Here is a 144,179-nt window from a genome sequence, read left to right as displayed (position 1 = left end):
CTAAGGAGCTTCTCCTGACTGTCACGGAGATACAAGGGAAGGCACTTTAATGCTGCAATTTGTAGATGTGCAGTGATGTCAGATGTCTGAAACAAAGAGTTGCATGAAACATTACAAGATGTAATTGACATAAGAAGTAGAGTAAACATACAGGTAGCTGTCCTCTTCCATATCCAGAACATTTTCTGTTGATTGCACATCAAAGGTTTACTCTTTTTTAAAGGGTAATTTGGCATTTTTCAACTTGGGCCCACTGTCAAGGTATGTCCACTGAAAGTGCTTTTTGTGTCACTGACAGGCTAATATCATTATTAGTGTCTGACAACATTATGAAAAGGATCCCTACAGAGCAAAATCTTTTTTAAAGATTAAGATACCCTTTGTTTAATACGGAGCCCCATAAGGGACATGGGGGGATAAAAAATTGATGGGTGAAAAAAAAAAAAAAAAGATGTACTTTTGGCGAGATCTCGCAAAACTTTTGCGAGAGCTCGCAAAAATGTTTTAATTTAGGTCAATGTATTTCCGGGTCAGGGAAACCAAAAACAAAAACAAACAAATACAAAAATGGAGCACACACACCCGTGGGAGAGGTTTATAGAGTTTTATTTTGAGATTGGCCTCAAATATAAAGACATTAAATCAGTGCTTGGCAGTAGACACGGTTTTCTCATAAGTAAGAGACATCTGAAGAGACTACTTAACGCAAGGGGACTCTTTCGTCACAAAGCATACTCTGACCTTGCGGTCCTGGTTGGATGAACGCCAAATGCAGAGAGTATGGACTACGAGTGAGGAAAGAGGATGTGCGCTTGGCGTTGAAGGAGCTGGATCCAAGAGGAGGTATGATAAACTGAAGCCATAGGGCATTTGTGTCAATGGAAGTATTGATGGGTTTTCAAGAAAAATAATCTGGCTTAATGCATACACAACAAGTAGTGACCCAAAGTTGATCGTTGGTTATTACCTAGAGGCAGTGCAGTGTTTAGGGGGCTGCCCTAGAATTGTGAGAGGCGATCTTGGAACTGAAAATGGCTATGTTAGAGGCTTTCAGCGTTTCCTCGTCCCCGTTCACTCAGACAGCACCCTTGATAGTTACTTGGAGGGAGTCAGCACCGCCAATCAAAGAATTGAATATTGATGGGGTTTTCTTCGCAGCCAGTGTGTGGAGTTCTGGTTATCCTTGTTTGCAGACCTCAGACGACGGGTTCTTTGATGGTGGGTTTCTGGACAAAGGCCTCCTTCAGTTTTGTTGCATGGGACTCATTCAGGTGAGTTAATGCATTATAGTGTTTTCAAATGTGTGTGTGTGTGTGTGTGTGTGTATGTGTGTGTAAGAGAGGAGGGGAAGAAACAGAAGGAACGGAGGAAGAGATACAGAGAGGGAGGGAGGGGAGAGAAAGAGGCAGAGAGGAAAGGGGAGAGAGGAGGGTGAATGCTGCAATTTAGTGCCCTATTTAAGTTGATATGTATGTACAGTTCCTAAAAGTATTTATATATCCTTTTTAACAGGATGAGTTGGATGACACTGCACATGTTTGGAACGCACACACCATCAGGCCATCGAAAAACATAAACGTCCCCAGCGGTCGGCCCAATGTGATGTGTGCATTGCCTGAACTCTATGGAACAAGAGACTTCCTGTCCCCAGTTGATGATGAACATATCCAACTGTGCAAAGATGAATGTGTCTTTCGCCGGATGATTCCGTGTGATTAAGATGTATATGAACTATGCAATATATTTATGGCCGTCGGCCGAGTCCCATCTGACTGTACCAACAGATCCGTATCAGGCTGTGAACTTTTATATGCACCTAAGAGAAGCCATCAGTGCATCTCTGTAAGTCAGAAGTATTTAGTGGTGTCCTGTAGGGGCCAGTGAGTTGGCCTGTGAAGTGGAAGGAGCTGTTGGTTCCACAAGTATTTTTCCTTGCTGTCATTTCCCTTTTTAAAGTTTGCTTTTAATGATATTCTCAGTGTTGCTCAACACAGAAACACTGGGTCTCCTGTAAAATGTAACCATGCCATCCCATGCTATATGTTTATGTTCCATTAGTTTAAATTATTGGATTGAAGTATGGATCAAAGTACAACACCAATGAGCTGGTGTTGCTTTAGAGATAAAGCTATCAAAAGTGGAATCAAACCTGTGTAAAATTCAGAACTAATACTAAAACATACTGTCCACTTATAACTCTATCAATTGATGGAAAATTAATGATAAAATTCTGATAACTATTATATTGTAACTGCTTAAGCAAAAGGGCAATAAAGTTAGTGCTGAATGTGAACAATTTTGTAGTCTTTTATGATGATTTATGAATATCTTTGGGCTCCGGGAACTTCTGATGTGCCTTTTTATTAGCAGCCCTATTCAAAGCAGTATTGGTGTTCGGAACAAACATGCTCCTGTGTCGACATCACTCCTCACTTTTGTCAGTGACAGCATGTGTTTTAGAACTTGGACACAAAAATTGCCTCTGTGAAAATTAATAGGACTTTTATTACTTCTAGAATCAAGTAGTACAGACATCAAGTGACAGAAAAGCACGGTGAAAATATTGTGCATGAACAATCTGTGTAGCCACTAGCCAAAGCACTGTAATGTAACTTCTCTAACACCTTAACATCAACAATTCATTAACAGTTCTACCAGTGATGGACAACTCTATAATCTTTCTTTTTAGCAACAATTTAGCCTTCAGTTAGGCTCAAATTGATGGAAATGAAAGCTGCAGTCATTTTCAAAGCATAATTTAAAAAATTAAACCAATGTAAAAAAACTATGGTGGTGTACTATTGCACCAACAGAAAATAGAATTGAGGACTGCTCACCACATGGTTCAGTGCATCAATGACAAAACAAACAACAAAAACAGACAAACAAAAAATAAAATATAAATAAAATATAATCAGCCGTGCCACAATGAGGCCTGTTACTATTAGATCTGATCAGGACTGCTCTCAAGTTCAAAGGATGTCCATTTCAAAGTAGTTGCTGGACAGGATGTTGTCAAACTCAGGGTAAGAACTGTACGTACACGGCACTTCAAGTGTAGCTCCACAGGTATGAACAACAGGCCTTCTGTTGAGCCCAGTTTCAGCATTAAAGCATATCATAATTTTGTCAACACATATGAGAGAGGAACCAGTGCAGAAGCACAGGATTTTTTCAGCTTTGGTTTGGTCAGCATTTTTCACATAACATTGGAGATGGTTAAAGGTTGCCTGTTCTCTCTGAGACAGCACCACCTTTGTTGTTTCAAACAGTTGCAACACTCTTTTGCCTGTGGCCTTCTTTGACTCATACAGAGACAACACACTTACCTTGTTTGACAGTTTCAGCTGTACAAGTGACATGGGTGTGGAGAAGCAAGCGACTATATATTTTGGCTCTTGGAGAATGGCTTTATGAGCCATTGTTTCTATGGCAGGCTTCATGCTGTTCTTTGGCGGTAGGAAATGGGAACCCATACTTGTAAAAAGGTCGAGCAAGTCCTCTTCATTACTTTCCTCCATTGTGCCTTGGAGAGACTCCTTAACAGCAGATCTCTCAACTGGAGGAAGGTAGTTGAGAAACGATGTCATCAGGATGTCTGCATCAACTGAGTCAATTCCATGAACGCAGGCTAAGATGAAAGCCTTTGATAGCCTCACTGGCATGTAGGCCTGTCACGATAACAAATTTTGCTGGACGATAAATTGTCCTAGAAATTATTGCGATAAACGATAATATTGTCGCTTTGAGACCATTTTTCAACTAATATAATGATAATGGCATAATAATGCAAGTACACCCTTTCAAAGATCAATAAACCTTTATTTCTAAAGAATATTTAACATTGGAATGTGAAGAAGACATTTTAAATATCCAAAATAAATAAAGATGGAGGCAGTGGCCAAAGCAATTGAGCCATGGCCAGCCACGGTTCCTTACTGCAGCAACAATGTTAGCACCATTGTCTGTAGTGATGCGGAGGCGTGACGGTACACGTGATGATGATGACGTATGTGTTTTTTTTCAAGGTGTTTCCCGGTGTCCTCCTGTTAATCTAAACATGTACCAGCTGTCTGTTTATTATCATATGGATGCTGTTATAATGTGTTGTAATTGAGATCCTGACCCACCAAACATCCTGGAAAGTGACAAAGTTACGTTTTTCTATAATTTACATAATTACATAATCGCCATCAGTAAACTGGACGCTGTCTGACTATTTCACTCTCGGGGTTCACTAAGTTCACTGAGTCTTGTCGGGAGGGCTGACCGTCACCATGACAACAGTAACTGACCGTCGCGCGACAAACACTTGGTGAGTTAAAGTTTTTTGCCGGGGACAGACGCTGTTTTTCGGGCAGAAATGTGACGAAGAGTCGGTCAGACCGACAGGCTGACAGACACTTCTCCACGAATAACTGCGGTATTTTTTTCCTCACATAAGTTGCCAAAGACACGACCAGTTACTACGTTACTGTTGTTTGGTCCTGTATCGTTGCTTTGTGGGACATTTATTTTTATTTTATTGAGTGAAGGATCTGTAGAGTTATCAGACACCAACACCATCAGATCAACACGCCCTCGCTCCGTGCCGCCGGCTCGGTTCGCCTCTGATACTACCTCCGGAGGCGCAGCGAAATTTCACCCCTCACCGCATCTGAAACTTTCACACAAAGGCGGATGCGGAGAATTGGCGCAGTATCCCCACATGCAAACGGCTGCGTGAATGGGGCTAGTGACTGACAAGAGGGTTCTAGTGAGAGACACGAGGAAAACAAACAAGCATGCAAATGGAAATTATCGAGGCCGGCAAAATTATCGAGCTCATTTTAATTTATCGTATGATTAATTGATTTATTGATTATCGTGACAGGCCTACTGGCATGACACCATGGTCTAGTAATCCTTTCACCCAGATCCGTCCAACTGCTTGCCATTCAGCCTCACAGAAATCTGGTCTCAGCCTTGGAACTCACTCTGTTTCCTCTTCACACTGTTCAAAAAATTGCTCCCAGAATGCAGTGTAAACCTCCCTTGACACTCCAGCATCATCGATAGCTTTTTCATTTACAAAGTCCATCTTTAGAGTCGAATTCATTATGCTGCTGTCCATAAATACAGCCAGAAGATCTTCAACAACCTTTATCCTGCAAATTGATGCACGTCGTGGGCTCTGTGGATTTCCTGGGTTGCTGGCTGAGGCTGATGGGGAAAGCTGGCTGCTTGAGTTTAAAGGCAAATCTTGTGGTAAGAAATTCAGGCCACTGTCCTGCTAGAAGAACAAAACATACACATAACAAAAACAGAGTGGTCAATGATTGAAGCAGAGGCAAAAGTATCCTAACTTTTAGTATGTTTGTGTCATGGTCGAAATAATACTGGATCCTATGTTTTCCATAATGCAACTCAAAAGCATCTCTTACAAACTGCACACCAGTACACCAGTTTATAACAGGCTTTCTATTCAAAATGTGTTATCTCCTATCCCAAGACAAGTTAACCCTGACAACATCAGTATGACATCATCACAGTTACTTTTTCAGACCTGACAGAGCTCCTCCAGAGCCTCGCAGGACATGATATAAACGATATAAAAAGCTCCATTGCATCACATCTTTACAGTTATGTAAAATCATACAGCAATTTAAAAGATGTGTTCAGTTTTGCTTACCTGTGCAGTTTGCACTGCCTCCTCATGTATGGACTGCACATCTAGTGTAGGCAGCCCATTAGCTGAAGGCAATGGGAGTTGTAAATCCTGCATAGGTACTCCAATCACCTCAGCACTCTGAAGGATAAAATAAGTATAAACATATTAGTTGTCAGCAGACACTTTGACCAAGTCTACAAGTCTATGATGTGATTGCAGACTGTAATTTATAAGTCTTTCTAAATGAGTCTTCTACATCAGACTAACTTCTAGTTAAAGCCAGGAACACTCAAGACATAGTCTGTAAAAATTCCACTTAGATTTTGAGAAATGGAAAGAAGTTAAACCTCTTAAATTTCAGAGACAGAGAATTATAATAAAGTCATAAATCAGTGTTGCTGCACAATCTGGGTTGTGTTGGTGTCCTGCCCATGGCCAATGAGAGTTTTTTTAATGTCTGCTGGGGTTGAATGAGAGGGATATGATTTTCCTGGACCTTGTGCTGTCACAGTCTCAGATATTGCTCTTTGTTTTTTGGATCTTGGTTGCATCTGGAAATGTAGATTCTGCAACAAATAAGACACATGTTTTCAATGTTATTGTCAGCAGTAATTTAAAATGATGGCAAGGAGAAACACATGTTCCACATTTAATATTAAATGGTGTGCAAAAAATACATATGGCTGAGAGAAGCTCCACTAAAGTCTATTAAGAAGAAAGGACAACTTGAGCGATTTTTTTTTAGATTTTCTTCCATCTTCCCTCAGTCTGTATAATACATTGGCTTCAAACATATACATACAGTATATATAGGTGATATTTTGTCATTGTAGGAACACATGTCCATCGCCTCTGCATTACATTGAGGCCCTGTTTATTCTCATTAACTCTTTTCATCTGGATGAAGACTATTCACAGGAAGAAGGCGCCTTCCAGGCTGCCACCTTATCTCCTGGCAGAGAGGACAGTGTTTTCCTTGACCATAAAGTCTTCAGATGAGGACACTTTTAATTAATTTACAACCTAAACTCCCATTTTGAACTTTCTTTCCCCTCCAAACAGATAAATTCTTCCCTCACAGGTCAGTCTGAGTGAGCATGGAGTCACCTACTCTCTCCACATCAGGAGTGACAGGAACTATCTGGTCATCAGAAAGTGTTAATACCAATGTCTTTACATTTGCAAATTAAGTAACATGGCTGATGTCTCTCTCTCTCTCACCCTCTCTGTCTCTCTGACTTCTGATTTACAAACACACTCTCCAGAGTGGACACCAGACACCTTCTGACTTGTTGTTCTATGCTCTTACTCTGTCTTTTGTTATTTACGACACATCTGGTCTCACTATCTGTGGGACATTCCATTCAAATGGCCTCTGTATTCTTCCAGATTTCAGACCATTTCTAATTAACCATTAAGTCAGGATCTCACCCTCTTAATTCTAACAAATTAAGAGTCAGTAAAAGAAGTTCATAAAACTGATCTTTTTCCTATTTCTCTGTGATGAAATTTGACTGAAATCAGGTTCAATGTTTAAATGTGTCTTGTGTTTGGTGGAACTACAGTACCCTCTAGCGGTGAGTCCTGGTACGATTGGATTAGACTGTCGGGAGATCTTTTGTCTAATACGTTTTCGTGATTACCAGTAAAAAGTCCCTAATATGTTTTTGTTTACAAGTATTAAGCTAGAACTAGAAGAAATGTGTATAAGTGATCAGTTCTAGTGTGTTTTTATGTTTTGATCCAGTGTTAATTTCTTTTAAATGTTAAGTGATTTTAATCAGGTCATATTATTTCATTGTTAGACAAAGTCCATTTATTTAGCCATGGTAAAGTTCTGAGAAAGGCGAAGCATGATCTCGAAACATTAAATCAATAGTTTAAATTTAATTAAGTTTCGTGAGTGTAGGGCTCATGATATGGTCTACAGTGTGAACATCGTCAGCCCGCCCCTCGAGTCCCGCCTGCCACTCAGGACTACAAAACCGAGAGACAGCTCTCTCTCGCGCTCTCGACTTTACCATCCGCTCATGTTCATATAATCCCATTACCTTGATAATATAGTCTCCACATTTTCTGTTATCATTGTTGTTTGCTTAAATCACCCTTTCATTTATTCACCCTGATTTATTTAGTAAATAAACATATTTAACCGTATGTCGTTGTCTGTGCAGGTTTGTTTTAATATGGAGAACCGATGGAAACTGTGTAGAAATCACTGCTTCATTTGTGAGATTGAATAAATTGATTAGAATTGATACAAGTTAACCTTGTTTAGTCGAATTTGATTAATTACCCCCGGATTATTCAAATAGATAAAACATCGTAGTTGGTGCCCCATTAACGAGTGTTTTATTAATCGCCAATAATTAATGAATTACATTTATTAGTAGTGTATCTCCTACATCATTAAGAAAATGTTTCTTACTTTTGCGAAAAAAGGTGTGTACCACACTCAGCCAATGCATTAATTTATACAACCAAGTAAGCTTTGTACTAATATAGTAATCCAAAAATTAAAGAACATTAAAAATACATGTATTAAGTTACAACAAAAAATGTATCTGACCACATGTAAACAATAAAGTCCTAGTAAAAGTGTATCCTACAGAGGTGCAAGTATATGTAGATAAAAGTTTCTGACACACACTGGGTGACTGTTGGCACACAAAGGAACCTCTCTCTCTCTCTTATGGAATACATGTGCATTATCTTCTAATGAAGTTATTACCTGAAGTGCTATCTTTGAGCAAATTCTCTTTCCATCGGTCCCTGTCATTATCATTATTTATTACAAATATATTTCCTACTGCCACAAACCTGTTCACTTTTGTCACTGTCAGATGAATGCGTATGATCCAGCAGGTCTGTAATCGAATCATCTGCATCGATGCGAGATCTATCTTCAGTCAACTGTGAATCTGCTCCCTCAGTGATGCTGCCAGATAAATCCTCAGATAAGGAATCTTCAATACATTCATCCACTTCAGATGAGGATCGATCTGTTGAAGGTTCTTCTTCTTTCGTGCAAATGTAAAATCTAAGCAGCTTCAGTTTGCTTTGTTCATAGTCTGCCAACAGTGTCATCGAAGGGAATCTTGTTTCTTTTAAAATCACAGACATCATAGGTAAACTCATCAGCTCGCCCTTTTGTTGAGTGTCCATCTGGGAAAAATAGGTCCTTTCCTATTTTCAAAATCTGAGCAACTGTTGTCATTTTTTCCACAGTTGCATGTCTTGTTCCTCCGCCATTGCTGGTCCTCACTTGATGGTATTCATCACTGCCAAAATGAAGCCATCCAATTTCAATCTTCCTGGAGGTCTTTTCTCCTGCAGAATTTTTTTGTCTTGCCATCCCTTCACCTCTCTTTTGGAACACACCTGATGTACCACACAGCGCTCCTTTTGTCTTTGATTTCATTTTTCGCATTCTTAGTTTATCTCTTTATCTCTGTAGAAGAGTATCTTTATCGGTGCTGCACTTTGTTTGTTGACAGAAAGGGAGGACAGCTACTCGGTCACCAAATGAAGTGATATATCTTGCCATTTGCTCATCAGTCATGATGGATAGCACTGCCTTGTCAACCTGCAAACATAAAGTAGAAGAAATACTTGTAATGCTTACTTTGAACATGAATGATAAATACACACACACACACACACACACACACACACGCACACAGATCCAAAGCCAGGACCCTCCTCATTCAAAATATTGTACGTGTTTCAGTGGTAGCCAGCCCCTGGACATAGCTGGTCTTACAGTAATAGAGATTGTACATAGAGATAGAAAGCTGGCTTACTTCACATGAAGTCCATTATATCCATTTCTATTTAGCAGAAATCTAGTTTTGTTTTCTTTTTAATTTATTGGGTGCAGTTTCCAGTTTAGTAGTAAATGAACAGCCCTGCAAGTGGCAGCACATTTATTTATTCTGCTGCAGAAAGGTGTTCATGCTAATACGTCAGCAAAAGACAGTGCTCTGTCAGTGATCATTTGGTTTATCCAATTGCCTGCAGTTATTTTGATGCAGTTTTGGTCTTGTTAAAGCCTGGCCAACGTTAGGTCATTAATAAAATAATCTGCAAATGGAGATCGAATTGTGTTATTAAGGTTTCTGCTAACTGCTCCCATTTAAGTATGATCACTGACAAGAGTTGCTTCACTAAATTCTATTTTGTGCAAAGCTTGTTCATCACTAGGACGAGCAAGATCAAAGCTCTTTAAGCCACCTGTACCACAAAACGTGTCACACTATGTATATTATTTTCTCTTTAGTATTTGTAGTCACGATAAATAACTGGCAGGGAATATTTGTAAACCTGGTCACAAAAGAACAGTTTCGTGATAGAAGTAACGATATTTAATTAAACTAGCCTCCACAGTAGTTTCTTGACATGGCGTCCAAAGTTACCATGGTAACCACTTTTGATGGAGATTAAAGACACATAGCTTGACATAAAGCAAAGTACAATTCATCACCTATAACCCTAACAACGTAACATTATGATTGTTGGACTGGCATAACTTAACGTTAGAGCAGGGAAGCGCTGACATTAGTTTCAGCTAGCATAACATTAACGCTAACTCCATTTCCCCCTATATTAGTCACTATCCCAGGCTCTGTGTTGTTACGTCAATTTATTGAATGAATTTTATGCCCACCTTGTCTCTTTGCATACGCATAATGTCCTCTTTTGGGACCTCTCTTGACCGCAGGAAATGCTCCAAATCCTCCTCCATGACTCATACTTTTTGCTGATTCCCAAATGGCCAAGCGACAGCAAGCGACCAGCAAAGTGTTACAGCTTTTGCAGGATCTCGCAAAGGTTTGCGAGATCCCGCAAAAATCTTTGTGAGATCTCGCAAAAGGACATCTTTTCTTTTTTTCACCCATCAATTCCGCCCCATGTCCCTTACGGGCTCCGTAGTTTAACAAGAAAAAGCCACTATATCTCAGTAATTTTATGTCTTTGATCAACCACTACCTGAATTGGTTCGCTTGTTTGTGCTATTGTGTCAGTCCCTTAGATACCCATGCATTTATTCTGAGGGTTTGTCACTACACGGCAAAATTCCTTTTTATATGAATAATGTTCAGAGTTATTAAATTACTACATCTAGAATTCACCTCCTGATCCAGGCTGTTAAGGAGCTGATCCATCTCAGATGAAAAAGCTGTCCTCCTCGACCGATACAGTCTCAGGAGCCTCCAGGTGTGCTGATGAAGGGCTACTCTGAAGTTGTCCATTAGGTTCTTTTTTGTGATGTGATAAAACTCTTCCCTAATCTGTTGAAAAATGTGAACAGGAAATTTAAATCCTCAATACAAAGTCAAAACAATTTCAACAGCATCTTCATGTTAAAATAGGCATTGTAATCAACACACATAACTCTTCTACTCTTTAAAAAAAGACTAAATCATGAACACAACATACCGTAATTTCAGGACTATTGAGCGCACCTGAATATAAGCCGCACCAACTAAATTTAAAAAGAAATTTTTTTTTTACATATATAGGCCGCACTTGTCTATAAGCCGCAGGTGTCCACATTGTAACATGAGATATTTACACAGAAAGATTTTTGAAATTTTTAATTAAATAAATGCTTTTTTCTGAACAGTGCCTGTAACACGGCAGTAACACAGCAGTAACACGGCAGTAAAACGGCAGTAACACGGCTGGTTAAAAAAATAACCAGCCTACCAGAAAAGTCATTGATCGCTATCTTCATCTTCCTCCTGTGCACCAAAACCACTGAAGTCGTCTTCTTCAGTGTCGGAGTTGAACAGCCTCAGAATGACTTCGTCACACACTTTCTCAGTCTCTCTTTCGTTGTCGGTAGCGTCTAACTAGCGTCTAGCATCTTCCTCTGTGCATTATCTCTTCCACCTGTCTGTCTCGCTCTTGCACTTCCTGCTAGAGCGCCCCCTGGAGGCCGTTAGCCCGTAAAAATCTATAGATTAGCCGCATCATTGTTTAGGCCGCAGGGTTCAAAGCGTGTGAAAAAAGTAGCGGCTTATACTCCGGAAATTACGGTAATATATTCTTGGTTCACCTGCTTACCTCTGCATCGCAAAACAGAGCAGGCCACCGTTCAAGAACCTCTGACACCATAGGCTGCAGCTCCACGATCTCCTTGCGCCTCAAAGAGAAAGTCAGCTCCATTTTTTGTCTGATGAGTGCAACATTCTTGTTCTTCTTCTTAAACTCCTCAACCAGAGCCAGTCTTTCAACCTCCAGTGAGTCAGCATTATGGTTTTCTGGATGGTCAGGGACATGGTTAATCTCACCTCGCTTTGCTCTCTTCAGAGAAGGACCCAGCGCCGCCCCTCCCTACACGCAGAACACGCGCTGTGCATAGGGCCCCACAATCTGTGGGGGGCCCCATTTTGCGCAAGGGGACACGTTCTCTGCAAATGCGCAAAGGATGCACATCGCTACCCTGAGGCGCGCGTAGAGCACCAAGTCAGCCCGAGACAGTAGAGAAAAAAAAAAGAGATGAGTAATCTGACACCGCACGCGTTGCCGCAATGATTGACAGCACGCAGCATCTGACCAATCAGTGGTCAGATGCGCCAACAGGCAGTTGGATGCAGGTGGAGAGATGGCCTCCAAACGGCAATATGAATTGGGAGCAAGCAAAAGAAAGACAAAGTCAAAACGAGGAGGCTCGTGCTTCACTTGAAGGTGGGTATGTTGTTGAAATAAAAAAGAAAAACTTTGTGGCATAAACACCCCAGCTGCTGGCCTGCTAATCATGAGACAGAAGAGAGGATAATTCTGTCTACATGTGGACTGGAGATTAAATTTTCCAGCGGTCCTGATATCATTTATTGAATGTCTTGTTAACTGCATATACATTCACCTCTGTTGAAAAAGGAGTGGTTAATTGACCAGTTGGTGGTCGTATGTTGGCTCAGGTTTATAGCCTATCAATCTATGCTATCAATAGAAGTTTTGGGCTATTTTTATGGAGGTAAAATGTCCCCATCTCTTGGTGAATTTAATTCGCAACAGTCATATAAGAGGCTTGTTCCATTGTTGAGAGTGTCATTTTGTAAGGGGGGGGGGGGGAGGGGGGGGGGAGGTCAAAAGACCTAAAATTTTCAAGTGTTACGACCGGCTCGTAGGCCGCAGCAAAAGAGGAGATGTACAAACTCAGTTGCAAACAAACCACAATTTATTAAAGTAAATTACTCAACCATATGGGTGTGGAAGTCAGTATCAGGGGTGTAGGTGAGTGTGTGGTCTATACGTCTATACTTATCAATAACTGCATTCATTCTAACATGATGATGATGATAATAATAATAATAATAATGATAATAATAATAATAACAACAACAAGATAGAGACAAACCCCTCACCGCTTATGTCCCTCACAAACTTCAGTTCTCCCACTACCTCAGCAACTGGATCCCTGAAGCAACTTTAAGAGGAGAGCGAGACCAAGAAAGATGGGATCAAAAGTGGAAAGCAAAATGTAGTGATATGAGGCATCACTGCCATATCAAATTTAGTTTTGCTGCACCACCGCCCCTCTGGCTTATTAGCCAATCGTTACTCAGACAGAGGGGATAAAAGTAGGCCGTGTACCTCCTCCTGACCTCTCGCTTCCTGCCTCTTCGGCCCGTTCACTTCCGGGTCGGGGTACTCGCCGCTAGCATCTGAGCACAGGTAGGCGCACGTTGCCATGCTGTTTGTGTACATTAGTCCGTGTTTCATGTAAATCAAACTGTGATTCTTTAATAGATCCGGCGTTTCCACTGCGGTTGAGGCAATCATTTGGCGTGTTTGCCGCTGCCGACCGGAGCATTGGTGAGTTATGACGTACTTCTGTTTATTGCTGTAGCTAGGTGCTAAGCTCCCCTTCTGCTCCTCTCCCTCTAATAGTCTGCTGGTCGTGTGCTGCATGCATGGTGGCTGTCTTCCCCCGCTGTGTGATTCTCTTCACCCCTCTCCCTCTTTGGATGGGACGCCAATACACCCGGACTGATACCGGAGTTATGGATGCTAAAGCTAACTAAGCTAAGTAAGCGCTGCTGCTCAATCACGGCTACTTGGCCACTGCTACGTCATTACCGCTGCTTCGCCGCCGTTCTGCTACTATGCTGTTGCTGCTGCTGTTTGCTGCTGCTGCTCCTACGGCTTGGTTTGGCTCGCTGTTCGGCCACTGTACTGTGCTGCTGCTTTGCTGCCGCTGCGCCGACGGCTTGGTTTGGGTCCGGTCGGCCGCCTTTGGTCAGCCTGCTTCCTGCTACTGACTCTGCGTGCTGCTGCTGTGTGCGTGTGTGTGTTTTTAAAGGCAATCCGCCGAGGTTTGGTGTTACTTGTTTATCTTCTGTTTAATGGTTGAATTTCTTTTGATAATCTTTTAGTAGTTTGGGTGTTTATTGTTTTTGTCGGGGTAATTTGTTTATTTTGGGGAGTTTATTGTAATTAGTTTTCTTGTTTATTATTTGTGTTAAATTAGTTAGGGTTAATCCTTGAGTTGATCTCTGGCCAGAGACTCTTGATTTCTTGTCTTGGTTGGTTGATTTATGATTAATTCAATATTTTTTCAGTTTCTTAATTATCTATAGTTTGTTGGCACAAACTATAAAATATTGTTTGTTTTTCTTTAGCTGTGGGCCCTCCTAATTGTGTTTTTCCTCTTCCCCTAGTGCTGAAGGCCGACGGTGTTGGTGGTGGTGGCTCCCCTGGGTGGTGGTGATCCCTTGTGTGTTGTGTGATCCCCGTTCAAGATTTTCTTTGTTGCACGTCACCTTTTTGCTGTGAGTGGGGTGTTCTCCTTTTTCTTTTGGATGTCATCTCCCCTGTCACAACCCCTCCTCCAGCCGGTAAGCCTCAGCCTCAGCCTGAATCCCCCCCTTTTTCTCCAGTTGGGCTCCTTTCTCCTTTTTAGTGCCAAACCTTGTGAAATTTTAAACAATAAAAGTTTGTGTATGTGATCATTGAACTCCGTCTCCTGCCCTCCCTGAGTGAACGAACCTGAGTGTCCTTTTGTTGTAGGTAATAATTGACCTGTAGTACGGGTCCTTGGGCCCTAACCCAAGGTGGCGTTGTTGATATTTGGTATATAACCTAGTAATCACCCTCGTGTTGCCACAAAAAGAACCAAAAAAGAATACATATTACACAATCATTAACAAGGGACCAGAGACAACGCATCCGCCACTACATTGTCCCATCCCTTGATATGGCAAATATCGAGGCTGTAGGACTGGAGGAAGAGAGCCCAACGAATCAACCTCTGATTGGGAGACTGCAAAGAGCTCAAGAAAGTTAGAGGATTATGATCTGTGAAGACCACCACAGGTGAAGAGCTGACATACACATTAAAATGCTGCAAAGCTAGAATCAACGCCAAAGTTTCTTTCTCAATTACAGAGTAGTTCAGTTGGTGTCTGTTGAACTTCCTAGAAAAAAAACACAATGGTTTATCCACCCCAAGGTCATCAGCCTGCAATAGCACTGCGCCTGCGCCCACAGCACTAGCATCCACCTCCAACTTGAAAGCTCTATCCCAATGTGGAGCAGCCAAAACAGGAGCATTACAGATCAAGGCCTTAACGTTCTGAAAAGCTGACTGACACTCTGGAGACCAAACATACTTTACTTTGGATTTCAACAGATTTGTAAGGGGCGCAACAACTGTAGAAAAATTCCTGCAGAAACACCGGTAATATCCCACTAGCCCCAGAAAACGCATCAGCGCCTTCTTAGTTGGAGGCAGGGCATAGTCGTCAATAGCCTGCACCTTTGCACGCACCAGAGACACTGTGCCCTGCCCTACTACACGCCCCAAGTAAGTCACAGTGGCCTTGGCAAACTCACACTTTGCCAGGTTTATCGTTAACTGTGCGCGAGCCAAGCGGTCGAACAGTTGTTCAACACGGTCAAGATGGTCATTCCAACTATCCGAATAGATGACAACGTCATCCAAATACACCGAGCAACCTTCCAGATCTCCAACTACCATATTCATGAGGCGTTGAAAGGGTGCTGGTGCATTCCGCAAACCAAAGGGCATTACAGTATATGCATACAAACCAGTGGGCGTAATAAACGCAGCAATCTCCCTCGCTCTCTCTGACAACGGGACCTGCCAGTACCCTTTTAGTAGGTCAAACTTGCTAACATATTTAGCGGACCCCACCTGATCAATACAGTCCTCCATCCTAGGGAGCGGGAAAGAATCTGGCTTTGTCACATTGTTAACCCTACGGAAGTCGGAGCAAAACCGCGGCGTGTTATCGGACTTAGGCACCAAAAGACAAGGAGACGCCCAGCTAGAGGAAGACGGCTATGAAATGCCATTATGAAGCATATACTTCACTTCAGTGTCAAGGTACTTGCGCTTCTCCGGATGGACACGATAAAACCTCTGCTTTATGGGTTTACAATCCCCAACATCTATATCATGCTCCACCAAATGTGTACGAGTAGGTGTGTCACCAAAAAGACCTGGATACCGCCTTATCAAGTCAGCTAATTGACCACGCTTCGACACATCCACATGACACAGCAAACCATCCAGATTCTGCAAAGACTCGGAGTTCTTCAGACGACCACACAGTACAGCTTCATCAGGACCCGGTAAGTCATCTTCCTCTTGCCCTGCCACAGCCTGAGGAGACACCGACACTGACATACAAACAGGGTGGGCACCAGACACCTGCGCTTTCTGCTCCATTAACTGCGATGCACGAGTGTAGTACGATTTTAACAAGTTAACATGACAGAGCTGAGTAGGTGACCTGCGATCGGGAGTAGCTATCACATAGTTCTGATCTGAGACCTTCTTCACCACTGAATATGGGCCAGAAAACTTAGCCTGAAATGGAGAGGTAACAATAGGCAAAAGAGCAAGCACCTGATCCCCAGGGAGGAAAACACGATTCTCTACCTGGCGATCATAAAGTTTTTTCATCTTGCCCTGCGCAGACGTCAACTTACTCTTGGCCACCTCCTGGGCCTTATACAGCCTGTATCTAAATCCATTTATGTAGTCAATAAGGTTTTGGGGTGGTTGTACTTCCTTCCAGCTATCCTGCAAAAGCGCTAAAGGACCCCTGACAGTATGGCCAAACACAAGGTCGTTAGGGCTGAATCCGGTACTCTCCTGGACCAACTCTCTAGCAGACAACAACAACCATGGCAAACCGGCTTCCCAATCTCCGTCCATTTGAAGGCAATATGCGCGCAACATGGATTTGAGCGTTTGGTGGAACCGCTCTAAAGCCCCTTGGCCCCATGGTAAGCAGATGCCTGATTGTGACTAATACGCAGCTGTTTTAAGATCTGTGCAAATAAATGGGATGAAAAATTTGACCCCTGATCAGACTGAATGATTCTGGGAACTCCGAAGATGGCACCACAGACCTGGCCGTTATTGTGCTTAACAGGTACGCTGCTGGGTACCGTGTGCTCTGACACATCACTGTTAACAGGTAAATTGCACCCGACCTAGACTGAGGCAACGGGCCTACACAGTCAATAATAAGATGTTCAAAAGGCTGACTTATGGCTGGTATCGGACACAGTGGAACGGGCTTTAGGCTCTGATTAGGCTTGCTGGTTAGCTGACATGTATGACATGATTTTATGTACCCAGCAACGTCTCTCTTCATTCGCTGCCAAAAGAAATACCTTAGGATGCGGTCGTACGTCTTCCTGACACCCAGGTGACCAGACTCATCGTGGGAAATCTGCAACACCACACTACAAAACCTAGATGGCACCACGACTTGATAAATAGGTTCACCCACAAAATGTTCGCTCTGGGGCACCCACTTTCTCATCAAGATCTCATTCTGGATGAAATAACATTGAGAGTTATTTTTTACCTCACCAGAAGGCCGCACCATGTCCAGCAAACTCTTGAGAGAACTGTCAGCACGCTGCTCCGACACCAACTCACTGTGAGAAACAGACCAAGGAACATTAGAACATGTGACATCATGCTGTTGTGAAGTGTCATCCTTTTCAGATAAATCTGTCTCAACCAACTGCGCACGTTTCATCGCGCGCGTGACAGCACATGCCCTGAACACCTCAGGAAAATCCATTACATTTTTATCAGGCTCACTGGTGACCAGAGGCGCTGCAACAATGATAGCAGGAGGAGGAACATCGGCCCACACCCGACTTCCCGCTACATCATTACCCAAAATCATCGTCACGCCATCCACGGGCAATAGCTTGGGCGCACAGCGACCGCCACCTCACCCTGAAACAACCCACAGGACAACATAATTTTATGCTGAGGCACCTGCAGAACCTGCAGCCCAATCCCGAGCATCGGTATAAAAGCACCTGTGTAGGACTCCTGTGAAAAAGGTAGAGCTGATTCTACAATGAATGAATCAAAAGCCGCTGTGTCACGCAATATCTTAATCTTCACTATTTCATCACTTCCTACCAAAGAAACACACCCATCACTGATGAAAGGCAAATAAGATTGCAGATCTGGACTAACCACCTGCAGTTTTAACTCACTTAGAGGCTCCAACGCCCGGTCAGGAACAGGCCCAACACACATTGCCGGCTTGGGATAACTCACTCCCATTGTACTCTTGGTTTTAAAAGCGTAACAGTCTCTTTTCCAGTGTCCTCGCTTGTGACAATAATTACAAAGTGTGTCAGCCTCCTGAGAACCACGCTCATTTCTCTGATCCATCCCAACATTTCTCACTGGGCGACTAGACCATGCACCTACAGTTGAGTGATTCTCCCTATGTGCACCACCACCGCGCGCCCCCGGATACCAAGTATCCCCACCATGAGTCAACAGATAGTCATCGGCCAGTGCAGCGGCTTCAGCTGCCGTCTTAACCTTACGCTCACTGATGTACGTTGCAATGCGCCCCGGCACAGAATTTTTGAACTGCTCCAAAATCATGAGATCCCGCAGACCATCAAACGACTCAGCCTCAGCTGCAGTACACCAACGATCAAACTGAGTGGACAACTCACGAGCAAACTCCAAATGAGACTTATCGCCTCTTCTCCCACCCCGAAACCATTGGCGATAAGCTTCAGGAACCCGCTCATACACTTTGAGAACAGCCGATTTCACTACATCATATTTGACACTGTCCCTGCTACTGAGACAAGAATACGCCTCCTGCGCTTTGCCGGTTAACACACACTGCAACATCAGCGTATAAGTGGACTCAGACCATCCACGAGCCTCAGCGAGACGCTCAAACAGTGAGAAAAAAGTTTCCGGGTCTCTTTCATTGAATTTAGGAACCAGCTTCAAATCACACAAATGAGACCTTACCGGGGTGCCACCTGGACCGGAAGGACCGTGAGCAAGCACATCATCCACTGCAACTTTCCCTTCTCTAACTAAGACCATTTTCTGCCTTTCCAGATCAATCTTCGCCTGCTCTGTTTCCTGCCTCACCTTTTCAACTAACAGCACTTTCTCCAGTTCAACACTCTGTTGCACTCTTTCTACTTCTTTCTCAGTCTCTAGCTTCATCCGCAACAATAGCAACTGCTCAAAAGACAGCCCGTCACCAGGACCCGCTACTAACGGCAGAGGCGCGCCCTCAGTGCCTGCGGAGATGGACACAGCCTCTCCCGCACCCAACACGTTCATTTTCAATAACTTGAACTTCAAATTTGCCTTCACTGTCTCTTTCACCCGTTTATCACCAACATCAACATTGTAATGGCCAGCTATTTTAACCAAGTGATCCTTCGTGTACTCATCCAACAACGCTTCAGCTGGCGCCTGCACGAATGATTCAACAACTTCATCCATTTTAACGAACACAAGAGAATGTAACGTGACGGGACTCACCCAGTGTGTTCCCCGCTATCTAACTACCTAGCCAGAAGCTATCTACATAACTCCTCCCTAGTCTTCATGAGGCGTAGCGGTGGGTATTTGTGCACTATTAGCCCGCTGGTTCGGAGAGGCGACCAGAAACTGGCAACCCCACCAAAACCACGGATGTGCTCCCGAGCAGTTTTAGGGAAAAGGGAACAGGAAGCTCTAACCACCGTACCCCAACACTACCAGTCCCCCACGACGACACCCAAAGGGGAGACGCCGCTAAAACCTACAAGGGGAAACACTCCTTCAACTAACACACATACAGATGGACCGACACTTACCTTCTCATGCCTCCGTCAACGTTCACAACCCGAGACAGCAAACAACAACAAAACCCTGTCTCTTCAACACCAAGGACACGAGTTGCACAGGTGCACCAACTTAACTACAAAAGCACATCTCCAAGAGCGCAATCAAACTCACCATATAAGGGCGAACTACGTTTACCGGTGACCAGGGAATCCTCACCATGACGTCACCTTCGCACGAAAGCCCAACCTCCCGATTAAGGGCTTTCCTCACGCACAGCCACTTAACCCGGGCTAACGTGTGCTCTCGCACAAACAAAGCGCTCAAACCAAAATTTACTCAAAAAAAAGAGGAACAAGCACTAAATCACACCTCAGTATCAGGGGTGTAGGTGAGTGTGTGGGTGTTATGGTCGATGTGTGGTGCATGTTGTTAGTGCAAAATAAGGCAACGCAAAGAAGACAAGACCAGCACGCTGGTCTGGTGCTAAGTGGAGAGAGCAGAGCAGAGAGTTCTGGCGTCTGGGAAGGCGGGGTTAAATAGGCCTAACTGGGAACGCTGGCCAGGTGCTCCCTGTCAACCTAATGACACGACTGCTTCGGACCTGCAAACAAACAAACAAACAAACCAACAGTGCACTGTACACAGAACCCAGGCTTGGGGCCGTCACACAAGGTACCAAGATGTGAGCTTTTTGCCAACAAAGGCTATTTTTTCAGGGTTAACTACTATGGTCATGATTTTATAGAATTCTGGCAGTCCACTGCAGTGTCCAGATGACAGAATCATACCCTTCACATATCGGGTCCCATGAAAATAAATGTCTTTAGAAAGGGACACAGTTTCAAGATGTGGATACTTTCTCTTAATCACTGTGCACAGGTCAGCATCCAAAGAAGATGTTTTGATGTCAGTTACTTTCTCCATGTGTAACATTGGCTTGAAAAGACTCTGGCTATCAAACTGGCACGCCATCATCTGCTGGTGTTTTAAGGACAGCGCGAAGTTTTGAACATCATGCATAGTCTTCTTGAAAAAGCTATGTTTTGACTCAAACCTCATTGTCTACAATTCCACCAATGGACCAAAGCAGCGTAGGAGGTAAGGATAATGTTCAGCAAAGTGGTGCTTTGGGCGCAAGCTAAAATCAGGAAAAGTGTCTGTGAGCAGCCTTCTGTGATCAGACAACTTGATCTCCAAGCAGTGCAATATTTCCTCTGAAAAAACAGGTGAGACAACAATTTCAACAATTTCTTTGAGGTCCATCAGTATTTCCCATGCAGGTTCTTGTTCTGGTATGCTCTTTCCAATGAGAAGAGGGAGAAATCGTAACAGAGTCCAATTTTAATGGCCCTTGCCACCTATGCTGCGCTTTTCAACATTTGCTTCAGAAATTGCCTTTGGTAATATAGCCTTTTGAAATAAACTTCTTCAGACACAAAGACAGTTCAACAGGAATAACACCTTCAAAAAAGTCATGCAATATGTCTGGATGAAAACCAGCGACAGGGTGAAAATATGACAGATGCTTACTTAGAACACATTCAATTTTAACACCATTTACATGTGGAACATTTTCATGACGAAGTTGTAGCAGAAATGTATGGTGCTGTTCTCTGAAGCGTAGCTGAAAATCAGAAATTGCAGTAGTTGCTATTTCACCTCTAGTCTAGGCAGAATTTCTGAAAATGTGCTTATTTAAAGTGGTGGAGGCATTTTGTGAAGATTTATAATATACAACATTTCTAGGGGTATTAAGGGGAGCTGAATCCAAATCTGCTGTATATGAAGCTCAAAAATGCCCCAAAATGCCTCAAAATTTGAGAAATCCAACATGGCCGCCACCGCCAGGCTGAAATCTATTTTTCAGTGTATCTTTTTGACTAGACAAGGTAAAAACATGAATTAAATGTGCTTTTGTAGGTTTTCCTACATGAGCAATCCGATGGCGTATTCAGATTTGAGATGTAATGTGAAGAAACCGCTTAGATATTGCAAAAATAGTTGTTTAGTGAATAACTGCTCAGCTATTATTTTTATTATTATTAATTTTTTTTTTTATCAGGCTTATTTTACTTTGTATTTTGTTTTGAGGTCAAATGTGCTGTAATGGAACCTTGGTCATCCCCAATATCACCCCACCACATCACCTGCATCCAAGCTGTTCTTAATAGCTTTTTTTTATTTTGTTGAAACAAAGTAAATACTTTCATATGGCTCTATCTTATTCTGCATATCCTATTGCAACATTGGTTTTCATTAGTGTTTTTGTTTATTTTTTAAACAAAAACAACCAAGTAAAAAAGGCAGTAACTAAACCCTGATCCTCTACCACAGAGGTGGGCTGGTTATCCAGAGCGATGAATTCAATGACCTTCTCTGTAATATTTGTGGCCATGTCGCTGACTCGAGGATATTTCTCTTTCCTTTTGAAAGTATCCACGAGTGTTTGTTGCTTCGGTGCCTTTGCCTGTATTGCTTGAGTGAACTCATGTTTTTGTTTATGTGCCGTATCAAACTTGTAGTATTAAATGCAGCTCCTTTGTTACCAGCTCGCAAAACGGTTGTATTGCAGATGTTACGTGTTACCATTGGACTGCTTTCGCTTTCGCTTTCTAATTTGAAATATTTCCACACTGCAGACATTTTATCCACAGGTTCTCCAGACTAACGTTATGAGCACGACTGCATTCTGCCACAAATTGTGCTCCGTTGACGACAGCTGATGTAAAAATAATCAGGCTTGGGTCCACGTTCAAAATTCCCGCAATCGGGATCGGGACATCCCTACTATAAACTAAGGTAAACTTAATGGAACATCACTTTCAAGAACTGGTATGTGAGGAAAAGGACAATATAAGAACTAAAGTCTAACTTGATATCGATTTTGGGAAGATACACGGACTTTCTTTTCTCCCTCTTCTTTGAGCTAACGCAAACGGGCTAACTAGCCAAACGCTAAGACAACAACATGACAAAACGAGTGAAAGAAAAAAAGGGGAACATTTTGATGGACTTGAATGATGATTCTCCGTTCAGCTTATGCTCTCCTTTACCTGATACTCCTCTCTCAAGCCCTAACTCCAAGAAAACATGCTCAAGAGATAACGATGAGGTATCCAATGCAAACATACTAAAAGCTGGCCAACACTTAACGAGCAGGTTCATATCTCTTGAACAAAAGATAAGCCAAAACACTGAAGAGATTGTGGCTATCAAAGAAAACATTGAAGGTATTGAACACATGGTGAAGACAAACAATGACAAGATGCAAGTGATGAGTCGCCGGCTCAGTGAACAGGATGGAAAAATTGAAGAAGCAGAGCGTTACAGCCGACACTGGAATCTGAAACTTTTCAACCTACCGGAATCCACCAATGAGTCCACGGAAGATCTAAGAAAACAGATCTTTGAGATTTTTGGACAAATGGCTCCAGATGAAAAAAACAAGCTTGGCTTTCTTGTCGACATGATTCACCGAGTTGGATGCCCCAGAGATGACAGGAGCCCTCGTCCTGTGATAATCCAATTCACCATGCGCACCTTCAGGCAGAAAATATGGAAAACTTCGATGACCGCCGCCGTGATGAGGGAGAAAAAGCTTCGACTTGCGGAGGATCTGACATATGGGGAAAGACAATGCCGAAAGAAACTTTGGCCACTGGTTGAAAAAGCCTGCAAAGATGGAAGAAAGACTGCATGGCGTGGTCCAGATGTGATCATCGAAGGAAAGAGAATCACCGCTGACTCAGTGAAAGATGTCTTTTGAGACACCCATAGGTTTGTCCCTATCTCTCCAGCTTAAGAGCTGAATGTTCTCTTTTTTCCATTAAGGAAAAAAAAAAAAAAAAAAATAGAAAAGATCGTTTATAAACCACTTGTTAGACTGTTAGACAAATGTGTTTCTCAATGCATTCCAGTTATAGTTACTTAAATTGATTACTGGTGCCTAAACTTTAAAAAACTCGTTCACACTTTCAAGGCATTTGCACAAGCAAGCCTATTTTTTAAGGCTTACATTATCTTATTTCTTTCTGTTCTCCAGACATTGTGCTCTTATATTTTTATTTTTTTCATTGAAAATGAATGATTTTAAGTTTAACTCATTGAAAATGGTCTCACTTAATGTTAGGGGATTAAGAAACAATATAAAAAGAAAAGCAACGTTCCTCTTTCTTCGAAAAACAAATGCCAATATTATCCTCTTACAAGAAACACACTCTTGCGACTCAGACAATGAGTTTTGGAAAAGTCAATGGGGAGATCAAGCTTACTTTTGTCATGCTACACATAATTCTGCAGGTGTTGCACTACTATTTAATAAATTTACAGGTGATATCTTAGAAACCTACAACTCTGATAGTGGTAGATGGTGTATTGTGTTATGCAAACTGGATAATGTTTTTTTCATAATATGTAATGTATATGGCCACAATGGAACCACACAAGCCCGAACTATGTTTACAGAAATCTTGTCCAAAATAAGGGAATTACAAAGTAAAAATAAAGAGGCATTCCTGATTATAGGAGGAGACTTTAATGATGCTCCAAATGATATGATAGAGAGAATTCCAGGGAGAGTTTCTCAAAATTCACTTTTCAAAGCCACACAATTTATGAGCCAAGAATTATCAGTAATAGATGCATGGCGTTTTTTTTAGTCCAGATTGTAAAGAGTTGACCTGGTCTAATACAAGAGGAACATTACAATCCAGAATTGATTTATGGTTAACCTCCTCTTCATGTTTACAATATATTTCAGAAATGAATCACTCATACGCTCCTTTATCTGACCATAATCTTATCTCAATTCATGTAACTGGTTCTAAAGAAAGTAACAAGAAATTAAGGGGATATTGGAAGCTAAATAATAACCTACTTAAAAATACAACTTTTCAAGACTCAGTTAAATTAATAGCTTTAGATATCTTTCCTAAAAATGATATGAACCATATCCAGAAATGGGAATACTTTAAATTTATAGTTAGAGAAATGGCCATCCTCTGCAGTAAAAATATCAAAAAAGCTAAAGACAAAAAAGAAAAGGAAATTATGGATGAATTAAAAACTGCATTTGTCTATTCCAGACGATTAAAATCTAATCTTGGAGATATAATAAATGAATGCCAAACAGGTTTTATGTCCAAGCGACACATTAGTAATAACATTAGATTAATCTTAGATTTACTTGACTACTCAGAACATGTGGAGTCACAAGCAGATATTGTATTTCTTGATTCAACAGTAATTTAATGATCTATCCTAACACCTCCAAAAGATTTCCGATCAATCGTTCTGTCCGTCAAGGATGCCCAATTTCTCCATTTTTATTTTTAATTGCAGTAGAGCTCCTCTCCCTAAAAATCTTGAATAATTACAGTATAAAAGGCTTAACCATATTTCAAAGGAACTTAAAATTACGCAACTAGCTGATGATGCAGCTCTACTTTTAAAGGACAAACATCAAGTTGAGCCGGCTTTACAATTAATTAATGATTTCTCTAAAGCTTCAGGTTTACATCTCAATATTAACAAATGTGAAATCTTGTGTATTTATGATACAGATTGTGCAAACATATGTAACATCCAAGTTTTAAAAAACAGTGAAATACTTAGGCATAGATATCACTAAAGATATGTCCTCTAGACAACAACTTAATTTCCTCCCCGGACTTAAAAAAACACAAAATATCATGAATATGTGGCTTCAACGTGACCTATCTATTTTTGGCAGAATTCTCTTATCTAAAGTGGAAGGTATCTCAAAACTGGTATATCCTGCTCTATCATTATTTGTCGAGGATTCATCATCCAAAGAAATTAATAAAATACTTAGCAATTTTACCTGGAAAAATAAGAAACACCATCTGAAGAATTAAATTCTCTCGGCATCCAGGAAACAAGGAGGCTTTGAATTATTAAATTTCAATGATTTAACTAACACTTTCAAAATAAAATGGATTAAGGAATGTCTCAAAACCCCAAACTCAATTTGGTTTTTTATTCCAAATCATATTTTTAAGAAATTAGGTGGTCTACATTTTTTACTCACCTGTAACTTCAATGTTACCAAATTACCTTTAAAATTATCAAAATTTTACCAACAGGCACTCTTAGCATGGAAATTGTGCTATTCCCACAACTTTTCCCCTCACAAAGCCATAATATGGAATAATGAAGATATTACTGTCAGGAAAAAATCCATATTTAAACAGAAGTGGATTGATGAGAACATTATTTCGTATGTGACCTTTTTGATTGTCATGGTATAATGCTTAGTTATGAACGTTTTCTTCGTCTTAAATCCTTCCCCATTACTAGTAAAGAATTTAATTACGTAACTAAAGCAATCCCTAATGGCCTTTCTCTCCTGATGAGAAGCCATTATCAGTATCAACAAAACAGTAAGAATAAAACCCCTTCTAATGATAAATGGACTTGATGTAATGGATTCAAAGTGCAACAACAAACATATACGTAATACTTTTTATGAAAAGAGGAAAATAACTCCACGAGGGAAAGCATTTTGGGATAACATCTTTATGGACACTGACTGGAAGAAGGCCTGGACATTGCCTTATAAGTATTGTATTTCCAATAAAATAAAAGAGGTTCACATCAAAATTTTACACACTATATATCCAACAAATTTATATTTCTCTAAATTTTTAAATATTGAAAACAAATGCAGTTTTTGCAATATGGAACCAGAAACCTTAACTCATTTATTCTACCCTGTGCCTGATCTATAAATTTCTGGACTCAACTTGAACAATATATAGTGTGTAAAATCAAGATAAACATCTTAATTGACTGTAGACGTGTGATAATGTATTTTGTCCATGGAGAAAATGACATCACCTTTATTACAAACCTATTCATTTTGTATGGCAAATTTACATACACAAATGCAAATACTCCAAAACTCCACCCAACTTTAGAAGTTTCTTGCATGAGTTTAAAGACTACATGAAATCCCTTACACTAATTGACACTAAACAAAGCACCACATCCACAGATATATACGAGAGGTTTTTCAAAGAAGAATAATGTATTTACATTCTGCTTCCTTGTTTTTGTTTGTTTGTGGGTTTTTTTTGTTGTTTTTCTTTTTTCCCCTTTTCCTGTCATTTTATTCATTCATTTTTTTATTTATTATCCTCCCTACTTTTTAAATTTACTGGCATTACTAATAATAACCTTAATTTATTGTGATTTATTTATTATTTATTTATTTTTGATGTTACACATATATTGGAGCACCTGTCTGCTGTTCTATGCACATTTGTTTGTATGTACAACCTTTTTCAATAAAGTTCACTGGAAAAAAACAAACAAAAAAAACAAAAACAATAGCTTTCAGCCATGTAGATGGACCTTTTTTCCTTTTCCTGTTAAGAGTTTATGCACCTGAGAGACCTACCTGTGTTTTTGACGTGTGTTTTTGGAGGTGTGCTTTGTGTTGACACTCCGGGTATAAGTGAATGAAGAAACGTGAGGATCGTTCATATCATAGTATTTTATTGCCTCGTTAATCTGTTAAAACGTGTCGGCAGTAATGTGTGTATTTTTCACTGCCGTGTCTGTTATCCTCACCTTGTTTAAAGATCACAGTGTGATTCTCTGCAGCCTTAAAGTTGTTTATGCGTAGCAGTTACGTGTTTATGAATGTTGTTGTTATTCTGGTCCTTAATTGCTCGTTAAGAGCCGACACGTGCGCCGTCTGTGAGCGCTTGTGTTTTTTCCCCTCTCTTAGCCAGCAGAGGGCAGTGTGCTTATGTACCTCATGTTTATCTTAATATGTATGCATTCTGGGCATTTCTTGGATAAATCTAGATGAATACACAGGAGATAATTGTGTGTAAATTTATGTTTACGGTTGATGTGAATACATGTAAGAAGTTATCAAGACAGAAATAATATCGTTTATTATTTTTTTATTATTATTTCAGAACTGTGTGTGTGTACACGTGAGTGTCGGAATAAAGCACCACTGCATTGGAGAGACGCCGGCCTCCCCTCCTTCTTGTGTCCTGACCGACACACCATCTTGGATGCTGTAGTTAACCTAAACGAATCAGCTGTATTTCCCTTACCTCTCTTACATAGTCAGTTGTGAGACTAACTTAACTGAAGAGACACAGCAACAGCCCTTGTATGCTGTCCTTCAAATGACAACAACACATGCACATAACTTTAGGACAAACACACACATTTACTCTCATTTCTGTTTCAGAGATTCAAGTAAATTAACACACACACACTTCACACAGATAGTTACACTCTTGTCCACCATCAAGGAGGGCCAAGAATGCGCCGCTGTAAGACGCTTCTTCTATGCACTGCCGAAGCTTTTTTCGTTCAAAGCTTGAATTTGCTTGCCCAAGGCCAAGAAACATGTAAATAGTTTTTCTAACGTTATAAACATTCATTTTGAGGTCTGTTGGTGAAACTTTGACCCATTTTTGTTTTCTTTTTTTGTGGACTTTTTCTGTTGGGCTCTGTCTACAACAAGCTAACACAGTTGTTAAGCGTTGATGTTGTCTGCTTGCTAGCTCAGTGTCCCAACCATTGTCTGTTTAAAAGGCTCCAACTGCTAAATAACTGGCTCTGCTGATATGTCGTCTACTCTGGAGGATGCGGAAACGGCAACGGAAGCATCAGCGGAGAATCTTAAACGGTGCTGTTACGGACCCTCTAACAGAAAAGCTTGTACAGAGGATGTAACATATTCAAAAAGGAAAAGGTTGGAGAACCAGACCGAAATAAATAAAAGAGGGGGAATCGCTGGGCCAGCCACGCAGTGGGCCGTCGCACCCAGCTATCCCCTCTAACCTAAACAAAAAAAACAAATTAACCTAATCCTAGATTAAGTAAAGAAACACCGAAAAATTAGACTGCTGGTGATCTCCAAAACTACAAACAAATTAAAAAAACAGAAACCCCAACACTGAAAACATGTGGGGGGGAAAGGTGACAAAGGAGACTAGGTGGAAAGAATCTCCTCCCTCGGGTGTCAGCTGGGCAGTGGCTTCAGAGAGCATGTGGCTTCCACTCAATCCTCCTTAAATGCTCTCAGGTAATTGTGACATCCCTGGACAGGTGTGTCTTGCTGAAAGAAAACAGACACAAAAGGAAGATAGGGCGCCAGAGCACAACAGAGAGAGAGACAGAGAGAGAACACAACCAGTCGGGCACAACAACTATCCCTATAGGCCCGCACATAACAGGTGCCATACCTACGCCAAACAACCTGTGGATATTGAAGATTCTCCGAGCACTGGCCCACAGAAAAAAAACGACCAATGCTGTCCTGCTGGCAGCAATTAACAAGCTCACTGAGTTGCAGCACGGTTTCAGGGAGAAGCTGGAATTCATAACTTTAAGAGAATAACTTTAAGAGTATTCAAACTCTCTGTACTTCAGTGCAAGCTGTGGAGAAGAAGGTAGGGGAGCTGGCATCCAGAGTGGATCCCCTGGAGCTCCAGATTAAATCTTTGTCTGCTGGAAATAAGAAGTTGGTGGAAAAAATGAACGACATGGATGCGTACTCCAGGCGCTGGAACTTGAAGGTATCCGGGATTCCTGAGTCTGAGGGCGAAATTGTGAAAATGATGATGATTGACTCTCTTCAAAAGACAGTGGGTATTGCCCACAGACTGGGACCACGGATGAGGAAGGAAGGACAGCATCCACCACGTTGCATCATAGTTCGCTTTTCGTACTGTGCACACTGAGATTAAGTTTGGGCGGGCGCAAAAAATTCTGAGATCCTTAAGCAGAAGAACGTGAAGATATCAGAGGACTTAACTCAGCAAGTAAAGGATGCGAGAGTGGAGGAGGCGAGGAAGCAAAACAACAGAGCAGGCTTCAGCGGCCCTTTTGCTATTATTGGTGGTAAAAAGATCTCTGTCGAGGACTTGACATGAGGTATTTGCATGAGTAGGTAGAATCAACTATCTTAGAAAAAATAATAATATGTATGTGTATGTATGTATATATGTATGTGTATATACATATATATATATATATATATATATATATATATATATATATATATATATATACATATATACATATATATATAATATATATATATATATATATACAGTCATGGAAAAAATTATTAGACCACCCTTGTTTTCTTCAATTTCTTGTTCATTTTAATGCCTGGTTCAACTAAAGGTACATTTGTTTGGACAAATATAATGATAACAACAAAAATAGCTCGTAAGAGTTTAATTTAAGAGCTGATATCTAGCCATTTTCCATGGTTTTCTTGATAGTAACCAAAATCACTTAAGTTCTTACATCAATAGCTATGGCACTGTACTGCCAAAAACACTGCTTTTAAGCATTCCATGTTTTCTTTTCTGTTTGCTTTAAACACATGATACACACAGGAGTTAGTACTTGATTGCGTAACCATTGTTTTTGATGACTGAAGCCATGCGTCTTGGCATGCTCTCCACCAGCTTCTGACATTGTTCTGCTGTCACAGCAGCCCATTCCTGTTGCACAAATTCAAACAAATTTGCTTTGTTTTTGGGCTTGTGGTTCTCCATTTTGAGTTTGATGATTTTCCATAGGTTTTCAACTGGATTCAGATCTGGTGATTGAGCAGGCCAAGGCATGGTGCGAATGTTGTGGTTCTCCATCCAGGCTTTAACTGACCTTGCTGTGTGGCAAGGGGCATTGTCTTGTTGGAAAATCCAGTCATTCGAGGCAGGAAAGAGTTTTCCAGCTGATGGAAGAAGACTGTTTTCAAGAGTAGCCCTGTACATGACCTGGTTCATTCGCCCTTCACACAATTGCATTTGCCCTGTTCCACTCATACTGAAACAACCCCAGATCATCACTGATCCACCCCCATGTTTTACTGTAGGGGCAAGACAGTCTGGTTTGTAGGCTTCTCCAGGCCTCCTCCTAACCAGTAAGTTAGCTGGAGTGGGCATCAACTCAAAATTGGATTCATCACTGAAGAGAACCTTAGTCCAATCATCAACAGTCCAATCCTTGTGATCCCTAGCAAAGAGTAACCGGGCCTTCCTGTGCCTTTCGTTGATGAAGGGCTTCTTCCGTGCTCTGTGTGACTTCAGACCAGCTTCAACAAGTCGGTTTCGAACTGTCCTTGCCGAACAAGTCACATTTCTCGACAGTGCCCACTCATTTTTAAGGTCCCTGGAGGTCTGACGACGATTCCTGACACAGGAACGGACGAGTGCACGGTCATCTCGTGGGGTAGAGAGACGTTTCCTGCCGCGGCCAGGTAGCAATTTGGTAGTGCCGTGTTCGGCTTGTTTTTTCTTGTTGTAATGAACAGCTGTCTTGGAGATCTTTAGTTTTTTTGCTACCTGTCTCTCACTCATGCCAATTTCCAGCAGTGCCAAGATGGCTGCCTTTGTGGCTTCACATAATTCTTTTGTTTTAGGCATTATGTGAGAGCTGACAACTTCTGAGTTGTGCTATGGCTTGAATGTAAGCAGGAAACCACTCTAAGCCTTTGCATGTGCAGTGCTGCTTATGACATGAAATGGCCTCTTATATACCCTGGGAATACAATTAAGCTTAAGAATGTCAAATAGGACATAAAGTATTATGTGATCAGCTGCATTTTTTGTCGTGTTCATTGTATTATACCTTTAGTGGTACCAGGTATTAAAATGAACAAGAAATTGAAGAAAACAAGGGTGGTCTAATAATTTTTTCCATGACTGTATATATATATATATATATATATATAGAGAGAGAGAGAGAGAGAGAGAGAGAGAGAGAGATGTAGGACAGTGGTCTGGAAAGTTCACAAGAGGCCACTATTGCGCCGTATGTGTCCTATTAAAAGTAGTAGTAGTTGTTGTTGTTTGTGCCTTGCAGGACACCGTAGTTGAAGTTGCACTGCCGGTTGCCGTGTTTTCTTTAGTACACTTTCCATGTCCTGTAAGGTAAGCATGGTTATTGGCAGCCTAAATAATTATGTATCATTAGCACGAAAACCACCCATCCACTTGACTGGTATATTGATACTGTTCAGTTAATTCCTGAACCATGTTTTTTTACCATGACTTCTAATGTTTAGTGTGTGTGTTTTCTACTGTTCGTGAGACTTTGTGGATGGCTGCTAGCATGCGATTTAGCTCTTTTTGTTAACTTCTCGTCTGATATTTTGTATTTTACGTTTTGTAATTGATTCAATTCCACAGTGTATTTAATTTGATTTGACAGTAGAACTTATTTAAACGTTATTTGTTTTTTTTATACTAGATTATTATTTGATTACTTATTTATTTATTTTTTCTAAGTGAAGTAGTTTATTTTCCCATGCCCTGTGATAAGCAGAATAACATGAGTTCACTTTCCATGTCCTGTAAGGGTTGTTGCTGTGGAGTATTAAAGTGCAGGCCCAAGTCTCAACCACAATCGCAAACCAAGTGTCTGGTACCATTCCTTCTCTCTGCACGACACCCAGTGACACAAACAAACAACAAAAACACAACCCAGAGTCCAGGGGAGGTGTAGAGGGATTCCGGCAGCTAATAAACACACAGATGCTGTGGGTTCACACACACACACACACACACGTATATATATATATATATATATATATAGTTTGATTGTGAAATATGTATAGGCTATATAATAAGATGCATATTTTCTTAATATTATGTTCCCTTGATATTTTTGCCCCCTTTTCTGAATATACAAGATGGGGTTTTTGACTTGTTAAAAAAGGATAGTGTTAGCTCCTTAACTTGTTCATATGCTTTTGATAACACTTGCACTTATATTTATCGGACCAAAAATGGAACTAGAGTTCTATACTTTTCTATTTGTCCATAACACGTAAGTAATATGGTTTACATGGGTCAGTTTCTAAAATTGCTCACTTAACGTAAGATTTTGGCTTGTGAATTCAAGTTTTACATATTTCTCAACCTTTTGCAGAAACTACTACTACTGTTTAAGTAACATTGTTCATCTGTGTATTGTGTAGTGTTTATACATATGTTCGATATTCATTTTTCATGTTTTTCTCTTAATGTACGGGGAGAACGAGATCTAACTAAAAGAAAAGCTTTATTTTATTTTGTAATTATCAAAATAACGATGTCTATTTTTTACAGGAGACTCATTCTTCTTCAAAAGATGAAGCATTCTGGCGTAATCAGTGGGGAGGGAAAGCTATATTTTCTCACAGTACTAATTTCTCAGGAGGTGTTTTAATTTTATTCAATCCTAAATTTAATGGCAAGATTCTGTATACGGGGGCTTCTGATGTTGGTAGATGGGTTTTGGTAGTAATTAAATCTGGGGATAATGTATTTATTTTGGTAAATATTTATGGATTTAATGCAAGGGACTCTAACATCGCAATCCTTAATTTTTTGTCTGACAAAATTCTGCAAGAAAGAAACAAATTTCCTTTCACAAGATCATTTTAATTGTGTTATATATGATTTCTGTGGTAAACTTTCATTATTAGACACTCTGTGAATTTTACACCCGCATGAAACAAACCTCTTTACCAGGTTTAAAGCAGATATAACACAAAAATCTTGTTTAGGCTTATTTCTGACAATTTGGCCTCTTTGGTCCAGACATGTAATATCACTGCTGCTCCCTTAACTGACCATGCTGGAATATATATCTCTATCTCAAATTAAAATTCTCCTTGTCGCAGCAAACCTGGATACTGGAAATTAAATTCTTTCTTTCTACAACAATCAGATTATCGGTTGGATATTAAGCAAATTATTACCAAATTCCAATCAATGTCTGAATTTACTCCTATGTTAAAGTGGGAGTTACTCAAATTTGAATGTCAAAATTTTTCAGTACGATTTAGAAAGCAACAATCAAAAGATCAAAACAAGGCTTTGCTGATAATGTAAAAGAGTTGAATGACATATTAAATATTTCTGGTCCAAGTAATGAAGATAAAATGAGATTACACTCATTAAGGGAAAAAATAGATCTCTTTTTCCAAACAAAAGCAAAGGGAGCATTTATAAGATCTCGAGCCAGATGGTCGCAACAAATTGTCTTTCTTTTTTAATTTGGAGAAAAAACGCGGTGAGGCAAAAAAAAATCTTTGCTTTATATATTGAAAGTAATCTCACTAAAAACAAAAAAGAAATATCTTCTTTTATTTCTAACTTCTATCAGAAGTTATACACTTCCTCGTTTGACCCTCAAACTTGTTGTATCTTTTTTGACAAAGTATCCCCATATATTCCTAAAATCTCCAGAGAAAACTGTGAGCTTTGTGAAAGTCCAATTACAACAGAAGAATTACAGTCTATTATTACAAAAATGCCATCAAACAAAAGTCCCGGTCCACACTCTAAGAAATGATTCATGGGGTTAGTAAGTATAGCTCAAAATCAAGAGCTTGTCCTGCATAAAAAAATAGGTTTGTTATGTGTATACATTATAATGAGTTTATAACTTAATTTAATAGGTTGGTCTAAATGAAAATAAATAAAATAGTCTTAACTCAATAATACATGCATTTTCAACAGTTATTTCCGCCTTAACTTAACATAGAGGTGTATTCAGTTAGCACAACTTAAAAATCCTTGTCCCTGTTTGTTAAAAGCTGAGTACAAGGCTGACCTGCTCAGACATGTTTAGCGTGAACAGACCATGCGTCATGCCTGTTGAAAGCATAAGGTTGGAAGACACAACTGAGCAGAGCACAGAGTTGGAGAAACGCGGTTTGCAAACTTTACGGCTTGGTGAGTACAGTTTTGACTTGTTTTATTCACAACAGCTAATAACTGCATCAGCAGACAGTACAAGAAATCATTTTACACAACACTAGATGCTTTTTCTCGGTCAGCAGTGGTAATGTGTAAGCTAGCAGTAATGGTAGTAATTTGGTCTAACATTAGTGTTTGTTAAGTTTTGTTTTACAGTGGCAGGTGTTAATTGGCACTGGTTTAGTAGTTTTAACTTTGTTTCTTTCAAATTTATTTAAAATTTGTAGTAGTGTTGAAGGTTTGAGCAGCAATAGCTTCATGGCTAGGCCGTTGTAGGTGACTGAGCACACATTTGGTTTGTTAGTCAGCCATTGCAGCAGCAAGTGCAGTCTAAAAACCGCGTTGACAAAGCGAATATTGTTGAGGTGCCACAGGAGTGGTCATACCATTATTAAGCTAGTTGTTATAACAGCACGAGTGTGCAATTGCCCACTGCCCATTTCTTTGCAGTAGTTTGCGTGCATTTTCTCTTGTTTTTCATCTTGAATAGTCAAAAACAGTTAAATTTACTGTACTTAAGTTGAACAAGTTGTAGGCACCACAGCCTTCTGAATGACCTAAATTCAAGTAATTTAAGTAGTAATTCAAGTAGTTTTTAAAATTAAATGGGCCTGTAAAATTTGCAAATTTGAAACACCAAGAAAGACAGATCTTTTAAAGCATTATAGACTTAGACATGGTCATGGTGGAGAATCTCTCCGTTGTCTTTATTGGGAGTGCTATTGCTCATTTAAAACATGGGGCAGCCTGCGAACCCACCTGTCAAGAAGTCACTTCACCCGTGAGACAGTGACATTGTCCACTGTACTGTCATTTAAATGTCCATGTTGCCCCTTAAACACTTTCTCCACAGAAAGAGAATACTTTGAGCATATTGGCCATCATTTAAAGAAACAGGAAACTGTGTGTTGTGTTTTTGAAAATTGTCCTTTCAAAACAAACATTTATGGAAAATTTGCTTCTCATAGGAGCTGGAAACACACTCCTTACGCTATTGATGACTTCAAGAGGTATGTCAATCCCCTAAATGCAGGGGACGATCCTGTGGATGAGGGTGATACTGAGGGTGCAGTAAGTGAAGATGCTGAAGATAATGAAATGAGAGAATTGCCTAATTTAATAGAAAAACATGTAGCCCACCTGCTGCTTAAATTGGGCTATTTTATGTTGTAATTTTCCTGATTTATTTTATGAAGGCTACATTTTTGTGTACTATTAAAATGTCAATATACTGTACTGTTACTGTATGTGAGATGCTGACTGGTGTTTGAATAAACAGTTAGATCATAAAACTGGAATTTCAATGTGTGATTTATTCTGACTTAGATAAATAAGTTCTTCAAAAAAAAATTAAGGTAACAATTTGCATGGACATTTCTGAGTAGAATGAAAGGAAAAGAAATAAGTTAGAATAACTAAAAGGAGTCATTTTAGCACAATTAAAATTAAGTTGGTTCAACTTAAATGAGCTTGTAGAGGACAAGGCAAATCATGTTGCTTGTACTGGGCAGCAGAAATCGTGACGTAAGGGTAAGGGGCGGGAACATCTGGTCACGCAACCAGGAAATGCTCCGAAGGCTAGACCGTCCCATTTAACAATGGTTGACGCGGCCTTCGAAGTTCTCTCTGAAGGACTTGTCTTCGAAGGCCGCAAAGGCCGAGTCCTTCGAAGGATGCAGCCCCTGAATTGGGACACAGCCACTGGCCCAGGTAGGACGACACCTTAGGACTAACGTGTGAAATCAGTATCAGCTGTGGTCCATCTCGTAAAAACTTACTTCCTCCCATGACAGGAAGTCCATTGGGTCATGTCATGGGGACTGCAGCGGTCTTCTACACCGTGATGTCATCACTCCTTGCCATAGTGCTAAAAAAAGATCATCAAATCCGGAAATGGTAAGATCAACCTCACCTTTATTCACTGTACAACACCACTGTGTAACACAATCAGTTAGAGCAATGACACCTGTCTTGTCACAGTCAGTCATTTTCTGTGGTGCATTTGCGCTGTGGTGTTTTTTGTTTCTGTGCTTGTTGTGCTTTCAGAGGTGCACTGAGAGGCTGGGCGGGGTTTCCCCTCACCAGAGCCGCTGACTCACACACCTGCAGCAGATTGGCAGTCAGCGCCTGCTGATAAGCTCGGGTCTCCACTCTCCCTGCTGCCAGATGATTTGGTCAGTACTGTGTGGTACATGGCGCCTGCTAGTGCTAAATCACTATAGAGTTTTCTCCTGTTTTTCCCTGTTGTTTTTTACCAAGAGATCTAACTTTGTTTGCTCTTTTGCCTTCAGTGTTCCACCTTGTTTCATCTACCAGCAGCTCTGCTTCCAGTTACCCAGCCTTCAGCACCTCTGCAGCCAACAGCCTTGCCCTGATCCCCTGAGCGCCACTCTCCACGCTAACCACGTGTGTGTGTGTGTGTGTGTGTGTGTGTGTGTGTGTGTGTGTGTGTGTGTGTGTGTGTGTGTGTGTGTGTGTGTGTGTGTGTGTGTGTGTGTGTGTGTGTGTGTGTGTGTGTGTGTGTGTGAGAGTGAGTGAGTGAGTGAGTGAGTGAGTGAGTGAGTGAGTGAGTGAGTGAGTGAGTGAGTGAGTGAGTGAGTGAGTGAGTGAGTGAGTGAGTGAGTGAGTGAGTGAGTGAGTGAGTGAGTGAGTGAGTGAGTGAGTGAGTGAGTGAGTGTGACCATTTCTGTTGGTAAAAGAAGCACGATTAAATGTCTGACTTTTATCCAGTGCATCTAAAAGTTTTCAGAGGTAGAGAGTCGTGTTGGACGACCCTGATTTGCATATCCCTGACCTCAACTTTATGCAACTGAGGAGCAAAAACATGATGCTCTGTTTCTCCAAATGCATTGCAGCGCTACCAGAATGCATCAAACTGTTGCTTAAATGACAATGAAAGCATGCTTCCAATATCTCTAAATTCTCTCATGAAGCAGTGCATTTATCCAGACTGAAAAGTCATCCGTACAACATTTTCAAAAGGTGGATTCCTCACTTTTGAACTGAATGTTTTGGAACTTGGGTGTCATTTGTTCCTTGCTTGGATGTCAACCTCACAAAGTGTCCATTTTGATAAAAATGCAGATGCCTTCAGTTTACATTCTGATAGGAAAAGAAATGTAAAACAGGCCCTGCTGTCCTCATAACAAAATGGAGATATAATAAGAAAATGCACTGGTTGTCAAAGTTCATCTCTGCCTCACCACTCTGCACCTGCCTGCTTCAATCTGCCAATCAGACACACCCCTCTCATCAAGTCAACTCCACTCACCTGTGCTCTCTGCTCTGGCTGCATTTAAGCCCCAGCTCCACTCTCACTCATTGCCAGATTGTTCTCGATGCTTGCACCAGACTCTCCAGCGTTTCTCTGCCTGATCTCCCAGTTTCGACCCTGCTTGCCTCCGACCATCCTGCCTGACCGATCTCCTGGTAATTACCTCAGCCTTCCGTCCCCGACCATGATCCTCGCCTGTCCCTTTCTGGATTCTGCCTGTCTGCTCCCTTGGCTATCTGGTGATTACCTGATTCAGCTCTGCATAGTGAGTGTCACTCTCGTCTCCTCTGTGGCATCCTGCAGTTCTGTGACTCTGATTATTCCTTCACTGAGTGAGTACAAGACTGAGATTCACGGACGTTACTCACCAGTATCCTGGTTTGGTTCGGCTGAACCTAATCTACAATCCCCACCAGAGACTGTTAAAGGCCAGCGGCCAGAAGACAGACTGTTTTGCCTACTGCCATTGATTCCTGCACTTGTGCAAATAAAGTTTGTTACCAACGATGCCTGTCTTTGTGCTGCTATTGGGTCCAAACCAAACCCTTTACACTGGTACCTGCAGTTTTCCTTGTACCTACCTTCAAAAAAAATACTGTTTAAAGACATTGTGACATGTCACAGTAGGAAAAGCACACAATTCCACTTTCACTTTCCACTCTTGATAATGTGTATGTTGGCTCATTGTCACACTGATGGCTCACTGGGACACACAAATAAAACAGAGCCACCGTTAGTGTTATTAGTAACACCTGTTCTTTTCCCAATATGAAAAGTAGTCTGCTGTGTGCATATTTAAATGAAGTCCATTATGCATTTTTTTCCTCATTACACATAATATATTTTATTTTCTTCTTTTTTGTTCCATCAGTATTTTTGGCAGCGTGGCTAATGTCAAGGCAAGGAAGCCCAAAGAATAAGGTGGGGCTACGACATGAGGTTGAAGTAATCTTTAGATAGCCTTAGGTGTCCAACTTTATTAGTTAAAGGGTAACTCCGCCAATTTGACAAATTAAAGCATGTTTACAGGTCTACATATGTGAAAAGTAGCACAAAGCCTTTGGCTCCAGAGGAAGCTGCATGTAATCTGAAAAAATGCCTCCAGTGATGTCACTCAGTGGCTATGTTGCATTGTGGGTAATATGGATGCCAGGTTTTGAAAAGCAGTCAACTGGTCTCATTGCACTTCCATAAAACTGTTGGACTCAGTTTTAAAACAAATGATCAAAATCAATAGTATAGTGAAAATATCACCTTTTTTATTCCACACGTTCTTTTTCCTTTTCTAAACCTGGCGCCTGCATTACCCACAATGCAATTTAGCCATTGAGTGACATCATTGGAGGCATTTTTGGAAATTATAGGAAATAACTGATCCTGTGGGCACGTGACATGAGAGTCTACTGTATTTGGACAGAGCTAAATGCTAACATCAGCATGCAAATAAAAAAAACTAACTAAAATTGGCTCAAAAAATTAATTAATGTATTCATTGAAATAAAATTGGGTATGAATTAATTTATAAAATGTGACCTAAATAAATATTTCTACATCACTTAGCCTTTATTTATTTAGCTTTGTATTAACTCAACTTCTTTTTTACTTTCCGATTCAATTCCATTTTATATATTCATTCATTCATTTATTTATTTATTTTTTTTGTCTGTATTATTTCCACAAACTATTCCTAATGAATACGTTTTAAATGTTTTGTTTTTTGTTTTTTTTAAGACTTGATGGAGTAATAAATGAAATGGAATTTTTTATTGGAAAGTTGAATTAATAGAAAGTTAAATAAGTAGGCAAATTAAAGCAGGAATATCAATTCATGTCACATTTTACAAATAAATCAATGCCTATATTTTATTATTGGTGCATTTAATGGCATATTAATTTATCTATTGAGGCATTTAATTTTTATTTATTATTTTTTTCAGTGCCAGTCCTCCATGGCTAACATGCTCACAATCACAGTATCTATATATGTTTAGTTAAACATAAAGCTGAGTCTGACAGCATTGTCACAATTTTTAAGGTATATGTTCATAAACCAAAGTACTGCTAACTTCAAATTATGAGATATTAATCACAATTATGAGATAGCGATGCATATTTTTCACTTTTTAAGTGAAATTGTTATGTTAGTCTCTGTGGTCTAAAATGATTACATGCTAGGCCAAAATTCTGAGACCTTTAAGCAAACTAAAATCCAAATTAAACTATAAATCAAAATTGTTATTATGACACAGATAGAATCCAAAATACTGTAATAGGTAAAAACAATGTTATAGTAAATCAAAATCATACATATATTTCATATTACTACAAAGTTATTCTGTATTTTGGCACTCCTAACATTTTCGTATTTTTCTGGGTGGAGATGGGCTTCCATAATACATTCTGCCTCTCATCACACATAATTTAGTCCAGTATCATCAAATCAGGTTGTGCAAGGTTTACAGTCTAGGTGTAGAAAGGGGTGTGTATGTTATTGCATTGTAAACAGCCTATAACAGAAGAAATAACAACAGCTTTTTCCTCTCAGGGATCCTGGTGGCAGAATATTTGAGCCGAACTCAGCAGATCTACGATGCTGGCCTGTGTTTCTTACTTGCTCACCTCCCTGCTCCTCCTCTCCCTGGCTCTCTTCCTGTATCTGTGCCTCCAGCTGGTAGGCGTTGATCTCCTATGGAGTGTGGAGAAAGTGCGGTGCTGGTGCCAGAGAGCAGGGTGGGTCAAGGTGGACACCAGCCCCATAGTCAGCTTGTTCAGGAACACTGGGACTCTGTTGGGCCTGGGCCTGGTGCTCCACTATCCTCTACATGTACACATAAACATAGAAGTGTTTGCCTGGCATGCTGAGGGCGCCATCACAGGCTTATCTGTTTAAATGCAACGCTGGTGCTGCTGCAGTTATTTGACTCTGCTTTTAAGCCGCCTGTCCACAGCAGAGCTCTATTCTATCTGCTGGCGTTCTGTAAAAGTGACAGTGTTTTTCCCCACTGTGTCACTGCAGCACCGGGATACAAGGGGGAGAAGCTGCTGGGAAGCAGGAGTCTTTACTGTTGGATGTGTGAACAGCAGTGCATGTCATATTTTCCACTATTTTCCACTAAAGTTGGTTCAGTTCTGGTCATTAAACATGAGAGATTGTGTCTGTGCTTTTGCTTGGGCTCTTCTCACTGATTTGAAGTGGGCTGGATGCAGTTGGAAGAATTTAATAATATTCGTATTTATTTCTCCGGGTCCACTGTCAATCAAATCTATACAGACCACACCGACACAGTCCTGATCGAGCAGAGTTTTAAAGTGCGAAATGGAAAATTACATAACTGTAAATGTAACCAAACTTTCAATTTGATCGTTGTATATTTTGTAATGCATTTTTAATGATGTAGAAAAAACACTGAGGTTTGATATTGATTTGGAACTGACAATAAATGATCTGTGTATCTCAGCTGATATAATTTTGAAGATAGAAATGTATTTATTAACATACATACTTATGGAAATGAACCATCATAAGTCTTAATGTATTTAAATTGACTCGTGTTCATCAATTTAACATCCTTCTCAAATTTTAGAGTCTAATATAAGGCCCAGATATTTGACCTCGGAAATGTGTTCAACGTGTTGCCCATTAATCTTGTGATTTAAGTCACTGTTACATAATCTCCCTCTGCCACCTATTACTGAAACATGAATCGTGCTCTTTATCCTTTCTATCCAAACAATAAACAATGCATAGCCTTTAGGTAGCCTCTTGTGTATTAATTTTGAATTGGATTTAAATAAAAGCCCTTTTGTAAAACGCTTCTTTAAAAAAAAAAAGTTTTAACAGTGCTCTGAACTGTTTTGTAATTGTCACTTCAAATTAATTGAATTTACACAGTAGAAATCAATTCAGCAGACTTTGTCATAGCATATATTTTGAAATTGTTCGTGTAAAAATGAATTTTAAAACGTTTTTATTAAGGGGGCATTCTGTAGTTTTGGTGAAGAAATGTTAACGAGAAGAGAAAGATCTTCATTGGCTGTTTTTTTATTTATTTTTTCTGCCTAAACAAACTAAATAAACAAACTCTCTGTGTTTTCATGGCTGAATAAACTGAATAAACAAACTGACCTTAAAGGACAACACAATTTCATATTGTTTCACTTTGTTTATATATGGACCCTGCCACCTTTCTAGCTTCAAACAGTGTTCTGGGACCTTACTGTCCTCTGAGAGCAGCTTGTTCAGTCACTTTTGGAAAAAGTTTGTATTATTACCTCATTAATATTGTAAATATTAAATTATAAATATTTGAATTTTCTTCTTTCAAAACTACATAGTGCCTCTTTTAGTACAAATATGACATTGGAAGTAGCTGGTTGCATTGATATTAGCCTTTGCAACTATCTGTGCTAATTATATTAGTTAATTGTTCATTGGATTAGGTATCCATTGATGCTGAAGAGAGAGGATGGAGGCAAATTGAATCCAAAAGGTGTACACTTGATCACAGCCGACATTGTGTACGTGTGCACACACTGCTTTATGAACACTTTTTAGGACATTTTTTGGTACGTTTTAAATGAGATCTTTTTACTGACTCTGCCTCTCTAATGTACTGATTATGATGTTATTGATCAAAACAAATATTGTATTACTTGTGTTCCTGTGTTGGCAATGGCAGATGAAGGCCGTGCTGCAGCCCTGGTCAGTGGTGATGCTGTGTCGCCCTCCAGCGGCCCTCCCTTCCTCCCCTGCCCTCCTCTCCTCTCCTCTCCTCTCCTCCCACTCCCCCTCCTCTCCCTTCCTCCCCTCCTCTCCTCTCAACCCCCACTCCTCCCCCCAGCATTCAAAGTCTGACTTAGGGAAAAATACTGGATCAGGGACAGTGGTTATGTCTTTAACAGTTGTGATTATGAATGGATCACTGGTTGTGTGTGCACAATTAGCTAGTGACTGTTGTTTAAACTGTTGTGTGTTATGGAACAACAGTAAGATCAGACTACACAAGTTCATTCCTAGTTTAACAGCGCAGACTGCAGGGAAGACTGCAGCCTCATTCTGCATGATGGACATATTGTGCATCCCCAACTCCCGCTGATGGGTTCTGTACTGCAAGTTGGGCAGCACTTGGTTTTGGCTTGGAGTCTGTTTTCAAACAGGAAACAGTAAGGCACCCAGCTAGTAACAAACAATATGGTATTAGAGCTAAACAGTTCACTCAAATATGTTTAATATTAATATGTTTGTATAAATCTGGAGAAATAGACAGTGAACATGGTTGATATTTGATCAGCACTGCCTTGTTTTTCAGTTTGATCAGAGTTTGGAGATACGCCCCTCACCCGATCCAAGAGAGAGAAGGAGAGAAGGCGCCGCTCTCGCTCGATCCATCTAAACTCTTTGTGTCCGTGGACGCAGGCATACAAAAATGCACAACAACAATCTGTAGTTGATGCAACAATCCTAGAATCTGCCAGATGACGTGTTTTGGTCATTTTGCCAGTCAAAGAGTGGCGGGCTCTGGGTGCAGACAAAATGGAGAGAAGTTTACCATTCTTCATTTCCTAGCAACACTGTAGTGAAACACAGCTGTTGAAAATTGGCAAAGTTCCATTTAAAAAAAAAAAGCAACCTTTTTTGTAATCCAAATGAAGATGGCAGGTGAAAAATAACATTTGCACTTGTTCGATTTGTGAACCCAAATCAAACTGAAGTCATTTAAGTTTTATCAGTTAATTTATATATATTAATCTTATTTTCTGTTGTTTTTGTATTTTTACACTCATTAATGAAAGACACATGTCATTTCCAGCTGCCTGGATAAGAATGATATTTAAAAGGCTGAACTCATTTGGTAAAGCTCGGCTGCTTCATGTCTGCTGTGTATTAGTGCACTGCACTGTTTGTCTACAGACCACCTTCATAATACAGAGAAACCATCTAGTTTGTCATGAAGTGTTCACACAATGGACAACAAATACCTGAGGCATGTAGGTACATCCCTAGCCATGATCATGTTAGACGAGTGCTTGGTGTGGAAGGAGGAGGTCAGGCAGACTGTGTTTGTGGACTTGAGTCTGTACTCAATCTGCATCTGTGGCTGCAATTCCAAACCATGTGGCTCATGAGTCACCACGGATAACACATTTCAAGCAGCTGGACTGTTGTTGAGCTGTCACCCAACTGTTGTCTGGATCTCACTCAGTGCTGATTGGTACAGGGTAGGTTTTGACCTACAGGTTTTTTCAAGATTTCAGTTGTTCCGTCCAGGAGACTGATAACTGATATTTGGAACCAATATACATTTGCAGCAAAAATGAAAATCTTAGTGTCAAAATTTAGAATTAACCAGTGATGGAATGTAATTGACTACAAATTACTCAAGTAATTTAGTAGTTGAAGTGCAAATTTGAAGAAATGTACTTGAGTATTTCCATCTTCTGCTACTTTATAATTCCACTCCACTACATTTATTTGATAGTTACCAGCTACTTTGCAAATTCATATTGTTCACTGTTGATAGGCAATTATGTGTGATGTATAACCAATCAGATAGTGTTCTTGGCAGTGTTTGAGTGAGGCCACAGAGTCTACTACAGACAGAGAGGCTGCTACGTTAGAGCCAAAGTAGCACATTTTTAAATTACATTCTTAATAGTAATGTAATGTTGGTGATTTAACATTTAAATTAGCATTTAACCTTCAGCTATTGCTGTTGTAACAATGGCAGAAATTACAAAAAAAAAATCAATAACCTTAATCAGTAATGTTCCATATACAGCAAAGCTTACTTTCATGTAGCTAACAGCCACCACTAGCTGCTGGCCACACCAGTTCATGCTCATCTGTAGCAGAAGAGGTGTATTGAGCAACAGTGTGTTGATTGCTTATGAACTTTAGCTACTTTTCACCTGTAAGAAGAAGAATGTTTTATCTTCTCTTAAAACATGACACATTCTGTTGGACCGAGGCAAATATAGCAAGGCAGGGATTTGACCAACTTGACAGTGGACTTTGGAAATATTACATATTGAAAGTCACTGAGCTCTTCAGTGCAACAGTTTGACTCTAATATATTGTCAATGTAGATTCCATGTCTATATGCTTGGCTTTCAGCTCCTGTTAATGGACAGCAGAGTCCACTAATTATAAAGGATCCTTTTCCACTGCAGGGACTTCTGACCCCTGTATCGTGGGGCTTCACGATACAGGCTTCATTAGCTTTTATTCGGATGTAACTGGAATTTATGTCGGCTTTGCAGCCATCTTGTTTGTTAACACTCCTTTTGTTCATTCCACAGAGTGGGACGTATCATAGCTGTCAGAAATTCCAGACTGTTGCTTATTAGTATGGTCTGAATAATAAGTGAACATGGCATTGTGGGGCATTCACACTGGTATTTAATTTACAACCACAGTGTTTTGGATATACTTAATTAGTCCCACTGACACTTGATTTTTGAGGCTGATGCCGATATTAAGGAGTAATAAATTCCGCAATTTTGCAATGATCACTCAAACACTCGGGGCAAAGATATGTGACAGAGGCCAGATATTTTACTGTTTAACAGTAAAATAAGTTTAAAACTTTATTGTCTCAAAAAACAGCAGTACACTGAAACAGTAACATCATTATCATTATGAATTATCCCAAGCATCTTCTTCTGCTTTATATACTCTAAAAAATAAAAGTTTTCATATCCAAGTATATCAGACAACAACGGCAATATGATCTATCTATGATATGCCAATATTGGCAGATATTATCATACAACCAATATGATAAAACTCAGAGCTCACACGTGTCCTTAACAACTCTGTAAGGACACTCCCCTCCAGTTAGTTAGAACTGAAGAAGCCTCTGGGATGAGAGGTGAAACATCTTCAAGAAACTGAAACTAGTCCAGTTGCCTACGATACAGCACCTAGATTTACCATGACCTGGATGACTGAGAACCTTCATCTACAACCGATATAGTTTGGCTCCATTAATTAGTACTATTACTACTGCTACTAAGGGACTGACTTATGTCGGGCAGTACTGAGGCTGGAACAAGGCAGTGGGAGACCCATAATGGCGTTCAGTGTTGATCTACACCAATGAATGAATTGCAATTCTTTATATCTCCACCAAGGAGGAGTTATGTTTTCACCTGTGTCAGTATGATTGTTTGTTGGTTGGTTTGTCAGCAGGATTACACAATGATGGATGGAGGATGGGTCCTGTGACCAGAATAGACCCTATTAACGTTTGGTTTGGATCCAGATGAAGGGAAGGATCCAAGAACTTTTTCTCAGGTTCTTTAACACTGTTAGATAGGGCATCTTTCAACATTTCCATTCATTTCTCAGGGAAATGCCTTATTCCCTTGATGAAAAAAAATCTGGTGTACTTAGGTGGCTGGGATCTATGAGTGAGTACAATTTGATGCTGATCCTAGATCTGCTGAGTTTAAATTATGGTAAAGCTCTTATGGGTGGTTTAAGATTTAGAGTGATACAAGGCTATCGAGTCTAATATTGGGTTGACTTGATTGAAGTAAAGGAGACTGTTGGGACTTGGAGGAGGTATTCCCTCTACTGAGTGCCATTTTCGAGACTAGTTTCAATCTTATTTTGTGTTCTTTCATCTTCCTCCGTTTGGCTGTGTGTTGTATCCCCATATCAGATGGTAGAGATGTTTGTTGTAGTCATCCTTGTTGCACAATTTGCATTTGATGTCACCTCCTGAGCAGAGCTCAAATGTATTTCCCAGAACCTGTCCACAAAGCAGGCAGAGAGCCATGTCATTGACTGATTATGTTTTTTTGTTAATTTCCTGCATTGAAATGGTGCTAATAGTGTACCAATGAGCTAAAATGAACCTGGAGCCACTGAGAACTGTGAGGGCAAAAGACCAGAAGACCTGCTTTTCAATCCTTGGCATTGTAAACGGCCAGTACCCAGAAAAAAGGTGAAATAGGGTCTCTGAGCCCTCCACCTTTGGATTTATGGTCCATCTCTCTTGGTCACAGTGGCCTGGGGGAGTTTATTTCCTGAGTGCTGCTGAGTCACAGATGCCTGACTTCACTTTGAGTTGTTGTTCTACCAATGAGAGAAATGCAAGTGGGCTTGGTGTACAGGCTTAGCGTTATCGTTTTTTCATCTGACACACTTTGCTCAAAGCAACACTTACTGTTTCATCGTCGCAGCACAATGAAGAGAAACAGAGGGCCACAGAAGGAAGAATGTCATCTGGATAAAGCATCCAGCTCTCAGCCAGTAAGGAGCCAGCAGGAGTGTGAACAGAGCCCACTCCCTGAACACAGCTTCCTCTGGCCGAGCAGGGATCAACACGAGCCACTGAGTCCACTGAGTTCCTATATACACAGAGAAACAAACAGTGCTCACTACGTCCCTTGGCATCTGTCACTGAATCCCCCCTCAACACACACACATACACACACACCCACCCACACACACACACACACACACACATCTTAGTCACTGAGTTCATCCCAATCGAAATGACTGTAAGGTCTGACATTGTATGTCTTATGTCCATATAGGACAGCTGACCCGTCATCCCCTTTCCTCATCAGTCTGTCTGTGTGTTTGGTGTACAGGTGAAGCGATCATTTGGCCTTTGCAGTCTACAGCTGACATATTTTGATGAGGAGAATGAGGAGGTGAGACTCTTTCTATTGTCACTATCGCATTGGATGTTTTCATACTTGACAGACGGGCTGGGCAATATCAGCTAATAGAGCTGTACCAAATGCCTTTTTTTTTTTTTTTTTACATTTGACGCTTCTTTTGAGGTTTTTAAATGAGGCTTTGAATGTCTGCTGTTAACGTTTATGATGTCATCGTCCCCAAAAACAAACTCTTGAACTAAATTCACAATTTAAATAAAGTGATTCATCATCAAGAATCTTAAAACGCTTCCGAACTGTCGATTTGTTCAATGTTTTGATGGAGCCCCGAGCAAATGCAGATACATCTAATGACTTAAGTAATTTGCTACTATAGTGTTAGAGCTGAAATAGATGTTGTGGTATTGTGGTTATACAGTGTAAGTAAGGGGTAATGCCTAGTGAGAAACTACTTCCTGATTATGGACACCTCTGAGGATATTATCACTCTTATACCATGGTCACTTGTCAGAAAAACAAAAACTTTTGTTTTAAAAATTGTATGCATTTTGTGATAAAATCTTAAGTTTTCACAAGCCACAACTGTTTCCCTGGCAACACCTGTGGTGTTCATAGGATGATGCATTGAAGGACTACACTCTGTGTTGTAAATAAGATATTCAGATTAGATACAGGCTATATGCATTGAATTAGAATGGTGGACAGACAGTTTCACTGGAACCATTTAGTAGTTCTATAGGTGTCCATGAGTCAGGAGTTAATAGACACACTGCAGCCAATCAGAATTGAGTATTCACCCAGCCCATGGTTTAAATGTAATTCACGGTGTTGCAAGAGTGCTGCATGACTCCTCGCTTTGTGTGCGGGGAGCGGAAGAGCAAACAGTTTTTTGACCATTTTTTAAAAGGCTAGAAGCCAACAAATATGAATTGAAGCAGAATATTTCCATAGATAAGAAAATGGATCAGTTTTGGACATTATTACATCTATTTTCTTTCAATAAATTTTGACTCTCAGACTTTACAATGCTCTGGAGTTTTGGGAAATACTTGGATCCCACAAGTCTGAAACAATCATAAGCAGCCACCACTTGAATGTGGTTGTACAAATAAAACAAACAAACTGTGTAGCATTCAAATGTTGATTGTCAGCGTTATGCATAAAGCTTTTAAGCTTTGAACTATACAGTGCAGCCCTGTCACCTTAAATCAATCTGTGGAGTTCGATTATTTGTTGTACTTGGGTGGAAGGTGGCAGTCTGTTTGATGGAATGAATTTATCAAACACATCAGTATAGCTAAAATTAAGTTGGTTAGAGAATCGTAATGTCAGATTCAGTTACTGTTAATGCAGTTGCCCAGCGGATCCTGCATTTCCCCTAATGCAACTCAGAGGCATCTTTCTGTAAACCTGTTAAATTCCCACTTGTTCCAAGCTCTACACCCTCAGTTTACTGTCTGCTGAATATTATGTAGCCTACAAAACCAGGGGGTGTCACGATAGATAAATATGACTAAACATAAAAACATCTTCCCTTTTCTTCCTCCAGGTGTCCATTAACAGCCAAGGTAAGTAACCATAAACAGTCATAAGACATGGTATGTTGAACAAAACCAGAACAATCTATAAGATTTAGAGTGAGCTGTATATTAATGTTATGTTAATAATTAATGTTCCTGCTTATATTCCAGGGGAATATGAGGAGGCATTGAAGGTAAGCTGATTTGATGTTAAGCTACTATTCACTTTTCCTGTACTGTATATACTAATGGGGAAAAAAGGAGGACATTTAGCTCTGCTCACATTGAATGTTAAAAACATGACAATGTTAATATTGTAATGACTTTTGACCAATTTTCAGACTTACTCGTATACAAGACCCACATTTTTGAAGCTGTAAAATAATTCAGTCATTCACTTTCTGGTTAGAATCAGTGTAGAAGCAGGCATTTTGGAGTTCTGCTGACACAAACTTGATGGGACCCAAGAAAATATGGGCTACCAGGTTACGTTTAGGACTGCAGATACCGTTTATTTTCCAATGTCGATTGTAGATGTAGCACAAACTGGCCAAGCGATGTGGCAGAATCTGAAACAGAAGTACTCTCTTATTGTCAGAAGAGGTGATGTGATGCGCCTAATGGGAGAATTGGACTGGTCTGGAGTAGAAAATCGCTCTAGACGAAGACTTGTCTGAAGAGCATACCACTCAATGGGACCCAACGAAATCTGGCATGTTGATGGGTACGACAAATTAAAACCCTATGGAATTGCAATAAGTGGCTGTATCGATGGGTTCTCCAGAAAAATTATGTGGCTCAAATGGGGAAAGTCCAACAATGATCCTAGGATCATTGCTCAAAATTACATGCAATGTATAGCTGTGTTTGGAGTTTTTCCAATACGCCTCCGCACAGACTGTGGCACAGAAAATGGACTGATGGCAGCACTTCACTGTTCCTTGAGATCAGTGCATGCAGACGAATTTGCAGGAGCCAAAAGCCACATGTATGGCACTTCAACATCCAACCAACGCATTGAAAGCTGGTGGTCCTACTTTCGGAAACAAAGGTTTTTGTCACATATCGTTAATTCTTAATTGATTTATGCTCCATCTACTTGACATTTCTGTATTTACTGTATGTGATTATACTGATCTATACTCACTTTTACTTGGTGCTTTATCTGCTGTACATATTTAGTGTCAGCTTGAGACTACTTGTGCTCACTGTAAAATTGCTCACATATAACAAACACAGCTTCTTAAATCATTTAAAAATTGCAGTACACCTTTAAAGGCAACTTCAGCGATTGTTGAGTGTTTTCTCAGGGTCAAGGTACAACATTATAAAATGTGTGTACTTTAATTAGGAGTCAGTTTTGGATGGATCTGTTTAGTGACTTGAGGGAGAGGCACCTCTTCAATGGCAGCTATGGACACACAAGTTTGGTGCGTTACTGCTTCCTGGGTGTCCTGCAGAAACAACTGGACGAATACAAGCAACTGTGGAACACTCACACTATTCGTCCTGTTCGCCAATCCCAGCGCGCATCTGGTAAACCAGACGCTATGTACCACGTGCCTCACAGGTGAGTATTGCATTGTCATGTTAAAACAGAAAGATAATCGGGCGGCTGTGGCTCAGGAAGTAGAGCCCGTTAATCGAAGATCGGTGGTTCAATCCCCAGCTCCTCCAGGCAGCATGTTGAAGTGTCCTTGGGCAAGATACTGAACCCCAAATTGCCCGTGGTGGCTATTCCACCAGTGTATGAATGTGTGTGAATGCTAGTTTCTGTTTGTGCACTTAGGCTCAGTGTATGGATGTGTGTGAATGGTGAATGCGATGTAGTGTAAAAGTGCTTTGGGTGGTCGCAATGACTAGAAAGGCACTATACAAATACAGAGCATTTACATTTAATGCTTTCATTACAAAGCATACATACATAGTACAGTAACATCGCAGTACAATAACGTCATTATTCATTCAACTCTTCCCACCTCCTGCTAGTCTCTGCCTCCATGCCATTAGGCAAAGACTCCAAAATTAAGGTCAACACTACCAGAGTGCACATTAGCTTCTTTCTTTCTTTTGTCTCTTTGAAACATCTTGCTGCCAACGAAACTACATACATGCAAACTACAAATACAATTAGTAGCACTTTGCTCTATTTTATTTGTTACTTTAGATGCTGATGACTTTTAATATGAAGTCATCTTGTGTCTCTGCATCCTTGTCCTATGAGAAACAACGGAGATGGTTGGAAAGGCAATAAAACTAAAATATGCATGAAAGGAGTTTTTGTGATTGTCAGCGAATGTGGACTTTTTTTTGTACTTCCTCCTAGATTCAACGGAAGAAATTGTGGATTCCCTACATCTGCACAAGCCCTGAGCCAGTTTAATGCCCTCATGCCCCTGCCAGCAACTCCTGGTGGAGATGATGAACAGCAAACTTGCTTTGAAGAACTGCAGCGACAAAGTGGATTGTCGCCTCCTCTACAATGGGAATCTGCTGTAGCGAACTACATCACCCTGAAGAACATGGCTGATCTGTAAGATGGTAAGACTGTAAAATACACACAACAAAACCTTTTTCATTACTTTGAATACAATGTAAACAGAAAAGTCAATCTGGGAGTTTTATTTTATTATTTTATTTTCAATAGAAATGCAATGAGTGTGGCTTAAATCCTATAAAATGTATTAAGTATATAGCAGTTATTCAATAAATCTGACAAACTAAAGAATGTTATAGTCAGTGTTGCTTTCTACAAAATCATTAATGAGACTTCCACACTACTGTCCTGACATTTAATTGATGATGTGTTGTCATTCAGACAACAAAAATTGCTCCCAACGTGTGGACACTACTGCTAACGCTGTACAACTAAACACCAAAAGCATATTATTTTAATTATTATTTGATGAGCTCTTTGCACCTTCAACTTACTGCTTACAGCCAATTAAATCATGGTAGCACTGACAATACAGTGATTTTCACTTCAATCAAAACTAGTTTGATCTCTTAATATCTGTGTAATTACCGTCTCAACAAAACATGGATATTTGCAAAACTAGTCCCAACGTGTGGACACAGAAACGCAGTAGAACTACAAACCAAAAGCACATTATTTTAACAGTAGCCATTACCACATAGGTAATGCAATGACAATATAGTAATCTACTTATTGTCTACCTTTACAGGTTTGGCTCAAGATACCGACAGCTGCGGGCTGGCTAAATGCATCCAAAACCGGGGGAATTCCTAATCCCAAAGTTCATATTTGCCTTAAATGTGAGTAAGTGAAACGTTGTTCTCTAGCTAACTATGATGCAGGTGTACCGTTAGGCTATTCCAGAAAGCGGGTTTACTGACAAGAAAAGGGTAGTTGTCCAAAAGAGGCAGCTTTAAAGTATTGGCACATGTATTTGCCATAGGGAGTTTTGAACTGCTAAGAAATTGAAGGCATGGCTGAGGTTCCATACCAGCAGGAGGCATGCATGGCACACCCATGGCAAACATGAAGACATCCTCCAGGGTTACCGCGCTGTTATTTTCTGAAAATAGAAAGCATTGGAATCAATTTACTGTAAATAGTATGCACAACAACATTGAGACTTTCTAAGTCATTAATTCTCATTGTAATTTGTGTGGATATTATTGGACAATTTAGAAGAAATAAACCAACCTTCACAATCAAGAAGGTAGTCCGCCCAGAAACTTCTTGTTTTGTCCTCCTGGACCCTCTTGTTGCTTCCATCTGGACTAAGCTCTGGTTGGAACAGATTTTCCATGTCCGCAGCAGATAACTTTTTATCCGAATGGCAGAGGACAGGTGTCAGCACCGTTGGATGCTGCTGCAGCGCTGTTAAATACTGCATGCTGTTAAGTCCATCCTTGAATCTGAAATACAATAACAGGTTGCCTGAAAAGTTAAATGTACATTGTGTAGCAGCTACTAAGCCTTGGAATGAGACAGCAACTCTATGTTTTATCCTGAACAATTACTGTATTTACAGTAATAACAAAATAAAACTACCTTTCGATTACGCTGTGGTTCCTGACAATTATGTACCATCTGAGGAACTCCTTCACAATCGAGTGCTTTTCCTCCACCGACTTTACATGTTTGAAGCACCCTGCGGTCTGCAACATGGTGCTGTGCTGTACCATTAGGTCTTGTAGGGTCTCCAATGAGGATGCATTCTGGATCTAAAAAAATATGAGATGAACTTATAGATACTCATTTTAAATACAAAAAGTAATTATATATAATAGTAATATCAGAAAGATACTTTGAAAGAACATTTTAAGTGGACAAAACTGCTTACATTAATAACCAATTACTTATGATAGAATTTCACACCCTTACATCAAAGACCCTCATACCTCTTGTAACACTTTACCTATTTCTTCATCTGTAATGTCTCCTACAGATGAGTTGAAACTGGACTGCCCTGAAATGTGGCTGACCAGATCCTTTGAGGGGAAATTTGGGCCAGGTCCACCATGTACTATGGACACGGCAATCATCTTCACTGCCAAACTATATTCATCCTCTCTGATTGCTGCTCATGGAAATGCAGAGTAATAGAGTGGTCAATCAGTTTCCATATTAAACAAGCATGGCATGGTTTAATAATTTAGTTATTTTAAAACATTCCACACAAAATAGTACCAGTTGAATTGTAGACAAGGTAGCGACTCTCTGCAGGTCCATCAAATATGGATTGTTCGTTCAGGCTTTTCATCAGAAGTGAGAGGAATTCCCTTTTTGGTCCACCTGTGTCGATACCTTCCTCAAACCTGCCTACATCATCTGAAAACTTCACTAGGAGATCCTTCATTTCGGAGAATGTTCCCCTTTTGAATTCTCTGACGGCTCCATCCCAGATGTCAGAGCGGCAGATGTTAAATCTGCTGACGGTGTGGCGGTCAATCTGGAGTGCCAGGTTTGCAATTATTTCTGATGCAGATAGCTTTTCCACCCTACCAACAGATAAATGATGAACCATGCTACTTTATTAACTTAATGCATGACAGCAGATGCAATTAACCAGAAAAAACAACCGTTTTAAGAGTAACTATTCATTTCTTACTCTGCATCCTAATGAAAATCAAGACTGCCTGCATCACTCCTGAGTCCTCCTCATCCTCTACTATAATGGGTGCATACAGTTGTGTGTATCTGCTGAGAAATGAGCACGCACATTTACATTGTTGATGATCCCATAATCAATCATGACATTTCAAATTTGTAGAGAAAAGCATAATACCTATAGTATGTAGTTTCCTTTGCAACCATTGTAGTTCCTGGGCCCTCTTCTGCGTCAGAAAGTAAGATCTGTATAACAAACCATAAGAGGGATTAGACTGGTGAGTAAAAGTACTTAAGGATGTAAAGTTTTTGTTATCAGATGTCCTGTTCAGAAAGAAAGACACTGCTCTAATGTAAACAAATATCATGTGGGTGTCGAAGTCTGTGTTACCTGTTACTGTATGTACCGTAGGACAAATTAATTTTACAACAATATTTTAGGACAAGGCTACATATGAACAACACACATTACAGTTAAGGAGCCACATATTACCGGAGCTGCTGAATCAAAGTCTGAAGATTCTCCCACACTATCACTGGTGCTGTTCAAGATAGATTCAAATGGCTGGAAGTAGAAAATATAGATTTTTATCACAGTTGCACTTAAGATTTGATTAACAGAACAATATAAGCAATGTCGATATGCCTCATGTGATTAACATCCTGCCCCAAACTGGTAAAGGGAATACCATTTCTGACTTGCACTTAAGTCATGTAAGCAGATATAAAATGGCAAATATTACACTTACTACTGTATCAGCCAAATTGAATTCTGCAGCACTTCTGCTTGTAATAGTCACTTCAGAATCAGATGACTCTGAGTTGGATTCCTGAGCTGTGAAAAACAAGATCAGACATGAGAATGGAACAATGTACTTGAGATACATATCAGTTTAAGAGAGGTATTTTGTGTGGTTATTCATTTGAGAGTCACTTACAATCGATAAGGAAATCTTCAACCGTACAAATGTACACTGTGATGCGTTGGTAAGCCTTCCCCAGTGCCTCTTTGTAGAGTTTCAGAGAGAATGCTGTTTCTGTCCCTGGTATATTAGTAATCTCTGTACCATCAGGGTAAGCAGAATGTAAGGACCACTTTGTAAATTTTTGTTAAAGGCCATCAATTTTTGTTCTGCAGCTTTGCGCAATTGCTCTGCATCCAATCCTGGTGGCACAACAAGGGGTAGTACCATTCCTCTGACAGGTTTCAGCACTCCATCCTTCATCCACATAACGCCTACTGAAATCTACAGGGAAACATAGAAGTAGGCTACTGTAAACATGTTCATTGACACACTACACATACATGACATAATGCAAAGAGAAGTTACCTTCACTGTGTTTTCCTTCAGTGTTTCTTTTTTCTTTTTGAAACACGATTGTCTCTCCTTCTAAAACGGAAATTTTGGAATGAAGCCAATGCACTTATTCCTGTGGTTCCTGCTTCAAAGAGAGTCCAATGAAATATGATTAAGACAGTGCATGGATTACTTTAAACCCTTTTGTTCACTCATCCAGCATTCTGATCTATACTCATACAATACAGTACTGAATATGCACAGGGTAAGCCTAATTAAAAAATAATGAATCTTTGAAATGTTACCTTCACTTGTGCCAGGCTTATCGGCATCATACATGAATTTGATATTCATGCTACATGAACTGCAGAATGCTGTTTCAGAATGCAGGTAATATCCACAAAAAGGACAATACATTGTAATCTGTAATAAAAAAAACAGAACCATTAGGCTAGTGCCCAGAATATAAAAATGAATTCACTAAACATTAATGGTATGGCACATACAACACTAACTAGGCCTCTATTGACTGAAAAGGATGAAAGGAAACAATGATAAGATTAATGTTTTGTTTATCAATGTGCTCTGCATCCTGTACCACATCACCATAAGAATCATGATCAACGTTATCCTTTCTAGAGAAGTGGGGGAACATTTTTGCATTTCATAGAAATTTGTAGACAGCATTTTTGTGACTGTATAGGAAATCACAATAAAATCATGTAGCTGTGTGCTTGAAATGAAAAGTAGTGTTTCCTTCTTCTCTGGGTTAACAAACTCAGAGTTGTCAGTAAACTAGGGCCCTGTAAATCAGATTTGACGCTCAAGACATAACGTTACATTATAGGACCCGCTAGTCTTGATAGCAGTATCGATAAGCTCGGACCTTATTGATTTTCGGGTTTTGAGAAATTTTGGAACCGGGTCCTTTTAGAACCGGGTCTCGGTCCCCATCCCTAGTAACGAACAATATCTTACTGTGATTTCGATGTTTCTAAAGACATACACTTCTGCGAAGGAATGGACAGTATGAATGAGGAGATGAACCGGTGTGTCAAATAGCTTCTTCAGGGTCCGCAGGAGGTGAGGAATCACAGAGAAACTCATAGTTTGTTGCATAAATTAACTTACAGCAGTTACCGATCTAGGGTTTAACGTTATCTGCTCTCGGTTTGTGAAACAGAAAACCCAGAGTTTCCCTCATCTCATGCTTAACATAACGTTACTCAAAGTTTTTCCTCACCCCGCTTTCTGAAACCAGGCCCCGCTTAACGTTACTCATCGTAGGTTAGATGGCAGAGTATATAAATATAAAAATAAGGACATTGAACAACACTGCTCATTTCTGACAATCACATAGCGATAGTTATCATAGTTAGCTAGAGAACAACATTTCACTTACTTATCACAGGGGCAAGAGCTGTCTTCTTCTATGAAATAGTCCACCAGCAACAATCCGCCTCATTGTCAACATCCGTTACCGTTCACTTCCGTGTTTTAGGTAACTTCCGTTGTGGGTCACTTCCGTTGTAGTTCACTTCCGTTGTGGCTTTTGTATTTGTGTTGTGGCTTTTGTATTTGTGTTGTGGCTTTTGTATTTGTGTTGTGGCGACCTGACACCTCTGGGCCACCGTAGAACTGACTGCACATGAACGTGTACGAGACTCGGGGACAGCCTGCGAGGGTCCCCACCACTAAGGCCAGTGGAACAGAGCCCAAGAGGGGCTTCAGACCCCCACAGCACTGCCCCGCTTTGGCCCAGGTAGTCAGCCGCAAAGTCCAGGCTGCGGTGCCAGAACAGGGCATGGTAAGATCATAGCACACTGCAGTTCATATTCTAAACAGCAAAAATAACAAACTGTGCATTTGAATCCCAGATTCAGTAAGATAAAGGCATAATGATTCCTTGGAGAATGTTGTGAGTGCAAGAAAATTGGTGAATGCAACAGGAACTGTTAAATCACATGTACTGATATCTGTTCACTGAAGAACAGATCTGCTCGTACCGCGAGGCTCAATGCTCTGGTGTCATTGTTATCACTTCAGCTTATTTTATGGGATAACAGACAACAACAGTTTCTGTTTGGTTAATTTATATACACAAATTATCAATGTCAGCATACAATTGGCTGTTGTTTGTGGAGAAGTATTAATCCAACAAAATCAATTATTAACTTGTGAAGTCCAAACTACAAGCCCTGATTATCTCTCTGGCTCTGTAATCAAGTCATTTGATTTGTGATTAATTATCTTACACACAAAACAAGAGTCAGTAACATAGATACCATAAAAATGTTAATGTTTGGGCACATTGCAGTGTCCTAATATTCATGCTTATGTTGGCATTCTTACCACGTTTTGCCACGTATTAATTAGAATTAAGATGTCTAGTGTTTTCATTCAACCTGAAGACCTATTGATTGGCATTTTATGGCTCATCCCAGTTCAGTCCTTCAGGTTGAAGGTATTGATTTGCGCAGGTTGTGTCTAGAAAAGCAGAACTGACCAGAGCAAGTCATACTGACGTACGAAAACAGCTTATTTTAATTTTTTCATTTAGCCTTTATTTAACCAGGGTAGTCCCATTGAGATCACAGATCTCAGAAAACTTGCTAAGTCTGGCGCGGGGGGGGGGGGGGGGGTTTCGCGGCTCGCAGAAGGCTGCTCTGACAGATGCTAACATCTGCGCTAGCTCACGGCTCGGCTAACGTCGGTCAGTGGTCAGCGGGTGAGCGAGCGGGCTCATCTATCGCCAGATACGAGCGACGCTTAGCCTGGCGGGCGACCGGGGGGGGGGGGGGCTACAACTTGTTGGTAAACCATTCACCAAGCATGAGCTGCTTGTGGGAGAAGGGTCTGACTGCAGAGCGCAGAGCCAGACACACCGTACAGCACCAGCTTAGTTTCATGTAAGTGTAACCCCTCATATGTCTGCGTAGTGGTTTTCAATTAAATGACGAGGAGAGTAGGACCATGCAGCAGTTTTATTAACCTGGCACAAACAAGATAAAGTTGGGATTCGCAGCGCAGGTTCAAATATACAGGCAATGTTAGTATGGGGAGAGATGGGATATTAGCTATTCACACGTGTGATCTCTAAACCTCTCAAGGGAGCAGTGAAACCTAACTTGTAGTCTTACCTTCATCCATAAATCTCAAGCATGACATTTAACACAGCAGTCCTAGGTAGTCTGAGCTTGTGGTTTGAGAGAAATGATATGAGTCTCAATCTGTGCCTATGCATTTATTTTCTTCACAGAAGAAACACCCCACACATCTGGAGAGATACACGCAACTTACCTCCCTGAAAAGGAGGTCATCCGCTGAAGGTTCTTTGGCTCCGCCGTCCAAACAAACCAAGCTGTGGGAGACTCGAATAGCGTCCCAGGCAAGTGTGGATAAAGCAGTCCTCAAATTTGTGGTCCAAGGCTTGCACCCACCACACATAGTTCAGCAACAGAGCTTCATCGATCTTGTGCAACATCTTCAGCCAAATACAAATGTCATGACATGCAATACTGTTGTAAACAAAGTCACAAAGGCCTCCATTGAAATGAAAAGAAAACTCAAAGCTGCCCTTAGTGAAACTGAGTTCATAGCAACAACAACAGACTGCTGGACAGTACGCCGTCAAGGTTTTATTGGTGTCACTGCACACTGGTTTAACCCCCAGACCATGCAGAGATCCTGTGCTGCCCTGGCATGTAAGCAACTTAAAGGGCCACATAATTTTTCTGCCCTGGCTGGAGCCCTAAATGATATTCACACAGAATTCAATATCAGAGAGAAGATTGTTCGCACTACAACTGACAATGGATCGAACTTCCTGAAAGCCTTCAGAGTTTTTGGGCAGACTGACGAGAACAACAATCCTGAGTCTGTAGGAGAGGGTGATGGAGAAGAAGATGGTAGTGGCCAAAATGATGACTACGATGAAGAGGAAAGCACTGAGGGTGTTGAATCTGTTGATGCCGAAACCCTGTTGGATGAAGATGACTACTTGGAATTCCAGCTACCCAAGCATCATCGCTGTGCATGCCACCTCCTCAATTTAGTGTCCACAGTTGATGCTTCAAAAGCAGAGGTCAACTCGTTGTACAAGCGTGTGTCAAGGTCCACATTTGCCAAATGCTCTAGCCTGTGGAACTTAAGTTCAAGATCAACCACTGCATCTGAAGTAATCGAAGACCACTGCAAACTCCAACTTGTAAGGCCAGTTGTTACAAGGTGGAATTCATTCTTCTCAGCCGTAGAGAGACTAGTGAGAATAACAAGAGAACAAGGCGAAGAAGCCCTTGCAGCTGTCTGCAGTGAACTAGATACACCTAAGTAAGTGTTTGTTTTTCTGCTTTTCAGTTAATGAAGTGATGCATTAAGTCCCAGTTTTATACTTTAAATGCTGTACAACACATGTATGCATTCCCCATATTTACTATGGATGTGATTTATAACTTACCTACATCTACATTTCTCAGATGACAATATTTTTCTTTTTAAATGATCAGTTCCTGCAATTGAAGGTGGCACATCAATTAGGCTAAATGTTCCATGTTGTGTTTTTCTTTTCCTTTTTGTACAGGTTTACTCCAGTGGAACTGGCATTTCTTGCAGAATATGCGAAGACAATGAGCCCAGTTGCAAAGGCACTTGATGTTCTTCAGGGAGAAACCACGGTGCAGATGGGATGGTTGGTCCCCACCATAACTCTACTGAGGACCAAGCTCCAGCATCTTCGCGTGTCTTCCAAGTTCTGTGAGCCTTTGGTTGCTGCACTTCTTTCAGGCCTTGAAAAACGCTTCGGAGAGATGCTTGCAGACCCAGAGCTGATAGCCTCAGCCATTCTAGTTCCCAAATTTAAGACCTGCTGGACAAGTGACAGAAATGTCCTCAAACTTGGTAAGTGTCTCACTGCTCAACTTTCCTGTAATACTGTGAATTCCTATGGAGTCAGTGAAATGAGGCTGACATGACATTTAATGACACACACACAGACACACACACTAGCCAACACACAATTACAATAGTGTTGTATAATCTCAATTGTGCTGATTTTTTTGTTTGTTTGTTTTGTTTATTCCACAGGCCTTGACTATATCAGAAGCCACTTGGACTGTCAGACCGAGAATCACACCAGTGGGGGCTCCGCATCATCTGAGGAAGATGACTTCTTTTCCTCCTTGAAGAAGACTGGCCCTCTTGAAGCGACCCAGCAGTTGGATGCGTACCTGGGGTGCCCAGGAGACACAGTAGAAATTCTCAAGTCTTTCCCAGCTGTGTTCCAGCTATCACGTAAGCTGAATGTGGCACTCCCTGCCTCAGCAGCCTGTGAACGACTATTCAGTGTTGCAGGGCTGATCTTCAGGCCAAGAAGAGCATGCATTGGCTCAAAGAACTTTGAGAACCTGTTGCTTTTGCGGCTGAACAAAGCCTATTGGTAACTCGTGTATAATTCGTTCAAATTTGACATTGTTGACATTGTTTGTGTGTTTGCTGGGATTGGTGGGATGGGGTGATGTGAAGTGAAGCCTCTGTTAGCTCAGGTCAGACAGAATGGGTCCAGGACAATCAGTTGGTAGGGAGGAATTGTTTATTTCCCTTCTAACAAGCGTACAGTACATTATGTCCTGCATTTATGAATCTTTATTTGCTTAAATTTGCCCTGCAGGATATCATGCATGCCGCACGCTGAAACTACGTCAAGCTACCACAGAGCCACTAAAACTCATTCATTGCTTTCCTTATTTTCTCATCGCTTTTTCTCTCTCTCTCTCTCTCTCTCTCTCTCTCTCACTCTCACTCTCTCTCTCACACACACACACACACACTTTTGTACATTTTTGTAGTGGCTGTGTTGATGACTGCTTATCCAAATAAAGGTTATTGAGAAATAACATGTTTCTGAGGTATGAAGTTTCACACCATTACAGTACTTATATGCAACTAGTCATCATATTTTCCGCTCCATGAAACACATGTTAATGGTCAGTCGTACACATATATGCTTTTTTCCTTAATGGCATTTTTTCCTTTTATTACTTTTCCTTTTATACTTTAAGTAGTTTAGAAACCAGTGCACTTTTTACTTTTACTTGAGTAAAAAGCTTCAGTGGATACTTCAACTTCTACAGAAGTATTTCTAAACCCTAGTATCTATACTTCTACTTGAGTAATAAATGTGAATACTTTTGACACCACTGGTCTGAAGATTGTTGAATGCAGCAAGGGCCAAAAACCTAAAAGCTTTCGTTCCCAGTTCAGTTCAGACTTTAGAAACACCAAACCGAAAAACGTCAAGAGAACGAAGAATGTGATTTACATATTTCAATTTTAAAACGTAAGAGAAGAAGAAGAGTAAATAAGTAAATACAGAGTTTGCCAACAATGGCTTTGTAAATAAAAATGTACCGGTGAATGCGTTTACCTAAAGCAGACCATTTCACTTTTGATAACACAATGATGAGTAAGAGATTACCAGCATGTGAAGACAATGAGAAGAGGCGTTTATATACAACACATCTCCAAAATCAATAACAGGCACAAATGTGTAATATGCTGGATATGTGACCTAAAAGTCAAGTGGTCATCAATTAAAAACTTCAGGTATTTAAAATTTGTTGACCATTCCTTGTAAGAATTTTCTTTGACAATGCAGTTCTTGTTGTTTTTGAAGTGTTAAAGAACAGAAGTTTTGTTTTATCTGCATTTAGGACGAGTAGCAGTTGACAAAGTTGTTCTTGTACTCAGGCGCGGATTAATGCACAGGCTTCCCTAGGCTGCAGCCTAGGGGCCCCACGTGTGGAGGGGCCCTGGCGTCACAGCCGTGGGGGACTTTTAAAACAAGGTGATTTCATCCCCCCGACTTTCTCCTAAAAGGTATTAAACCGTTGGCCCGCCCTCGCGGTGTACCAGCGTACAAAATGGAGCGCACCTCAGTCCCACATACATGAAAACCCATTGGCCAAGTTAGATTGATTGATAGCCATCAAGCCAATCACAGCCATTTGACCAAACCCACTAGTCCCAGCCCCCCGGGAAAGTAAATACGTACATGCTAACACGGAGCTGCCATCACTCGCTGCCGCAGACAGCGAACAGAGCAGAGGTATGAAACGGTTAACTAGTTAATAATGTAGAATTTTGTCTGTAAATAACTAAACTATGTCTTGCTTTGTGGCATGTCCGCTAATATTAAGCAAGCCAGGTGGCAAACAAAGTTAATGCAAGCCAGGTAAAGTTAATGGTAACTGACAGATAGTTTTCTAGAGACAGCCACTGATTTTGATATTATTCAACATTATCATTATTCTTTTTGTTAGGAATGCCAAACAGGAAGAGGCAGCAGAAGATTGACTTCTTTTTCAAGTCAAGTTGTCATTTAATTGGAGTTATGTGACAGGAGGAAAACAGAAAGCTAGCTTTCAATCCATAAATGCACTAGTTCAATTTTATGGTAGTACATTCATATTCTTGCATTAATGCCATGTAGGTGTTCATTTACGTAACTTAAAGCTATTTGTTGGAGTTTAAAACCTTCTTTTCAATGAAGAAAATCTCCGACATCAACTCATCCCTGTTACTGCTCTCAGAAACTAGAAAAAAATAGAAATGAAGACAATGAAATGCAATAAAACTATTAAAATCTTAAATAATAAGAGGAATAAAATAATATAGAGTACAATAAAGGCTAGGATGAAAGATTAGTTAAAACAGATTAGAACAACAAAATATATGTAAAATAATTAATAAAAAGCAGATAAAAGAACAACAAAAGAATTGAATGTTTCCTAATCAAAATCAAGCCTGTTTGTTCTAAGTTTACATGTTCAGGAATATTAACATTGAGTTCTTTATGTAGGATGTTTCTGAGGAAGGGAAGTTCAGGAGTCAGGACAAAGGAGAGCATGGAGAAGATGAGGGAGAGAACAGGAGAGAAGTTGGAGAGAAGACAAGAGGGGGAGAACACAGGAGAAGAGAGGGAGAACACAAAAGAAGGAGAAGGGGAGAACATGAGAGAAGGAGAGGGAGATAACACAAGAGAAGAGGGAGGAACACAGTGTTCTTGCCAATTTCACTCACTCACACTTGTTCTTTAATAAGACATATACATTAATTTCTTAATACCATGGTATGTGATTGCTTGTGAATATATAATATCTTAGGTTAAAGAGCGTTGTGCTATAATGTACATTTTGAATGCAATATTATTGGCATATCCTAGTGAAGAAAATCTAGAAATGCATCGCATTAGTTTTGGAGACTGAAACAGGGGCCAAAGGTGGTTGCGGTGCTCATGTGCTACCCCAGAACCCCCCCACATTTAAAATTGCTGCTCCACCCCTGTGGAGGGGTCCTTGAATTGGTCAGATTATTTTTTAGAAATTTAAATACACTTGTATAATAATGGTACTTGTACAATAATGGAAAAATTCATTGACCTCTATTGGTCCATGGGGTAATAAACAAACAAAACAGCACTGATTGGGCAGACATGGGTCACCTCATCCAATCAAGCTCATCGATTCGATTTGACCTACCTGTGCTAACTGGAGTGTGTGTGGATCATGTTTGCCAAATATTCTCCTGCACTGTTACACATGGTGCAAAATTACATTTTTTCTGGGAGAGCATGATGCATAAGGGGGGGCCCACATAAAAAATAGCCTAGGGGCCCATGACTACCTTAATCCTCCTCTGGTGCTCACGTGTTGATTTTTATTACTTTTATGTTTTTCACCGTATCAATCGATTTCTTTTAAGTCCTTACACTTTAGTTAAGTTTCTTCCAAAACGAAGTTCTGTTTTAATTTGTTTTATCCAGTTAAGTATCGTGACCTGTCTTAGAGGAAGTGAACTTTAATTTGAAATTATCTCGTACCAAGTAACTGGATAACTCGATCGGCCACCGAAGCATCCTTCATCCTCTTCATCAAGACCATCATCATTAGCGAAGATGTTACGGCAACCGGCTGTTTAAGAAACCGTGTGAGCAGTTTCCAACGAAAGAAAGACTGCCAAGTCGAACCGGCTCTCCCCCAGCGCTCACGAGCGGTGCCATCCCGCTGGGCATCGGACTGAGACTGTCACCCGCTGGGTATTGGACCGAGACTGCCAGCTTGAAGTTGAGCGACAGAAAGGCCGCTGGAGACGAAAGCCGCAGCCTGCTGACTCCACAAGACAACGCTTCAGACAAAGTAGTCTTAACCATCCCATATCATGCTGGATTCACATGTATAAAATGAGTTGGTGTCTTTGGCTTTGATTTTGATTCTTTGATCCTAGGAGAAATTTGGTTAGGGCTCCGTTAGCATTCAATTATTCTCTTAATATTTAAATGCTTTCACCCAACCCGCAATTTCACCATCCGCACATATTTCATTCATAAACTTGTTACGTTAGTCATTACAGACTCACCATCTTTTTGTTACATGTTAATCTTGTCATTTGTTTAATCTGCCATTTCATTTATTTACTCTGAACAATTTAGCCGAATATATTTAACCGTATGTCGTTGTCTGTGCAGATTTATTTTAATGTGGAGAACCAAAGGTAACTGTGTGTAGAAGTCACTACTTCAGTTTTGAGATTGAATAAATTGATCTGAAATTGATTAGAATTGATTGATATTGATTCAAGTTAACCTTGTCTAGTCGAATTTGATTAATTTCAAGCTATGCTAGCCATTTCGATTTCAATTTTAGTCAAAAAGATAAAAGAACGGAGGTGGTGCCCCTATTTACGAGTGCTTTATTAATCTCAAGTGATTAATAAATTACATTTATTAGTAGTGTATCTCCTATATGTTGATGGTGCCCCATGTGAGGCCACTTATACCACAGTTCTCTGCAATAAATTAATGTATACAGACAAACACCAGTTGTAATAATCAAAACTTAAGCGGTTTAATGTTGTTTAACTTTCCACACAACTGAGAAACAACCAAGGTTAATGTTTAAACCAAATTAGACCAAATTAAATGATCAAATTAATATTTACAAAATGGGATGTGGAAATCAGTAAAGCCAGTTGTGTATGATGTTAATGAGTGGGCAGGTGTGCAAAACAAAGCAAAAGGTAAACTAAGGATAACATCACCAAAACCAGAACATGGCGTGCCTGTGGAGAGGGCCAGAGCAGAGAGAGAGAGAGAGGGAGAGTCAACTGCAGGAGTTTAAGTAACTTCAGCATACCGGGCCCAGGTGCACAGAGATACTGCAATTAAGCTACCAGCAAGGGAGCATCACAGATTAGATGGAGACACACCTCCAAGATGACACAACCAAGGAACCTCAAAAAGAAGGAAGGGTCCTTACGTCGTATGACTTCTGATGAAGACATGACTCCAGAAAATGAGAGAACACACTTCAGACTTTGTTTAGGAAAGGCTCCTGTTTGCGCTGCTGTTCTCAGTGTCATTGCAGTCTTATCAGCGGAAATCAGCCACACCTGCCCCGTTTGATTACAGTACTCTCAGCCCTGTCAATCATTTGGGGAAAAAATCAGTGGTTAACCTATTCTCTGATGTGTCTTCTTTCTTAGTTGCTGTTAACGTTTAAGCTAGTTTCTAAAGTCAAGGACACAGATCGCAGCAAGCACTCTGATAGAAATGTCGTACTTTCATTTCCTCCTCCAGCTGTCGGATAACATCACCTGCTGCTGACAGCTTACCTGGCATGAAATTCTGCGCCACGTCTTCATTTCACGTCCCACTGGACTCAAACACGTCTTCTTGTCTGTTAATGGTCGGTGGAAGTAGAACCTATGGATATCATGTTTCATTATCTCAGCCTACAGCAGTCTATTTCACCAAGTTTACCCAACATCTGCTAATGGTAAGAAACTGAAACTGTTGTGAGACTGTCTTACCTGTTATATATCATTCTATATATAAGAACAAGAAATGTAACATTTCAGCTGACTTTTTATTGAATTCTTTGTTTTCTTGGTTAAAATAAAATAAGTATCACAGTTTGTGAACAGAACATCCCCAAAATTTAATTCCACTTTTATTTTGAATTATTTTTGAAAAAGGCATTGCTTCCGGTACTATCCTGTCCTTTTATGGAAGATACAGTCATGTTATTTAACTTTTTTTTGTTTTTTTAACTGAACTTCAACCCTTACAAATGGCGAGAAGACAAGGGCATAGCACAAGTATCTGTGCCGTAGGCATCACACTGCCCCCCTTCCTCTTTTAATACAATCACTAACAAACTGTTTGTTCCTCTTTACTAATGATAACAATGGGATGAATTTGAAAAACTGCAGTTAAAACTATCTTTCCCGGGCTTCCTCATATTGCTGTGCTGGTCACTCGATTATAGACAGAATACCAGCTGACTTTTTTACTTCCTAAATAGGTCTTGCATAGCTTGGAGCTGTGCTTTGGGTCATTATCTTGTCAAAGGATGGAGTTGGCTTCAATCAAGTGCTGTCCACAGGTTATGACATGGTTTAGCAAACTGTGATCCACACACCTAAAAACTTCCTCTGTCCATAAAGGAGTCCTTATCCAGTCTTTCTCTGTCTAATATCTGTGTTCTTTAAACCATCTTAATCTTTTCTTTTATTGGCCAGTCTCAGATATGGCTTTTTCTTTGCCTCTCTGTGCCATTGGACCACAGGAAATGTTCCTGTGTACACCTATTCCAGCAATTGCTTGCTTGAATAGATATTTACCACATTAATGATGTCTAGATTGTATTTCTGATCCATGTAATGCTATTTTAATTGAAAATGTGCTTTTCTTTCATATATAAGGAAATGTCAAGGTCACCCCAAGGTAGTGTATAAACAAGGGTTGGCCATATATTGAGTTAGGGGCCAGGGATTGTTATTAAAGTATACATTTTTAACACATTTCCCACTCAAGTGTTCTATGTAAAAAGTGGTGCTTCCCATCAGTGACACTGTCATTATTGAAACTCGCTTCCTCTTGTAACATATGCCCGTCCTTCAGCAGCAAGTTGTTTAATTTAAAAGGAAAATCGAGAACATGATTCAGAAATCCATCATGAATGTAGTGACTTTAATTTGAGACAGATTGATTTGTACATCATAACAATGTTCATAAAGTGCAACACAGAAAAAAAGCTAAAACAATCCAGCTTTTCTCTTCATCCTTAAATACTTCACTTGTATTCCTACCCCAATATATAAATATTTCACCAGACCATCTCTCGTAGAACATATACACGTTAACTTAAAGCAAAATGACATACAGTACATTATGTGAAACTCTTCACCTTCATTAAGTGCACATTTCAGCAAGGGTCCTTTTCATAAGAGATGTGCTGCATGGTTTTATTAATTACCTATGTGGAGTTTAGAACTCTTGATTCTTTGAGAGGGACTGTGGTGAGATTCAGTTGAATGAATGTGAAGCAAAATGTACAAGAAACCATGCTTAGATAAACTATGTTGGATAACACTCTACCCCAGGAACTGTGTGAATTCAGACATCAAAAAATGGTCCATTGTTAAATTTATCATCTCCTTTTGAAATATATGTCACCAAAACAAGTTCGCATTAGGGTTAAGAGGTGAAATATTTTTCACACTATTTGACATCCTTTTGCTGGCAATTCAATGTCTCTTAACATCATATTAACCTGTAGGTAACCTGGCTGTATGAACCTGACAGCAATCTCTTTGTATAGAACTTGACTCTTGTACATGTCGAGGACAATTAAACAATGTCCAATTCAAATCATGATGACATATCTGCATCATTCCACTGGAGTCAAGTTTGTTAGGGGTTTAAATATTTGGGTTTTTGGCAGAGCTGCATAGATAAAAATGGCTCAGCTAAGCCAACATCTGATGTCTAAACCTTAAAGGAAGAGCTTAACATTATGGGAAATACACTTATTCGCTCTCTTGCTGACAGTAAGATGAGAAGATTGGTACTCTCTGAGAGTGGTATCAATCTTCTCATCCAAATTTTGGCAAGTAAACAAATAAGCAAATCCCTAAAATATTGGACTATCCTTTTTGAATTAATTGCAGAGTTTTTATTTGAATTTGAAGCTTGACCAAAAAACAAAACTGTGTACTAAAAACTGTACTAAAGGGTTTTTGGACCACTGAGTTACATCAATCAGCCACAACATTAAAGGCAGAACCTACAAAACTACTCTGACCCATCTGGGCGTGGACATGGGACCTCCAGGGTGTCCTGTTGTGCCAGACACAGGGATGTTGACCCAATTCTTTGGGTCCTGGGGGTCGGGGCCTCCATGTGTCACATTTGTTTGGGGGCATCAAGTGGATGGTTGGTTTCAGATTGGGAACGAGGGAATTTGGAGGCCAGGCCAACAACTTGGGAACTTTGTCACTTTCCGAGGCAGACTTTGCAGTGTGGCATGGCACATACTGGGGGAGGCTGCTGTCTTGGGGGGTGCCCTTGTAATTGGGGAGGGGTGCTTAGTCTGCAACAACATTTAGGTGGGTGCTACGAGACAAAGTATTACCCACAGGAATTCCAGGACCAAAGGTTTCGTAGCCAAACATTGAACTGTAACAAGATGACCAATGTTCAGCTGGCAGTAATTTTAATGTTGTGGCTGATCAGTGTGCAATACATATGCACAACATTCATCTTAATTATAATCCTACAACAAGTACTTTTTTATTTAATGATTTCTTCAACTCCAACCTCAATTTTTTTTTTCAAAGGAAAACACTAACACACACATACAGCAGAGCAGATTTAACCACCACACAATAAGCCTAAAAATACGACATCCACAGCTCTAATTTCTTATATTTCCAAACAGCCTTCAAGCATTCAAAAGCAATAACACCTTAAACAATCATAACTTAAACTAATAAAGTCAACTGATAGTCATTGCTTCCAACTAAGAGGTTCTGAATATGTTCATACATTTGTGAAGGGGGGGGGGGACACGTTTCCACATTGTTACACAGTTTTTTTCCAGCTCAAGTTTGGAATGACCTTACTGTTACTGTACATGCTCTTAATGTGCTCTACTGGAGGAAGCACACATCCTTTACGAGTGTCAGACATGACCACTGTGAAGAAGTACAAAACAGATGACAGGAGTGCAAAATGATATGAACACATATGAGCTTTTCTGAAGGGATTTAGCTCAGCATAGCTGAATCCTTTAACTTAAACTCTCAGTACACTTCAAACAAAGAACTTATCTAAGGTTGAAGTCATACCTGCGGTTTGGTTCATTTGATCCAAACATACTGTATACTAGGTCATATCAATTATCATAAAATCCAAGATGCTTGAGAGTCAAGACCTAAGTTTGTTAAAGCGGGCAAAGTCAATATTAGGAAAAAAGTTAATATTGAATGAATGGTCCCTATGTCCTGTAAGGTTTTAAGTGCCAACACTATCTCCAGATCTAAAGTTTAAAGGGGAATGTTATTCTGCTTTTAGTAGTTATCTATTTATATACATTGGGTTATGCATTCAGAACAGTGAGAGGATTGTGGAAACCCCAATATATACTCCAATGATATGGACCTAAGTTATAAAACAGACAAACATATATAAACATATATAAATAAATAAAACCAATATCAATAATACAGCCGTTATACTCCAAGACACTTAAACCTATATTAACACAGATGATCACTTTATACCAAGCTCTTAGGCTCAGGATATACTTGCTTTTACCAACATTAATGCATGGACAAGTGTCTCCAACATAAGCAGCTTTGTTCACAGAATATTTGCCTGTCTGTAACATGTATAATTACAATAGGGCCATTGCATGGTTCGTGCTTGAGCCCTTATAATATATCTCAATGACAGTAGTGATCTGTATCAGACCCGCCCAGACCGCTAATAGTGAATTTCACCACTAGGTGTCCCACGAAACTTTAGCTGCTCCCACGAGGAATGTAATGAAAGCCTATGAATGAGAGTGTAGCAGCACTACAATCCTTCAGGGCAACTGCAACACGTCATGTTTTCATTTCTCACAACAATGATTCACCTTAAATTCTTCTTAAGTTTAACATCAAAATGATAAATAATATAAAACTTAAGCTGAGTGACACTGGAGAAAAGATCGTAGAGGCGACACTTCAAGTAGCCCACATACCCAAACTTTGCAAGTCCAGCTGCAGTTTTCCACAACACATTCCTGATTTAGAAATGTCAAGAAATGAAGGGGTTCCGTCTACTAACACTAGTGAACTTTTAATTTGAAACAGAAACAGGAAGTGTAAGCTGTATAAGCTGTTTTTCTCTTGTGGATGTTGGACTGAGTAGTATAGTGTGTCCACAACTCTCAACTCTAGTACATCATAACAAGACATAAGCACCACATCACCTGTGGTGCTGAGCTGAGCTGAGCTGAGCTGAGCCACATGCTGCTAGTTCTCTCCACCTGACAAATGTCAGCTCAGTTGGTTGGCACAAGATCAAACTAGTTGAAGCTTGTACACTGGACCGGACCGGACCGGCAAAACCGAAAACCTACCCAACCTTACCCGTCACAGCCTTTTACAACTGGATATAATTCCCTCTTCCACTGTTCTGCACTGGCCTAAAGCTTAGAACTGAACCGGGCTCATAACTGCAATTTAAGGAAATACCCAATTGGTGCTAGACCCGAGCCAACAACTGATGTTCCGGTTACCTTGCCAGACTAATGAAACACATTGCCCACGCTCTGGTTCTTTAACACTGCATGTAAACTGTAAATAATTGTAAAATTGCATGTAAATACCAGACCTGCCAACATGTACGCATTTTTCGTACTCGGCACACATTTTGACCCTTAAGTACGCTTGTACGAATTGCTGCTCTCCAGGTACGCATTTTGTTGCATCTCGAAGTTCGCCGGTTTCAGTTTCTATGCAAGTTCAATCTATGAAGTTGATTCTGCCGCTGAGCCAGAACAATCTGCGTGTAAGTGGAGTGAAAAGCTTTTGGCCAATCAGAGCGCTACATTTTAACACCCTTGCCCACCTGCCCCTCCTAGCCAAATGCTTCGCACGTTCAACTCAATTCAGTGCCTCAAGCAAGCCAGGGTGGCAGGATAACCGATCCCTCTTCGCTCTTCCCGCTTGCTGTCACTGCTCATCGCCTGCATCCCTATAGTTCTCAGCCAATGCAAACAGCATTGAAAAGGTAATATTAAGACGGTGAGTTTACCCGACGGTGTTGTTAACCACTCGTCAAAGTTACTGTGTGTGTGTTGCAAATAGTAGTGTAGCGCCAGTTAAAATTAATGAAGCTTTTACTGGTGGTGGTCTGAAGTATTTTATTCCTCGAAGCAATTCTTTATGACCAACAACAACAACAACAACAACAACTACGTAAGAGCTAAAATAAAAACAAATGAAAAGCCATTAGTCCATGCAGCTATGATTAGCTTGTGGCATTTAGCTTTACTTTACATAAAACAAACTTAAATTTCAACACAAACATAAATGTACCATAAGCCTTTACCTTGTTGCCACTTTCAACCGGGCTAATAAATCACTCTTGTAGTTTAGTTCAACACCGAAGTTATTTTCCTTTATCCATGAATATCTTTATATCCATGTGATGCTTGTTTACCTTCCTCAATCAATTTAACGTCCATTCGCTCCTTTTCCGTTTACCAAACCCTTTCAAAATAAAATACATCCGTTTAACAGGAAGTGTCAAAATAAAATATCTAAAATAATACATAGTAAATAAAAACCAACATGCACTATGTTGATGTCCTTTAAAAGTAGGCTAACCGCAACGTTTCACTAAATCCATTACTGCTACAGACAAAACCGAAAAAACAATATCCCGAACTGCCTCTAAAAAAGGTTCGGTATATTGTATATTATGTATTATGGTGTTAGGTATCTCACTGGTAGGTGGGCAACGGTGGGCTGATGGTGCGGTGGGCTGATGTACTCATAAAATTTCTTCAAGGTTGGCAGGTCTGAAATACTTGCATCACACGACATGGATACAAACAACTGGCATAGACTGAGTAAAAAAGAGAAGATGTTCTTAATGGATTATATTAGAAAAATAATTTGAACAAGTAGAGCCAGAACATTTATGTTATAAATGACCTGCATCTTATGTAAAGTGGGCTGAGAGTCCTGCCACCCTGACCCAGGCCATTTGTTACCTGCACCCGAGTGGCAGAAGGTCCAAATCATCCTTGGTCAACGCTGGAAAGTCTTCATTCAGAACTTTCAGTTTTAAGTTTACTCTGTTGTTACATCGTTGTGATTGTGGCAAAAAAAACAACAACAAGCTTTATCAGTTTCTGTCTTTGTTATTTTCATTTGTTTGAGTCTGCCACTGACCTTACATCCTGCTCATGAGCTTAGCCAGCTAATGGAATGTGAGGTTATCATTTTTGAAAACACACATACCATTCTACAAAGGAACCGTCATGCTCAAATAAACATGTAGTTAAAAGCAAGTATATCAGTGCTCTGAGCTGTTTGGTGTATGGTTAAAGCATACCATAACTTTGATGTGGATTTTCTATATGTGACTGACTAGCATGTGACCACATGTTGTGTGGATCTCCTCACTAAAGTTCTCAGTGCAGGTGTGAATGAATACTTGATATTATTTCGCTGCTTTGAACTTAATCACTGTCCCGGCCAAGAAGCCAAACAAGAAGGTGCTATGTGTAGCATTTCAACGCTAACAAATCATAACCATATTTTGATGCTCTGCTTAGCACTAAGCTGCATCTCACATCAACTGTAAAACATTACATTACTTTATAGCATGGAAGTGGAACTGTTTAGTATTTAAAAGTAACACAACTTCACAAAAGCATACTGTGTCTCATTAAAATACATATTTTAATTTTGGTAAATGCTAAATGCTACACATAGCTCCTTTAAGACTTTGGGAACATGTCTCTTTTCTTCATCTCTATGCAGGCAGCTGCCCTGCCACCATCAAGGCCTAAGCTGGAAGTAATACTACAGACAGAGGGTGATTGATGGTCTAGTACAGTATCCCAGAGAGTTTGATGTCTCCTTGTATGGTCATAGAGAAGATTGATCTCCATCCAACTGGACCAGTCAGAGGAGAGATGGACAGAGTGAGAAAGGTAAAAAGGTATATAAGCAGAAATGAATTTCTCTCTTCTGGTCTTTCCTCCTCTTCTTTCTTCATCCTTCTTGTGTCTCATCAGCTTCTCACTCCCTTTTATCCCTTCCTGCACTTCGTCCTCTCTCTCTTGTCAGTAGCGTGTAGAGTACCAGTCATTGTCGGTCATCTGAACAAGCTCGTTGACCACATCCAGCAGGTTGTAGTTGTATTTGTTCAGTAGTCGCTGGTTCAGCGACCGGTCCCCAAAACCCATCTCCACCAGTACGGCCATCATGGTGTCCTGAGTGGACACATCCACTGGAGGCTGCACAGGAACAAGATCTCATGAGTCCATAAAACCTGTTGCTGATCATATAAAACTAAACTTCCAAGCAAACATACGCGTACTGACCAAACTACCAACGGACAATTCACTAAATCCCTCCCGTGTACAGTGACTTTTCAATCATACAGTAGTAACCACAACCAGGCGCAGCAGGCCTGACTTTGGATTTCTCCACATGGTAAAGCAGTGTGCATGGGGTGACAGCAAGAGTAGAGATGCATCAATCTACTTCTTTTCAGGTCTCATTGGATTCTGACACCTGAATTTGAATAACTGCTGAAAACTTTTTTTTTCTGTTGTTGGTATTACGTGTAAAGTAAGGTCTACATGAGGCTGAACCTGAATTGCAGTTTAGTAGTGAAAAGTTCTACATCAGTTGATGTTGATGGACTGTGTTTGGAAGCATAGATTTGGATTTGGGATATTTGTTTATTGTTTTGACAGGTATAATGATATAAATATGCAGAAATGATACAGTCTGTACCAATTATCATTATTCAACTCCCCTCAATGATTTCCCAGCTTAGTGCATGCCAGGGAGCCTTGGAGCTCTAAAACTTGCTCAGAAAACCCCATACTGATATCGGTTCGCCTCAGTTCCAACTCTAAGTACAAGAGATACTCATACAAAGAGTTTGGATGGATGAAAAATATAAGAAATACAGCAAGGAATGCATTAAAAAGTGTTTTCATATTTTATCATCCATATTTTACAGCAACAGGAGGAGTTTGTATCTGAATTAATGGGATCAGCTTTGATATCAGCAGATATCTCAAATTGAAGGTACTGGATTGGTCAGGGCCAAAATAAACTTCATCTGGACATCTCCTGTTTTACTTTAAGAGGACTGCAAACGTCTTGACTACATAAATGTAAGACATGACCTGTGAAATTAGACACAGACTGTAAAATTAGACATTTAATTTAAGTGCTTGCTGACCTGTGTGGGGCCTTGTCCGGTGAATAGGGCTTTGTAGGCAGAAGCTGCTACTGACAGAGCTCCTTTCATCAGGCCGCTGGTGATGCCTGGGTGCCTGAGGACACACAATAGAGGTTACACTAAACTTGACTATTATGTCAAAGCTTTGGCTACGTGTCCAACTCAGCAGTTTCAACAGAAATAATGATGTATTAAATTAAAAAGCTGAATGACAGACAAATTTAGTTAAGAATACTTTTTTTTTTTAAGCGTTTCACTTGCAAATAATACTGAAAAACCTCTGCCCCAGCACAACTTCCTAGAAATGTTGCACTGGTTATCTGTCCCATGACTAACCTCTAGTTGGTCAAGGTCATGACTGGTCATGTTGTCATTACAGTAGATTATCATTTGCTCCACAGTATATTCACTTAACATCAAAAGAAGGTTGCAGACATTTACTCCTACATAATTAGTATTAGTAAATTCAAACAATACTGAAAATGATAAAAACAGATCACTGAAGTCCTTGGATGACTAATGCATTTACAGAATCAACACTAAAGATCACTTAAGAAATAAGACATCCCTTTCAGGCAATAATATATTTTCTTTTACAGTGTTAGGTCTGCTCACACCAGCATTTCAAACACAGAAGTCTCGCTGCAAAATCAATTAATTCCCAAACACTGCAGCAAATAGTGGCTTCAGGATGAAGTACATCTTTTCAAATTTCTTGCATCAAGTTCAGCTATGGAGAACTATGACTCAGTCATTTTACAACAGCAAGTAGTCTTGACAATAGTGACCTTTAAGAGAATGGCTGTCAGAAGAGGAATCATTTGAGGACAGTTATGAGACAGGAGTGAATTGTGTGAACTTAAACGTACTACAAGGAACTTGTAACTGGTTATGAAACTCAGTCTCAGTTTAATACTGATGTCTGTATATGACCTACAGAAACAAATAAAATGATCACTGAGAAGATTGGCTATTTCTATATAATTATTATAGTTATTCTTAATGCCTGTTACTGGGTCGGATTCAGACTTAATTGGGTAGGATGAGTAATTAAATTGAACAATTTTATGGCACAGTTGAAGAATTGGAGGTTGAGGAAAGATGTTGATTAGATGAGTTTATTTACACCCCGGATCAGATGGAGTACACACTAACGCTTTTAGTTTACAAGCTAGAGTGAAGATTTCGGCTTAAAAAGGATGTAAACATGTCTTTTCAAATCAATTTGAAATCTCTGGGCTTGCGAACTTGGATTACGCCAGACAAGATGTAACAAGCTCCCAGCCACTTAAGCTGTTTAGGAAAATGTTTTGCTGTGAAGCTCCAGAAATGTTTTGTGGACTACGAAACTTCACCTGACTTTCCATCAGCATGGGGGGAGGAGGTGATGCCTGGATTTTCATTTTTGGGTCAACTACTCCTTTAAGACACTCATGCTAGTTTGAGTTTTAGTTGTGTGTATGCGTGTGCGTGTGCCTGTGTGTGTGTGTGACCTGGGGTCCTCAGGGTTGTCCTCCTCTGTGTCTTCATTAGCTTCAGTATCATCTGTCTGAGTTTGCTCAGGACCAGAGGCTGTGGGATAATAAAACCATCACATGATCCATCAGACATCAATGCAGTTTCAAAAATCTGTATTCAAATCCATATCTCCCAGCATCTAACAGTTATTGGCAGCATCACAAGAATAAAAAGCTAAAAGTACGGCCTCACAGAGCGGCAAGCATGGCCGGAGACTCAGTCATGATATTTCACTTGTGTGTTTGTGCTTACCCTCCTCAGTTTGGTACAGCTCAGTGCCCTCTGTCCCCTCACTGGCAGCAGCAGGATCAACATCTGTTTCTCCACTGCTTTCTGGGCTGTAGAAAAATTAAAAGAAATACATTTTTCAAGTGTCAAAGAACAATGCAAGAAACAAAGGGTGCTCCCAAAACCACCCCATAGTAAAAAACTACTTCAAAAGTGGATTTATATTCAGTCTTGCTCTACCTCTACAGCAGTGAGTGCAGAGGTGCTGAAATCCTCTGTAAATCAAATCAAATCGAATTTTATTTATATAGCCCAAAATCACAATCACATTGCCTCAATGGGCTTTACAGTCTGTACAGTGCACGACATCCTCTGTCCTTAGACCCTCGATTCGAGTGAGGAAAAACTTGCCATCTTGATGGGAAAAAAGAACCTTTTAACAGGGAAAAAAAAAAGACGATGGAAGAAACCTCAGGAAGAGCCACAGAGGAGGGATCCCTCTTCCAGGACGGACAGTCAAGCAACAGATGTCGCATGTACAGAAAGAACAGCAATTACAGTTTACAGGTTTATAATATAACATTACAGTAATTATCTCTTATTTGACTGCTGAATGGAAGGCAAAGGTACTTTACTTCAAGAACATATGGAGAGCAGATGGGGAAAAAAGACACAGGAAGATAACAGAAAGAACCACAGTCCCTGGTGAGTGTTGACTTGAGTCAGAGGATAAACTGAACACAAACACACATATACAAACATCCTCTGTGCCTGCTGTTTGCTTCTTAGCATACAGTTAATGAAAGTAAGGTATTCTGGCTGGTTGGAGCGAGAAACCCACTGTCAAACTCGCATGAGTAACTCACATAAACACAAGTGATCTCACAATCAAACTCACGCGAATAATGAAAAGCAAAATTCGCTGCTATTTTTGGGTGGCCACAGCTAGCTTGTTAGCCTGAAGTAGCTTGTTAGCTTCTACATAGATGGGCTGTTTCGGTAACAAGACTTCATTCCGTTGGCCTCAACTCGAGCCAATGCTCCACCTCTATGCCCATTTTTGGATTAGTTTAGAGTCAGGCACTGCAAGATGGCAGAGCCACCCACATTAAGCTTCACACAAGCCCTTCAGAGACCTATGGTTGACGTCACAGCCACCATTTATTTTTTTTACAGTCAATAGTTGCACTTCATTGACAGCAGCTTGAAAACAGAAGAAAAAACTCTGATGCCACTGGAAATAATTTGTGAATTAAACAGTATGTGTGTTAACAGGAGAACGTGAGAGCAGCAGAAAGTATATATATTGTGAGTATAACATGACTCAGTTATCATACTGATGGAAATGGTCCTGTGGAAATGTTCATTATACTGGATTAATCAGGGGAGGAAGTGATGAGTCTGCATCAACTGCAAGTTAGTATGGGGGCAGATCAGAAGACAAGGACACTTCTTATGATAATATAAAATGTACACTACCAGTCAAAAGTCTGGACACACCTTCTCATTCAATGTTTTTTCTTTATTTTTATTATTTTCTACATTGTAGATCAATACTGAAGACATCCAAACTATGAAGGAACACATATGGAATTATGCAGTAAACAAAAAAGTGTTAAACAAACCAGAATATGATTTATATTTTATATTCTTCAGAGTAGCCACTTTTTGCTTTGATGACAGCTTTTCACACTCTTGGCATTCTCTCAATCAGATTCATGAGGTAGTCACCTGGAATGGTTTTCCAACAGTCTTGAAGGAGTTCCCAGAGGTGCTGAGCACTTGTTGGCTGCTTTGCCTTCACTCTGCGGTCCAACTCATCCCAAACCACGCACTGACGCAGCACTCCATCACTCTCCTTCTTGGTCAGATAGCCATTAAAAAGCCCGGAGGTGTGTTTGGGGTCATTGTCCTGTTGAAAAACTAATGATGGTCCCACTATACGCAAACCAGATGGGATGGCATGTCACTGCAGAATGCTGTGGTAGCCATGCTGGTTAAGTGTGCCTTGAATTTTGAATAATCACTAACAGCGTCACCATCAAAGCACCCCCACACCATCACACTTCCTCCTCCATGCTTCACGGTGGGAACCACACATGTAGAAACCATCCGCTCACCCTTTCTGCGTCTCACAAAGACATGGTGGGTGGAACCAAAAATCTCAAATTTGGACTCATCAGACCAAAGTACAGATTTCCACTGGTCTAATGTCCATTCTTTGTGTTTCTTGGCCCAGGCACTTCTCTTCTTGTTGTTGTTCTTCCTCAGTAGTGGCGTCTTTGCAGCAATTCGACCATGAAGGCCTGATTCACACAGTCTCCTCTGAACAGTTGATGTTGAGATGTGTCTGCTACTTGAACTCTGTGAAGCATTTATGTGGGCTCTAATCTGAGGTGCTGTTAATTTGCAGTTTCTGAGTCTGGTAACTCTAATGAACTTATCCTCTGGAGCAGAGGTAACTCTTGGTCTTCCCTTCCTGGGGTGGTACTCATGAGAGCCAGTTTCATCATGTGTTTGATGGTCTTCACGACTGCGCTTGAGGATACATTCAAAGTTATTGATGTTTTCCGGATTGACTGACCTTCATGTCTTAAAGTGACGATGGACTGTCATTTCTCTTTACTTAGCTGAGTGGTTCTTTTGCCATAATATGGATTAGAACAGTAGTCGAATAGGGTTATTCACTGTATTGAACTGTGTACCAACCCTAGCTCTGCACAACACAACTGATGGTCTCAAACACATTAAGAAGGCAAGAAATTCCACAAATTAACTCTTGACAAGGCACACCTGTTAATTAATAACCATTCCAGGTGACTACCTCATGAATCTGATTGAGAGAATGCCAGAAGTGTGCAAAGCTGTCATCAAAGGAAAAGGTGGCTACTCTGAAGAATATAAAATATAAATCATATTCTGGTTTGTTTAACACTTTTTTGTTTACTACATAATTCCATATGTGTTCCTTCATAGTTTGGATGTCTTCAGTATTGATCTACAATGTAGAAAATAATAAAAATAAAGAAAAAACATTGAAATGAGAAGGTGTGTCCAGACTTTTGACTGGTAGTGTACTTCTACATCAGAGGAAGTTGAAAGTTATGTCATGTCGCTAATATTATCCTCAAATCCAAAAGGCCTGCAGTTGAACATTTTCAGTACATTGATGCAGCTGTTGGTATCCCACCCTTCATACTGACCTGGGTGTGATGATGGCTTTAGGCGGTGCCACCACTTCGGGCGTCAGTGGCTCATCATCCAGCGTCTGAGAAGTACAAAGCATGTCGTTGGCGCTGCTGGTGCCAGACACCCCTGTACCTGGAGCCACCTCGGCTTCGTCTGCCTCACCCATCTCACCCATCTCACCCTCTGGGGTGGAGCTATCCATGTGGTCAGGGGGGTCTGTGGGGCTCTTAGCTGGGATGTCACCAGGCTGGGACAGAGCAGAGCTGCAATGGAAGAAGGAATGGAGAATTAAAGGATGTGTGACAACATTCAGCCTCTAGTGGCCATATCGGAGGACCTTACCTAATTTTAGAAAAAATCAGATGGTTGTCTTGTGTTTAATTTCTTGCCTCTTATTTTTATGTGTCAACATTTTTTGAAGGCGCCACAGATTTCCATGACGCCGCAAATTGAACTGCATGGCAGCTCGTGTTGTTACTGAAGAGCCAAAAGTCACATACCTGTACATGGACTCCCCCAGTGGCCGACTGGTGTCAAAGCAGTCAGGGAGGATGATGATGTAATCCTCTGACGAGGTGGAGGAGGAGCGACTCCTTGTCCCTTCTCTCTTCTCCTCTCCCTTTTTCTCCTTGTCTTCCTCTGGGTTCTTCTCGCTCTCCATGGGAGACGCCTCAATTTCATCTGTAATGGGATCAAGAAAACAGATAAGTGTTGCAGACAGATACAGAAAGCATATTCTATAAGCACACCACAGATTAACGCCAAGGCCACAAAATATGGCGCCCATGCAATTTCTTGAAACTTTTTAAACTCTACAGACAAGATTATTGTACAACACACTGGAGTGAGTATCCTAGCCAATATGAATCTGACAGCTTCTCAGTTAGTTAAAGGTGCAATATGTAAAAATTGGCCACCTGTCGAAATCATACTCCAAACAAATAAAAAAATATCACCAGAGTGACCGCTAACTCCTGCTAACTGTACCTGCTGCTCAGTCAGCTATGTGACTAGACATCCTATTAGCTGACCCTGCCTGTAGCAGCTTGGAGCACCAAGGGAGGAGGAGGTTTTAATGCCTGGTCTGGGGGGGACCCATATGGGAATGCTGGTGGGGAGCGGTGCTGGAATGGGCACCAGAACCAGAGCTGGGTGGGTGGGAAACGGAACTGGGCTTAGCATTCACAAATGTGGACACAGCCGGACCAGGACCGAACACACCCTCCAAGACCAGCAGTGGCCAGTTCGACAACAGGGCTATAGTGACTCACTATCACCTCAGTATGGTAAATTTACCAAAATGATCAGCATCTGTATGACTTGCTTTTTAAGTGTCATACCATTTAAAAGCCAAATTATTACATCCCTTGGTACGTTAAGTTCATAACATTTTATCAAATAAACCAATCACTTTGAGTGTAGTTGTATGGACATGGTTTGGATGTGAGGAGATTAATTTTGATCTTAAATATGACTGAAGTAGAAAACACTGTACAAGTACTGTAGTTATTTATAAACCCCTACTTTGATGTGGAAATGACTTTATCTTTCTAGACTGACCTAAAGTGATTTTCCTGCGATTTTCCTCTCCTCTATCATTGCTGTGATCTCGTCTTCCAAAAAGTTAGATTTTCTCTTTTGATACATCTCCATTAAATTCTCATTTGTGCTGCAGTAATGACAAGGCAGGTGCTGTCAGTTTAAGTTGATTTGAGATTTATAGATCACAGGTGTGTAACTTACAGGTAGGATTCTTAAAACCTATTTAAGCAACGTTTTTTATGCTCAGCATAATGAGGCTCCTGGTTGCTTTAGCTTTACATCTGTCACAAAAGTGAGCTTGAACTTAAATGTTTGCTTGACTAAATAAAAATAATAGTTGTAGCATATCACCTTATTATTCACAAGCCACTTGCTCTTAATAATGAAAGTAATGATTCATTTATGAACCACAAAGACACACTAACTTTAAATTCAAAGCCGAGTTGAAAGTCTATTTGGGTTTTGTCAAGTCAAGTAGGATAAAGGGGCAACATGTAGTTTGGAGATGAAATTCAAACTCAGAATTCTAATATTTACAACATTAATGAGGTAATAATACAAACTCATAAGTGAATCAACAAGCTGTTCTGAGAGGAAAATAAGGTCCCAGAACACTGTTTGAAGCTAGAAAGGTGGCAGGGTCCGCCACATATAAACAAAATGAAACAGTATAAATTGTGTTGTCCTTTAAGGTCAGTTTGTTTATTCAGTTTCAGTCATGAAAACACAGAGTTCGTTTATTTAGTTTGTTTAGGCAGACAAAAAATCAGCCAATGACCTTTCTTTAAAATTTCTTCCACAAAACCTCATAGTGCACCTTTAAGTCTGTCTCAGGTCCACACCTCTGCAACAAGCTATCTATTCAAAATAATGCACTTGTTTAACCAAACACGGCTCTCTATCACATAAAAAGGTCCAATCAAAAACTGTTGTTCTATCTAATGACCAGCTCGACCACTCTGTCACCTGTTGTCTGCTCCTGCAGCGTGGAGGCCCTAGGCAGAGCATGGAGCGGGGTTGGTGCTGAGCTGGGGGCTCCTAGGGTCAGGGCCACAGACAGTGGAGCAGGCAGGGAGGCTTTCAGCGGGGGAGGGAGGGAAGCTTTCAGCGTAGCCGGTGGTTTCAGAGCATTTTCAGAGCTGCTGGGGCTGCTATCTAGGCTCTCCTCTGATTTCACCGCTTTACTCTTCACACAGGAAGAGGAGGAGCCGCCCTGAGCAGCCGGACGCACCACTGAGAGCAAACAGGAAGTCCACTGTCAGAGACTGTACTGTCATACTTTTCTCATCCAGTCACATGCAAACACATGCAGATGCAGGCAGAGTAAAAATGCTCCAATCTGAATCACTGCTGGAGCTGAACACACAAGTCAAAAATATTTATTCACTTCCACTGCCCTTACTCTTATGAATCAAAACCTCAGAAATTGATGACTGGAATTAAATTTGAAGACAATGTAGAAACCAACCACCTAGCAATCTGACTGACCTTTACCTGTCCCAGAACGGGAGCATCTCAGAGGGGCGTGGTCAGGGGCTTCCTCCAGGGTCATTGAGCGAATCACAGTCTCACAAACAAACTGAGTCCCACTGATGTCATCCTCCCCTTCCTCCTGAGCAGGGACGCCTCCTCCTTCTGCTCCTGATCCTGCCCCATGAGGGATATCTGATGACAAGTGACAGGGAGACAAATGTTACACCACACAGACTACGGACCTCATTCATCAGGAAGTGTGTGCTCATTTCTATGCATAAAACTACATTTATCACTTTCTTTTTGTATGTGTGTACATGTAGAACCACTGCTGACCACTAGGACCAACAAACCCCTGGTGGGACACAGATGTAACTGCAGGAAAACTGATTCCTAAATACAGATGTACTGATCAACTCTACTGTCAATTAAGTAAGCATAATTCTGTCAATTGACAGATTGCCAGTTACAGGACATGCATTTTATTTTTTACTTGGAAAAACACACGCACAAACACTGCATGCTTTGACAAATGCAGCGTCCCTTTCATTTACCAACCAATCAACAAAACCCCATCAAGAGGCTAACTAGGCTATGAATAGGAAACTCCATTACCCATGATGCTATTAATGACTTCAGTCTCTTCCTGGATGAGACCCAGAGAAGGACTGCCTTTTTCCTGCAGGTGGCCATCTTGAGGGGACATGCAGGGAGTCATGTCTGGAGGGAGAGAGGATGACTACTGAACTCAAGTCTGTTGATCAGTCAGCTCCCTGCAGTTGTCAACATGTTACACTGATACAGGTTTGTTCCTTTGTATTTACAATAGCAGCTGCTAAAAACTTGTTTGGTGGACACAAGCCCTAACTCAGACAATTCCAATCACATTTTAAAGGATATCAACTGTTATCGCCAAAATCCCAAAAAATATCGAGATATTATTTTTTGCCCATATCGCCCACCCCTATATCTGTGGAACATTCTATTGCATTTTATCATATGAACACGGTTGATGCAAAGCAGCAGTATCAGTATGAGTTTGTTCCTGAACCAACCAGGAATAACTGGTAGAAGTCTCCTTACCAGCAGGGGTGTTGTTCGGGACACTCTCCAACTCTTGGACAATGTTGATGTCCAACAGCTCGAAGGACAGAAGATCCTGAGAGATCAGCAACAACAGAGAACTCATTAAAGCCTCCCTCCAGTGTATTTTGATATTTTTGATATCCTGACAATTTTGATGAGCCACACTGTGTGCCAAATATTTGTAATAATTTTGTGCTCAAAGTCAATAAATTTAAGCTGGGATAACAACATGCGACTATAGTAGGATCTGGGAGTCATACATCATCCTCCAATAGGAGTTATACAGGCAGCACAGCTCCTTCACAGGGCAGTGCGTAGCGTGTGAGTGACCCGGTGACCGTGTTCAGATGTTCAGGCGTTAGTGACCAGAGCAGAGGGTAAAGTTTAGCAGAGGAGTTGTCTAGTGGCAGTAAATGTACAGTACATGTTACAGTTTGACCATAAATAAACTATGCAGCTCCTAAATACACAAGACCTTCTGTTTGAGTGACAGTTAGCACTATCGCTGCTAATATTCATGCTGCTGATCCATGATAATATTGATGCTATCGCTAATCTATGCTAGTGATGTTGATCTTGCTAGAACGGCAGTCTGGTTGCGATTGTAATAACTACGTATGACTATTTACCACGGCCCAATTTGAAAAACTGACTGGGGGGTGGCTTTAAAGATGCTTTTGAACTGCAGTATGGGAAGTGTAAGAGGCTGTGTTTTGGGAGTGTGACCCATTCTAGGGATTAAAAGTCAGGATATTTCAGCGTCTTCTGTTTCTACTGAGCATTTCTTGTGTGTGTGTGTTTGTATGTGTGTGTGTGCCTATCTTGAGTGTTCCCCAACTATATATAAGTGCACACTAAATCAGTGGCGTAACACCCAGTCCACATAGCCTGTCTGAGCGGTGTTTGTGTGTTACAGAACCTCTTACTTTTCATTTTGGCGCCCATGTGAACAAGTTTAGGCAGCCGCACAGCTGACATATGCTAAACAGCAATGTGACTGTGTGACAGTGATTATGAGATTGATGATTGGTAATATCCTAATTTCATAAACATACTGAACAAGACATTTCATTTGCACAAACTTAAAATGTGTTGTTCCAGCTTCATAGGCTTCCACATACTGTATCTTCATCAGTTCCACATAGAGAGTTACTGGCCAATTTCAGTTTAGGTTTATCACATTCAGTACAGAGTGAGAACAGGTTGGATCGGTGCATCCCTAGAAATAAACCTTTGTTGCAGCCTCAGTGCAAGGTGTACAGCAGTGTAATGACTGCAAATGATTACCTGTGCAGTGAGCAGATCAACAGAGGGGATGTAGTACTCTTCTTGGTCCACTGACATCAATGGTTGCTCCCTAGAAGGTGCACAGGCTTTTCCATCCTTTGCCACTGGGTTCTTACCCTGCAGACAGAGTAAATTCAGTTAGAAACTGAGGACATCCATCCATCAATTCATTTATTTAATTTATTTGGTTTTCCTGTCTACACATCCACCCATTCACTCTACCTGCGGTGTGACACAGGGTGACACTAGTATCCCATCAGCCATCATAGGTGCTGGGGCCAGAGGATCGACCACGATGCTGCACCAGACTCTAGGTCCAAACTGCTCTCCAGTGTGGGCCAAACGCCAGTGGGAGGTGTAGGAGCCCTCCACGGTGGGAGCACACAGTGCTACACTCACTATGCCCACCTGGACATACAGAAGGAATTATCAAGATTTCAAAGAAGTAGTTATCAGAATTTTCCATAAATGCAGCGGCTGCCTGCCATGTTGGTGAGTCTTTCTATGATTCAATTTATGTTATATTTGTAGAAAATGGAGAACGAAGAACGACTGAGTAGCAGCAGTGACAAGCCCTTTTCACACAGAGATGCCGCATTATCGCCGCAGCAGCGGTTCGCCAATTCTCCGCCATTGGTTGTTCACACAGAGCCAAGCAGCTCCGGCGTAAAAGACAAACCAGAGTATAATTCACACAGCAAGCCGGCGCCACGGCTCCAAAGGAGGCATGACGGTACACGTCATGATGATGACGTGTGTTTTTTTCAACGTGTTTCCTGGTGTCCTCTTGTTAATCTAAATATGTACCCACTGACTGTTTATAATCATATGGATGCTGTAATAATGTGTTGTGATTGAGATCCTGACACACCAAACATCCTGGAAAGTGACAAAGTAACGTTTTTTATCTAAATTACATAATTACATAATCACCATCAGTAAACAGGACGCTGTCTGACTCTCTCACTCGCGGGGAGGGAGGCTGTTTTCTGGGGGAAAGTTCACTGAAGTCTCGGTCGGGAGGGCTGACCGTCGCGGTGATTTTTTTCACAGGTATTTTTTTCCTCACATAAGTTGCCAAAGACACGACCAGTTGCTACGTTACTGTTGTTTGGTCCTGTAACGTTGCTCTGTGGGACATTTCTCTATATTTTGTTGAGTGAAGGATCTGTACAGTTATCAGACAGTGAACACCATTAGACCGACACACCCTCGCTCCGCACCGCCGGCTTATCCATTCACACTGGTTCAGTTCGCCAATACTGCGCCTCTGATACTACCTCTGATACTACCTCTGATACTACCTCTGACACTACCTCTGATACTACCTCTGATACTACCTCTGACACTACCTCTGATACTACCTCTGATACTACCTCTGACACTGCCTCTGACACTACCTCTGACACTACCTCTGACACTACCTCTGACACTACCTCTGACACTACCTCTGATACTACCTCTGATACTACCTCTGACACTACCTCTGACACTACCTCTGACACTACCTCTGACACTACCTCTGATACTACCTCTGACACTACCTCTGACTCTACCTCTGACACTACCTCTGACACTACCTCTGATACTACCTCTGACACTACCTCTGACACTACCTCTGACACTACCTCTGGAGGCGCATCAGAGGCTCAGCGAAATTTCACCCCTTACCGCATCTGAGACTTTCACACAGAGGCGGATGCGGAGAATTGGCGCAGGATCCCCGCATGCAAACGGCAGTGTGAATGGGGCTACAGACTGTCGTTCAGAAGCTAATCCAGTAACGTTAGCGCAAAGCACACACTCACAGCAGTAAGCAGTGATTGCCAGGCTGGGTAGCCTTTTTGGAATGAGGTACATTCTCAACGGCTGTTTTACATGTGTTTACATGATTGTGGTATTTACCAGAGTTGTTTATTTATGTATTTATTCAACCAGAAAAGCTAAGAGAGCTTGTTGAATGTAGCAAGCTAACCATTCACACATACAGTATCTCCCAGAGATATCTGGCTGGAACTATGGGGCTTGCAGTACAGTCAGCCAGTGCACATTCAAGTGGTGTGGAGAAAGACCTGAAGGGAGGGGATGGGATTTTATCAGTTAGATACTTCAAATAATAAGCTTGCTCTGGCTGGTTTCTACAACTTTACCAACCTCAGCTTTAAGTTCAGCCAGCTTCTTGATCACATTTATTTGAGATTCAAATGAAATAGTTTTGATTAACAAGTTGTGATTTGCTATGCATGCACATTTTACCACAAACAAGCCTCTTCTTCAAAACAATGCAAGGATGTTCAGCTGAGGGGTTGTGTCGTGCTGAGAGTTTTTTCAGTGGTTTAGGAATAATAGCAAACTAATTGATAACAAAACACATTATGAACTGCACTGTTAAGCCCAATCTTCTTTAAGACAGCTTCTTTGGAAACAACGAAAAACACCCATGACAGCAACTGAAAAGTCAACTTAAAGCACTGCATTTTCCATATGTCCCACGCAGATGTTTATGGGCTAAGGTTGTTGCAAAAACACACTAAAAAAGCAACAGGCCTACATCATATGAGGAAAATAGAAGCTCTGCCTATTGTTTCAAGTGTCTTCGCGCACTTTTACTACAAAAGTGTAGTTGGCCATTGACCAGTTACACAAACTAATGTCAGATGCCCCGAATCATTTAAAAAAAAAAAAAAATGATGTAAGGGAGCTTCCTTTACAGGCTGGCCACACTGGCTGCGTGAGCAGCCCGTGTGCATGGTAATGAAATAAGGCTTTTCATTTCGGTGTCCATGTTAACAGGTTGGAGCAGACACACTTGCTGCATGAGTCACGTGCATGTCAAGTGAGGCTGCTTCATCTAGAGATTCAGAGTCTTGCCTGTTTTTATCCCGTGACACATGTGGTTCTCAGCAAAAACAGACCTGAAAACGACCTGTAGACAGTCACATGGACATCATACCAGCATTTATGAGCTCAGTGTTTGAAGACACTTGAAACAATAACTGGTTACAGTTCACATACACAGGAACTCTTTTCAGCTGCAAAACAGACAGAAATCAACATGGCACTGTTAACCATTAACAAACAAATCTTTCTGTATCAACAAACTCATAAATGATCACTATCTAGACTGTCTTTTTCTGACTGAGACTTGGCTGGGTACAGATGCACCTGCCACACTGATTGAGGCCTGTCCACCCAGCTACAGTTTTTCATTTTCAAGCAGAGAGGGTAGGAAAGGTGGCGGCACAGCCGCAATATACCGAGGGGCAGGGATGTGGAATATAACGCAACTTTTCTAAAATCTCAGCCCCTTCTCCTTGCAGTGACAGTATACAGATCTCCTAAATTATCTGTGTCCTCTTTTTTAACAGAATTTTATTGAGAACTTTTGTCTGTCATTCATACAAGCTATGATACCTGCATTTTAATTGGTGATTTTAACATACATGTTGACAATCTGGCAGATACCAGAGCCAAAGAGTTTTTAGAATTGTTGGAATGTATGTCTTTTAAACAGCGCATTAATGTAGCAACTCACAAACACGGACACACTTTGGATTTAGTTATATCATATGATCATATGATCTTTTTAACAGTTGTAATCATCCCACAGTCCCACAGAACGTACTGTTACAAAACGCCATATTACCCCTGAAGGAAGCCACAACTCTCACATCACAAATTGCTACCTACAATGATAATATCTTACCATCTTACCAGACCAAGTGAATGATTTTAACTGTCAAATGAAAACAGTACTTGATGCAGTAGCTCCAACTAAAACCAGGAAAATAACTACAAAAAGGGTTGTACCATGGAAAAATAATCAAACCCAAGCTCTAAAAAGAGAATGCAGAATTGCTGAGTACAGATTGCATAAAACAAAACTAGAAATCCACCACAAAATACTCACTGAAAAATTTAAAAACTACAACAAGGCAATCTGAAAATTACATCAAACATATTTCTCAAACATGATAAACACAAACATTCACAATCCCAGACTGCTTTTTAGCACAACAGATTCCCTTTTAAATCCCACATCTAAATACAGTTTTGAGCTTCCAGTATCCAATTGTGAAGAGTTTGCTGGCTACTTCAGACAGAAAATAATCAACATTATGTCTGGTATCTGCCAGCAAAACATGCACACTGTACTTTCACCTATATCCCGTGTACAATGTGATGTAAAGTTGGAATGTTTGGACCTGGTTGATGCTGAAACACTGAGGAAAATAGTAACAGAACTGAAGCCCTCCACATGTGCACTTGATCCAGTTCCAACCTCCCTTTTTAAAACTATTTTTTTTCATTGACTTTTTATTGATTTTATACATAAACGAACAACAATCAAAACAATGAACATGAAGACCTTTAGTCGAGTGCATAAGCATCAGGGAGAAAATAAAAACATACATAAAGAGACTGGTAGACACCTCCAGTTATAAAAATAAGCAAGAAAAGCAAAAAAGAGTAGAGAAGAAAGTAAATGAATAAGAATAATAACAATAGTCCAAACAAAGATTACCTGAAGTCTGGTCTGGTGGTAGAGACATATGTAATCAATTTTTGCCAATTTTCAATAAATACCTCCTTTTGTGTTCTTAGATTAAAAGTAATTCTTTCCATCACAAAGATGCTGTACACAATATCAATCCATTCATCTACACTGGGTACCTCCCTCTTCAGCCATTTCTTGGTTATGGACTTCTTACAGGCCACCAGTAATATTCTTAGTAAATATTTATCTTTGTTCCTCCACTATAGTTCCTCTAGATCAACCAAATATAATAAATTGAAGCTAAAAGTTATTTTTGTTGAAAACACAGTCTCCAAGATTTGATGTATGCTCAACCAAAATGGGGTCACAGCAGGGCAACTCCAAAATATATGAAAATGATTCGCCTCTTTGCTTCCACAGCATCTCCAACACTCTGTCTGACTTGAATATGATTTCTTTTGATATGGAGTGCAGAAATAGTGGATGACATTTTTCCATGTAAATTCTCTCCAAAGTGGAGAATTTGTTGTTTTCCATTGTTGTTTGAAAATTTCAGCCCAGTTCTCCTGTGGGATTGTGATGTTGCCCTCTGTTTCCCATCTTGATTTTGCATTAGATGTATTTTCTTTGTTAAGAGATTGAAGACTCATGTATAATTTCGAAATGATCTTCTTGTAAGGTTCATCTTGGTAAGCTTGTACAAATACCTGTAGAATATCGTTTTCGGGTTCATAATTTTTTATAATTTTTTCCCAATATAGTCTCTTATTTGTAGGTATCTGAAGTGATCCTGTTTCTGTAGACCAAATTTATCCTTGAGATCTTGGAAACTCCTAACTGTAGCTTTACTTATGAGTATGTTGTAAGTCCTAAGGAGGTCCATTCCTTGAATCTATGGTCATGTTGACTAGGTGTAAATTGTGGGTCATGTGCAAACCATTTCAATATTTCAAATGTCTTTTTTAAATTGAACTGTTTTAATACATCACTCCAAAGATGTAATGAGTTAGTAATCCTTGGATTATCTTGATCTGTAAGGTGTTTGTGTAATAATTGATCTCCAATCAACGCAGTGACTGGTAATCCTTTCCCCATTGTTTGTTCAATATTTTTCCTTCTGGCCTTGTAACTAGGAGTACACCAGCCTATTAAAGGCCTAAGTTGGGCTGCCTTGTAATAGTCTTTTAAAATGGGAAGAGCTAGTCCTCCTTTAACTTTTGACATCCCTGCCCATATGTATCTAGATATTGATCTGTCCCATTCTTGGAATTGTTTTTCTGGTGCTTCTAAGGTTTATGACTGAAAAAGGTATAAAACCCTTGGCAGAATGTTCATCTTGATGGACTCAATACGTGAGCTGAGGCTTAGATATGGTATCAAGCTCCATCTATGAATATCTTCCTTAATTTCTTTATTAAGAGGTTTATAATTAATTTCTGCTACTCTTGAGAGATCTTTAGGGATATGAATTCCTAGATATTTTATAGATTTTTCATCCCAGTTTAGCTGATATTTCTGACGGAGATCTGTAGGAGGATTGTAATTAAAACTAAGAATTTGTGTTTTTTGAACATTTAATTTATAACCTGAGAATGGACCATATTCATTTAAACATGTCATTAGTGCTGGCAAGGATTGTGTCGGATTATTTAGATATATTAATATGTCATCTGCAAATAACGCCAATTTCTGTTCATCTACCATTTTTATTCCCTTAATTGCTTCATTTTGTCGAATTCCCTGAGCCAAAGGCTCAATAAAAATAGCAAAGAGAAGAGGACTCACTCAAGAGTTCCATCTCACAGAATCAAAGGCTTTTTCTGCATCTAAACTCACTATCATAGCCTGGAGATCGTTTTGGGTGATATGTCTGATAATCTGTAATGTTCGTCTAATATTGTCTTGGGTTTGTCTATTTTGGATGAACCCTGTTTGATCCAAATGTATGATCTGTGGCAGAATCTTATCAAATCTTTTAGCCAGGATAGAGGTGAACAACTTGTAGTCTAAGTTTAGTACGCTTATTGGCCTGTAATTAGTGCATTTCCTTTCCTGGTTTTGGTATAACCGATATTGTCGCTTCCCTCCAGGATATGGGAGTCTCTTTTGTCTGCAAGACCCAATTAAATGTTTTCACTAAGATAGGTGTCAGAACGTCTCTTAAGCTTTTGTACCATTGTGCTATGTATCCATCAGGGCCTGGGGATTTATTTGTTTTCAGTCTTGTTATGGCGGCTTTGACCTCTTCTGTTGTTATTGCTGACGTTAATGTATTACTTTGACTTTCAGAGAGTACCGGCAGATTCACTGATTTAAAAAAATCATCAATTTTGCTGTCGTTATCTACCTGTGGTTGAGTGTACAGTTTTTCATAAAAATTTTTAAAGCATCTTTTAATATCATCAATGTCATGATGCGTTTGTTTAGTTACAGGATCCTTTATGGAATAAACTGTATTATCTGCTTGTTGTTTTCGACGGAGATCTGTAGGAGGATTGTAATTAAAACTAAGAATTTGTGTTTTTTGAACATTTAATTTATAACCTGAGAATGGACCATATTCATTTAAACATGTCATTAGTGCTGGCAAGGATTGTGTCGGATTATTTAGATATATTAATATGTCATCTGCAAATAACGCCAATTTCTGTTCATCTACCATTTTTATTCCCTTAATTGCTTCATTTTGTCGAATTCCCTGAGCCAAAGGCTCAATAAAAATAGCAAAGAGAAGAGGACTCACTCAAGAGTTCCATCTCACAGAATCAAAGGCTTTTTCTGCATCTAAACTCACTATCATAGCCTGGAGATCGTTTTGGGTGATATGTCTGATAATCTGTAATGTTCGTCTAATATTGTCTTGGGTTTGTCTATTTTGGATGAACCCTGTTTGATCCAAATGTATGATCTGTGGCAGAATCTTATCAAATCTTTTAGCCAGGATAGAGGTGAACAACTTGTAGTCTAAGTTTAGTACGCTTATTGGCCTGTAATTAGTGCATTTCCTTTCCTGGTTTTGGTATAACCGATATTGTCGCTTCCCTCCAGGATATGGGAGTCTCTTTTGTCTGCAAGACCCAATTAAATGTTTTCACTAAGATAGGTGTCAGAACGTCTCTTAAGCTTTTGTACCATTGTGCTATGTATCCATCAGGGCCTGGGGATTTATTTGTTTTCAGTCTTGTTATGGCGGCTTTGACCTCTTCTGTTGTTATTGCTGACGTTAATGTATTACTTTGACTTTCAGAGAGTACCGGCAGATTCACTGATTTAAAAAAATCATCAATTTTGCTGTCGTTATCTACCTGTGGTTGAGTGTACAGTTTTTCATAAAAATTTTTAAAGCATCTTTTAATATCATCAATGTCATGATGCGTTTGTTTAGTTACAGGATCCTTTATGGAATAAACTGTATTATCTGCTTGTTGTTTTCGTAATTTAAAGGCAAGGAGTCGAGCATATTTACTGCCTCCTTCATAGTATTTTTGTTTGGTGTATATAATTTTTTTTTTAATTTCCTGTGCATATATTTCATTGATATCATTTTTTTCCATTTCTATCTCTATTTATATATTTGGGTTTAAAGTATTTTTGTTACTAGTTACTAGTTTTTCCTTCCTGCGTTTTTTTAAGCAAGGATGTCATAGCAATTAATTTACCTCTCATTACTACCTTGCATGCATCCCAAAGTACAGTCGGTGACACCTCTCCGTTATCATTGTATTTTAAATACTCCTCTATTTCATTTGTTATGTGTTCAGCCCTGTCTTTGTTTAGGATACTGGAGTTCAATTTCCAGAGTGTTTCTTTAGGTCTAGTTCCTATTTTTACTGACATGTAAACTGGGCAGTGGTCTGATACATCCATACATCCTATGTGGCATTTATTAACCCAATGTTTGTCCTTCTTAAACATCAGGAAGTAGTCAATTCTTGAGTATGTCAAGTGTGGGGAGGAGAAGCAAGTATAGTCCTTAGTCGCCAGGTTATTTTCTCTCCATACATCAATTATGTCTAGTTCTGCCATTAAGGTGCGTGTTTTTTAGCAATATTCTTGGATTGGAGAATTCTTGTGCCAGAAGAGTCCATGTTCGGGTTTAAGGTTAGATTGAAATCTCCTCCACAGATCATTATTCCCTGTGATTCCATTACTATTTTGTCAATTATTTGTTGGTAGAATTTCCATCCTGACCCTGGTGGTGCGTATACATTGTACAGAGTTATTAAAACACTGTCAATCTTGCCCTTAATCAAAATAAATGTACCTTCCTTGTTTGTTATTTGTGTTAGATGTTCATAAACAACATTCCCTGAGATCAAAATGGCCACACCTCTATTGTGTTTTGATCCATTCGAGGATGAGAATACATGTTTGAAACCCTTCCTTTTAAGTTTACTGTGTTCTACTTCTGTGAGGTGTGTCTCCTGTAGGAAAACTATATCTATTTTCTCTCTCTGTAATTTAGTTAAAATTTTGTTCCTCTTAGTCTGTTTAAGAATCCCATTAACATTCAGGGTAATTATTTTCACCATTTGTCTAATGGAGTGAAGTAACTTAAAACCTCCCTGTGCACTGTACTTCTTACAATAAACATTCCAAATGTATTTAAGTCTTCTCTTTTCTCTGAACAGAACAATTTTTCAACAGAAACGGAAACAGAAATATAATAAATATATAAATATATATATTTATATTATTATATTTATTTATTATAAATATTATTATATTTATATAAATATAAATATAAATAAGAACAGTCTCTTCCATGAATAGGGAAAACATTATTCCCTTTAAGTCCCTGTTGGTGGGTAGGGGATTATTCCTTTCCCAAAGGATGGGGCCCCCCCTAGGAGTGGAGTGGTCTCTTCCATTCCTCCTAGATATGTCCAACATTAGTCAAAATGTAATCCAGCCAGTCGTATGCTGTTAGTTCTTTGCGTTATTTTGTATATTTAGTAGTGACTGAGCAGTTTTGTAAGGTTAAAGAGGGCTATATTTTAGAAGGGTCTGTAAGAAGAAGAAAAAGATACAAACCCTGCATCTTAAAACTAGATGTTATAAATTAACTAGAAATAAATGGAACATTACTATGTCCGTGGATAATTCAAACTGAAAATTCCTCTTTTCTAAGCATGTGTCCTTGTGTGTCTTCTACACCAATCACATCCTTCACTTCAATTCAATTCAATTCAATTCAATTCAAAACACTTTATTTGTCCCCGAGGGGTAATTTAAAAGGCATGAGGAGCAGCATCATTAAAAAGGACAAACAGAATATCAACAACATAAAATCATATAAAGTGCTATAGTCAGTATTTTCAGTGACCGTCACAGTCAAAGTGCTCTGTGCTTCATGGTAAAGTGCCGTGTGCTGTGTGCATTCAGTCAGTTGAGGGGGCAGTGATGTTGGGACAGGGAGGGGTCAGAGTTCAGGAGCTGGACTGCTGTGGGGACAAAGGTGGCCCTCCTCCTTTGTGTTCTGCAGCCTGGACAGCGCAACCTGCGGCCTGATGGGAGCCACTCAAACACTGAGTGCAGAGTGTGTGAGGGGTCATGTAGGATCCTGTGAGCAGTGCGGATTGTTTGTTGGTCACAGAAAGATCAGTTCAGTCTCTAGCCCTTCAAATTCAGTCCTGCATGATCACTTATCTGTCTCTTCAGCGCTGTGTTTCTCTCCTGAACTCCTGTAGCCTCTCCCTCACGCACGTTGCCGTTTGGTTTCTGTCGTCTTTGGAAGCCACCTGTTGCCATGGAAACGCCTTCCGTATACATTCCTCCATGTTCATGTCTGACGTGACCCTCGGAGTTTCCACCTCTATCCCGTGTGCCCTCAGGTCCAGTGCAGCCTCCCGGGCGTTCTCGTAGGTCCAGGTCCCGGTGTTCCAATGGATGCGGATTCTTGCGAGAGGGGTCTGAAAACGTATTCCTTTTTCTTTTAAGGCTTTCTTGATTTCTTTGTAGGCTCAGTGCTTGATCATCACCTCATTTGCATAATCGTGATCAAAAAAGATCTGCTTTTCACCCACATGCACCATCTTTTTCCATGCTGATTTTAGCACCATCTCTCGAAGTTCAAAATAACAGATCTGGGTGGTGAGTTCGGGTCGGGTTTTGCCACCAGTGCTCTGTGTGCTCTCTGGATCTCTAGGTTGACTCCGTCTGGCAGGGTGAGTTCGGTGGTGAACAGGTTGTTTCTCCTGGATCTATTCTGTAAGTCTGTCAGTGTTTCTTGTAACTTACTGTGTTGATTTAGAAGCAGCAGAAGAGCGTCTTTAGCTACCGGGCCGCTACCTTCCAGTTCTGATATGCGCGTTTCAGCCTCCCTGATAGCCTGGTCTTGAGCTTGTAGAGTAGTGGCGGTTTCTGCTAGCTTCTGGCTAATATCTTGTTTGAATGTAGTTAATTCTTCTCTTACGTCTTTTCGGAGGTCGGCTTGAAAATCTTTAAAGGTCTTTTGCATCTCGTGTTTGAATTCCTGCAGGTCTTTGGCAACAGATGTTAATTCCTGAAGTAAGTCACCAGCTTGAGTTTTCTCCGCTAGCATCTTGTCGCCATTTTCTTCCACCTCGGAGCCCTCCGAGTCTGGTTGTTTCGCCTGTTGCGTTATATTCCCTACTTTCTGTACGCCTTTTTGTCCTTTAATTGTCTTCGCTCCTTTCATAGTGACAAAACATAGCCTCTGAAGTAATAATATCTCGAGTTTTAGTTAGTTTTGCATCCGACTGGTATGGAGCTACTGCCTACTGCTGCATACCATGATGCTGTCTCACCCGGAAGTCTTAAAACTATTTTTAATACTGTATCTGAAGACATACTTACCATTGTAAGTGGTACTCCCTACAGCTAGGTGTCTTCCCCACTGATTTTGAAACTGTTCTGGTAAAGCCCCTTCTAAATAAAGAGAACCTGGATATTTTAACGCAGAGCAACTACAGACCAATTTAAAATCTCCCATTCTTAAGCAAAATTTTAGAGAAACTAGTTTTTAAACAGTTAAGTACCTTTTTAAACTCAGACACTAAATTAGAAATGTTTCAGTCAGGTTTTAGAGCACATCAGAGCACAGAGACAGCATTGCTTAAAGTAGTGACAGACATCAGATCAAATCTTGACAACAACAAGCCTTCGGTTCTGGTGCTACTTGACCTTAGTGAAGCTCTTGATACTGTGGACCACCAGATTCTTTTAAATAGATCAAGTGAGCATGTTGGCCTGTCTGGAATCTTTTTAAATTGGTTTGACTTGTATCTTTGTGGAAGAACATTTTTTGTATCCATAGGCGACTGTTTCTAAAATCGCTACGAGGTTGCCTGTGGGGTACCACAAGGATCAATTTAATGGCCGTTACTTTTTAATTTGTACATGCTACCCCTGGGCAGTGTCATCAGGATGCACGGCATCTCTTTCCACAGCTACACAGATGACACTCAGCTCTATGTGGCCGTGTCTCCTGATGACACTGGGCTGACAGACTCACTTTTTAACTGTATTTTAGATATTAAGGCCCGGACGTCACAGAACTTTTTACAGCTCAACCAGGACAAAAGGGAAGTAATGAACATTGGTTCAAAGGCTCAGAGAGAGAAACTGGTCTCCAAACTAAATTAACTAGGCATCAACCCAAGCCAAAAAGCCAGAAATCTTGGCATGATCTTTGACTCAGATTTTAATTTTAAAGCACATGAACGCAATGTCACAAAAACAGCATTTTATCATTTCAAAAACATTTCCAAAGAGAGGCCTTTTCTCTCTCTGAGCAACACAGAGGGACTAATGCACGCTTTCATAACTAGCAGGCTAGACTACTGTGACGCTCTCCTTTCTGGTCTCCCAAAGAACACAATAAAGCAGCTGCAATTCATTCAAAATTCTGCTGCAAGAGTGCTGACTAAGACCAGAAGGAGAGCACACATTACGCCTAATCTGAAGTCTTTACACTGGTTGCCTGTAAAGTTCTTTTATTTGTTTATAAGGCACTACATGGCCTCGCACCAGACTACATCACACAAATGCTTTTAATTTATGAACCAGGAAGGCCCCTCAGATCCTCCGGCTCCTCTCCTTTAGCTGCTCCACATTTATTCAGTCTGGCTTTTATGTAGTGTCTTATAATTATTATAATTTCTTATTTCTTTTTGATAAGGTTTTAATGTTTAAACTTATTTTAATTTATTTTGTTTTTATCATAGTCCTATATTCTTTTTTATTATATCTTATATAGATTTTATTTATTTTTATTTATTTATTTCTACTGTTGTTCTTTTTATTCTATACATATTTTATAAATGTTTTAAATCAAATTTTACATACAATATCTAATTTTATTTCTATCATTATTTTCATTGCTTGTTCTTTTATTCTTTATCTTTTATTATTTTAACTTTTCATTTTATTGCAATTGGTGTGCATTAGTCTCTAAACCTGCTTTTATACCATGTTTTTTCTTTTTTTTCCAATCACTTGTACAGCACTTTGGATTGCATTTTGATTTGTTTGAAAGGTGCAATATAAATAACGTTTGATTAATTGATTTCACTACAGTTTTAATGTCTGTATCTATAGAATATGTCACAGACATGAGAAGAATACACACAACAGGCTCTTTCAATGGGGTAAAAGAAAATCACCGTCAAGCACTTCACAAGCGTCCAATGTGGCCAGCCTGTTAGTAATATACATTATATGATCAAGTACAATGTATCCATGGTTTACATTTTTGGTTATCCCATCATTGAGTAATGTTCTCCTGCTTTGTGTGTAACAAAGTGAATGTGATTCTGAAATCATTCCTGCCCATTGCCCTTAGTGTAGGTGTGGAACGCACAACAAGCCTCTTTCTCCATTACAATACCTCAATACATGTTGGGTAGACAAGCTTGTTAAAATATGCAGTAATTGAGTGCGTGTATGATGGAATTGTTTGGGCTTTGACGGCCATCTAGCTGGCTACTGTTTCTCACTGGCAGACGATGGTAATAACCTGTACAATACAGTGAAAATGACAGAGCAGTTGATGCTGACAGTTTCCATGTGGTTTAATTCTACAAAGAGAAAACAAGTTCAGGGTACTTTTCCAAAGAAAAGTGAAAATGAAAACTTCCTTAATGTTGCCATGTCACCTGTCCAGGCTGGAGGAAGGGAACAGACACTTCTCTCCAACGGTCCCCAGATCCCACCGCCAGGTTTCCCCACATGAACTTCAGCTGCAGGGAGCAAGCAAGGCAAAATATGACGAACGTTTAACAGTGGTAGTTTATTTAAAGGATAAGAAAAAAAGAATAAAAAATAAATAATTTACTACTAATAATGTATAAACTCATACAAAAGTAATCCCACTCATACTTCACTTTTGACCCACTAGAAGTGTGTGGTGATGCCTAAGACCCTGCCCTCTGCCTGTTTTTTCTTATTTTTCTGCGACCTTTTAGCCCATCAGCCTGTGGGCAGCGGTGTGTAGCCCTGAGCCAATGACAGTCCAAGGTCGGGACACTATAAAACATAGTCAACAGGTGATGTTACTGCTTCGTCTCTCTGCTCTGCTCTGTCTGTGTGGACAGCAGGTCAGGGTTGAACTACACAACCCTGACCTGCACGGCTGTTTGCTGGCTGTTGCTTCATCAGTCATAGTTGGAACAATATCAATAGCACAAGGAACTATTCATTCCTCAACTATAGCGTGCATCTTTTTACACTGTGGAGCGAGCTGAGTATTTGAAGGCACAGACGTGTAGACTCCAGGTGGCGTTGTAACTTGTTTGGTTACATAGTGTCAGAAGTTCATATTTTGAGACATACAAAAAGCCGTGCTCTCTCTCTATTACCTGCTGTACTGGTCAAACCGCGAGCGAAATATGGCTTGTTATGTTTTACGTCTTTGTTTTGTAGTTCCCCCGTTTGGTGTAGATTCATTCTCTGCTTCACATTTAAGTAGGAGTCCTGTCACAAGCTTGTTCATTCTTTGCTAGGTGTGTAGAACCATGCGTCGTTCATTTAGCCTCACCATGCCTTGCCTTGCCTTGGGGGCAGACTGTGGTGTGTTCTCTCATTTTCTGGAGTCATGTCTTCATCAGAAGTCACACGACGTAGATATGTTGGGTTTAGTGTGTTTCTCCATGTCACCACAGTCTGGCAACAAAGCAAGTTTCGGTGACGTAAAGACCCTTCCTTCTTTTTAAGGTTCCTTGGTTGTGTCATCTTGGAGGTGTGTCTCCATCTAATCTGTGATGCTCCCTTGCTGGTAGCTTAATTGCAGTATCTCTGTGCACCTGGGCCCAGTATGCTGAAGTTACTTAAACTCCTGCAGTTGACTCTCCCTCTCTCTCTCTCTCTGCTCTGGCCCTCTCCACAGGCACGCCATGTTTTGGTTTTGGTGATGTTATCCTCAGCTTACCTTTTGCTTTGTTTTGCACACCTGCCCACTCATTAACATCATACACAACTGGCTTTACTGATTTCCACATCCCATGTTGTAAATATTAATTTGATCATTTAATTTGGTCTAATTTGGTTTAATTTGATTAAATAAAGCATTCTTCAAACATTAACCTTGGTGGTTTCTCCCTTTTTGCTGTGTCCTCCTGAGCTGGGTCATGACACTATCATAGCATGACTGAGCATGAAGAAATTCTAATGACAATTAATTTCAAGACTACAGCTACTGGCCAGATTGCTTTGAATTTGATAAAACATATTCATGGTGTGCAGAAGATGATATATATATATTTATATATTTTTGGTGCCACACAGCCAAAAGGTTTCAAAATCTAATTGGCACAAGATATAGTATAGTATAATATAGATAAAGTTTTTTACCTTAGTATCAGCGCTCCAGCTGATTGTTCCAGTGTTTCTCATCTTCCAGTATTTGATAAACTTGGTCCCAGGACGTAGTCGGGTTCCATCAGGAAGGTTCTCGTCCAGAAATGCAGCCGTCATGGCTGGAACCACCAGGGGACAGGGGCGCTTTGGACGCCTAGGCAAGGAATACAAAAAGTTTGACATTCTTATTCTTTCAAAAATGTTTTGACCAAATTTCAGATCAGATTTGATCAGTTTTGCACATCATAGCTAATTTTTATTTAATCCATATTTGAAATGTGGACCAGGCATAACCTACAACAGTGGTTCCAAACAGTTTTGTCAGTTGTACCGGGGCTCGACATCAAGGCTTGTCTGCTTGTTCAAGACAAGTGGATTTTGTACAAAAGGAAGTGTGTAAGTTGAAGAATAATGTTCTTGGCCACTGTTAGTTAAAGTTAAAGGTCACAAAAGCATATATATATACTGTATCTACAACAGTTATAAAATCGAACGAAGAGATTAATCAGACAAAAGTAATATACAAGCTGAAGTGGGGTAAAGGTTGAGATTTCACAATGAGTTTGCGAAGAAAAAGACGAACAACAGTTGACCAGTACGTCATCGTGCTCCCGGAAGCGGCTGCATGGCCTTATAAAGGAAGCAAGCAAAATCTCCCTCTTAAGCAATAGATGGCCAGCTGAGAGAGTATAAAAAACGCAGCAACAGAGGAGACAATGTTCTTCCTCCGCTCTCCTTCCTTGGATTAACCTACAAGACGGAGTATATGAGCAGCCTATCATCGCAGAATGGACTTCAAGAGATTCGCAGTTGGATCCAAGGATAACAGATATATGTACATATACATACAGTGGGTACGGAAAGTATTCAGACCCCTTTAAATTTTTCACTCTTTGTTTCATTGCAGCCATTTGCTAAAATCAAAAAAGTTCATTTTATTTCTCATTAATGTACACTCAGCACCCCACCTTGACAGAAAAAAACAGAAATGTAGAAATGTTTGCAAATTTATTAAAAAAGAAAAACTGAAATATCACATGGTCATAAGTATTCAGACCCTTTGCTCAGTATTGAGTAGAAGCACCCTTTTGAGCTAGTACAGCCATGAGTCTTCTTGGGAATGATGCAACAAGTTTTTCACACCTGGATTTGGGGATCCTCTGCCATTCTTCCTTGCAGATCCTCTCCAGTTCCATCAGGTTGGATGGTGAACGTTGGTGGACAGCCATTTTCAGGTCTCTCCAGAGATGCTCAATAGGGTTTAGGTCAGGGCTCTGGCTGGGCCAGTCAAGAATGGTCACAGAGTTGTTCCGAAGCCACTCCTTTGTTATTTTAGCTGTGTGCTTAGGGTCATTGTCTTGTTGGAAGGTGAACCTTCAGCCCAGTCTGAGGTCCTGAGCACTCTGGAAGAGGTTTTCTTCCAGGATAGCTCTGTACTTGGCTGCATTCATCTTTCCTTCAATTGCAACCAGTCGTCCTGTCCCTGTAGCTGAAAAACACCCCCATAGCATGATGCTGCCACCACCATGTTTCACTGTTGGGATTGTAATGGGCAGGTGATGATCAGTGCCTGGTTTTCTCCACACATACCGCTTAGAATTAACGCCACAAAGTTCAATCTTCGTCTCATCAGACCAGAGAATCTTATTTCTCATAGTCTCGGAGTCCTTCATGTGTTTTTTGGCAAACTCTATGCGGGCTTTCATATGTCTTGCACTGAGGAGAGGTTTCCGTTGGGCCACTCTGCCATAAAGCCCCGACTGGTGGAGGGCTGCAGTGATAGTTGACTTTGTGGAACTTTCTCCCATCTCCCTACTGCATCTCTGGAGCTCAGCCACAGTGATCTTTGGGTTCTTCTTTACCTCTCTCACCAAGGCTCTTCTCCCACGATTGCTCAGTTTGGCTGGACGGCCAGGTCTAGGAAGAGTTCTGGTCGTCCCAAACTTCTTCCATTTAAGGATTATGGAGGCCACTGTGCTCTTAGGAACCTTGAGTGCTGCAGAAATTCTTTTGTAACCTTGGCCAGATCTGTGCCTTGCCACAATTCTGTCTCTGAGCTCCTTGGGCAGTTCCTTCGACCTCATGATTCTCATTTGCTCTGACATGCACTGTGAGCTGTAAGGTCTTATATAGACAGGTGTGTGCCTTTCCTAATCAAGTCCAATCAGTTTAATTAAACACAGCTGGACTCCAATGAAGGAATAGAACCATCTCAAGGAGGATCAGAAGAAATGGACAGCATGTGAGTTAAATATGAGTGTCACAGCAAAGGGTCTGAATACTTATGACCATGTGATATTTCAGTTTTTCTTTTTTAATAAATTTGCAAAAATTTCTACATTTCTGTTTTTTTCTGTCAAGATGGGGTGCTGAGTGTACATTAATGAGAAATAAAATGAACTTTTTTGATTTTAGCAAATGGCTGCAATGAAACAAAGAGTAAAAAATTTAAAGGGGTCTGAATACTTTCCGTACCCACTGTATATGTTGGATAAATATATATGTATGTATATAAACATACATGCATGTTTACATATATACACTGCCATTGGGTAGTGTTGTTGTGATGAGGGGGTGTACTTGGTCCACAACGGTGTTTGGATGGGTGGTGTGTGTCAAGTGGCATTCACATGAATGCCAGCACCCAAGGTTTCCCAGCAGAACATCACATTGTGATGAGATGATCAATGTTATTCATGTCACCTGTCAGTGGTTTTAATACATATTAAAATATATATATATTTATAATATATATAATGATATATATATTTATAATATATATAATGATATATATATATACACATATGCAACTGCAGGAGTAGCAGTGGTTGGTGGTAGTGACTTCAGACTTTTAATGAATAATTTCTTCATTTACTGAGACATGAGAAAATGACTTCTTTTCTCCTAGTGTTTGCTACGACCTTTCAAGTTTGGACCATATGTTTTTTCAGTAACTTACTCAGGGCTGTTGTGCTGCGTGGCTCGGGGCTGCAGAAGGACAGGGGAGGAGCTTCCATCTCTGTGGGAGGAGCTCCACTGTATGCCCCGCCTCTCCATCCTCAGCTGTTTCCGGATTTCTTTGACCTCTGCCTTCAGAAGACGCTTCTCTGCTTTCAGTCGCTGCTTCTCCGCCTTCCGGAAACTGCGGTCGCCTCGCCTGTAGAACCTGAAAGGGAGGCACCAAACAAAAATGGTAAATAGAATATATTGATGAAGGTTCTCAGTCATCCAGGTCATGGTAATTCTAAGTGCTGTATCATAGGCAACTGGACTTGTTTCAGTTTCTTGAAGACGTTTCACCTCTCATCCAAGAGGCTTCTTCTGTTCTAACTAACTGGAGGGGAGTTGCAGGCTTTTAAACTCTGTGTGGGTGTGTTCTTACAGAGTCGTTAAGGACACCTGTGAGCTCTGAGTTTCAGAGTCGTTAGGGCCACTTGTGAATTGTTGGTCAAACCGGCCTTCATGTGGGTTTCTAAGGTTAGGTGAGCCCATGTGTGAATGGTTGTTAAGCTGTCTGGGGAGAGAACTCAGTACTGCATTGTAGGTGGGTGATAAGTAATGTCTTAGGCCACCTCCTCTGTTCAAAGACGGTCGTTCCAGTATGACATAGATGGATTCTATTACTCTTCTTTCAAACCATCTGTCTGCTCTGGCCAAGATGTTTACATTGTTGTCCTCAAAGGAATGATTTTTCTCCTTCAGATGTAAGTGGACAGCAGAGTCTTAACCTGAGGAGTTGGCCCTCCTGTGTTCTGCCATTCGTTTATGGAAAGGTTGTTTTGTCTCACCAATGTACAAATCTGTGCAGTCCTGGCTGCACTGAATAGCATTACCTACATTACTCTGTTTATGCCTGGGTGTTTTGTCCTTAGGATGGACAAGTTTCTGCCTCAGTGTGTTGGTAGGTTTAAAGTGAACCAGGATATGATGTTTATTAAAGACCCTCCTGAGTTTTTCAGATGTTTCTGCGATATAGGGAATGACGATGTTGTTTCTTTTTTCATTTTCTCCTCTCCTCCTCTGCTCTGGATCTTTTAGTGGTTTTGACAAAGGTCCAGTTTGGGTTGCCACAGGTTTTAAGCACTCCCCTGATGTGCTTCAACACGGATAATTCCTAAGAGCTTATGCCTGGGTTCCAGCGTGAAAGGACACAGGGCCGCAATGATCCTTCAGAGGGCTCAAAACCAGCTACTCAATGAAAGAGTGCGACAGATTAATTTCACCATCGATGCACTCACTACTAAGAATGACCAGACATTTGAGGAACTAACATCATTACTACCAAGCAATGTCCTGGAAAATGTCTCCAAGTTTGTTGAGAAGGCAAAAGCATCGCAGCACACTAAGGGTAAGGAATGGCAGACACAAAAATTCCAAACTTTACAGGCACGTCAAAGCAACTCACATAGAACGGAAGCTCTCACCTGGAGAAATAAGAACATCAACAACACAGCACATCCAGACATACAAGACAAGTGGGTGAAAAACCTGTCCAACAGAGAGCTTACCCAACCAGAGAAGGATGTCCTTGCCAAAGGACTGAACTTTGCAGTAGCTCCAGAACAGATATGGGTAGTAGATCTCATCACAGCAACAGAGTCAGCCATCAGAAACAACAAACTGGCAGACACAAAGGCAGAACAGCTATGGTTGAAGGTATCAGCCGCTCTTGCTAATGCAAAAGCACCCCCCTCCAACCTCACTACTGAGGAAAGGAAGGCCCTGGCATCACTCCAAAGAGACCGGAACATCACCATCTTGCCGGCAGACAAAGGGAGATGCACTGTAGTGCTAAACACAGCGGACTACCACACCAAAGTCACTGATCTGCTTAGTGATACTAACACCTATGAGACTCTGAGGCGAGATCCTACCTATAGCTACAAAAAGGAAGTTATAGAATATCTGCAAAAACTGGAAAAGGACAAAGCCATTGACAGACCATTATATTACAGACTGTACCCTGAGGAAGTCACCCCATGTATCTATGGACTCCCCATCTATGGAAGGAGCACCACTCAGACCCATCATCAGCAGCATTAACTCAGTTACTTGTAACATATCCAAGCACATAGCCAGTATCCTAGCTCCTTTGGTCGGTAACACTCAACACCACATCAAAAACTCACAGGATTTCGCCAGCAAGGTGAAAGAAATAACACTGAGCCGAGGCGAAACAATGGTTTCTTATGATGTCACTAGGGATGTCCCGATCAGGTTTTTTTGCCCCCGAGTCCGAGTCCGAGTCCTTTGATTTTGAGGACTTGCCGATACCGAGTCCCGATCCGATACTTTTATAAAACAATAAAAAATGAAGAAGAGAAAAGAAAATTGTGCAGGATGTCCCTTTTATTATATTTTAACACGTGTACTGTTGTAAACTGAGCACATAGGAGGTAGGCAGCTTGAACATTCTTAAGTCAGTACAAAAAAATATTCTTCACATTAGAAGTAGAACAACTACTAGTGCAACATTAGAACTTAGTGCAATCACAGACTCAATAGTCTAGTATATCACAGACTCAATATAGTCTAGTACAAATATAGCAGCTTAACTTAAAATGCCCACACAACAGACATGATAGCAGAGGGCTGCTTCAGCTTCAAAACAAACAGGCGTGCTCTGCGCGCATGCGGTGTTTCTGCGAGCTGTCTGTCTCTTGCAGAAAGGGCTCTGGCTGTGTGTCATGTGACACACACAGACAAGGTCTGATTCGGTGCGGTGCGGTGGTAGTAAATACTAATTTTATTCGAATTTATGTTTAATCACCAATAGCCAATATATTAAAAACTGATAAAAATAATGACTTTCAATTAGGGCTGAACGATTTTAGGAAAAGATCTAATTGCGATTTTTTTTGGCAGATATTGCGATTTCAATTTGATTCACGATTTCCTTCAAATCAAGCTTTCAGTGCAATATTCACATTGTACAGTAACATTAAAACATTAAATGCTATTACTCTAATGCAAGGATGAAAACTAAAGTTAAAAATTGCTTCCAAATGTATTTATTAACAAGAAACATGCACGGCTGATGGCTGCAGTTACCCTAACGGCCGCAACGGCCGTCGTGTCACTATTGAGTCTTATTTCTTGATCCTGCCCCAAGTTCCCAAGTTGGCAAAAGATGCTGTAATTGTAGTCTGTTTGCTACAGTGGGCCTGAGTATCATTTTCACCGGACTTTTTCGTTATGCACTCGTCATGCAAATGCCTGTGGTGATTTTTCAATTGCCGGTATAAATTGGTTGTGTTTCCGCTGGATGTTGCAACTTTAGTGCGACAGGTTTTGCACAGTACCTGGTGCACGTCTGCAGGCTCAAACCCGAAATACTCCCAAATGACCAACGTGCTGTTTTTCTTGGGGATTAAATCCCCTAACTCCGCTTCTGGTCCAGCTGGAGCCATTTCAGATAACGTTAAGGAGCAGGTTAATACTGATTGGTTAGCGTGACCTGTCCACGAGTAGGATGCCGCTTCTGATCGGTGAGCTTGGCAGGATGGTAGGGAGACGGCATGTATGTGTAAAATAGTTGACACAACAGATCCTGGGTCAGTCAGGAGCGCTGCAAAAACCGCAGCTTTGGCGATCACATGATCGCGTTGTCTGAAATCGCAATTTCGATCAGAAAACGATCAATCGTTCAGCCCTACTTTCAATATATATATGTATATATATATATCCGATCCCTGATCGGCTCATAACGTCCGAGTCCGGATCGAGTCTGCAATCACGTGATCGGCCCCGATTTCCGATCACGTGATCGGATCGGGACAACTCTAGATGTCACATCACTTTTTATTTGCATTCCCACTCAAGAAGCTGTTAAGATGGTGAACAAATGCCTGCTACAGGACAGCACTCTGTCAAGCAGAACCAACTTTACCTCAGATCACATTTGTGCCTTACTTGACCTCTGTCTGATGACCACCTACTTCCCGTACAGTGAAGGTTTCTACAGACAGAAGCACGGCTGTGCCATGGGCTCACTGGTGTCCCCAATAGTGGCCAACCTCTACTTGGAAGAAGTTGAGAGCAGAGCCTTGATTACCTTCACAGGAACTGCTCCCAGCCACTGGTTCAAGTATGTGGACGACACCTGGGTCAAAATCAGAGCAAGGGAAGTGGAAACCTTCACAGAACATGTAAATGCTGTGGACAATAACATCAAGTTCACATGGGAAGATGTAGATCTGCCCTTCTTGGACTGTGCAATACACATTGAAGAAGACAGAAGCCTCAACATTGAGGTGTACAGAAAACCTACACACACAGATCAGTACTTGCTGTTCGAGTCTCATCACCCACTGGAGCACAAGCTGGGGGTCATCAGAACCATAAACCATCGGGCTGAGACCCTGCCCACTAAGTCAAAGGGGGAGGAGAAGGAACAGAAGCACATCAGGGGAGCACTTAAAACCTGTGGCTACCCAAACTGGACCTTTGTCAAAAACTAAAAGCTTTATCGAAGTTTATATGGGGAGGAAAGAAACCCAAGATCAGATACAAAACTCTGCAGCTCCCAAAGGACAAAGGAGGCCTGGCTTTACCAAGCCTTAGGGAATATTTTTACGCTGCACAAATAAGACCTCTGATATATTGGTGCAAGGATGAGTATGTTGCAAGATGGAAAAGTATAGAATTAGGGCAAAAAGACATTGAAATACGAAACTTAATAGCACACAAAGGACTATTGCGCAAGTTAGGCAACCAATTGGATTCAATAACTAAAGCTACAGTTGAAATATGGAACAAGGTTGTTGAAAGATACAAATTGGAGAAAGAGACGAAGATCTTGAGTTGGTTCGCATCTGATTCGAGGTTTGTACCTGGTACGAATGATAAAGGCTTTAAGCTATGGATGAAAAAAGGCATTACAGCAATATGCACCATGGTCGAGCAGGGGAAGCTGCAGAGTTTTGAAAAGTTAAGGGATAAATTTGGACTAGACGAACATGAACAATATCGATACCGACAGATAAGGGATTATTATGAGAAGGAGACAAAAACTGACACTGATAATGAAGTTACTGATGTGATGCAGGAAGACTTCCTCTCTCTATATCAAAGAAAAATGGGAAAAAGAGTTGAAGGAACAAATAACTGAGGAGGAATGGTTTAATATTTGTAAAACGCAGTGCACGGCCACCAGGGTTTGGAGAGAATTCAATTGGAAAAATATGGTCAGATTTTTTATAACTCCAAACATTAGGAAGGAAACTGTAAGTAACCAGCAACCATGCTGGAGACTATGGACACATGGACATAGCCCATATGCATATTTTTTGGTCTTGCCAAAAGATAATAGGATATTGGGATAAAATATGGCGGGGTTTAAGAAAAATAATAGGATACGAGATACCCAAGTCTTGTAAGATACTTTATTTGGGAAATTTGACAGATATAATATATATAAATAAAGATATAAAGATATAATACAAAAAGAGGATGAGTATCTTGTTAAAGTTCTGCTATGGGCAAGTAAAAAAGCAATAACAAGGTTATGGTATAAAGCAGAACCACCGACCGTGGAGCAGTGGGTGAGCACTGTGGAAGAAATATTTGTAATGGAAAAAATTACACATAAACTACGATTACAAGAGACTAGGGCTGTCACTTTTTCAAAAAATCAAGTTCGAACGAATTTGAAATGACACGCAATTTATTCGAATGAATTCGAATAAATCTCCGCCCCCCCCCCTCCCCCCCCCCCCACAACACCACACGACATTATTTTCATTATTTTATTAACTTCACAGGCCGTCTAACATCACATCACCGTCTAGTAGCACTCGAATGTTAATATTAAATGTTTTTTTAACAGCTGTATTAACGCATCTGAATAACAAATGTTCTCTGAAAAATCTAAAAACATCGTTTTCTACATCTGTCAGTTCTACCGTGCTCTCAATAAAAAAGAAGTTTAAAAAACAGTTGGACCGCACTTTACATTCATAGTGAAACTGAAAGTCTCCAGGTGCTACAGTATTAAAAACATAACACACAACATAAAGAAAATAGTAATAAGAGTTAAGATGAAATAGAAAATGTAACATCACAGACAACAGGAGAGAATTGCTCCTAGCTTTGAACTAAAAATGTAGCAAACAAGGTAAAACAGAACTGATAGGCAAGCCGAACGGCCCGTCGGCCCGGCTTAATTTCTAATATTAATAGCCAAAAACACAAGTCTATCAACGTGATCGGGATCAAGTGCGGCTCTCTTTTTATTTACAATATTACCTGCCGACGAGAACACCCGTTCAGAGCGTACAGAGGTTCCTGGCACACACAGCTGGTGTCCTCCATTTTCGATCCATTTTTAGAGCGCCCTCTGCTGGATCACAAGGCGAACTACTTCAAACGGTCTGTTGCGCTTATAGACTGTACATGTTGACTTCGAACAGGTCATTACATTCGAATAAGAACTTGCCCCCCCACCTTCGAACGAATATTCGAATTTCGAATAAAAAGTGACAGCCCTACAAGAGACACAATTTCAGGAAAAATGGGAACAATGGACAGATTATAGAACACAGCAAGAGGACACCACCATCACCACTGGACAATAAGGACACTGATATGTGAATAATTGCTTTGTGGAGTGTGTAAAACCTGACACTGTAATTGTTGAAAGAAAATTTCAATAAAAAAATAAGTTTAAAAAAAAAACTAAAAACTAAAAGCTCCAGAGCAGACAGAGGAGACGAGAAAACGTAACAACATCATCATTCCCTATGTCGCAGGAACATCTGAGAAACTCAGGAGGATCTTCAATAAACATCATATCCCGGTTCACTTCAAACCTACCAACACACTGAGGCAGAAACTTGTCCATCCTAAGGACAAAACACCCAGGCATAAACAGAGTAATGTAGTTTATGCTGTTCAATGCAGCCAGGACTGCACAGATTTGTACATTGGTGAGACAAAACAACCTTTCCATAAACAAATGGCAGAACACAGGAGGGCCAACTCCTCAGGTCAAGACTCTGCTGTCCACTTCAGAATCAGAATCAGAATCAGAATTCCTTTATTTGTCCCGCAAATGGAGAAATTTCTCTGTCACAGCAGCCAAAGGACAGTAATTACAATAAACAATAATAAAAAGTAAAAAATAAACAATATAATAAGAAGATAAGAAATAGAATTGACTCGTATCATAGTATTTACAATATGAACAGTGTAATTATAAACAGTGTGGTATCTTTATCTACAAATAAAAAATAATAAATATGGGTATTAAAAATTGTCCAGTTAGTGCAAACCAAAATGTATATGGATATGTGTAGAGTATTTTATGGCATAGTGCACATGTGAGGTCTACTAGGAGCAGTGCTGGTTGTACAGTCTAACAGCAGCAGGAAGGAAGGACCTGCGATACCTCTCCTTCACACACTTGGGGTGTATCAGTCTATCGCTGAAGGAGCTGACCAGTGTGGTGATAGTGACCTGCAGGGGGTGGGACTCCTTCACCAGCAGCGATGACAGCTTATCCATCATCCTGCTCTCTCCCACCACCTGAACTGGGTCAAGAGGGCATCCCAGGATGGAGCTGGCCTTCTTGATAAGTTTATCAAGTCTCTTCCTATCTGCTGCCAAGATGCTGCTGCTCCAGCAGACTACACCATAGAAAATGGCTGATGCCACCACAGAGTCATAGAAAGAAGTCAGGAGTGCCCCCTGCACCCCAAAGGACTTGAGCTTCCTCCGCAGATGGAGTCTGCTCTGACCTGTCTTGTATGCTGCTGCAGTGTGATCAGTCCAGTCCAGTTTATTGTTCAGGTGAACTCCCAGGTACTTGTAAGATATCACCATCTCAATGTCCGTTCCCAGGATGTTCACATGTGTGCAGGGTTGTTTGCGCCTGCGGAAATCCACCACCAGCTCTTTGGTCTTCCCCGCGTTGAGCTGGAGGTGGTTCTGCTGGCACCAGTCTATGAAGTCCTTAATAAGTTCTCTGTAGGCTCCGTCGTCCCCGTCCCTGATGAGGCCGACGATAGCAGAGTCATCAAAGAACTTTTGTAGATGGCTGTGGGGTGATTGGTGGGAGAAGTCGGCAGTATACAGGGTGAACAGGAAAGGGGCCAGGACTGTTCCCTGTGGGGCTCCTATACTGCAGACAACTGTGTCCGACACACAGTCCCGAATCCTCACATGCTGTGGCTGGTTGGTGAGGTAATCCAGGATCCAGGACGTGAGGTGTTGGTCCACCCCCGTGAGCTCCAGCTTGTCCCCCAAAAGTGCAGGCTGTATGGTGTTGAAAGCACTGGAGAAATCAAAGAACATGATCCTCACAGTGCTTCCAGGCTTCTCTAGGTGGGACAGTGATCTGTCCAGGAGGAAGATGATGGCGTCGTCCACTCCAATGCCAGGCTGGTAGGCAAACTGGAGTGGGTCCATAAAAGGACCCACCAGGGGGCGGAGATGGACAAGGACCAGCCGCTCCAGGGTCTTCATCAGGTGTGAAGTGAGAGCAACTGGTCTGTAGTTGTTGAAGTCCTTAGGGTGAGGGATCTTTGGTACTGGTACCACGCAGGAGGTTTTCCACAGCAGTGGCACTTTTCCCAGCTTTAGGCTCATGTTGTACTCAACAATCCTGCACAGCTGGTCTGCACAGGACTTGAGGAGCCTGGAGCTGATCCTGTCTGGGCCCGTGGCCTTCTTCACCTTCATCTTCCTCTGTTCGTTCCTCACCTGGATAGTGGAGAGGGACAGATTGGAGCAGGGGGGCTGAGTGTCGGGTGGGGGAGGTGGGTAAATGTCAGGGGGAGCAGTGGGGGGTGTCTGCAAGCTGAATGCAGAAGAAAGGGAGGTAGAGGTGAGAATGGGGCAGGAAACAGGGGGGGTAGAAGAGGTGGTGGGCAGCAGAGATGACTGGGCCGGGGGAGGGGTGGGTGTCTAGTCAAACCTATTGAAGAATAGGTTCAGGTCGTTCACCCACGTCTGATCCCCGGCAGCCTGATGCTGCATTCCAGTTACATGGGAGACCACTCGCCCAAGTTGCTCTTGCGCGAGAACGTGACGTCATTTCCTGTCTTGTAGCACTAATAGCGTTCCCGTTTGTCTCGCTACACGACGAGTCGGAAGAACATGGACGCCATCAGGGTAGTAGCAGGCTAGTCATTGTTATTGTTATTGTTAGCTACATTAGCCTCTTTAGCAAACCAGCTCGAAAACAAAACTTTACATTGTATTGCACGCACAGCAAGACCGTGCAATGCATAAATTGGTGACCGGATTAAAGCAGCAATGTAATCAAATGTGTAAGAGCATTTAAAATCGACATTAAAACGACCAACTTGGTACAAATACAAAGAAAATACATCAATTATGGGCGCAGCCATCTTTGTTTGACGAGTCGTTTGTCTATCCTCGCTCAACTCGGTGTACTCGCAGGAGCACCGAGTCGAAGTTTATATAGTCCGTTATGCAGCCTGTTAAACTGTCGATGTCCTCCCCATGAGAAACACACAGTTCTTCCCACACAGTTGAGTCAAAGCAGTCCCTCAGAGCCTCTTCAGACTCCTCAGTCCATGCCTTAACTGTGCGAGTTTCCACTGGTTGCCTGTTAACAAGGGGCTTGTAAACAGGCAGGAGATGCACCAGGTTGTGGTCAGATCTTCCCAGGGGAGGGAGGGGGGCTGAGTTGTATGCCTCCTTGCTGTTGGCATAAAATAAGTCCAGTGTTTTATTGTCTCTGGTGTGGCAGGTGACATATTGTGTGAATGTGGGCAGGGTGGAGGACAGAGAGGCATGATTGAAGTCCCCAGAGATGAGGAAGAGGGCCTGTGGGTGCTGTGTCTGCAGTGACCTTGTGACTGAGTGGAGAACGTCACAAGCTGCATCAGCGTTAGCAGAGGGGGGGGGATATACACAGCGAGTACAATCACCTGTGTAAACTCCCTCGGGAGGTAGTACGGCCTCATGCTAACCGCTAAAAGTTCAATGTCCTTACTACAGACCTGTTCTTTAAAAGTGATGTGCCCAGAGTTACACCATCTGTCATTAACAAACACAGCCAGCCCTCCTCCTTTCCTCTTACCGCTCTCTGCCGTCCAGTCTGCCCGCCGCATTTGAAAACCGTCCAGGTTAACATCCGTGTCCGGAGTCTGCACCGTTAGCCACGTCTCAGTGAACACCATGATGCTGCACTCACGGTAGTCCTGATGCCGGGTCAGCGCCGTTAGCTCGTCCATCTTGTTGGGGAGAGATCTTACATTCCCCATGATGACAGACGGGAGGATGGGTCTGTAGTGTCTCTTCCTGCTACGGGGAGCAGCACCGGCACGGCACCCACGTCTCCTCCTCTTCAGCTCGCGCTGGACATCGGGCTGCTCGAGCGGCGGCACCGCGGCACTACTGAGGGCCAACAGCTGATCCCTACTGTAAACAATAGGGCCGCGTACAGGCTCCCCGGACACGGCGGAAAACAGCGAAAAAAGCAGTATTAAGACCAGAGCAATAAAAACAACTCTGATCTCCATACTGCCTGGAGAAAGAGCTCCAAAAAGAAGTAAATCAAAACAGTTAAAAAGTACGAAAAGTAATATAAAAAGAAGAAAAAGCTCAAAGGTGAGGGAGAGCTGCTGTAACAGGCTGCCACTCACGCGGCGCCATCGCCACTTACATCTGAAGTAGACAAATCATTCCTTTGAGAACAACAATGTAAACATCTTGGCCAGAGAAGACAGATGGTTTGAAAGAGGAGTAAAGGAATCCATCTATGTCCAACTGGAACGACCGTCTTTGAACAGAGGAGGTGGCCTAAGACATTACTTATCACCTACTTACAATGCAGTACTGAGTTCTCTCCCCAGACAGCTGGAACAGGATGAATTGTTCCAACGTTAGTGATCCTCTGACTTTTTATCTGGTGCCACCATCAGGTCAAAACATAAATTTGTCCAACACTTTATTTTATGACCAAATGCCAGCAAAACTAAGAACATTCACACCAGCCTCAGCTAATTACCTAATTAGCAAATGTTAGCATGCTAAACTTCAATAGTCAACATGGCATACATAGTCTTTTTAACAACTACTTTACCACAAGCGCTCTACAGTTAGCACTGTGACTCACAGAGCCTTTTTCTGGCTGATTTACTCTTGTACTGTACCCAAGTACAAAAATACTTAAATATTACCATTTTATGCCACTTTATACTTCCACCCTACTGCCGGTATATCACACTTTTCCACCACTACATTCATGAGACTTTACGTTACTTTACAGATTAGGATTTTACTTCAAAACATATGATGAGTTTATAAAGTATTATAGATTAATGTTATAGATGTTCCAGATTAGACTATCCACCAGTATATAAAACATATTAAACTGCACTTCAACCAGTTACAACAATGAAATCCGTCAGTGATAATGATCCAATATTCTAATATATAAAACACTTTCTGCAGAACAAATACTTTTACTGTGATGCTCTGTACACTTACATACTTTTACTTCAGTTTACATTTTCAATATGAAAATAATTTTACATTTAATTATTTTTTAACTTACAGTATTGCTACTTAAGTAAAGAATCTGAACAATTCCTCCACAACAATTTGAAATATAACCTTTCAGTCGAATTTTAGCATACGCAACTATGAACCCCAGGCTGTGAATCATACTGCTTATGTGACTTTATTGATCTGAGCAAAGTCAGATCTCTCGATACTGTGGTGTTTGTCAGCGGTCCTCTACCGACTGTTGGAAGAGGTGATGAGAGATTCAGCAGGTTGTTGATGTTGAAAAAAAGGCTCAAAGCTACATGTGCCTCTCAATCAGTGAACTTTATTGACAATTTTAACAATTCAAAATCTGGGAACGCAGACACCTCTTTAAGGCAGATGGATTTTCCCTTAACAAATCAGGAGTAAGATTGTTAACCTCCAACATATTTTACTCTGTGCAATCACAATTTTCACATCCTATAAAACAAAACTTAAATTTCCCATTTTTATACATTAAAGCAGGATTTTTGTGTAAACCTTCACTCATATTTAGTGTTAGCTTCAAACAGAGAAGACAGCTGTGCCAGGAGGAGGAGTCTTCACCGCTGCCATCATCGCCCCCCAAAGAGGAGTGCCCTCCAGTCTCAGCGGGAGGGAATTTCCACTCTCCACCACCCCAAACCCCACCCAACTCTCCGCCCTCTCCAGTAAGCCTCTCCCCCTCCTGGATTTCACGAAAGAGATGAAAGAGCTTGTCAGTGCTGGAATCAAACTCACACCACGTCCAAATCCCATATTCTCTCCCCTAAATCTCTCTCACCACCCAGCCCCCATCCCACCGGCACGCTTGAGACAACCATCACCGAAATGTCATCACGTCCTGTGATCCTGTCCATGTAGAAAATACAACTAACTCTAACTGATATGTGCCGGGTCCAGGCTACAAAGTTGATATCATTAATGTCTTCCCCCCAGAAAAGCTGGGGCCCCTTGGAGTTCAGGTAGCTTCCTCAATTCCTGTGTTTACAGGTAATAGAAAAATGGTGAATTTGCTGAGAAACAGGAAGTGCCTAAATAAATCTGCCAATCTATTAAATTTAGCTCCCATTCCTCGACAGCCACAAACTGTTGCAAAAAATTGCACAGTTGACTCTCTAAATTTAGCTCTATTAAACGTCAGGTCTCTGGCAGGAAAATCGTTTCTAACACATGATTTTATCATCAAACACTATCTTAAAGCAACACTAGGTAGTTTGGACTCATTACTAACCGCCAGCTGGTTGAGAAGCGCAATTATCTTTGAGAGTGATATATCTGTGTACACTAATGTTCAAACTGAGGTTGTCTCAAAGCGTTACATCACTGAAAACACCAGAGACATATTCATTGAGGCTTTCTCTTCCACACCTCCCCTCTCCAGGTTCTCTGTCAATGACCTTGTAGATCATTTCAGTTCTAAAGTTACAAATGTTATTGATGCCATTGCACCCACTAAAGTGAAGGTGGTCTCGAGTAACAAAAAATCTCCTTGGAGAAATGCCACGCTGGTCAAAATGGATAAAAAGGAATGTGGAAAAGCTGAGCACAGGTGGTGAAAAAAAAATCTCCAGGTTCATTTTGACATTTATAAAGAGAGACTTTACATTTTTAATTTAGAACTGAAAAAGTCAAGGCAGTCCTTCTTCTCAGACATTATCACCAAAAACAATAATAATGCACGTGCCCTGTTTGCTACTGTCGACAGGCTAACAAACCCTCCTGTGCCAGTAGCCTCTGAACATCTATCTACTAGGACCTGTAATGAATTTGCATCCTTCTTCACTGACAAAATTCAGAAAATTAGACAAGCAGTCAGTGCCACCGTACCAGGTACAGGAGGTGTGTTGTCCATGTGTCCACCTAAAACCAATTCTAACACCATGGCACAATTTGATCCAATCAATGACGCCTGCAAGAGATAATACGACATTTGAAATCTTCCTCCTGTTGTCTTGATATTTTACCAGCAGGGTTCTTCAAAAAAGTTTCAGACTGCATGACTCCAGATCTGCTACAGCTTGTCAACATGTCTCTTCTCTCAGGTGTCTTCCCCAAGCCATGAAAACTGCAGTTATTAAACCACTCCTGAAGAAGAACAATCTAGACACATCAGTAATGAATAATTATAGGCCCACATCAAACCTCCCAATTTTAAGTAAAATCATTGAAAAAGCTGTTTTTCAACAGCTGAACAATTACTCAATAATAAACGGCTGTTTGTCTTCCAATCAGGATTTCGACTACATCACAGCACTGAGACTGCTCTAGTCAAGGTCCTCAATGACATTCATTTAAATACAGACAATGGCAAAATTTCAGTCCTAGTATTACTGGATCTCAGTGCTGCGTTTGACACGGTCAACCACAATATACAGTACTACTGGACCGACTGGAAAAATGGGTGGGACTCTCTGGTACAGCACTAAATTGGTTTAAATCCTATCTAAATGATAGAGACTACTTTGTGTCTATTGGTAATTACACATCTGAGCGGATGAAAATGACACGCGGTGTACCCCAGGGCTCCATTATGGGGCCTCTGCTATTCAACATTTACATGCTTCCTCTAGCTCAGATAATGGAAAACAACAAAATATGTTACCATAGTTATGCAGATGACACACAAATGTACAACCATCTCAGGGGGACTATAATCCCATACAAACTATGAGTAGATGCGTTGAACAAATCAATGATTGGATGTGTCAGAGTTTTCTTCAGTTAAACAAAGATAAGACTGAAATAATTGTTTTTGGAGCCAAGGAAGAACGACTTATAGAACTACTGCAACTCGCTCTTGGCTGGATTCCCAGCCTCTGCGACTAAACCATTGCAACGTATCCAGAACGCTGCAGCGCGCCTTGTTTTCAATCTACCCAAATTCTCCCATGTGACCCCCCTCCTCCGTGACCTCCACTGGCTTCCTGTTGCGGCCCGCATCAGATTCAAAACCATGGCCGTCAACGGAACACAACGGAACACTTTGCTCTACTACATTAGCTGGCTGGCTGGTACCGGCATCGCTAAGAGCAAACAAAGGCCGCTCAGCGAAGTCGCGACTCTTCTCTGCTCTGGCGCCCCAGTGGTGGAACAAACTCCCGACCAACGTCAGGACAGCAGAGTCACTCGCCATCTTCCGCAAAAGGCTCAAGACTCACTTGTTCAGATGTCACCTCGACCCTGCATAGCATGACTCCCTCCCCAACCCAAAAAAACAAACAAACAAAAAAAAAACAAACAATGCACTTGTATGGTCTTACCCTTAGCACTTAAATCATAGCACTTATGTACTTAAGGTATCCTTGATAAATAGCAGCTACTTTGCTCAGATGAGGGCTTGAAAACTGTTTCTATTTTTTCATTTCTACTTTATCGACGGTGATATGTTGTGGTTTCTTTCTTGTGACAAATGTACTTATTGTAAGTCGCTTTGGACAAAAGCGTCTGCAAAATGCCCTAAATGTAAATGTAAATGTAACAGTCTCTGCTCAGCTTCAATCTGTAATGTTGAAAACTACAAACCAAGCCAGAAACCTCGGTGTAATCATGGACTCAGACCTGAACTTCAACAGCCACACTAAGACAATTACAAAGTCAGTCTACTATCACCTTAAGAATATATCCAGGATAAAATGACTTATGTATTTTTTGTTGGAAAAACGTATCCATGCTTTATCTTCAGCATTTGAATTAAATGCTAAAGAAAAAGAATAGCTGAATTAATACAAGGAAAAATAAATACGGAGACAAATTAAAACAGAAATATAAATTTATGTCACATCAAATTAATTAATATCTACATTTGTCTGCAATATTATTTTAGCGCATTTAATGGGATATTTATTTATTTACTAAGGCACTCAGTTCTTTCTGATTTTGTTGGTTCAGCCCTCCATAGTCTCGTCCACGTCATGTCAAAACACTTTTAACAATTCAAGGTCTGTTGACAAAGTAAGCTGTTCAGGCTAATGAAACATGTTATAGTACAATGGCTACATATGTAGAAACTATTTCCTATTAATAAAGTTAAGAAGTAATTCTGTCCTACCTGCTGTGGTCTGGGGCAGGTGATCCGTGCTCTGGGATTGACAGGGGAGTCCTGGCTCTCACCAGGTTGTGACTGGGATCATGAGAGAAGCTGCAGGGCTCACACAGAGTACAGGAGGTGCACACACTGAGCAGAGACAGGGAGAAAGGGGACGGGAAAAGAAAGATTGAGAGAGGGTGGAGAGACAGAATGGTGAAACATGAATGGGAGAGAGATAGAGAGATGAGAGAAAGGGTAATTCCAATTAAAGAACTGACACCATGATGTGGAATAGGCAGCAAATACTTAAAACCCTTCAGGGTCTACAACATTGTCCAATGACAGAGCTTGAGGACTTTTTGTTGCGTTTCTATGAGGCCGAGACACATGAAAAGTGAAAGCAGAGCGTAGAGTCATGATGTTCAGGTAAACAGAAAGTGACTCTCATTGTTAAGTTTCAGATATCAGGAAAAGAAACATTTCTGTGCTGTGTCAACACTGTTCCTTCACCCTAGTCCCCTCTCTGCTCTCTTTTCATTCTCTCAGATGGTAGATTTCAGTTTCCCGACATGCCTTTCAGGTCCAGCTTTGTCTCTGACTACACCTTCACAGCAGAAAATGATAATAAGACATGATGTACATTGATGTGCAATTATTACACTTAAGTGATACTAGAAATATGACTGTCTGCAGAATGGTAAATCACTGTAATGTTGTAATGATGAACCAACAGAGAAATATCAACAACTCTGCAGTGACCCTCAGCTTTAAGGAGGATTCAGCCTGTTTTAGCTCATTTTTTCTCTCTCTGCTCTGCTCTCATCAGCGTTGTTTCCAGCAGAGGCAGGTAGCTGTTTTTAGGGACATTTTCAGGTAAATCCACTGCACACTACCTGCTTCGCACCAAACACCTAGTTAGAGACTAGCTGGTGAACTTATTGGAGCAAGAGGTTAAAAGATAAAGAGTCAGATATTAATCTCCGAAGGGGGGGGGTTATATTTTCACCCGCTTGTTGGTTTGTTTGTCAGCAGGATTACACTAAAACTACAAATGTCTATGAAACTTGGATGGAGGATGGGTCTCAGCCCAAAAGAGACCCCATTAACTCTTGCTGCAAATCTAGCAAGGGGCTGATCCAGAAATTCACCACTACGCCATTCACCAGAAACTCAAGCTTTTAAGAATTTTTCATCATTAAAGGTCTTGTCTATAGCCTAACCAAATTTGAGATATGGATTGGAGAAGTTCATTCAAGTATGACCTCTGGAAATGGTCAAAAATGCAATGGGGCCTGTTAGGTATTGGCGGAGGTATGCGCTCTATTGAGTGCTATGCTAGTTTTCTAAGGAATTGGTGGAGGCCAAACTAGAGCCAAAAGGATAGTGAAAATTGGACTTTCATTCATCAAGTCGACACATACATGACTACAAATGAATACTTATGTTGCTCATGTTGGATATATATATATATATATATATATATATATATATATATACATATATACACATACATATATATATATATATATATATATATATATATATATATATATATATATATATATATACATATACATATGTTTGCCAAAACATATTACTTTATAACGTGATAAAATGTCGAAGATTTGTCTTTAGTAGTGTTGAGGAAGCTAACTTTGAAAGCATGCAAACTACTGATTAAATCACACTGTAAGACGTTGAGGGACACCAAAGCTACCTGAGGGACTAATCTAGTTTGGCAAAGTACTTTGTAAAAATATGATCAAAATGACAATGTACATGAAATTATAACAAAAAAATACAAAAACTCACATGGCAGTAAAAAAAAATGCCACTCAGTTGAGTTAATGCAAACACCTCAAAAGTTCAAAAGTTTCTTTTTAAATACCCCGCTATATAGGAAAGTGCAAAGCATATCAGCTTTGTTGTTGAATACAATGTCCGTCAGTCAGACAGCTGCCTTCCTGAAACCAAACAGGATTACTCAGTAAGCCAGGTAACTTCCAGAACAGCATGCAACAATGTCTCTGAACATTGGTTGATAAAAAGAATTCATCAATAATTATGACTTTTGTCTTATTGCACCTAATATGTTTATTGTCCAAAGTTTTTTTGTAGTTTTGCTAGCTAACACATCAATGTTAAGCTTCTGTCACTTCCTGCAGATGTTTCACATTAAAAGCCCACCAGCAATCTAATGTATTATGGCCCTTGAGCTGCCGTGAGACTTTTAATGTAAAACATTTGCGCAGGAAGTGTTTCAATATTTGCCTTTCCATCTGCTTGTTTTTTATGTGCATTTTTAATATCTGCTTAAAAAAACCTGAGCAGAAGAGCTAAACATTCAAATTAAAGCCAAAAAGAAAAAAAGTTTTTATTCGTAGTTAAGAGTGACATCACTTCAGATTATTTTGCATCAATTAGCCGTCAGTGGCAGATACACATACCTGCACTGGTAACCTCCTCCAGTGGTCTGCCCCCTGCAGGAGGAGCAGGGAGGAGTGGAGGAGGATGGAGCTCCAGGCAGAGTGGAGGACGAAACCTCAGGGACCTGCTGGGCCTCCGCTCCTCCTACTGCTGCTTCCCCTCTACCTCCTCCTCCTCCTGCTGCTGCTCCTGCTGCTCCTCCCAGAGGCTTGTGGATGCAGCACTGTCCAGAGAACTCCCGGCAGATCTTCTCCACCGCCTCGCGAACCACCTGGTCCTTAAACTGGAAGGATGAAAGGGGGAGAGAGAGGGGGGAGGAAGAATAGGGGAGATTCGATGAAGTGTTTTAGTGCTTCTGTTACATCTGTTTGGTGCTTACTCATCAGTCCATGTCTCAGTCAGTCCCTCCAGCAAAACAACATAACTTGTGCTCAGAGACACGTGTTACCTCCATCAGGTTGTTCTTACCTTCTCCATGTAAGAGGTGAACCAGGCTGGAGGAGTCTTGTCTTCTTCTTTGGTCCCCTTCACTTCTTTCATGATCACCTGATCAACAGAGAGAGAGAAAATATTCATTAAGCAAAACATACATTTCAGCATCTGTATTACATTATTTTCAATGTAAATGACCATACAGGCGTGCATTATAATTTCACCAGCAACCAGCTCACATATCATTCACACTGGCAGAAATAAAATTACTGCTGAGGCAACTTTGTGTCAAATTTTTATGTGACTTTTATCATCTTTCAAACTACTCTGATGGATTTGATCATATGAACCTGCTGCACACCTGACCTGTCAACCTGCTTTCCACGGATTCAGATTCAAATTCAAATTCAAATACAATACATGCAAATTGTGGATTAATCTATTTTAAAATGCACATTTATAAGATTTAAAGGGACAGGTCTCCCCAAAATCAAAATTCCATATTCTTCCTGTAACCTGTAGTGCTATTTATCCATCTAGACTGTTTTGATGTGAGTTGTTGAGATGTCTGCCTTCCCTCTAATATAATGCCACTAAATGGTACTTAAAACGCCAAATAAATATATTTGAAAAATTCAATAGCATTGACTGTAAAAATCATGACCTGGTTACTCAAGGCAATCAAAAGACCTTGTTGTGAGCACTTTATGTATGAACTACTCTCTCCACCTTATTACTGCATCTACTCATGGACAAAAGGCTAGCTAACTAAGCTAACTAGGCTAGCTAATGTTACAGCTCAGCCAAGGAGAATGCCATTAATGTTTACATTCCCCACTGTCATGAGCAAAAGCCTCTGGTCCATGAGTAGATGCAGGTTTCTTTCTGTAAGGATCATATTGAGTAACCTGGCCATGACTTCTGAAAAGAGACATTGCTGTTGAGTGTTTTTTTAATGTATTTTTTCAGCGCTTTGAGAGCTACAAGCAAAGTTTGATCTATGTCCTGCAGATTCAAGAGAAGGCAGACATCTCTATTTATTTATTTTGGCATCATATTTTTGCATGCATAACCTAGATGTATTATTTGCCTTTACACATTAAACCAACACATATATATTTTGTTATTTTTGCATTTCCATTTAACCCTTGTCTATAACCCTGACTCATTTGTTAATCCATATTGACATATACTCAATTGAAAACAGTACAAAGACCATATAATTAATGTTTAACCTCATCCACTCATTGATTTTTGTAAATATAAGCCTACTCTGAAATTGATGCAGCAACCTGTTTCAGACAAGTCTGTACAGGGGCAACAAAAGACTGTGAAAGTTGTGAAATTCTCCATAAACACCTGCTTGGAACATTCCACGGGTAAACAGGTTCATTGGTAACAGGTATTAGTATCATGAGGCGAGGTTCAACACTTTGTCAAGCACATGATTGTATACAGGAGATTACTACATGGGCTCAGGAACTCTTTGTGAAACTGTCATCAGTAAACAGTTTGCTTGCAAATGATTGCATTCTGTTTTACACAGAGTCCAAACTTTTTTGAAATCAGTGTTGTATGAGTCCAAATTGCAACTGTCAGAAAACTTCAACACTTAGTCTTATAATGAAACCCCTGGTTCTAACCAAGAACCTGTTAAAATAAACTGACACATTACAATACTCCACTCAGGAGAATAGAAATATAGAAATGTACATGTATGAAGTCTCTGGCAATTGCAGAGTCGCTAAACACCAATTCTGATGGTGTCACTCAGAGAGAGAACAAACCAACAAGGAAGAAAAACTAGTCCTCTCTTCTTACAAGTCTCTCGTAAGCGTAACATTTCTTTTATAAGCTGATGATACGGTTATTTACTGCTTTGCACCTACTCCTGCTAAGGCTTTTGCGTTCCTCAGCATGCGTTTGATTGAGTACAAGAACAACTTTGTCAACTGCTACTCGTCCTAAATGCAGATAAAACAAAACTTCTGTTCTTTAACACTTCAAAAACAACAAGAACTGCATTGTCAAAGAAAATTCTTACACGGAATGGTCAACAAACAGAGTTAGTATCTAATTTTAAACACCTGAAGTTTTTAATTGATGACCACTTGACTTATAGGTCACATATCCAACATATTACACATTTGTGCCTGTTATTGATTTTGGAGATGTGTTGTATATAAACGCCTCTTCTCATTGTCTTCACATGCTGGTAATGCTGGTAATCTCTTACTCATCATTGTGTTATCAAAAGTGAAATGGTCTGCTTTAGGTAAACGCAGTCACCGGTACGTTTTTATTTACAAAGCCATTGTTGGCAAACTCTGTATTTACTTATTTACTCTTCTTCTTCTCTTACGTTTTAAAATTGAAATATGTAAATCACATTCTTTGTTCTCTTGACGTTTTTTGGTTTGGTGTTTCCAAAGTCTGAACTGAACTGGGAACGAAAGCTTTTAGGTTTTCGGCCCTTGCTGCATTCAACAATCTTCAGACTGAACATAAACTTCAGAATATTGTCCCACTGAACAGCTTTAAAACTCTGGTGAAATCAACTGAGTCCAGATTGTCTCAGTGCAAATGTTTTATCTGATTATTTGAGTGTGATTTTTCTGTTAATTTGCTGTTGTCAGTCTGTGTTGCTTCAATTCCTGGCCAGGTCTCCCTTGTAAAAGAGATCTGTGATCTCAATGGGACTACCCTGGTTAAATAAAGGCTAAATCAAAAAATTAAAATAAGCTGTTTTCGTACGTCAGTATGACTTGCTCTGGTCAGTTCTGCTTTTCTAGACACAACCTGCACGAATTAATACCTTCAACCTGAAGGACTGAACTGGGATGAGCCATAAAATGCCAATTAATAGGTCTTCAGGTTGAATGAAAACACTAGACATCTTAATTCTAATTAATACGTGGCAAAACGCGGTAAGAATGACAACATAAGCATGAATATTAGGACACTGCAATGTGCCCAAACTAGGGATGTAACGGTTATCAGTGTCACGGTAAACCACGGTAAAATTCCCGACGGTGAAGGTTACCGTTTAAGTTTTAATTACCATGGTAACTGCCGCGGTCGATAACCACGGTGTGGAAAACTCGCGAGATACTAAATCCAAGTCTCCCTACGCAGGCGCAGCGTGCAACATGCGCTTGTTATGTAGTGAAGAAGACATGGCGGAGGGAGGACGTGATAGTAGCGGCCCTCAAGGCATTTTTCCGCCTTCAAAGAGAACCAAATCTGAAGTCTGGGCGTATTTTGGTTATTATAAGAATGCTCAGGGACAGCTGGTCGACGATGGCAGCCCTATCTGCAGGAGCTGCAAGAAGAAAGTTGTTGCGAGGGGCATCAACACATCCAATTTACTTACTTATTTGCACGACCATCGCCCTCAACTGTTAGCTCTCTTAGCGAATGCAAGGTAAATTAACCTTAAGCTGGGGTGCATGACGTGTGTGTATGTCGAGTTTTCTCTGTCTAATTTGCTGTTGTCACTAATGTAAACTGACCAGATAGTGGTATAACTGAACGAAGTTGATCCGTGATTTGGCACGTTATCTGAACCGCTTATTAATTGTAGATTTTTCTTTTTAAAGTCGACCTAATAATTCCCCAGATATTGATGCAGAGCTGCAGTGAGGAGGATTTGAGACAAACACGTACTGGGTGGACTGAGTTAGTGAATGCAAACTGACTGAGATGACTGACTTTCATCTCAGCTCCGTTCACCGGAGCAGCGTCTACCTGTGGCTCAGCAGCCGTTAGACCAATCAGATTGACCGAGTCCATTGACAACAGACGAGCAAGCAGACAGAGACAGACAGCCAATATATATAAGTAATATCAGAAATATATAATACTTGTGGATTATTTGTAGAATAGACTATATATAAAGAATAATATAAAATGGTGAATATAACAAGTGTCTAGATAGAGATAAGAGCCAAAATAGAGTATTCATAATTAATTTAACAATAATCCTTTTTGTTTTGATCTAAAAGATTATCCAACCTGTTTCTCACAAAAGTGATATGATCTAGATTGTGAGTTTTGTGATCTGTTGGTTGCACCCTTAGTATTAAGTAACAATGACAGTAATAATTAATAATGACATTTTCTATTCATTTTTTTCACAGAGAGGGTCTGCTGGCCAATCGAGTGCTACTGCCAGTACATCTCATTCTACCTCTGTAACGCAGACATTACAGGACGCGTTTCAAAAACAGGCTGCTTATACCTTAACCCTTTTAATATATAATAAATCTATTCAAATATAAATCTTGGTGAAATTATTTCAATTTATCAGTGTATCAGTGTTTTTTCAGCATTTTGAAGACATTTTAAAAATACCGCGGTATACCGATAACCGTGATAATTTTGGTCACTATTAGCATGGTGTGAAATTTTCATACCGTTACATCCCTAGCCCAAACATTAACATTTTTATGGTATCTATGTTACTGACTCTTGTTTTGTGTGTAAGATAATTAGAACTAAAGATTTTGTTGGCTTAATACTTATATAAAATAAGCTGAAGTGATATCATTGATACCAGAGCACTCACAACGTTCTCCAAGGAATCATTATGCCTTTATCTTACTGAATCTGGGATTCAAATGCACAGTTTGTTATTTTTGCTGTTTAGAATATGAACTGCAGTGTGCTATGATCTTACCATGCCCTGTTCTGGCACCGCAGCCTGGACTTTGCGGCTGACTACCTGGGCCAAAGCGGGGCAGTGTTGTGGGGGTCTGAAGCCCCTCTTGGGCTCTGTTCCACTGGCCTTAGTGGTGGGGACCCTCGCAGGCTGTCCCCGAGTCTCGTACACGTTCATGTGCAGTCGGTTCCCCTGCCTCGCTGCACTCTGGGAAACAAGTTAACCGGTTAGTCTTACCTGCTGCCATTTTTGGATCAACATCTCAACCAAAGTTTTTTCTTCTCGTCACAAAAAAAATTCTTTGTGTGAATAGTCCTCTTCTGAATCACTGCAGGATTAGAGCATAGGTGTAGTGCTGCTGTAGTGCACCGGAACAATGAAATTCATATACATTTTATGTAGTGCCCGAAGATCGAATCATCAATCAAAGCCACTAAAAACAAATGGAAGAAGGTTGCCATATTGAAATTTTAGTTTTGTTGATTGTTTTACAAAATCAGCTCATGCACGAGGTAACATACAAGAAAACAGTCCACCTTAAAAGTACCTGATAGCTGCTGGTAGCCTTTGATGGGAGCAGTGACTTATTTTAAGTCCACTCTATGGCTTGCTAACGTTAACTAGTAGAGATGAAAAAGCAGCAAACATCCTTTCAATTAATAGTTACTCTGCTTTATAAACATGACAAAGCCAGCCTCTTAAATGTGGCCAGTTTGTGCTGCATCTACAATCGACAGATTAATCGACATTGGAAAATAAACGGTATCTGCAGTCCTAAACGCAACCTGGTAGCCCATATTTTCTTGGGTCCCATCAAGTTTGTGTCAGCAGAACTCCAAAATGCCTGCTTCTACACTGATTCTAACCAGAAAGTGAATGACTGAATTATTTTACAGCTTCAAAAATGTGGGTCTTGCATACGATTAAGTCTGAAAATTGGTCAAAAGTCATTACAATATTAACATTGTCATGTTTTTAACATTCAATGTGAGCAGAGCTAAATGTCCTCCTTTTTTCCCCATTAGTATATACAGTACAGGAAAAGTGAATAGTAGCTTAACATCAAATCAGCTTACCTTCAATGCCTCCTCATATTCCCCTGGAATATAAGCAGGAACATTAATTATTAACATAACATTAATATACAGCTCACTCTAAATCTTATAGATTGTTCTGGTTTTGTTCAACATACCATGTCTTATGACTGTTTATGGTTACTTACCTTGGCTGTTAATGGACACCTGGAGGAAGAAAAGGAAAGAGGTTTTTATGTTTAGTCATATTTATCTATCGTGACACCCCCTGGTTTTGTAGGCTACATAATATTCAGCAGACAGTAAACTGAGGGTGTAGAGCTTGGAACAAGTGGGAATTTAACAGGTTTACAGAAAGATGCCTCTGAGTTGCATTAGCCTGTATCTAATCTAAATATCTTATTTACAACACAGAGTGTAGTCCTTCAATGCATCATTCTATGAACACCACAGGTGTTGCCAGGGAAACAGTTGTGGCTTGTGAAAACTTAAGATTTTATCACAAAATGCATACAATTTTTAAAACAAAAGTTTTTGTTTTTCTGACAAGTGACCATGGTATAAGAGTGATAATATCCTCAGAGGTGTCCATAATCAGGAAGTAGTTTCTCACTAGGCATTATCCCTTACTTACACTGTATAACCACAATACCACAACATCTATTTCAGCTCTAACACTATAGTAGCAAATTACTTAAGTCATTAGATGTATCTGCATTTGCTCGGGGCTCCATCAAAACATTGAACAAATCGACAGTTCGGAAGCGTTTTAAGATTCTTGATGATGAATCACTTTATTTAAATTGTGAATTTAGTTCAAGAGTTTGTTTTTGGGGACGATGACATCATAAACGTTAACAGCAGACATTCAAAGCCTCATTTAAAAACCTCAATCGAGCGTCAAATGTAAAAAAAAAAAAAAAAGGCATTTGGTACAGCTCTATTAGCTGATATTGCCCAGCCTGTCCATTAAGTATGAAAACATCCAATGCAATAGTGACAACAGAAAGAGTCTCACCTCCTCATTCTCCTCATCAAAATATGTCAGCTGTAGACTGCAAAGGCCAAATGATCGCTTCACCTGTACACCAAACACACAGACAGACAGACAGACTGATGAGGAAAGGGGATGACGGGTCAGCTGTCCTATATGGACATAAGACATACAATGTCAGACCTTACAGTCATTTCGATGGGGATGAACTCAGTGACTAAGATGTGTGTGTGTGTGTGTGTGTGTGTGTGTGTGTGTGTGTGTGTGTGTGTGTGTGTGTGTGTGTGTGTGTATGTGTGTGTGTTGAGGGGGGATTCAGTGACAGATGCCAAGGGACGTAGTGAGCACTGTTTGTTTCTCTGTGTATATAGGAACTCAGTGGACTCAGTGGCTCGTGTTGATCCCTGCTCGGCCAGAGGAAGCTGTGTTCAGGGAGTGGGCTCTGTTCACACTCCTGCTGGCTCCTTACTGGCTGAGAGCTGGATGCTTTATCCAGATGACATTCTTCCTTCTGTGGCCCTCTGTTTCTCTTCATTGTGCTGCGACGATGAAACAGTAAGTGTTGCTTTGAGCAAAGTGTGTCAGATGAAAAAACAATAACGCTAAGCCTGTACACCAAGCCCACTTGCATCTCTCTCATTGGTAAAACAACAACTCAAAGTGAAGTCAGGAATCTGTGACTCAGCAGCACTCAGGAAATAAACTCCCCCAGGCCACTGTGACCAAGAGAGATGGACCATAAATCCAAAGGTGGAGGGCTCAGAGACCCTATTTCACCTTTTTTCTTGGCACTGGCCGTTTACAATGCCAAGGATTGAAAAGCAGGTCTTCTGGTCTTTTGCCCTCACAGTTCTCAGTGGCTCCAGGTTCATTTTAGCTCATCGGTACACTATTAGCACCATTTCAATGCAGGAAATAAACAAAAAAAACATAATCAGTCAATGACATGGCTCTCTGCCTGCTTTGTGGACAGGTTCTGGGAAATACATTTGAGCTCTGCTCAGGAGGTGACATCAAATGCAAATTGTGCAACAAGGATGACTACAACAAACATCTCTACCATCTGATATGGGGATACAACACACAGCCAAACGGAGGAAGATGAAAGAACACAAAATAAGATTGAAACTAGTCTCGAAAATGGCACTCAGTAGAGGGAATACCTCCTCCAAGTCCCAACAGTCTCCTTTACTTCAATCAAGTCAACCCAATATTAGACTCGATAGCCTTGTATCACTCTAAATCTTAAACCACCCATAAGAGCTTTACCATAATTTAAACTCAGCAGATCTAGGATCAGCATCAAATTGTACTCACTCATAGATCCCAGCCACCTAAGTACACCAGATTTTTTTTCATCAAGGGAATAAGGCATTTCCCTGAGAAATGAATGGAAATGTTGAAAGATGCCCTATCTAACAGTGTTAAAGAACCTGAGAAAAAGTTCTTGGATCCTTCCCTTCATCTGGATCCAAACCAAACGTTAATAGGGTCTATTCTGGTCACAGGACCCATCCTCCATCCATCCTTGTGTAATCCTGCTGACAAACCAACCAACAAACAATCATACTGACACAGGTGAAAACATAACTCCTCCTTGGTGGAGATATAAAGAATTGCAATTCATTCATTGGTGTAGATCAACACTGAACGCCATTATGGGTCTCCCACTGCCTTGTTCCAGCCTCAGTACTGCCCGACATAAGTCAGTCCCTTAGTAGCAGTAGTAATAGTACTAATTAATGGAGCCAAACTATATCGGTTGTAGATGAAGGTTCTCAGTCATCCAGGTCATGGTAAATCTAGGTGCTGCATCGTAGGCAACTGGACTAGTTTCAGTTTCTTGAAGACGTTTCACCTCTCATCCCAGAGGCTTCTTCAGTTCTAACTAACTGGAGGGGAGTGTCCTTACAGAGTTGTTAAGGACACGTGTGAGCTCTGAGTTTTATCATATCGGTTGTATGATAATATCTGCCAATATTGGCATATCATAGATAGATCATATTGCCGTTGTTGTCTGATATACTTGGATATGAAAACTTTTATTTTTTAGAGTATATAAAGCAGAAGAAGATGCTTGGGATAATTCATAATGATAATGATGTTACTGTTTCAGTGTACTGCTGTTTTTTGAGACAATAAAGTTTTAAACTTATTTTACTGTTAAACAGTAAAATATCTGGCCTCTGTCACATATCTTTGCCCCGAGTGTTTGAGTGATCATTGCAAAATTGCGGAATTTATTACTCCCTAATATCGGCATCAGCCTCAAAAATCAAGTGTCAGTGGGACTAATTAAGTATATCCAAAACATTGTGGTTGTAAATTAAATACCAGTGGGAATGCCCCACAATGCCATGTTCACTTATTGTTCAGACCATACTAATAAGCAACAGTCTGGAATTTCTGACAGCTATGATACGTCCCACTCTGTGGAATGAACAAAAGGAGTGTTAACAAACAAGATGGCTGCAAAGCCGACATAAATTCCAGTTACATCCGATTAAAAGCTAATGAAGCCTGTATCGTGAAGCCCCACGATACAGGGGTCAGAAGTCCCTGCAGTGGAAAAGGATCCTTTATAATTAGTGGACTCTGCTGTCCATTAACAGGAGCTGAAAGCCAAGCATATAGACATGGAATCTACATTGACAATATATTAGAGTCAAACTGTTGCACTGAAGAGCTCAGTGACTTTCAATATGTAATATTTCCAAAAAGTCAGTTGGTCAAATCCCTGCCTTGCTATATTTGCCTCGGTCCAACAGAATGTGTCATGTTTTAAGAGAAGATAAAACATTCTTCTTCTTACAGGTGAAAAGTAGCTAAAGTTCATAAGCAATCAACACACTGTTGCTCAATACACCTCTTCTGCTACAGACGAGCATGAACTGGTGTGGCCAGCAGCTAGTGGTGGCTGTTAGCTATGTGAAAGTAAGCTTTGCTGTATATGGAACATTACTGATTAAGGTTGTTGATTTTTTTTTTGTAATTTCTGCCATTGTTACAACAGCAATAGCTGAAGGTTAAATGCTAATTTAAATGTTAAATCATCAACATTACATTACTATTAAGAATGTAATTTAAAAATGTGCTACTTTGGCTCTAACGTAGCAGCCTCTCTGTCTGTAGTAGACTCTGTGGCCTCACTCAAACACTGCCAAGAACACTATCTGATTGGTTATACATCACACATAATTGCCTATCAACAGTGAACAATATGAATTTGCAAAGTAGCTAGTAACTATCAAATAAATGTAGTGGAGTGGAATTATAAAGTAGCAGAAGATGGAAATACTCAAGTACATTTCTTCAAATTTGCACTTCAACTACTAAATTACTTGAGTAATTTGTAGTCAATTACATTCCATCACTGGTTAATTCTAAATTTTGACACTAAGATTTTCATTTTTGCTGCAAATGTATATTGGTTCCAAATATCGGTTATCAGTCTCCTGGACGGAACAACTGAAATCTTGAAAAAACCTGTCGGTCAAACCCTACCCTGTACCAATCAGCACTGAGTGAGATCCAGACAACAGTTGGGTGACAGCTCAACAACAGTCCAGCTGCTTGAAATGTGTTATCCGTGGTGACTCATGGGCCACATGGTTTGGAATTGCAGCCACAGATGCAGATTGAGTACAGACTCAAGTCCACAAACACAGTCTGCCTGACCTCCTCCTTCCACACCAAGCACTCGTCTAACATGATCATGGCTAGGGATGTACCTACATGCCTCAGGTATTTGTTGTCCATTGTGTGAACACTTCATGACAAACTAGATGGTTTCTCTGTATTATGAAGGTGGTCTGTAGACAAACAGTGCAGTGCACTAATACACAGCAGACATGAAGCAGCCGAGCTTTACCAAATGAGTTCAGCCTTTTAAATATCATTCTTATCTAGGCAGCTGGAAATGACATGTGTCTTTCATTAATGAGTGTAAAAATACAAAAACAACAGAAAATAAGATTAATATATATAAATGAACTGATAAAACTTAAATGACTTCAGTTTGATTTGGGTTCACAAATCGAACAAGTGCAAATGTTATTTTTCACCTGCCATCTTCATTTGGATTACAAAAAAGGTTGCTTTTTTTTTTTAAATGGAACTTTGCCAATTTTCAACAGCTGTGTTTCACTACAGTGTTGCTAGTAAATGAAGAATGGTAAACTTCTCTCCATTTTGTCTGCACCCAGAGCCCGCCACTCTTTGACTGGCAAAATGACCAAAACACGTCATCTGGCAGATTCTAGGATTGTTGCATCAACTACAGATTGTTGTTGTGCATTTTTGTATGCCTGCGTCCACGGACACAAAGAGTTTAGATGGATCGAGCGAGAGCGGCGCCTTCTCTCCTTCTCTCTCTTGGATCGGGTGAGGGGCGTATCTCCAAACTCTGATCAAACTGAAAAACAAGGCAGTGCTGATCAAATATCAACCATGTTCACTGTCTATTTCTCCAGATTTATACAAACATATTAATATTAAACATATTTGAGTGAACTGTTTAGCTCTAATACCATATTGTTTGTTACTAGCTGGGTGCCTTACTGTTTCCTGTTTGAAAACAGACTCCAAGCCAAAACCAAGTGCTGCCCAACTTGCAGTACAGAACCCATCAGCGGGAGTTGGGGATGCACAATATGTCCATCATGCAGAATGAGGCTGCAGTCTCCCTGCTCCAGTATTTTTCCCTAAGTCAGACTTTGAATGCTGGACTTGGTTTGGTGTGATATTATACATTTACTTAAGATGAAGATAGCACTGAGCTAGCCTGTGATATGATTCCAGCTAACAGACCAGAGGAGATCATTTTAAATGGTGTATGTGTGAGTGAAAACTGATCACACCAGTTGTGTGGCTGGTAAATAGTGTTTCCATGACGACAAACCACTATAATAATCCTATAAGGAATACATCCTCCCTGTCCTCTATATGACACTCTTGTCTCTGTGCTGCTGTCAGTCTGTCACATTCTCACAGATGGAGTGTCTCAGGACACGAGCTGCATGATGCTGATAAAGCTATAGAGGATGTCTATAGCATGTCAGTAATAGCATATGGGGAGGTGGGAGGCTATTCGTCTTAAGGGATACACAACAGTCCACTGTGCCACATGAATGTCATCAATCCCAAACAGTGAATGTGTATGAAGCAGGACGGAAGCAGCAGCAGGCTGACTGTCAGCTGTGATCGCCGCTGTCTGAGAACGGGCCCGGTCATTCTTACCATGGCCTCCATCGACTCCCAGCTCTTGGTCTCGGATCCCGAAAGGAGGAAATTTTTGGAATTTCCCCTGAAATTCACCTTCAGATTGATATAGAAGTCCATGGCGTCGCCTGTCTGCGCCTTAACGCATATTACACACGACGGACACGGAGCGTTTTCCCCGACCAGCGGCGGCTATTTGGGTTAATCTCGCCAATTCGCTCCACTGTGACTTATCCGACGGGGATGAGGCGTATTTTGTGTTTACATCAGCGTCCTGGGCACGCCCACCCTGCACCATGTGTCCGGAACAACCAGCGACACTTCCGCTGGTGATGAAAAACAACAGCAGAGCTGCGCGGGAGGAGGGGGAGGGGGATAGGGGATAGGGGAAGGGAGGAGAGGAGAGGAGAGGAGGGGAGGGGAGGGGAGGAAGGGAGGGCCGCTGGAGGGCGACACAGCATCACCACTGACCAGGGCTGCAGCACGGCCTTCATCTGCCATTGCCAACACAGGAACACAAGTAATACAATATTTGTTTTGATCAATAACATCATAATCAGTACATTAGAGAGGCAGAGTCAGTAAAAAGATCTCATTTAAAACGTACCAAAAAATGTCCTAAAAAGTGTTCATAAAGCAGTGTGTGCACACGTACACAATGTCGGCTGTGATCAAGTGTACACCTTTTGGATTCAATTTGCCTCCATCCTCTCTCTTCAGCATCAATGGATACCTAATCCAATGAACAATTAACTAATATAATTAGCACAGATAGTTGCAAAGGCTAATATCAATGCAACCAGCTACTTCCAATGTCATATTTGCACTAAAAGAGGCACTATGTAGTTTTGAAAGAAGAAAATTCAAATATTTATAATTTAATATTTACAATATTAATGAGGTAATAATACAAACTTTTTCCAAAAGTGACTGAACAAGCTGCTCTCAGAGGACAGTAAGGTCCCAGAACACTGTTTGAAGCTAGAAAGGTGGCAGGGTCCGCCACATATAAACGAAGTGAAACAATATGAAATTGTGTTGTCCTTTAAGGTCAGTTTGTTTATTCAGTTTATTCAGCCATGAAAACACAGAGAGTTTGTTTATTTAGTTTGTTTAGGCAGAAAAAATAAATAAAAAAACAGCCAATGAAGATCTTTCTCTTCTCGTTAACATTTCTTCACCAAAACTACAGAATGCCCCCTTAATAAAAACGTTTTAAAATTCATTTTTACACGAACAATTTCAAAATATATGCTATGACAAAGTCTGCTGAATTGATTTCTACTGTGTAAATTCAATTAATTTGAAGTGACAATTACAAAACAGTTAAGAGCACTGTTAAAACATTTTTTTTTTTAAAGAAGCGTTTTACAAAAGGGCTTTTATTTAAATCCAATTCAAAATTAATACACAAGAGGCTACCTAAAGGCTATGCATTGTTTATTGTTTGGATAGAAAGGATAAAGAGCACGATTCATGTTTCAGTAATAGGTGGCAGAGGGAGATTATGTAACAGTGACTTAAATCACAAGATTAATGGGCAACACGTTGAACACATTTCCGAGGTCAAATATCTGGGCCTTATATTAGACTCTAAAATTTGAGAAGGATGTTAAATTGATGAACACGAGTCAATTTAAATACATTAAGACTTATGATGGTTCATTTCCATAAGTATGTATGTTAATAAATACATTTCTATCTTCAAAATTATATCAGCTGAGATACACAGATCATTTATTGTCAGTTCCAAATCAATATCAAACCTCAGTGTTTTTTCTACATCATTAAAAATGCATTACAAAATATACAACGATCAAATTGAAAGTTTGGATACATTTACAGTTATGTAATTTTCCATTTTGCACTTTAAAACTCTGCTCGATCAGGACTGTGTCAGTGTGGTCTGTCTAGATTTGATTGACAGTGGACCCGGAGAAATAAATACGAATATTATTAAATTCTTCCAACTGCATCCAGCCCACTTCAAATCAGTGAGAAGAGCCCAAGCAAAAGCACAGACACAATCTCTCATGTTTAATGACCAGAACTGAACCAACTTTAGTGGAAAATAGTGGAAAATATGACATGCACTGCTGTTCACACATCCAACAGTAAAGACTCCTGCTTCCCAGCAGCTTCTCCCCCTTGTATCCCGGTGCTGCAGTGACACAGTGGGGAAAAACACTGTGTCACTTTTACAGAACGCCAGCAGATAGAATAGAGCTCTGCTGTGGACAGGCGGCTTAAAAGCAGAGTCAAATAACTGCAGCAGCACCAGCGTTGCATTTAAACAGATAAGCCTGTGATGGCGCCCTCAGCATGCCAGGCAAACACTTCTATGTTTATGTGTACATGTAGAGGATAGTGGAGCACCAGGCCCAGGCCCAACAGAGTCCCAGTGTTCCTGAACAAGCTGACTATGGGGCTGGTGTCCACCTTGACCCACCCTGCTCTCTGGCACCAGCACCGCACTTTCTCCACACTCCATAGGAGATCAACGCCTACCAGCTGGAGGCACAGATACAGGAAGAGAGCCAGGGAGAGGAGGAGCAGGGAGGTGAGCAAGTAAGAAACACAGGCCAGCATCATAGATCTGCTGAGTTCGGCTCAAATATTCTGCCACCAGGATCCCTGAGAGGAAAAAGCTGTTGTTATTTCTTCTGTTATAGGCTGTTTACAATGCAATAACATACACACCCCTTTCTACACCTAGACTGTAAACCTTGCACAACCTGATTTGATGATACTGGACTAAATTATGTGTGATGAGAGGCAGAATGTATTATGGAAGCCCATCTCCACCCAGAAAAATACGAAAATGTTAGGAGTGCCAAAATACAGAATAACTTTGTAGTAATATGAAATATATGTATGATTTTGATTTACTATAACATCGTTTTTACCTATTACAGTATTTTGGATTCTATCTATGTCATAATAACAATTTTGATTTATAGTTTAATTTGGATTTTAGTTTGCTTAAAGGTCTCAGAATTTTGGCCTGGCATGTAATCATTTTAGACCACAGAGACTAACATAACAATTTCACTTAAAAAGTGAAAAATATGCATAGCCATCTCATAATTGTGATTAATATCTCATAATTTGAAGTTAGCAGTACTTTGGTTTATTTGGTCCATTAAATGCACCAAAAATAAAATGTAGGCATTGATTCATTTGTAAAATGTGACATGAATTGATATTCCTGCTTTAATTTGCCTACTTATTTAATTTTCTATTAATTCAACTTTCCAATAAAGTTTTCCATTGCATTTATTACTCCATCAAGTCTTACATTTAAAAAGAAAAAACATTTAAAACGTATTCATTAGGAATAGTTTGTGGAAATAATACAGAAAAAAAATAAGAAAATGAATGAATGAATGAATGAATATATAAAATGGAATTGAATTGGAAAGTAAAAAAGAAGTCGAGTTAAAAAAAAGCTAAATAAATAAAGGCTTATTAATGTAGAAATATTTATTTAAGTCACATTTTATAAATTAATTCATACCCAATTTTATTTCAATGAATACATTAATTGAGCCAATTTTAGTTAGTTTTTTTTATTTGCATGCTGATGTTAGCATTTAGCTCTGTCCAAATACAGTAGACTCTCATGTCACGTGCCCACAGGATCAGTTATTTCCTATAATTTCCAAAAATGCCTCCAATGATGTCACTCAATGGCTAAATTGCATTGTGGGTAATGCAGGCGCCAGGTTTAGAAAAGGAAAAAGAACGTGTGGAATAAAAAAGGTGATATTTTCACTATACTATTGATTTTGATCATTTGTTTTAAAACTGAGTCCAACAGTTTTATGGAAGTGCAATGAGACCAGTTGACTGCTTTTCAAAACCTGGCATCGACATTACCCACAATGCAACACAGCCACTGAGTGACATCACTGGAGGCATTTTTTCAGATTACATGCAGCTTCCTCTGGAGCCAAAGGCTTTGTGCTACTTTTCACATATGTAGACCTGTAAACATGCTTTAATTTCTCAAATTGGCGGAGTTACCCTTTAACTAATAAAGTTGGACACCTAAGGCTATCTAAAGATTACTTCAACCTCATGTCATAGCCCCACCTTATTCTTTGGGCTTCCTTGCCTTGACATTAGCCATGCTGCCAAAAATACTGATGGAACAAAAAAGAAGAAAATAAAATATATTATGTGTAATGAGGAAAAAAATGCATAATGGACTTCATTTAAATATGTTTAAAGCGCTCTGGGACCGGCTATATGACAGTTTGTGCAATGAGGCATCGGCTGTTTTTCACAGCAGACTACTTTTCATATTGGGAAAAGAACAGGTGTTACTAATAACACTAACGGTGGCTCTGTGTTATTTGTGTGTCCCAGTGAGCCATCAGTGTGACAATGAGCCAACATACACATTATCAAGGCCCTGAGGTAGCTAAGTGGAATTGTGTGCTTTTCCTACTATGACATGTCACAATGTCTTCTGTAAAAAAAAAAGAAAAAAGAAAGAAGTCTAATGCAAATTGCATTTAAAAGGAAAGTCATTTGGTTAACTTTAACTGAAAAGGGTCTCTCTTTAGCCAGTTTAAACAGTATTTTTTTCGAAGGCAAGTACAAGGAAAACTGCAGGTACCAGTGCATTTTCTTATTATATCTCCATTTTGTTATGAGGACAGCAGGGCTTGGTTTTACATTTCTTTTCCTATCAGAATGTAAACTGAAGGCACCTGCATTTTTATCAAAATAAGTTCCAAAACATTCAGTTCAAAAGTGAGGAATCCACCTTCAGAAAATGTTGTACGGATGACTTTTCAGTCTGGATAAATGCACTGCTTCATGAGAGAATTTAGAGATATTGGAGGCATGCTTTCGATTAATTGTCATTTAAGCAACAGTTCAATGCATTCTGGTAGCGCTGCAATGCATTTGGAGAAACAGAGCATCATGTTGCCTGCTCCTCAGTTGCATAAAGTTGAGGTCAGGGATACTTTTAGATGTACTGCCAGCCTTTGTGCCCCTGTGGATAAAAGTCACTGACATTTAATCGTGCTTCTTTTACCAACAGAAATGGTCTGGTGTTTTAACAGATTAATGCACTAAGAAACACGCAAAAAACAAAACAAAAAAAAAAAACATGGGGACATTTGCAGGGTTTCCTTGTGGCAAACAGAGCAGTGAATCTATAAAACTGACATCAATGACTGATTAATATCATCTGTGTTTTCCATATTAATTGTAATTACAGTTTTAAGTCTTGCTTTGGCCATCAGTTAAACAAGAATACTTAAGATATATTCTCTGTTCTTTCCCAACTTTTAACTTGAAGGCAGCATTATGTGCTCTGTCCATACCTACAACAACTCCTGTGATGACCTGATGTGGGAAATGAGCAGCAACAAAGACCCTGGACGGACGGACGGACGCGCACGCACGCACGCACACGTAGGTGTAGTAGGGCCCAGAAGGCAGGGAGTTGAATAGTAAGGAAATGTATTGATGCTTCACAGTGGGTATGCAGGTATGAGTAGTGAAAGGCTCTGGCAGGAGAATTTGCCGGAGAGGAAGAGGAGGAGAGGAAGCTCACAGTGGCGCTGGTGGTTAGCGTGGAGAGTGGAGCTCAGGGGAACTCAGGGCAAGGCTGTTGGCTGCAGAGGTGCTGAAGGCTGGGTAACTGGAAGCAGAGCTGCTGGTAGATGAAACAAGGTGGAACACTGAAGGCAAAAGAGCAAACAAAGTTAGATCTCTTGGTAAAAAACAACAGGGAAAAACAGGAGAAAACTCTATAGTGATTTAGCACTAGCAGGCGCCATGTACCACACAGTACTGACCAAATCATCTGGCAGCAGGGAGAGTGGAGACCAGAGCTTATCAGCAGGCGCTGACTGCCAATCTGCTGCAGGTGTGTGAGTCAGCGGCTCTGGTGAGGGGAAACCCCGCCCAGCCTCTCAGTGCACCTCTGAAAGCACAACAAGCACAGAAACAAAAAACACCACAGCGCAAATGCACCACAGAAAATGACTGACTGTGACAAGACAGGTGTCATTGCTCTAACTGATTGTGTTACACAGTGGTGTTGTACAGTGAATAAAGGTGAGGTTGATCTTACCATTTCCGGATTTGATGATCTTTTTTATGCACTATGGCAAGGAGTGATGACATCACATTGTAGAAGACCGCTGCAGTCCCCGTGACATGACCCAATGGACTTCCTGTCATGGGAGGAAGTACGTTTTTTACGAGATGGACCACAGCCGATACTGATTTCACACGTTAGTCCTAAGGTGTGGTCCTGCCTGGGCCAGTGGCTGTGTCCCAATTCAGGGGCTGCATCCTTCGAAGGACCTGGCCTTTGCGGCCTTCGAAGGCGAGTCCTTCGGAGAGACCTTCGATATGGGGAACAACAGAAAGAAGGTGTTGCGTAAGTCCATTGCCATGGAGACTGACAGGAAGTAGCCCTGGCTGTAGCTGAAGTGGGTCTGCAGGTAGTATGTACTGCTTACACCTGTAGAGCAAGTCCATTGCCACTGCAAGAGAGATGGTGGACAAGACTTCTTTTTTTTTTTATCACACTTTATTAGCATATTAAAGACAAAATATAAACAACATGGAACAACAGGGATGTACAGGGAGTATTAAGACAAAAATAAAAAAATCCATAAAAGAAAACCAAAAAACAAGCAGACAAAAACACATGTAATGTAACAAATTATATAAACACTAGATAAGAAAGGGGAAAAAAAATAGCAGCAGCAGCAATATTTTACCTGGCAGTACGATCCACAATATTTTTCAACATGCTGGATGTCTTAAAAGCTTTTTTGTTTTTAGGTACTTTACAGACAGAATCATAAAAAGTCTTAAGTTCAACATAAAACAAAGTTTCATTTGGAATAAATTGAAGAAATCTGGCTTTATGAATATGATATTTACCCAACAGACACAGCAATTTTATCACATCATTCATTTCCTTATTATTAGATTCAACACTCAAAAATAAGACCATACCTTCTGTAATAGTGACCAGGACCTTATGAGACTCCCAAATTAATAGACATTTGAGTCCAAAAGTTAGTAGAATGGGGGCATCCATAAAATAAATGAGAAAAAGACTCAACCTCTTCTTTGCAGAAGGAACATAAAGGGGACATATCGAGTCTAAACTAGTTAAGGAATTCATTACAGGGATAGTATCTATGTAAAAATGTAATATGAACTTCTTTAACTTTATTGGGAACAAGAAATCTGTTAAATTCAGTCCAGAAATTCCTACTGATGTTAGGAAACATCACTCTCCAACAATGAAAGGAATTGGGATTTTGACTATAAATAGAAGTAAAAACACTCCTGATATGAGCATTATTCCAAGAACGTTCCTCAAAAACCCAAGCCACAGTGCAGGAATCATTCCTGAGAAAGGTTTATACAGAAAAGACGCTTTAATTAGAGATAGCAATTTAGTAGGTATACTTTTAAGTATTCTGGAATGCAAAGAGCGAGAGTTTTCTAATCCTCTTTGTTGGATGAATTCTTCATAGGTAGCTAGGTCCCCAGTATCATTTAGAAGTTCATAAACACAATACCTTGGTCATACCAATCTTTAAGAAATAGGGTCTTATTTTTGAATACAACATGTTGATTATTCCATAAGATACATGTGTGTGGGGAGAAAACTTTAGCAAAGCAAAAACTTTAAACCACCACATTTATCAAACAGAGAATTGGGGATAAAAAACCAAGGGGCATTATTATGTACCAAACAATGTTTTAACCAATTGATTTCAAATATACTATTAATAGTTTGAAAATCTAAGACATTAAGACCACCCTCTGAGTATTGTCTAATAAGTGTTTTCCTCTTTACATACTCAGTCTTGTTTTTCCAAATGAATTTAAATAAGAGTGAATCAATAGCTGCACATGTTTTCCGATCAATATATAAAGACAAAGCTGGATGCACTAATCTAGATAAACCTTTTGCCTTAGAAAGCAAAACATGACCCATAACAGTAAGGTCACTTTGTAACCAAGAGTTAAAAATAGATTTAGATTTTTCAACTTTTGGCAAAAAGTTTTGAGAGATCCTTTCATCTGTAGATTTGCTTATTGTAATTCCCAGATATTTTACCACTTTTTTTACCTTCATACCATCTATTAAAAGAATGTCAGAATCGTGTACAGTCATTATTTCACACTTATTCTTAATAATAGTGAGCCCAGAAGCAACTCAAAACATTTTTAAGGCATCTATAACAATAGGGACTTGAAGTTCATTTTGAAGAAACAGACAGGTATCATCAGCCAGCTGACTGATGGTTAGAACATTGTCACCTATCTTAATACCTTCCACATTCACACAATTAGCAATAAACAAATTAAGAAGTTCAGCAGCTATCAAAAATAAGAAAGGTGAAGTCGGACACCCTTGTCTTATCCCACATTTTCCAAAAGCAAAATCAATGACTTTTCATCAAATAAATCTGCATAATCTAAAATGTCTAGAAGAAGCCGAATATTGTTACAAATGTGCCGGCCTTTCATAAAACCCATTTGCGTTACAGAAATAATTTCTTCTAAGCATAATTTTAATCTTTTAGCATACAGTGCAGCAAGAATTTTGTAGTCTGAATTAAGCAAAGTTATAGGTCGCCAATTATCAAGATAAAGAAGATCTTTACTTGGATTAGGAATGAGAGATATTAAGCCTTGCTTCATAGAAACAGTTAACTCATTATTTTTGGCACAGTCAACAAAAACTTCCAATAACATGTGTTTTAAATCTTCCCAAAATGTTACATAGAATTCCTAAGGTAACCCATCTGGACCGGGACTTATGTTTGATGGCATTTTTGTAGTAATAGACTGTAATTCTTCTGTTGTAATTGGACTTTCACAAAGCTCACAGTTTTCTCTGGAGATTTTAGGAATATATGGGGATACTTTGTCAAAAAAGATACAACAAGTCTGAGGGTCAAACGAGGAAGTGTATAACTTCTGATAGAAGTTAGAGATAAAAGAAGGTATTTCCTTTTCGTTTTTAGTGAGATTACTTTCAATATATAAAGCAAAGATATGTTTTTTGCCTCACTGCGTTTTTTTCTCCAAATTAAAAAAGAAAGACAATTTGTTGCAACCATCTGACTCAAGATCTTTGCTCCCTTTGCTTTTGTTTGGAAAAAGAGATCTATTTTTTCCCTTAATGAGTGTAATCTCATTTTATCCTCATTACTTGGAACAGGAATATTTAATATATCATTCAACTCTTTTACATTATCAGCATAAGCCTTGTTTTGATCTTTTGATTGTTGCTTTCTAAATCATATTGAAAAATTTTGACATTCAAATTTGAGTAACTCCCACTTTAACATAGGAGTAAATTCAGACATTGATTGGAATTTGGTAATAATTTGCTTAATATCCAACCGATAATCTGATTGTTGTAGAAAGGAAGAATTTAATTTCCAGTATCCAGGTTTGCTGTGACAAGGAGAATTTTAATTTGAGATAGAGATATATATTCCAGCATGGTCAGTTAAGGGAGCAGCAGTGATATTACATGTCTGGACCAAAGAGGCCAAATTGTCAGAAATAAGCCTAAACAAGATTTTTGTATTAGATCTGCTTTAAACCTGGCAAAGAGGTTTGTTTCATGCGGGTGTAAAATTCACAGAGTGTCTAATAATGAAAGTTTACCACAAAAATCATATATAACACAGTTAAAATGATCTTGATTTCCTTTTGCAGGGTATCTATCTGTACATAAGTCTGGAGCCTCATGAATGTCACCGCCAACGATTACAGATGCGAAAGGAAATTTGTTTCTTTCTTGCAGAATTTTGTCAGACAAAAAATTAAGGATTGCGATGTTAGAGTTCCTTGCATTAAATCCATAAATATTTACCAAAATAAATACATTATCCCCAGATTTAATTACTACCAAAACCCATCTACCAACATCAGAAGCCCCTGTATACAGAATCTTGCCATTAAATTTAGGATTGAATAAAATTAAAACACCTCCTGAGAAATTAGTACCATGAGAAAATATAGCTTTCCCTCCCCACTGAATACACCAGAATGCTTCATCTTTTGAAGAAGAACGAGACTCCTGTAAAAAAAATAGACATCCTTATTTTGACAACTACAAAATAAAAATAAAGCTTTTCTTTTAGTTAGATCTCGTTCTCCCCGTACATTAAGAGAAAAACATGAAAAATGAATATCGAAAATGAAATCTTTACGTTAAGTGAACAATTTTAGAAACTGACCCATGTAAACCATATTACTTACGTGTTATGGACAAATAGAAAAGTATAGAACTCTAGATCCATTTTTGGTCCGATAAATATATGTGCAAGTGTTATCAAAAGCATATGAACAAGTTAAGGAGCTAACGCTATCCTTTTTTAACAAGTCAAAAATCCCATCTTGTATATTCAGAAAAGGGGGCAAAAATATCGAGAGAACATAAGATTAAGAAAATATGCATCTTATTATATAGCCTATACATATTTCACAATCGAACTATCTCTCTCTCTCTCTCTCTCTCTCTCTATATATATATATATATATATATATATATACATATGTGTGTATATATATACATATAAATAT

At 40.3% G+C, this 144,179-nt stretch overlaps 2 protein-coding genes and 1 pseudogene across 3 annotated transcripts; all 3 read right to left on the bottom strand.

Moving 5' to 3' along the window:
• Nucleotides 1-52,269: 52,269 nt before the first annotated feature.
• On the bottom strand, nucleotides 52,270-53,940 carry LOC141019175 (G2/M phase-specific E3 ubiquitin-protein ligase-like). Its single transcript, XM_073494020.1, has 6 exons — nucleotides 53,604-53,940; nucleotides 53,315-53,493; nucleotides 52,965-53,137; nucleotides 52,614-52,828; nucleotides 52,411-52,482; nucleotides 52,270-52,295 (listed from the first exon to the last, which is right to left on the bottom strand). The coding sequence occupies exons 1-6, from the start codon at nucleotides 53,938-53,940 to the stop codon at nucleotides 52,270-52,272; spliced, it is 1,002 nt and encodes a 333-aa protein (XP_073350121.1).
• Nucleotides 53,941-67,325: 13,385 nt separating this feature from the next.
• nbr1b (NBR1 autophagy cargo receptor b) lies at nucleotides 67,326-133,813 on the bottom strand. Of its 2 annotated transcripts, none has more exons than XM_073493928.1 (23): nucleotides 133,596-133,813; nucleotides 128,382-128,444; nucleotides 127,552-127,570; nucleotides 127,406-127,428; nucleotides 126,348-126,536; nucleotides 121,706-121,783; nucleotides 121,258-121,520; nucleotides 118,832-118,957; nucleotides 103,241-103,447; nucleotides 100,276-100,435; nucleotides 98,583-98,666; nucleotides 85,188-85,373; nucleotides 84,966-85,082; nucleotides 83,676-83,751; nucleotides 83,208-83,312; nucleotides 82,608-82,784; nucleotides 82,086-82,352; nucleotides 80,078-80,258; nucleotides 79,592-79,840; nucleotides 76,413-76,498; nucleotides 76,136-76,214; nucleotides 74,643-74,736; nucleotides 67,326-73,680 (listed from the first exon to the last, which is right to left on the bottom strand). In XM_073493928.1, exons 1-23 carry the CDS (start codon nucleotides 133,695-133,697, stop codon nucleotides 73,507-73,509), a joined length of 3,105 nt encoding a protein of 1,034 aa, XP_073350029.1. In that variant the 5' UTR covers nucleotides 133,698-133,813; the 3' UTR covers nucleotides 67,326-73,506. The 2 variants fall into 2 exon arrangements, with proteins under 2 accessions (XP_073350029.1, XP_073350031.1); XM_073493930.1 differs by having other exon boundaries at nucleotides 82,614-82,784.
• LOC141019160 (uncharacterized) lies at nucleotides 77,454-79,217 on the bottom strand (annotated as a pseudogene).
• Nucleotides 133,814-144,179: the final 10,366 nt, after the last annotated feature.

This window comes from Pagrus major, chromosome 23 (assembly GCF_040436345.1).
Source record: "Pagrus major chromosome 23, Pma_NU_1.0".
NCBI classification, from domain to species: Eukaryota; Metazoa; Chordata; class Actinopteri; order Spariformes; family Sparidae; genus Pagrus; species Pagrus major.
The sequence above is the reverse complement of the archived record's forward strand: the minus strand, read 5'-3'. Positions and strand labels throughout refer to the sequence as shown.

Coding starts and splice junctions, on each gene's coding strand:
- LOC141019175 (XM_073494020.1), bottom strand. CDS start 53,940: ATGGTTCATCATTTATCTGTTGGTAGGGTGGAAAAGCTATCTGCATCA. Junction 53,138..53,314: donor TAGGTAAAGTGTTACAAGAG/GTATGAGGGTCT, acceptor ATATTTTTTTAG/ATCCAGAATGCATCCTCATT. Junction 52,829..52,964: donor AACCACAGCGTAATCGAAAG/GTAGTTTTATTT, acceptor ATTGTATTTCAG/ATTCAAGGATGGACTTAACA.
- nbr1b (XM_073493928.1), bottom strand. CDS start 133,697: ATGGACTTCTATATCAATCTGAAGGTGAATTTCAGGGGAAATTCCAAA. Junction 121,784..126,347: donor CGGTGCCAGAACAGGGCATG/GTAAGATCATAG, acceptor TCTGTTGATCAG/GTGATCATGAAAGAAGTGAA. Junction 85,374..98,582: donor CCTTCCTCCAGCCTGGACAG/GTGACATGGCAA, acceptor CTGTATGTCCAG/GTGGGCATAGTGAGTGTAGC.